General features: G+C 39.8%; 10 protein-coding genes and 1 long non-coding RNA gene across 14 annotated transcripts; 4 read left to right on the top strand and 7 right to left on the bottom strand.

The window, feature by feature from the left end:
- Window positions 1-14,258: 14,258 nt before the first annotated feature.
- Window positions 14,259-15,215, bottom strand: LOC128381666 (putative surface protein SACOL0050). The gene is made up of 2 exons (XM_053341710.1): window positions 15,183-15,215; window positions 14,259-15,053 (listed from the first exon to the last, which is right to left on the bottom strand). The coding sequence occupies exons 1-2, from the start codon at window positions 15,193-15,195 to the stop codon at window positions 14,458-14,460; spliced, it is 609 nt and encodes a 202-aa protein (XP_053197685.1). The 5' UTR covers window positions 15,196-15,215; the 3' UTR covers window positions 14,259-14,457.
- Window positions 15,216-18,739: 3,524 nt separating this feature from the next.
- On the top strand, window positions 18,740-26,948 carry adprh (ADP-ribosylarginine hydrolase). Its single transcript, XM_053340934.1, has 8 exons — window positions 18,740-19,043; window positions 19,745-19,862; window positions 20,054-20,162; window positions 20,535-20,633; window positions 20,720-20,825; window positions 22,815-23,081; window positions 23,963-24,177; window positions 26,218-26,948. Exons 1-8 carry the CDS (start codon window positions 19,036-19,038, stop codon window positions 26,364-26,366), a joined length of 1,071 nt encoding a protein of 356 aa, XP_053196909.1. The 5' UTR covers window positions 18,740-19,035; the 3' UTR covers window positions 26,367-26,948.
- Window positions 26,949-27,046: 98 nt separating this feature from the next.
- LOC128381010 (ataxin-2-like protein) lies at window positions 27,047-38,263 on the bottom strand. Its single transcript, XM_053340933.1, has 23 exons — window positions 37,629-38,263; window positions 36,576-36,615; window positions 36,161-36,217; window positions 35,738-35,809; window positions 35,363-35,522; window positions 34,840-34,961; window positions 34,549-34,640; window positions 33,537-33,785; window positions 32,397-32,848; window positions 32,225-32,311; window positions 32,018-32,131; window positions 31,756-31,836; window positions 31,510-31,571; window positions 30,813-31,165; window positions 30,651-30,720; window positions 30,353-30,484; window positions 29,428-29,491; window positions 29,053-29,234; window positions 28,736-28,877; window positions 28,533-28,642; window positions 28,070-28,249; window positions 27,805-27,973; window positions 27,047-27,701 (listed from the first exon to the last, which is right to left on the bottom strand). The coding sequence occupies exons 1-23, from the start codon at window positions 37,751-37,753 to the stop codon at window positions 27,652-27,654; spliced, it is 3,165 nt and encodes a 1,054-aa protein (XP_053196908.1). The 5' UTR covers window positions 37,754-38,263; the 3' UTR covers window positions 27,047-27,651.
- Window positions 38,264-39,986: 1,723 nt separating this feature from the next.
- Window positions 39,987-46,844, top strand: mto1 (mitochondrial tRNA translation optimization 1). The gene is made up of 13 exons (XM_053341177.1): window positions 39,987-40,113; window positions 41,292-41,494; window positions 41,689-41,888; window positions 41,976-42,093; window positions 42,509-42,807; window positions 43,317-43,429; window positions 43,530-43,720; window positions 43,921-44,051; window positions 44,982-45,186; window positions 45,304-45,475; window positions 45,628-45,737; window positions 46,357-46,514; window positions 46,652-46,844. The coding sequence occupies exons 2-13, from the start codon at window positions 41,305-41,307 to the stop codon at window positions 46,808-46,810; spliced, it is 2,046 nt and encodes a 681-aa protein (XP_053197152.1). The 5' UTR covers window positions 39,987-40,113; window positions 41,292-41,304; the 3' UTR covers window positions 46,811-46,844.
- A 47-nt stretch (window positions 46,845-46,891) lies between these two features.
- LOC128381228 (tectonic-3-like) lies at window positions 46,892-53,168 on the bottom strand. Of its 2 annotated transcripts, XM_053341178.1 has the most exons (14): window positions 52,667-53,168; window positions 52,084-52,198; window positions 51,901-51,998; window positions 51,699-51,811; window positions 50,949-51,057; window positions 50,570-50,682; window positions 50,418-50,456; window positions 49,499-49,573; window positions 49,287-49,406; window positions 49,115-49,213; window positions 48,910-49,013; window positions 47,744-47,891; window positions 47,406-47,540; window positions 46,892-47,294 (listed from the first exon to the last, which is right to left on the bottom strand). In XM_053341178.1, the coding sequence occupies exons 1-14, from the start codon at window positions 53,025-53,027 to the stop codon at window positions 47,049-47,051; spliced, it is 1,875 nt and encodes a 624-aa protein (XP_053197153.1). In that variant the 5' UTR covers window positions 53,028-53,168; the 3' UTR covers window positions 46,892-47,048. The 2 variants fall into 2 exon arrangements, with proteins under 2 accessions (XP_053197153.1, XP_053197154.1); XM_053341179.1 differs by lacking the exons at window positions 46,892-47,294; window positions 47,406-47,540 and adding an exon at window positions 47,566-47,598 and having other exon boundaries at window positions 47,632-47,891.
- A 5,852-nt stretch (window positions 53,169-59,020) lies between these two features.
- Window positions 59,021-66,607, top strand: sult1st6 (sulfotransferase family 1, cytosolic sulfotransferase 6). 3 transcript variants are annotated; one of them, XM_053341399.1, is made up of 8 exons: window positions 59,021-59,281; window positions 60,256-60,456; window positions 60,966-61,094; window positions 63,073-63,170; window positions 63,345-63,471; window positions 65,189-65,283; window positions 65,378-65,558; window positions 66,379-66,607. In XM_053341399.1, exons 2-8 carry the CDS (start codon window positions 60,279-60,281, stop codon window positions 66,489-66,491), a joined length of 921 nt encoding a protein of 306 aa, XP_053197374.1. In that variant the 5' UTR covers window positions 59,021-59,281; window positions 60,256-60,278; the 3' UTR covers window positions 66,492-66,607. The 3 variants fall into 3 exon arrangements, with proteins under 3 accessions (XP_053197374.1, XP_053197372.1, XP_053197373.1); XM_053341397.1 differs by having other exon boundaries at window positions 59,022-59,281; window positions 59,960-60,456; XM_053341398.1 differs by having other exon boundaries at window positions 59,022-59,285; window positions 59,960-60,456.
- Window positions 66,608-67,065: 458 nt separating this feature from the next.
- atp2a1l (ATPase sarcoplasmic/endoplasmic reticulum Ca2+ transporting 1, like) lies at window positions 67,066-77,989 on the bottom strand. Its single transcript, XM_053341387.1, has 24 exons — window positions 77,732-77,989; window positions 76,822-76,839; window positions 76,330-76,412; window positions 75,232-75,336; window positions 74,035-74,173; window positions 73,108-73,188; window positions 72,918-73,003; window positions 72,514-72,811; window positions 72,236-72,402; window positions 72,016-72,104; window positions 71,807-71,909; window positions 71,562-71,693; window positions 71,344-71,460; window positions 71,045-71,263; window positions 70,808-70,919; window positions 70,452-70,675; window positions 70,138-70,358; window positions 69,789-69,991; window positions 69,586-69,671; window positions 69,368-69,501; window positions 68,971-69,088; window positions 68,699-68,816; window positions 68,356-68,386; window positions 67,066-67,382 (listed from the first exon to the last, which is right to left on the bottom strand). The coding sequence occupies exons 1-23, from the start codon at window positions 77,847-77,849 to the stop codon at window positions 68,382-68,384; spliced, it is 2,976 nt and encodes a 991-aa protein (XP_053197362.1). The 5' UTR covers window positions 77,850-77,989; the 3' UTR covers window positions 67,066-67,382; window positions 68,356-68,381.
- A 7,770-nt stretch (window positions 77,990-85,759) lies between these two features.
- Window positions 85,760-93,075, bottom strand: ppp1cab (protein phosphatase 1, catalytic subunit, alpha isozyme b). The gene is made up of 7 exons (XM_053341395.1): window positions 92,696-93,075; window positions 90,441-90,572; window positions 89,536-89,766; window positions 88,737-88,841; window positions 87,579-87,802; window positions 86,771-86,905; window positions 85,760-86,638 (listed from the first exon to the last, which is right to left on the bottom strand). Exons 1-7 carry the CDS (start codon window positions 92,748-92,750, stop codon window positions 86,543-86,545), a joined length of 978 nt encoding a protein of 325 aa, XP_053197370.1. The 5' UTR covers window positions 92,751-93,075; the 3' UTR covers window positions 85,760-86,542.
- A 338-nt stretch (window positions 93,076-93,413) lies between these two features.
- pelo (pelota mRNA surveillance and ribosome rescue factor) lies at window positions 93,414-100,824 on the top strand. The gene is made up of 13 exons (XM_053341391.1): window positions 93,414-93,616; window positions 94,064-94,156; window positions 95,328-95,478; window positions 95,885-95,975; window positions 97,660-97,823; window positions 98,124-98,184; window positions 98,410-98,571; window positions 98,652-98,698; window positions 98,806-98,879; window positions 98,981-99,052; window positions 99,285-99,359; window positions 99,488-99,519; window positions 100,309-100,824. Exons 1-13 carry the CDS (start codon window positions 93,576-93,578, stop codon window positions 100,401-100,403), a joined length of 1,158 nt encoding a protein of 385 aa, XP_053197366.1. The 5' UTR covers window positions 93,414-93,575; the 3' UTR covers window positions 100,404-100,824.
- Window positions 100,825-101,267: 443 nt separating this feature from the next.
- On the bottom strand, window positions 101,268-103,539 carry LOC128381389 (progestin and adipoQ receptor family member 4-like). Its single transcript, XM_053341401.1, has 3 exons — window positions 103,374-103,539; window positions 102,178-102,396; window positions 101,268-101,701 (listed from the first exon to the last, which is right to left on the bottom strand). Exons 1-3 carry the CDS (start codon window positions 103,537-103,539, stop codon window positions 101,268-101,270), a joined length of 819 nt encoding a protein of 272 aa, XP_053197376.1.
- Window positions 103,540-105,911: 2,372 nt separating this feature from the next.
- LOC128381396 (uncharacterized) lies at window positions 105,912-106,202 on the bottom strand. Its single transcript, XR_008323545.1, has 3 exons — window positions 106,184-106,202; window positions 106,067-106,105; window positions 105,912-105,953 (listed from the first exon to the last, which is right to left on the bottom strand). It is a non-coding gene; the product is annotated as an uncharacterized LOC128381396 (long non-coding RNA).
- Between the last annotated feature and the right edge of the window lie 3,458 nt (window positions 106,203-109,660).

Here is a 109,660-nt window from a genome sequence, read left to right as displayed (position 1 = left end):
GTGCTGTCCCAGTTACCTTTTCTATTTTTCACAACTCATCCCCTATGGAGCTTTGCATTAAGAGACGAAAGAGTCTCTGAATAAGGGAGACATTATTAGACGTTCACTGATGCAGGTGCAAATTAAACCTGGAAGGTAAAGCGTTTCTCATCTAAGTCTATTTGAATGAGTTATTTTTCTTCGCAGTGAAAACATGTTTGCGTGGTGATAAGCAGACAGACAGTGAAGAGATTTCTGACAGTGGACGAGTGGCCTTGGTTGCCATATGGAGACGAGCCGCTGGAATAGTCACAGAGAGCTGAAAACATGAGTGCATGACCGACTGTGACGTGCGCAGATTAGTGTACAGCAGCTTATGAACCCTGCAGCCTAATGTGCACATGCACATAACAGGCATGTTTGTGTGTATGTGTGTTTATTTGCTCATGGTAAAGGGACATTAATGTGTGTAGTTTGTTCATGCGTGTAGTATGTTTGTCAGCAGCCTCCTCTGTCTGTTCTCTGCAGGCGACAAAGGCGACAGCTTACACAATCATGTACAGCAATATCTTATCTGCAGAAAAAGAAATCTCCATTTTTATCTTATTAGATAAAGTGTTACATTGAAAAAAATATAACAGAGATCTGTAATACACACACGCCCTTCAGCTGTAACACATAATAAACTTAAAAGTAGAAATGAGCATAACTTTAAATGTTGTTTCAGCTCACTAATTGCCTTTGTAAATTAAACAGGAAATTATAGAGGAGAGGCAGGCATATTGCATTATTACCATTGCCCACACTTAGTGGACAGCAACAGTTTCTTACCTACTCCAAATGACTTAGTCAGTGAGGTCTATCACAATAACTGTGTGTTCAATGGTGTAAAACACTATTTGGAAACCGGTTTTTGGTGTGTCATCATAAGATAAACCTGGAGGCTCACAATTAAAGTTAAAATGAAATTTGAATTTTCCTCATTTATTGTGTAAGGAGCTATAAACTATAATGATACTGCAGATATTATGCATATTACATTGAACTGAAGATAAAACCTCTTGTTTGTGGTCACAGCGTCTGAATTTGGAGCCTTTTGGGGGGTTGGGGTGGGGGTGGGTCATCAAGGAGCAACTACAACGACTTGAGGCTAAAGCTGATGCAGAAGTACCTTATAGTGATGCAGGCTTCAAAACAATCCCTGGCTCCAATAAATTCATATTTGAAAAGTGTCAATATCTCTGAAGACATGCGTCAATGATTTTCTCCAATGAGTCAGCCGCTAAAGTCAGACCCTCTAATAAGTGTGGTGGTGGTCATTTTGGACATTATTGCTTCGATGTCTGCCGTGTGGGTGTTGATTGACAGCTGTGATTGACAGTTTGCTCTCCTGCTGCTCTCCCCGGCTTCAGGACACGCACTGAATCAGGCTATTGCCGCAATATTTCATTAAGTTTAATGCTACCTGATTATGATACCTGCCTGGGGTGATGTCACACCTCGCTATGGCCATCTTTATATGCAGGCTATGGGGGCGTCTTCCATGGCATTTGAGTTGCTAGGAGACACATTCTTAACTTCCGTAGTGCTGATTGGAGCTCTCTATTGCTTTAATGACTTCTATTTAAGATGGTTGTTTCCCCCTTTTTCAACAAGGCCAGTGTTGAGGCTGATTTATGGAAAGTCATTCAACAATTTTGATAAGTGTGGCTCAATAGAAATTATGTATTTTTGAAAAAAAAAAATGTTTACACTTTCCTTTCATGTTGTGCACTTTGGTGAATTTTTGTTATGTTGTGGACTCCGTAATTTTTTCTTAGCGCAATGTGATTGGATCGTGTTACGAATGTTGCTTTAGATAACTTGTATTGTCCTTGTTTAATGAGTGTAGCTAGTTTTAGTAGTAGTTAGCTTAGTTTTAGTTTAGCTCAGTGACCTAGCATAAATCAGCCTTTAGTTATGAACCTTAGCAATACAAGACATCTGTCCCATGACAACATTACATTTTGTAGAAGACACATCATCAACTGCCACAAAGCTTGAGTTGTGGTGAGTGCCCCCTGCACAATTTATTATATTAATACAAATATTCTTCCTAACCCTAACCCTTTTTTAAAAAACATGTCCTTATTCTTGTTAAATATTAGCTTTTGTCTGACAGGCTTCTTACAAAATGGATATACTTTGTAGCCACATTCATATTTATTCCATATATTTGCACTAAATGTCACCTGATTTATATTGTTTGATGTACTGTTGTTGTGTTATGTGTGCCTTGTATGGTGTCCTTGAGTGCTTTGAAAGGCGCCTTTTAAATAAAATGCATTATTATTATTACACTGAACAACTTGAGACATCACTTTGATTGAACTGCTTACAACTGAAAATTAAACCTATGATAAGGGTCACAAAGAGAAATTGCTTCATTTTACTGAGACGCAAGCTGAAAGTGGTGGAATCCAGTGATGCCAGTAAATGATGATTGTCAACTTCAACAACTGACTTCCCACTCAGTCATATGTAAACAAACAGTTCAGTGAGTTGACAGCATTATGTAATAGTTGATTGACAAGAAGAAAAAAGGCAAAAGAGAAAATGTGGTGAACACATTACTGTATTTTCATACTGGAGTGCTGTGAAACCAAAACAATTCATTGATAAAACCATAATGGTTCAAAGCAAACATGGTGGGTAAAAATTACGATGTACTGTAATCAAGATCTCTTTCAATCACCAAGATACATTGCAAAAATATATACAGTGCTCCTGTTTGGTAGCTGATTTCATCCAAAGATTATATTTCCAATCAAATAATGTATTTTTCATTACAGATAGTCAAACTGCAGCCATCAGTGCCCTGCTCTGTTAAGATTGAATGAAATCTCTAATGGTGAAATAAAAGTATTATAAAATGAGACTATATAGAGTACTTTGTGTCATTTTTTCTATTCCTATGTCTCTTGAATCTCACACTGCTTTGTATACATTCAGTTACAAAAATGCAAGCTGACAAGCTGTTATGTCAGCAATGTCTAAATCTGAGCTTTACTGTAAAGTGCTGAAATGTTCTCTTAAAATGGGAGCATGGCATTGACTTGCTTTTTTTCTCTTAAAAGTACACAACTAAAGCCTCAGGTGATATGCACTCAGCCACATTCAAAACTCAATTCTATTAAAAGTCCATTGATATGGAAAAATGCTTGAAAGGGCATTTGGAAAAGAAGACTTCCAATGTAGTGTTGCTTTGCAGTATTTATAAAGTCATTGCACAGTAGGCTTAAAAAATAAAAATAAAAACTACTGCTTTATTGAATATTTTGTTTGAAATGTGGCTTCCTGCCATGGCCAAATCAGCTCTAAAATGGAGACTGCCTGTGCTTCAAGTTGCACCAATTCACAGCAAAGTCATGAGTGAAAATTGATTTAAAAATCTAAGTCAAATGTTGGTCACATCATTAAAGGTTTTTGACATTTTGAAAGTTGATTTCTTATGTTTTAAATGACATTCACATGGCAGGTTTCAGGTTCTGTAATTTGGACTTAATGAATCAAAAGTTAGAGCAATACACCCACAATAGCTTTAATCTGACCAACTTGCAATTTTTATCCTGGGACATATTAACAACATATTAAGCTCTATGTGTATGACTTTAGAAAAGAAAAGATACAGATTTTAAAGGGCCAATATGTAATATACTTACTGTACTAACTCATAAAATGACCATGTTATAAGCTAAATTGAAAACTGATTATTGTGACTATAATACTACTATCAGTGTGTTCTCCGAAAAATCCCTTCTAGTGTGAAACATCTGTTTTTGTTTTGGCCACTGCCCATTCAACCTGATCATTGTGCTGACATGAAATTTTAATACCTTATTATTATGACCACGTAATGCAGAGGTTGTGATCATTTGACGTATTTCTGTGAGATCAGGTTAACGCCCACTTCGACACCCCAGATTGCCAGATATGCAACAATAATACACAAACACAGCGTGCAACAGCCATGGAGGCAACCAACCAAACTGGATTCTCAATTTGGACTGCAGTACCCATTTTAAATGCCTGCTGTCATTGTTACATATCTCTCCTTTAACTGGTTTCTGCTTGAAGACCTAATCAAAGGGTATCCTCTAATGAGATGAATTTCATATGGAAATATTAGATACATGCTAATTTTAGACTAAGGAGGTGACAGACAGTGTGTTGTATAAAATAACACCCTAATTGTGTGAAACTTGATTAATAATAATTCTGTTTTGACATGTGATTTAAAAAAATGATCATGATTATTTGGCTGCTTTACTACATGACATAAGCTTGAGGCTGTAATCAGCAAGTGTGTTGAAGTGTTTCAAAGTGCAGCATAAATGAATCATAAATCTGAGCAAGAGAAAGAAACGGAAAATGCAAAATGGGAGTGACAGGGAGGGAAAAGAAGAAACCGCAAGAAGACGGCCGAGCATGAAGGGATGAGAAGAAGAAGAGATGGGCTGTCATGATCAACATTTCTGAACCGGGAGTTGCTGAGCATCATTTCACAGAATTTAAATAGTCTTTTTTCTAATCTCCTGAAATCTCTGAAACACAAGATTAAAAGAGGCCTTTTACGAGAAAATAGTCAAATAATCCAATCATCTAGAATATGCATGACTGAGAAGACTCTGGCTCTGTTGAGATATTGATTTTACATATCAGGGACACCTCCTTCACTCTCACAGTTATGAATTACGCCGGGGATGTAGGATTTATTGGAGAAAAAATATCAGAAAGCTGCGCCTTTGTTGTGAAGACACAAGTCATTAGGCAGTGTACTGTGAGATATTTAACCACGGATACAATAACACATGAATATGCTAAAAAGCCTTAATAATAGCATTCACAAACCCATTTATGTGCAAGGATCACCTTACAAATTGCACAATCAGTATTTCTTTCCATATACACCCTGATCTATTATTATTCAGCTGTTAAATGTTGAACAACACTTTAAGTGTCTCATTTTAAGATGAGCAAACAAGACAAATGAGGAGAAAAGAAAAGTTCAGTGAAGCTTTCCAAACTGAATTTTTCAGTTCAGGAGGAATGGCTCTTAACAAAACAACTGAATTAGGGCTGTCAGATGACGAACAAGTCAAAGGATGCCCTGAACATTAGCTTCAAGAGTGACCTTTCATTATCCAGTAGGGCACTTGTGCTTTCATAGAGAGGCTCACCACAGGACAAATCTCAGAGCCAGACTGACATAAAGGGCTGTGCTTTAATAAATTAAGATTTATAAGGATTTGAAAGAAGTTTGGAGGGCTGATGACATTTTGTTGTTGTTGTGTAGGAAGTAGAAAGAACTTGTGGAAGAAAGAAAACAAATACATTTAAATGGGAAGATGTATAACACTCTGGCTGTTTGTTAAATATAAGGCTACAGCCACCAGCTACCTTGGCTCTTAAGGTAACAAAATCCACACAAGCACCTCAAAGCTTACTAATTAACAGTGGTGAGCAAGTTACTTGAAAATTGTTCCTCATTGAACACAGTGCAGACAGTTGGTGCATACAAAGTAATGCATTACTGGCCAACACCACTAATTAATAAACCATATCCAATGTGTAATCCATACAACCAAAATGCAAAAATGTCAATTGCTGTTTAACAGCCGGACTATTTCTTGTCTCCGCTGGTTGCCTAACCACTGCTCCCAGCTAAGTTCTCAGTAAAACGGCAAATTGTCACTTTAACACTTTTGTGCAGATCACACAGACAAAAAATCCTTAACATCCTCATGTTAAACTACATTAGCTGGCTGCTGGCTACCGCTTCATTTAATGGACAGATATTAGACTGGTATATCTATTCATTTGACTATTGGGCAGAATGCGAATAAGTATATTGCCTAAGCTGTTGTTTAAAAGCTCCACAACTGTGAAATGAACCTGCAGTGGCAGAGATAGTGAAACTGAGTATGTCCACAGGTTTACAAGGCAGACACCTGGTGATCTATTTTGTGTTTATCACCGCTGTGAAGCCAAGTTTACACTATATTGCCTGGAAGCTGCAGGGGAAACCATAAACACACACTCATGTCAGTCATTACGGATGCTCGTATGCGCAAACACACACACACACACATTATTCACTTAAACACCAGTTCCCTCTCCAGCACACACACATAAATGCATGCACACACACACACACACGTATACACAGGCTGACACCCCCATAAACAGTGTTAAATCTCCACCATGTTCAGCCCCAATTGTAATCTGCCAGCCAGTTGCTAGGCAACCCTGGAACTTGTAATAGCACTCGGGTATCATGGCCCGCCACAGATGGGGGTGAGAGTGTGCATGGGGGTGCTGGGTTAGGAGGTTGTGAGGGTATTTTTAAGAGGAAGCCCCCAGGGGGAGAATGACAACGGTTGCTCCAACTGCTGCTCTAATGGAGACAGACTTGTTAGCTCCTCCTCCAACCAACCAACCAACCAACCAACCAACCATCTCTTTAACCACCATGGGACACAACAGTCAACTCTAATGCCATTTCTGACAAGAGCAACTCTACAAGAGGGGTTATGATGTTAGATGAGGAGCACAACAACAGGGAGATATTCTGTTTCTTGTTCCTGTGTGCTCAGACTGGAGTAGTTTATTTGAAGCAGTCTGCTTCTGATGTGAGGAGTGACATTCAGAGTTGAGTGATGAATTCTTTCTTTGAGGAGTCTGCTACATGTTTTGGAGTAGAGATGGGTAATATGAAGGATTAAACATCACAATATTTTGTATGTATTGTCATTATTGGTTATTCACATTATGTTCTGATCTTTTAATAAAATGCCTAATATGTTTCATTCTGAGTCAATGTCTTCAAATGTCTTGCTTTACCCAAAACTCAAAGATATTTACCCAGTTTTTAACCAAACCCCTCTACATTAATAATTTGATGACGTTTTAGGAATAAATCAGGCTGGTAAGGAAAGACCTGTAGAAAAAAAAGATGCTTTTCCAATCAGAAGTAGGGAGTTGGAGTTGTTTCCAAAGCTGCATTCCCATCTTCCTCTCAGGCAATCAAGGCTTCCAGCAACCCAACACACGTGATGCTCTTCCACTCCATCCTTCATCCCCAAGAGGCGACCTGGGAGCAAGTTGGTGAGGATTAGTCAAGCTTACTGTACCTTCCCCCTGTCGCCAGGCAGAACTTAACTAACCGCCTTAGTAAAGAAGCAGTGTTGCTTATTGTGCCAAATGGGGGAAATTTAAAAGACACAAGAGAAATTGTTCTGGCTTTATAATTAGCAGAGGCGAGTGGGGGATATCTTTAAAGCTGGTTTGGCTGCAGTGCAACTACATACACATTCATAATTCATGCAGGTCTAGGGTAAAGATGTGATCGTAAAAAGTGCTGTTCCTGTCAAAACAACATTTTTCATACCTCCATATAACCAAAACTAAACCAATATATGAATAAAGGCATATTTGGACATTTTGAGTTAAATGAGTAGGTCAGTTTCTTATCAGTCTTTCATGTATACAGCTACACCTAGCAGTCAGTTAGCTTAGCATAAAGACAGGGTATTCAGTAGTATACAGTATTTCCTAAGCTCACTAATCAGTCCCTCCTGTAAATTCTTAGTAATATTTGTGGGAGCATTTAGTAAATTACAGAAACTTTTCAACATGAAATGGTGGTATCAACAGACTGCTTGTGCTTTGGACGATATTGTGCTGTGGTTACAGTGCACACTCAGCAAAGATTCGGGCGTGCATTTCATGCTCTATGTTCCCACAGCTCTATGTTTCGACATTACTTACTTTTTTTTCTCCACCAAAATTAGGCCCTTATGTTCCCACATCTCTAACTTTTTTTTCAAAATTACCACAGGATTAGGGTTAAGGTTATATTTTACAACTGCATCCATTACATTCACCCTCCAGAATGTTGTCCACACTTGTCTACAGCACCCAGTGTCACACCTGAATCTTTTCGGCCCAAGTGGGAAACAAACCCAAGTCAGATTGGATAGAACTTCAACATTTAAATGTTTTAAATTTGTGAAATTTGAAAATTCGGCTCCATAAGCGCCTGGTTATGCCAATGCTCAAAGCCCATGTGCCGTGCCGTATCAGATGGATTGGTCAACCCAATGAGGAGAAAAGCCTGGTCTATCTGATCATGCGAGCACAAAATGACGGCCCAATCAGGACAGCGTTGTGCCCGTCCCAGTGCTTAATTTGTAAATTATTGCTCATGAGGGACTTTCACTCGTAGCCTCACAGAGGTACCAGGACACCCCACTTGTCTGTGGGATGGAGGGCTATGGGAACATAGGGTCTAAATTTGAATAATCTCTTAGAAACGTGGGAACATAGAGTTGTGGGAACCTAGGTGCTGTGGGAACATAGACACGCTCCCAAACTCGGCTAGTTGCACAGCAGCCTCACCGTGACAACAAGAAGTAGTCTAGTAGGCACATAACCCTCCATGAAACCACAACTTAGCATTTTCACACTGTGGTGTTTGTACATTTAAAGCTACCTTTGATACATTTTTTACACATTTTTTTGTTTAGGTTAAAATGCTATTAATAAGGTAATGGCACTCTAAAATGTTAGAGAGATCCACCAGGCATGGAAACTCATCATTATTCCATTCTCATATGGTTCTGTGAAAATTTGGTCTGAATGATATGATTGGCCAAGCGACCTGCCTGTTTTTCCCTTCCGCACTACGTAATCGCGCGCACACCCCCACCCGGAAAAGAGTCTGTTGTGGATCCACGGCATTATAATACATCCATGATCCACGGACATAGCCATAAACAGATAGTAGTGACTGACAATGACCGACAAAAGCGGACCACGGCTTCCACCTCCAGCCACTCCCACGGGGTAAAAGAAAACTGGTGGTGGAGTCGAAGGGAGTGCGGGGGTGGGACAAAGGAGGGAGGAGGGGTTGTTGCTGTTCAAGTTTTTTCAAAGTGCTGTGTGAAATGCAAGAAAGGTAAGAGTCGCTTTAAGAATATATTATATATATAATATATAATATTAATATTTGGTCAGTTGTTTTTGTTGTACTCATATGCTACACATATTCTAACATTAAGTTCATGCAATTGTCAATCCACAGTACATTTCAAGTATATTTTGATGAGTAGCCTATGTGTAAATACTATTTTTGTGCTCTTGGGTGCTAGCATGCAAGAACATATTTTTGTTGTTTGTGACAGTGGATTGGGCTGTAAGGCAGTTTCATTTTTGCAATATTGCCCTTAACATGCAGCTAAGATGCATGGACCTGCAAATTAGTTTGAAACAAGTTTTTTTTAGATTGAAACAAGTTTTTGGCAGCATACAACATGATTAATGTGTAAATGTGTGTACATTTTCACTCTAGGTTTCCCTGCCTTTTTATGGACCTCTTGAGTACCTTTGGTTTCAAAAGAAAAGTAGAACAAAAGTCAAATATATATGAGTAATACTTGCATATTAAGTGGCATGGGAACTTGGAACATGGTAATGACCACTATGAAGTGTTCATTAGCTTTAAAAGGTGCAGTCAGACAGTTAGCCAGGAGACCGTTAGCTTAATTATAGGCTAACGGTCTCCAGACTGTAGCCTCATTTAACCTAGACAGACATGAATGGTATTGTTTTCATTTATTATACACCTAGCAAGCAAGGAAACAAAACAAAGCAAAACAAACAAAAGAAACCCCCAGAATGTTAAGTTAGAGTGTTGTGTGCAGCTGAAAAATATGTATATAACCTGGTTTGAGATATTGCAGTAGCCAAAAATCTCTTTGACTGAATTTTTAGATGTGATAAGGAGTGATAGATGTTCACTCCTGTATAGAGCACTTAGTACTGAAACCCTAACAGTCTTCCACAGAAGGTCCCTCTGCAAAAGTGATACCGTGACAATGTCTGAAACTGTAGGTACTGCCACTGGCTGCCAGGCATATCAGTACATGGACCATTTGTTCTTATTTCACCTCTGTGCCTCTCTCTAGCTCTGCTCACCATCGTGCTTTATGGCCCCTGACAACTCATGTGACAAATCGCCACCTCTCTCCTATTACCTCAGCTCCTTCCACAATCTTTTCTTTCCTTTTGATAATAATCATTTCGTAGAGTACACTGGCTGTGTGCACTACCCATGGGATTCACTGTCTGGCATCAGGATTCACCAGCTGCCAGCGTCAATCATAGAGTCTGTTTCAAAGCCACTGTGTTTTAGTGAAACCATGCCACCCTGTGGAGGGAAGAGCTTCTGAGCACATCAAATTGATAAGCAGATCACAGTCTACAGCCGAATTTAGGAGCAGAAACCTGATTTTAATGTGATGTAATGCTTTATTGATCCCTGGAGGAGAATTCTCTTTTCACTTTCCCCCTTCACCTTAAGGTCAGAGCAATGGGTCTGATTCAAAACAGTCATGTCTCGCTCAAGGACATGTCTGAATGGATGCTTGCTGACACTACAGCTCAGAGCCAAGACCTCTGGTGGAACGATGGTCTTCAAGATCACATTGCCACCGTGCTGTGAGAACTGCGATCTAGATCTGATGGTTTGAGTTTTTGTGTCAGATATGTAAAGATCAGATGGTGATCCTAAAGGAATACAAAGCAGCTGCTGAACACATTTTAATTCGTAATTTATTTTAATACAATATTCTGTATGTGTCGTGAGATACTACAACACAAATCAACAAATTTTGTGTCAGCATAAAAATGTAGATAAACTATACCACAACATCCATGTGTGAGGTTGTTTAATTTACTTAATATATCAGTCTTTTACAGTGGAGCTGTTAAATAGGCTAAATTCCCTCTGCATTCTGCTCATATACTGTATTGGTCGATCTGACCTAATCTGTGTAACAGCTTGTAATGGAGGAAAAGCCTGTTGGACTCTGGTTTTACTGTTAATTGATAACCTTTCAACGCCATTGACCTGTAGTTGGATCAGTCATTACAGACATACTTCAACCCCACACAACTTTTTAAAATGATAGTATTAAGCTCAGACTTTTCAAAACAAAAGAAACAAATAAAGTGTGGAGAGTGGAGGTGACAAAATCATTAGGCTTTTCTTCTCTCTGGCTCTATTTTCACATTACTGACCATAGTCATAATATATAGTCAATGTTCACAGTAGCATGCTGCAACAATATAGCCTGGGTATACCCATGCTCTCATTCCAGCGAGATTCTACTTCACTCAGAAAGTTAGCATGGCCACCAAGACAAAATCTTCGCCTGAGATAGGAAACCAATCACCGAACAGGAAAGTGGGCTCAAGGCGATGACGACTGTAGGGCGACTCTGTTTACAACCGTTCGAAGCAGCAATAGATTGTGTGTTAAATAAATTGGAAGGCAAGTTCACTTTGAAATAGAACAAAAATTTGCACTACATGATTTTTCCTTCATAAAAAGGATGTGTTCGCGCTGCTCCCTACAGGCTCTGAATCCGTCATCGTCTATCGTTGATATGATTGGCTGTAAGTTTGTCCAGTAGCATACAGAAGCATTTGATCGACATTCGTTGATCCCGCCTCAAATACGAGGAAATGAACGGCTCCTTGCCAGACCCTACCTCAATCTCACGAGATTGAGACACGTTCTGATGTTGGCCAGGCTAGCAACAATACCTTCCAAGAGAGACTCTTTAAAATTGTGAGCTGTTATCCGCATATTTAAATGATATCAAGTCTCCCCCTCTCTATAACAGGCAGCTTTTCATGTCAGTCTTCAAGTGTAGCCATTTGGAACAATTGTAATTAATTTCCAGTGTGGTCAGAAAAAGACATTTAACAAATCAGTTCTGCTCGAGTAAAGACCAACCTTTACGTTAGATCCAAACATGTTTTGAACATTGTTAGAATAATTTGGGGCTATGTAAGTCCAAAAATCATCACAATATATAACATAGGTTTGATTGGTAAAAGTTAAATATTGGGCTTACTCTATTTCCCTCAAATGAAAATCAGTTCCTGTAGTTTTTTTTAAAAAGACCACACATCGGAGATGTCTGTGAAATAAAAAACGAAATACTTAGGATTACGACCATTGTGGGGTCCTGTCTCCTCCTCCACCAACTGGGACTAAAAGGATCAGACAATTTGGTGTTTTAGGTTGGACTACTGTCTTACATTTTCTCACATTTTTGCAGTCCTTTTCATACCACACTTTGTTTTTCAGTCTCTGTTTAGATGTAGAACTGTTCTTAGGAAGACATGCTTTGCTGGCAGATTTATGATAAATATTATTTATTTTTATAACTGAAATGTTTAATTAGTTTATTTGAAACAATAGAGAGGAATGTGTTAATCAGACTAGTGATTTCAGGTGAATTATACTTTTATTTAAACATATATATTCTATTTTTAAATATAACTTCACACTCAGGAGTCCATTTTAATTGATGATTTAATGTAATTTAAAGGGCTCATGTTCTGTTATTTTCTTATGTACAGTTTTATATATAAATTTATCTGGCAGTGATCTGACTTGAGTGGGATATGTGGTCTGACACTGAATGCACTGATGAGGGAGGCGTCAATGTCAGTGATGGCGTAGTGGACTACATTAGTCCCAAGATCTGAATTATATGTGAACCCTTCCAAAGAGTTCCCTTTCATCCTGCCAGTAAGCATACAGAGACCTAAGGAGCAAGAAAGATTTACTTTTTTCCTCATTTTTTTCACAACAGGGTTTTGATTGTGTCTGTGGCTGGTGGTGGGGCTGAGGTGTAGAGATGACTGTCAAAAATGTGGCTGTTACCAGCAGGATCCACTGTGCCAGGCTCACATCCTGTTCTGGCATTTAAATATTGAAGAAAAAAAAAGTTGTTGTTTGCTATTTCTTATTAGATCACGAGGAAACTTTAATTAATATGTCACCACAACAATTTTTAGTTCTACTTCTACTTTTAGGGTATTTCAAAGAGCAGTTTGGAGTTTACTCTGACAGACTTTGTGAAGGGTTTACTGGGCGCAAACTTATCCACAGACATCTCGTCCTACCAAAAACAAATTGACCCAGTGATTAACAGTGGTAAAACACTGAATATAAAGCAGCTTAATGTTAAAAATCAGTGTTTCTCCCACACTGTCCAACAGATAGATGATGTCTGGAAGAGCTGCAAGCCGAGCTGCTGCTCACATTCGCTCAGCTTCTATCTCTGATCATTTAGATGTACAATGACTAAAATCCTTCATCTGGTGTAAAGATATAGTTAAAAACAACCAAGATCTAAAAAGTGTATCATCAAAATGTGGCTTAAAAGCAGATAAAAAGGCAACCAGATTAAACACTGACTCAGTTATGGTCTTGAAACATAGTCTCACAAATATCTCACTTGAAACTATTAGATATAGTACGCCAGCCTACATTTAGAAAGATTTGTTCTTTACACAAAGCATCTTTAATTTTTTAACAGGGGACTATTAGAGTGTATTTCATTTCTTGAATATTACATCTCTCTCATCAACATGAAGAGGTGCCTGCAAATTTTGGGTGTGTAGTTGAGTGTTCATTAATGACTTTGCTGCCGTATGAGGTCTTTGATATATTCATTGTTGGAAATGTTTATTTTACAAATATCTTGCTGGAGGTTTGATATGATGACTTAAGGCAGGCATGTCCAATGCGAACACATCCAGGCATGTTACCTCTGTGCTCTGGAGAATTTGTTTTTTAAATTTGATTAAGTTTGGTGTCATGATGCCGTTATACATTGCCACTCACTATGGTATGTTTCATTGCAAACCAAGGACCATTCAATTCAATTCAGTTCAGTTCAATTTTATTTACATAGTGTCAAATCACAGCATAAGTTATCTTAGGGCAGTTTTAACGTAGAGCTAGATCTAGACTGTACTCTATTTTACAGGGACCCAAAATTTCCACCATGAGCAAGCACTTGGCAACAGTGGCAAGGAAAAACTTCCCTTCAATGGGAAGAAACCTTGAGCAGAACCGGGCTCTAGGTGGTTGGCCATCTGCCTTGACCGGTTGGGTTGGGTTGGTGTCTGTCATCATTGTTGGTGTCAGAAAATTTACCTCAACATTTGTGTCATTTCCTGCTTCTCCTATCCTATTTTTCATTGTCTTACCATGTCTGCTTCCTAGATCCTGTAGGCCTAAGGTCTTCCTTTCTTACCTGCTGGATGACTTACTTGGATTTGGGAGTTTTACCATGGAGCTAAGCTCTTTTGTTTTATTATTGTCATTTTTAAAAGAGTGATAAAGTCGAGTGTCATTTGCAGTATTTTCATTTGGACGTATTTCTCAGTCAAACCTATGTAGATGGGGAGTTACAGTCACTGTTTGTGTCAGTCATAATTGTTTGTGTCAAAAAAGGCATCTCAACTTTTCAATAATTTTCTGCCCAAACTCCTGATTAATTGCCCTAACTTGACCTTTTTCTGGATCCACTAGGCAGTGGGTCAACAACCTCAGCTGCTGAGGTGATGACTTCAACGACAATATTTGACAATATTTTCAATATTGTCATAGTCATCGTCAGAGCTGCTGTCTGCAAACTCGTCCCACCACCGCACGCATTTACTGCTTCTGTCTTTATCTTCTTCGGGATCCTCTTCCCTTGATCTTTTTCGGGATCCACTTCGCAATGGGTCTTCAACCTCAGCAGCTGCATCATCAGTGTCAAAGTCATCATCGTCCAAGTCATCGTCATCGTCACTGTCATAGTCAGAGTCAGAGGCACTGTCGGAGCTGCTGTCAGCAAACTCGTCCCACCACCGGTAGCGTTTGCTGCTTCTCTCCTCTGATTCGTCTTCGTCCTCCTCTCTTGGCCTCCTCCTAGATCCTCCAGGCAGTGGGTCTTCTAAACCCAGGTTGACTTCCATCCCAACTTGAATCGGAGCACCAGCATCTTCTATGTTGTCAACATTGTCAATAACATTGTCGATATTGTCATTGTTGAGAATGACGCCAAAAAACATCTCTAGCCCATGGTTTAAAAGGAGGTCCCTCCAGTCCATCATCACCATGTGGAACGGTCGTACTTCTGGCTGATCTCCATCTGGATATTCAGGAAGTGTTCTTGGCCCTGTAAGATCATTTAGACATTTATGTTTTACCATTATCATTCATAAAATTAAAACGGCTTGTAGCTTATAGCTTTTAGAAAGGCCACACATTAGAGATGTCTGTGTGAAATAAAGAACCAACTACTTACGATTTTGACCCATGTAGCTTCTGTCTCCTCCTCCATCCACTAGGACTAAAAGGATCAGGCAATGAAACCAATCGTTATTACAATATCACAATGATGTCTATCCTACATTTAGATTTTATCATTACAATTCAAAAATGAAGATGAAAATCTATTTATATCTTGTAGCTTTTTGACTGACTGCACATCAGAGATGTCTGTGAAATAAAAAACTAAATACTTACAAGGTCCATCTCCTCTTCCATCCATTGTAACTAAAATAATCAGACAATGAAACTAATAGTTATAATACAATATTACGATGCTGTTGACTCTACCTTAAACATATTCAATTTTGTGATTGTATCTTTGATTTCATGCGACAAATAAACTTGATTGATTGATAAATTATAGGCTACATTACTCAGAATTATAATATTGAGAGGCTTAAAGACTTACCTCAAAACAAGGGAACTGGTCTGTGAAACTGTAAATTACAGAGCAGCTATAAGCTGATGATTGTCTCTCAGTGAAATATATATTTCTGACAAAAAACTGTTTGTCTTCAAGGAAAAACTGCAGTCACTGCAATGTGTGTTTAACCAAATGAGTTCAGAATTCTCTTATCAAGGCAAACTAATCGATTCTGTTGTGATGTCATCAAGCCAGTTAAAAAATTCTAAATTCTAATTAATTCTTAAATTCTATGACATCATAATTACACTGGAACCAGTTATGACACAGATTGTATCAGGAAATAAATATGGCATGTGTATATATGAAAAGATCTATGTTGACATATTGCCTTTATATTAACTTTAAGATATTTTCAAAGTTTGCCTATAATATTTCAGTTTCTGTGAAAAAACTATAAATTGATCTTAATCAAAAATTACTATATACTTAGTAAAATTACTAAAAACTATTATTATAGTTTTATTTTTCTGTGCCATTGACTATATATATTGGTCCAAAAACTATTAAAAATACATCAGTGAACCAGTTTCATAAGGTGACATATTCTTTCATTACTACAAACTTGGGTAGTATGGTTTATTTTGTGTCAATCCCAACTACATCATCCTGCTGTGCGTAGTCCCTCAATACAGCACTAAATCCACAGCTGAAAATAGTCCCCAACAAATACTCTGTTTATTCAGGTTTGCTCAAAACTTCTATGAACAGGAGGAACGACCACAGTGACCAGTTATTCTTTCAACATGTGTATGGGCACACAGGCATTATATCAAGATATAATCCACAATATATTAGTTTGTTCTGCAATAGTAAACCTTCCTATTATATTATGTTATATTTGGACTTTTCAAACACAGGTTTAGCTAATAAAATTATAAATAGCTGGCTCTGCTATTATGCATACAGGGATTTGCATGATTTAAATGACAAAGGCAATGGTTGTTGTTAATAATAGTGTAATGAAAGCTCTCAGATACACTTTTAATTCAGGTTTTATTAAATACAGCTCCACTGGACAGGTAAACTAGTTAATCCTGTACACTGACTGTGTGTTAAGACCAACCATTCTTAGCATTAATTGTAAGATTAATGTACAGTTGTCTGCTATAGCTGATAGATCAGTATTTAATTATATTCATTGCTGATTAGATTAGTAATTTTCATCAAAATGCCACTGCAACTATTTCTTTGTTCACTTATTCTTTACCTACATATTTTTACTTTTAAGGTAGGATTGATGCATAGTTTAAACATCGGGAGTTTACCCTGATATTGTATTTTCTGTGTCCATGCTGTCATAACAACTGACTTTTGAAAATTCAAAACCGAAGGTAACTATGTTGGATGAAACTGTTGAATGTTAAACTTTATTCAGGAGTGTATTTATCCCACCTGGGTGTAGAGGTGATGGTGCCAGCAGGAAATGAGCAGAGGAGGGTCTGTCTGCATCATCCAGCCATGGGTTACACAGAGTTCAACATCTGGTCGGAAAGACAACAAAGATAGAGTCACTTGTCCGTGACAGCAAGAAGAGGAGCATGAGAGATAGAGAGGGAATAGACGACTATTTTTTGCTAATTATAGTGTGTCGAAAAGAATGGCAAATAACCAGAGGCCTGGGGATCTGGCCAATTCTGTCTCAAATGAACACTGCTCGGAGCAGCTCTCTGCTACTTTCATCAAATTGTTTTGTTTCCTGGTCCAAAAAGCTAAAATAGTGCCAGACCGTTTAAAATCATGAGCACAGTGACGTTAAACCAGAACCAAACCAGTGCCAAACCAGTACCAGTGAGTATTGGACGTACAAAACATGGCTAAAATTCTTATCCTAACCTGACCAGCACCAAACACATGCCTAACCCCAACAGTAATAGGGGACACATTAAAATTTGCAATATTAATCTTCTTTTATGCCATAGCCGTGTTGCTCCAGGGATGGCAATATCAGCTGGTCGGCTGGTAGACCACTTAAATCCAGACTTAAATATCTCAGCAACTGTTTAATGGATTGCCATGAAATCCTGTACAGACTCTACTGTTACCAGCAAGTCTAAAGCATTCACTTATCCAGTGAAATCTATCTCAATGTTTACTACATGGATTGACACAAACGTTTAAGACATTCATGTTTCCCTGGCAATATACCCTAATGACTTTCGTGAGTCGCTGACGCTATCTCTTACAATACTAGGGTTGTGTCAGTGGTTTTCAGTGAAATGTATCAACAGCTGTTGAATGGATTGCCTGTACAGACATTCATGAACCCTTGAGGGTGAAGCATAAGTTGGATGATCCACTGACTTCTCATGCAGGTCAACCTCAGGTCATAACATCGGTTTATGACCAAATACCTTCAAAAGTTAGCTGCTAATGGCGATTTTTTAAGGGTTAAACTATGAACATGCAATGTATACCCTGTTTTATTATCATTATCATTAAACCAAAATAATCTTCTAGTCTGTCTTTTTAAAACTATTAGTTGCAGCGAATATGACCAAATGTTGTGGCATAACAGGTTAATTTCAGATTTAATAGTATAGTAAGGAAAGTGGCTAATTCGCTAACTCTGTTTACAGACCACAGCTTGCTAGCTAGCTGAAATATTAATTCTTGCATTGCCAGCCAATGCATAATGTGAATGAATAATGTGTATTCATTATAATAAATTGGACACTGAATGAAATTTAATACTAAATATCATATTTAGTACACTAGTGACAAAATATTAACTTACCCAAAAAATAAAAAGGAGACATTCTGATCCTACTGGATTTTGGGGGCTAATGTCGATTTCGATGTTACGGAGTAAAAAAAACCCGATTGATATTTAAGCCGATAATGTTTTGCAAAAACTATAAAAAACAAAAAACGTACAAAGGCATACATATTTACTGGTTTTAATAAAGCCAATAAAGTCAGTAATTGGTTAAATTCAGTGTTTCGTTATTGTAGTTATAGAAGTTTTAACAGAGAAGCACTCAGAATGAATGCAAATGAAACCAGTGTGGTACAGCTACATGTGAATAGTGAGTACATGGGAACAAGTCAATGATTATCCTGGTGAAAAAAAATGCCATTTGTTTTGTAATGTGTCCATCTTGCCAACTGGACTGCAGGCTTCTAAAGTTGCTTTGCCTGCGTCTTTTTTTAGCTTGCACGCCTTCAAGCTGCTGGTTCGGTATTGCAAGTCATGTGCAGTAGTTTTGGTGAATGAACGCTGGTGTGTTTGCAGGCTTTGTCTGATCTTGAGACTGGGCTACTGGGCTAATAGGCTAATACTTGCATCAAACAGCAGCAGAGAGTCAGACCTGAGTGTACCACTTCAGCTTGCAGCCCCGGTGTCAACTGAAGTGTGTGACCGTCTGGTGAAGCCTGATTTCGGGGGGAGAGAGACGCTGCAATGGATCGGTGAGGCTGCTGTTGCATGGAGGAAGGATTCAGTGCAGCAAGTGACACATTTAACCTCTGTGTTTGTCGAGATTGAGCCAGGAATATTTTTGTTTAAGCAGACTCGTTTATATGTTGTATTATGTATGATAATATAATAATACATTGACAGGTGGATGACTTAACTAAAATCTATAAAAACTGAGCAAAAACGTTCTTTGTGGAGACCTTAGTTTACATTAATAAGTGTATAAATGTGTATGTCTATTTACTTATGCACCATTTTTTCCATGTTGCCTATAGCCTGTGAAAATGGGGTCACAGCTGCAGATATGAAAACAAAACCAAAAAAAAGGATAAATATTTTCTCACACATCAGGAAAGTGTTATCTTATTATAAATATTTCAAATAACTGATATATAGGCTATTGGAAGAATTTAAATTATTTAGAGCCTATCTCTAAACATCTTATTGTAGTGTATTGATCTTTTTTCCACTGTGAAACTTTTCCAAAAATACTACAAATCATACTTTGCTTCAGTGCAGCAATTCCCACATCAAAGTAGCAGCACCAAACCAGCCTTTTGGAAGCTGTATAATAATTTGCTGATTTAAAAGGTTCCTCATGACTTATTAGTTTGGCTTTGTCCGGCTTCACAAAGCAGCATAGGTTTGTTAACAGAGTGGCAGTAGTAACATGTCTCTGTGTCTTTTATCCCAGTGGAAGTTCGACACTGGAGCACTACAAGGCAGCCATGTTGCTGAGTGGTGTTGGTGATGCTCTGGGCTACAGGAACCAGCTGTGGGAGTACAATGAGTCGGGACCAGCTATTCACCAGGTTAGTGTTGGACCCTCATCGATTGGTTTCCAGGTACCTGGTACAACGATGAGGAGTTTAATGTTACTGTTATTTCATTTGCAGGCAGAACTTCATCATTTTCAGCTCTGTACTGAATCATAACTTATTGAGATAAGGTCATCTGTTGCTAAAGGAATATTTCACCTAAAATGTCTATCCTGTCCTTGCAGGAGCTGAAGGATCTCGGCGGTCTGAAGAACATCAAGGCCGAGCTCCCTGACTGGCCAGTGAGTGATGATACAGTTCTGCATCTGGCAACGGCTGAAGGACTAGCAACTGGTGAGGTCAACATCCCATTGGGCCAATTTTCTCTCTCCAGTTTCTGTCTCCTGTTTCCTCATTCTGTTTCAATCGAGGAGTTGATTGGATTGAACTGATAGTCTGTGTTGTTCTGATGAGGCCTCATCAGGACACACACCACACCCTCCTCCTCAAAAGCCCCAACTAAAGGTTAAATCTAATTTCCAGTCTTGCCTTGATTTGCTGCTTTATTACGGCTCTATACAAGTGGAGGGGAAATGGTAGAAATTCAACTTGACCTTTCCTGTGATAAGGCAAACAAGCAGCCTTGTTAACAGATCTGATACATCTTTAAAAATGTTAAAATGGACAGGGTCTGCAGTTTGAGCAAGTTAACTCTCACCATCACAGGGAAGGGCGGGGAAGAGCTCCTGCATGATGTGGCTGTTCGCTATGTTGAAGGGATGAAAGACATGGAGGGGAGGAAACCAGGTCCTTCAAGCATTCTGGGTGAGAAGACGCCTTCATTTTTCAATAATATCACAGTCATGGGTACTGAAGCAGAGATTCTATCCACTCACATTTGACCTTTTTAGGAGTCTCCCAGCTGAGGCCTGGGGAGGAAGGGGGCTTCAGAGTGCCCTATAACCCAGAGGGGACAGGCTGTGGAGCGGCCATGAGGTCCATGTGCATTGGTCTGAGGTAACTTAGTATAATCTGAATGCATCCAATTCACTGTCTGCCCTTTGTGGGTAAGGTTATATTTTTTAATCATCAATGGTATTGCGTTCTTGAGCTGGTACAGGGCATCTTGACAATCAGCTGAGTTGAACTAACTGAAAGCCTCTTTTTGAAAGTTTTTTAGGTGTAATTATTAAAGTTTTTGGATTAGTAGAGAAAAAGAATAACCTTGAAAACTGATTATGACTGTGAAAATGATTAAGGTGGGAGAGGGCATCAGAGTCGGAAGAGGGTATTTTGATTTATTTTTTGACTGAAAGCAGGATAGTCTGACCTTATGAGAGTCTTTATATTTTCTTACACTGTTTTCTGTCACTGTTTCTTAGCAGTATAGTTTATAGTTACATAAATAGACAAAAAGAAACAAAAAGACAGCTTTCACTTGCACTTTGTCACATGCAGATGGCAACTGTTGTGTCTGTGTATCAGACATTTTATTCATGTGAGCATTGGTGGCACACATTAGAAGTTCCACTGGGATAATAAGGTTTAAATTGGAGTACACAATTAAAGAAGTTGTACCAATTGAACACAGTTATATTCTTTTGACATGTGCTACACACCTTTCCTAAAAGACCAAAAATCATGCTGGATTTTGACAATGCCAAAATTGCAGGGACATGAAACAGTCTAATTCACCCATAAAACTTGATGGATGAAACTGTAAAAATATTGCAAGTCTTTTCATTGACGGTTTTAAATAAAATGAACGAAAGAAAGTAAACTATCTTTGATGAAATAATTTCTCCTCAGTACAGTTTACTTGCATGTGTTCACACCCACAGACCCAAAGAGAGAAAAGAATCAGTTTCTAACCCTAACCCATGAACCACAGACACACACATACAGCGGTTATAGAAAGATCTCTAACCATCAGGGTGCAAAGACAACTTCACAGTACTCCAGCTTGGTTCAGATGAATGAACAGGGTTTCATGTTGTCTGAATAATATGCAAATCCTCTAACTTCTAACATGTTATTCAAATGTTAAAGAGCCACCCTACTTATGTTACTGACATGACTTTCATAAGTTAAGGTCAGAGTCCAAAATAACTCGCTGCATTCCAGAGACCAGTGACTAAAGTGTGAAAAAAGTTCCTGACTCAATAAATTGACAGGTCTTATTGCATGAAGAAGTTAGCAAACTCATCAGTCAAGTATTTCCATTAATAATCTTTCTTAAATCTGCAAGTTAATTTCTGAATCAACAGTTTAGTCTGTAAAATGTAAGAGACTATATGGAAAGCTGTAATTCAGTTGCAGTTTCCCAGATGCCCAGCAGGCGTCTACAAATCCAAAAGAAAATCCAAAAGATTCAATCTACAATGATAGAGAAAACTATTGTGGGAGAATCTGGAGCCAGATAATGTTTGGCATTTGAGTTTAAAAGTTATTTGAACAACTAATAGATTATTGATATAATTACTGATTATAAATAGAGAAATAAGTTAATTGTTTCAGCTCTAAACTGAAACAAGAGGAAGTTTGTCATTGGAAAAAAACGGTGGGTGTTTGATAGAAAAGTAAATGTAGGTGTGAATTAGAATTATTACATAGTTAAGTCTACTATATATAAGTCGGTTTAGAAAGCCAAAGGTGTGTACAAGACTTGACACTGAACATTTCACATTTACATTACACATTACATAGCTGCTGCTCTACCGCTATCTATCCAAAGTAATGAATGCAACAGTGAATAAGTGAACATACTTTGATCACCAAGCAGACAATAACAAATAAATCAGAGGTCCAGGGTTAAAACATTGGCCACAACCAGTAAATATGTAATATGGAGTCAATTAAAACATGAAAAGAAGTAATTACAGTGTACATAATTTGTATTTGCAGCATGCTTAAACACATCTCTGAAGTGTGTGATGGACCTTAATTATGATTGTGGAGCAAAATATCCTCCCCAACAAAGGCTGATAAGGACTTTGTCCCCACCAGGTATCCGAAGCCTGATCAGCTGTTGTCCTTGGTGGCAGTTGCCGTGGAGACAGGCAGGATGACCCACCCTCACCCCACTGGTTTCCTGGGAGCTGTAGCGTCTGCACTTTTCACAGCATACGCCGTCCAGCACAGGCCCATCACAACTTGGGGTCTAGGCCTGATCAATGAGGCCTGTCCGATAGCAAAGATGTTTGTTCAGGGTCGGGGCTTCGCCGTGGAAGAGACAGAGAGAGACTGGAACTACTTCTGTGACAAGTGGCAGTGGTATGAGCGGCTGGAATCCGGTTTAGTTAGGCTGTCATGTTGCATCCGAAATCATGTTTACAATGTCAGCAACTTCTATGAACCTATTTTAATCTCAAGGTTAACAGAGGATGGCATGAGATTTGTACAAAAATGACTTCACTGGTTTACCTTAAGGTAATTTTTATTCTTATCTATGCCTTCTGATAATAAGATCGATACACAAATTGATTACTTACTTTTCTACCTAAATTTTAAAAAAATCAACAATCAAATGCCATCTAATTTCCTTCATTTGACACATAAATATTATCTGAAAGCGGACATGCTTTTTGTGATTTTCTGCTAATTTTATAGTGAAAATGTTGGATGACGTTAAACATGGTCAAAGATCCTAAACTTGAGGTGAACTTATGTTAAAATGCTCTCTGCAAGTCAAAAACCAGGAACCAACCTTCAGCCTGCCATGAAATACACATCTGTAATATTACCTCTACTTCGTCCTCGCTATGACATCAGATTGTTCACACGTGCCAACAAAGGCTGGCTGACCTGTAGTCTTTGTTGTTTGTGCATTTCTGCTAACATCTATAATCTGTGATATCCAGGATGAGATATCAGAGCTAGCAAAACACTCAATAATTACTACTTGCAATAAAAGGAACAGTTCAACATTCATTGACTTGCTTGCTGCGAGTTAGATGAGAAAACTGATACCACCCCCATCAAATGAGCAATAACAGAGTTTTATTAACTCGCAGCAAGGAACTACATAAGCAAGAAGTAAATAATGACAAATGATACAATGTCAGGGTGTCTGTGAACTTCTTTCACATCTGCAGACTTGTGGTTGAATGGAGGAGCATGCAGATGTCAGGATGACCTCTTACCTCTGTCTCCAGGTATCTGGATTTGAGGGGGATCTCCACTGGGGTGGGGCCTGTTCGTTGGCCAGAATCCTACGGCCCAGCTGAGAGGGATGAAGCCTACAAGAGTTTCAGCCTTTCAGGATGGGCGGGCCGCAGCGGTCACGACGCTCCGATGATAGCGCTCGATGCCCTGCTGGGAGCGGGCTCAGACTGGGAGGAGCTGATGAGCCGAGCAGGTTTCCATGGAGGTCAGAGGTTCAAACAGGAAAATGTCTGTGAGGTAGTTTTATGGATCTTGTGGGCAGAGAGAGTAGGCTAGACCTAAATCTGGAACATCTCTAGTTTTATCCTAAACCTATTTTCTATTTTATGTCAACACTTCACCATGCTGGCATATTTCCCACATCACTTAAAACAGTTGTCCTCAAACCACTTGTGAAGAAACATAATCTGGATCCATGTGTCATTGCTAATTACAGGCCCATCTCCAATTTACCATCCCTCAGCAAAATACTTGAAAAAACAGTTTACATTCAGCTCCAAAATTATCTTACCTCAAATAGCGTTCTTCATATTTATCAATCAGGTTTTCATTCTCACCACAGCACAGAAACAACACTTATCAAAGTTATAAATGATCTACATATAAACACAGACTCCAAACAAATATCCATCCTTGTACTACTTGATCTCAGTTCTACTGACAGTTCTACCACAATACTTTTTTTTGGCGCACAAGCTCAGAGATAGACAATTGCAGCACATCTCAGTTGTCTGACTCTGGAGAGCAAATCTACAGCAAGAAATCTGGGAATAATATTGGACAGTAATATAGATTTCAAAACTCAACCACTTTACAAAAACAGCATTTATCATCTAAAAAATATTTCCAAACTAAAAAGCTTCCTGTCACAATCCACACATTCATAACAAGCAGATTATCATTAGATTACTGTAATGGCCTTTTCACTGGCCTTCCAAAATCCAGTATTCACAGGTTACAACTAATTAAAAATACAGCCGCATGTATTCTCACTGGAACTAAAAAATATCAACACATCACTCCCATTCTTAAATCTTTGGTTACCCGTCAAAATGAGAATTAATTTCAAAGTCCTCCTCCTGGTTTACAAAGCTTTAAATGGCCTCGCACCTCAGTACATAACAGACATGCTCATCAGTTACACACCAGCAAGAACCCTCAGATCCACAGGCAGCAGAAATCTAGTTATGCCTCGCACAAAAACTAAGGAAGGGGAGGCAGCTTTTTGTGTTTATCCCCCACGCAGGTGGAATACCCCGCCTGAAATAGCCAGAGGCGCCACATCAGTAGCCACTTCTAAAAGCAGGTTAAAAACTTTTCTTTTTATGACAGTGTTTGGTTAGGTGTGTGTGTGTGTGTGTGTGTGCACATGTGTGTTTGATTGGACTTGTTTATCCTGTTTTACATTTTGTTGTTATTTATTTTATTATGATTTGTTGTGAAGCACATTGAGTTTACCTTGTGTATGAAATGCACTTTATATAAAAAAGAATAGTTTAAACTCTAATTGATCCTCATGTGTTGAGGACAGAAGCAGCTTCGACAAGGCTGGATAAATGGAACCTGAAGCATATGGTGATTAACTGAACAAGCAGTTATTACAGTTATTGCCAGCATGGGCAGGTGGTATGAGTTTAGGTGCAACATGTTGTTTTGTTGAGTTTAATCTTTTAATTTTGGCTTTTTAGGTGGTTATTTTACTGAGAGATCATATGCTGAACATGTTAGCAAACAGTTACCTATTCACATATGTAGCAGATGCAGAACTTATATTTATTGAGCTCCTCTGGGCTGTCTTTGGTCTCCTCGAACTCATGAAGAAAATATTTGTCCCTTTAGCTGCTAAATGTTCCCCTTAGTTGTCTGTTTACCCGTTTTGTAATTGGCAGGTAGCATTTTAAAGCTGCTTTACTGAAAAAAGCTGAGTAATTTGGCGGAAAACGCTATGAGGCTGAACCAAAACACTGAAGGTACAGGCCAGAAAAATGCTACAACACTATCTCAGTAGAGCTGAGTAGTACTGCTGTCTCGTGATAATTCTGTAGGTTCATCACTACAATCAGTCCTTTTGATGTAAAAGCAGTCATGTGATTGTTAACACAAGAAAATATTGACTGCCAACATATAGCAGCTTTAAAGGTCAGGAAAAGCCAACAAGATTGATTTCAATTAAATCATATAATTCAGCTTCATCACAGGACTTATGCTCATGCTGCTGTCTTTGCTTTTTTCTCTTCCTGCCCAGGTGACAGTGACAGCACTGCAGTGATTGCCTGCTGCTGCTGGGGTCTTCTCTACGGCACCCATGGGGTCCCAGAAGGCAACTACTCCAATCTGGAGTACCGGGACCGACTGGAGCGCAGTGCAGAGCAACTTTACACCCTGTCGCATTGAGAAGGCCACCGCAGCTGGCCTCTCTGACCGTTGTGTGTGCTGACGGGACACAGTGAGGGGAAAACTAGGCCACACACTAACACATTGACGTAGGACTTGCTGGTGCCCTCAGCAGTACATTGATCTTGAGTGCTGTCACTGAGCCACAAAGTGTGGTGTCATACTTGCCTGAAGGGGAAGCAAAGTGTCCCACTAACCTAGAGAAGAGTAATTTCTGCCACAACAAGGGGTGTGTGCCTCACGGGTCTGCACAGGGTCTGGGGAATGAAGAGGGGTCCCCCTAGTGACCACTTTAAATTGCCATGTAGAACTGTATCACTGACAAATTCAAACTAATGAGCATATGAATAAAAAAGTCCCCTAGGAGATAATTACTTCATTTTGTCAGCGCAACAGCAAATGCTTAGCGAGCCTCAAATTTAATGTGCTCTTGTTATTGACTAATGAATGATACATTTGTGCATCTCATTATGGTTAACTGTTACTTCACACAGGGCAGGGCAAACTGTAACACTGTAGGCAAGCACAACTAATGACAATAAATTAAAACAAACAAACTTTGAAGTAGAGTTGAAAACTTTATTTTTTGGTCATTGTTGTTTTTATATTTTTTTTGTCTTGTCCATTTTTTTATTAATTATATTTTCCTAAGGAAGAGAAGAAGGGCAAAGGGGTGGTTTTAACTACTGGATCGAGTTTAAAAAAAAAAAAAAGATTTGCTAAAAATCCCCTCTCCTCTTCAAATCCCTCTTTTCGTGGAGTATTCATGAGAATCCCGCGACATTCTGTGTTCCCCCATTCGTGTCATGGTACTGACGAAAAAAAAGAAAAAAAGAACCACAAACCCTACAAGGCTAAAACACATTGCTGGAAGATAAAGTGTCTGCTGCTGTTTTTCATCTGTGATTTCCTCTCTGGCTGGTTCAACCCAGCAAGGTGCCTCATGTCTCTGAAAAGGGAAGAAGTTGGAGAGAAGAGCAGAATGGCAGCAGGAGGGGGGGGGGGTCGGACGCTGCTGCTGTCGTCTGCCACCATCATCATTAACATTAACAAGGTCCTCCTGGTCTCGGGCCGACCCCGAGGTCGTACTGATGAAGAACATTTGAGCAGAAGAATAAGGTGCTGAGACTTTTTATCCTATTCTCTCCTCTGTACTATCCTGCCAGTCTTGTTTTGTATGAGTCGCGTTCAGTCTGGGCCTCACATCCAGCAGGCGGCGGGGATGTTGGGGCTCATTCCTGGGGACAGTTTTAAGAGGTTTTAGGGGGGTGGGACAAGATGGGTTTTAGTTTCCAGGCGGATGGAAGGAAGCAGGGTGTGTTTGAACCTGCATCGCTGTGGAAGTTGTACAGAAAACACTTTGTAAATGTTACACGAAACCACAAAAGATCACTTTTAAAATGATCAAAGAACACATTGTTCTTCTGTTGGCTCTTACCTTGTGGATGTCCGATGTAAAAGTGTTGGTGTCCTCCTTGCTGTGGTCCGTGCTGTGGGTGCTGGGGCACTGAGCCGGGGCCCTGCTGAGGAGGCTGTAACATCAATAACTGGGGCTGACCGTGGCTCCCTGAATGGTGGGGACCTGCCATGGCTCCCTGTACGTGGGCCTGGAAGACCAAGAAGAGATTTGTCAAACGAAACATTTTCATACTGAATTTGAGTTTTTTGTCCAAAATGTTTTATCGCAAACAACGGATCCATACCTGTGCTATCTGTCCCAGGGGGTATGAGGGTTGGATGCCCTGGTGGCTGTGAAGGCTGTAGCCCTGAATGGGATAAGAGCCCTGTGGAGACGTGTGGCCTGGTGGCATATTAGGTGGGGTGGGTGCAGACAGGGGACCTGAGTGGTACAAGGACTGCGGCTGTGGACCTGACTGGGCATTCTGAGGGGAGAAATTATACAGTTAAAATGTTTAATCAATTAATTATAATAGCTGCGTTCTCTGAACTTGATCCTCCAGAGGATGCAACCTGTGAAAGTGAGTCAGACTGAACCCGTCCCTCTTCCCCAAATTACACCATAAAATGAGCCCAGCATGTCTATCCATTATAGTGTGTTTAGACTAGACATGCAGACTCTGGAAGATTTAACCCCTGATTTGGGACATTGTCAGCATCTCCTGGTATATTTGGAGAAATCCAAGTAGACCTTAAGGGGCATCTCACCTGTCCAGGGCTTGGTGCAGCATGCTGGGGTGGGGGCTGGTTGCCTGTTGGGGTACTGGAGGGCTGGGGCTGATGCACTGCACCCGAGTGGTGGGAGAATGACTGTGGGGCTGCAGGGAAAAAAAGATTATGTCAGCATTGTGATACACCACATCCATTGTTGTTTGACTGTAACAGGTGGTGAGACTCTTGTTGTTGCTCACCATAGATGCCCTGCTGTGGTCCCTGTGGCCCGTCTCCCTGTGCAGGGAACTGGGGGCCTCCTGGGGGTCCAAGGGCTTGTGGGTGGGGGCCCCCGCCTTGCCCTATCATCCTGGCTCCACCCTGCAGCATGGGGTACATGGGCTGCAGAGAGAGAAAAAAGAGGGGAATAAATAAGCTATCAAATAATTGTTATAAAACATCGGCTTTAAATGTGGAGGCAAAATACAAGAAGCGAGCTTCATTGAGAAACATCTACATCTGAATTTTACTCATAACTGTGAAGTGTCATTTTTTGTATTGGACTCAGAGGTCCTACCTGTCCAGGGTAGGGCGTCATGGTCTGGATGACCTGCTGCTGGCCGTACTGCTGCGGGTTGTACTGAAGGTAAGACTGAGGGTAGGGGGACGCTACAAGAGGAGCCCCGGCTGCTGACGCTGCAGCTTGCAGCATGGGGGGTGCTGCATTACCGTGGTCAGAGCGCTGAGCCACAACTGAGCCTGGAGAGAGTAAAGAATCATCAAGACAATGGATAGTGGTTTTTCAAGAGAAAGGCTGCTGTCTCAGGACTCAGTTCAGGTGTGGTTCATGATCGATGAGCCTTTGACAATTCTAAAATTGAGCACTTAATGACAAAATGTTTTTAAAAATTAAAACCACAAATTACAACAACATTAGGTACAGTGGATTTACCTTTGGTCCTTTGGTATTTTCCCTGGCTAACTGTAGACATGGAGTACTGGAACATTGGTGGGGGCTGTGAGACAGAAATGATCAAGAGGTCAACACAAGAAAAAAAAGCATATGCACCATCAAAATTAAATCATTAGATAAGCTGAACTGAGTAGTCAAAAAAAGTCGATCACAAATCATCCAGAGAACTACACTCAGGGAACATGAATGAAAGAAGATATAAATAATTCAATGCACCAAATAGAGCCCAGAATAAAGTAGAGTCAATGTCAACGGACAAATTAATAACACTCCTCAGACACAGAACAGCCCTCGACAACAAATCCAGAGTAGAAAACAACAGAGATGAGATACAAAATTAAAGATTTAAACATACATGTACAGGCCCATAGTGCTGAATAGAAAAGGTTACATAAGAGGAAATGAGATCAAGGCAAGGCTGAAGGTTGGGTTTACTTAATTGCCTGGATTATCTGGATAGTTTTAGAACAGTTCACCACAGTGTCAACTTCAGCTGCCTTGATTCTAGCAGTGGACCTTTCAAGTAGATAAACATCAGGAAAAAGGTGAGCCAGGTTCCCTTCTTCAAAATTCTGAATTTTTTCATGTTTAACTGGTTATCAGGCAAAATGAGACATCTGAAAATGTCAACTTTGGCTCCTGGAAACTGAGCCCAACATGTCATGGAGAAAATAATTTGCAGATTATTTAACAATGAACAACCTTAATGAATTGTTTTAAAAACAGGTGCTTTCCCATCATTCCAGATTTTGGAAGTCTTAACATTACACTGGAGGGTAATATCAATGTGCAAGTCTCTCTCTTTTTAAAAACAAAACAAGGAGTTCATGGCACTTCCAAACAATACAGGACAAATAATAAAGCACAGAAACAGTGACTCTTGTGAAGGGATTTGCTTGTGTACCTGCACAGAGTGGATCTGCGAGACGTAAGAGAGGTAGGGGGCGTTGTAGAGGGGTCCTTGTCCACCTGGGTGCGGAAGGACCACTGCATTTGGAGTGGGTCGAGGTGGGGTGGGTGCAGTGTTGGGTTTTGTCTGCATGAAAAAACAACAGGACAGGTAAATAAATCTGTGTGTTGCTTAGAGAAACCATAAGGGTGTAAACACAACCAATACAAGAATGTTTTCTATATCAATAATATTGTGCTAACAGGTTTTTGATTGTACAATAGATTTTGATAATAGAGGTAAATTAGCTTACCATAGGCATCTGAGGCTTGATAGGGTTGAATTCTTTAGCGTTAGGATTTAAGGTTGATTTCTTTACTTGACTGGAAGAAGGAAACAAAAAAAACATTTTTGTTAATAAACATTGCACATCACAATGAACTTTGACCAACCCTCAATCCTTTCCGAGACTCACTCTGCTACGCCCTCTGTCCGCTCTCCTGTGTCAGACCTGGCCTCCTCACTTCCTGGAGTCCTGGCAGGCTGAGGGACGGCCGGTGACTGCCTGTCTGAAACTGGTGTTGTGGTGCTGGCGGCTGTCGGGGCTCCAGGTGTGGCGGCGGTTTCCTTAGCGGGGTCCTCAGCAGGAGCTGGTGAAGGCTGAGGTTGGGGTTGGGAAGGGCTGGAAGCTGGAGGCTGAGGTTTGGCCTCAGCAGAAGCATCTGACGAGGGTTTGGCTGCGTTGGGTTGGTCGACCTCGCTGACTGCAGGAGGGGTCGCTGCTGCTGGAGAGCTCGGGGAGCTGGAGCTGCCTCCACTCGCCTGGAGCTGGAAGAAAAAGAAAAATCAGGAAGGATGTAGGTGATAGCAAAACAAGAAAGGATGGAATGAAGACTTCACAAACAGATACATTTAATCATGAACTAACAACTATTGTCCCTAATGTACAGCTGAGAACATATTTCCCTGAATGAGCACCCTAAAGATTGAGGGAGCCAACAAATATTCACTGTCATGTGATACATGTTAATGGTCACAACTAAATGAATAAGCCATGAGTGATGATTAAAAAAAAGAGACGTCAGGCATCAGTGATGTCTCAGGACGCGGCCTCTTGATTGATGACAGATTTTCTCATTTCACGCTTCACAGAAAGGCGACTCAACTCTTACCCTGAATTCCTGGCCAAATTTCCGCAGCTCCTCAATCTGTGTCCTTTGCTGAACTGATGGAGCTTGGTGGAGAAGAGAGGAGACCAAAGGTTAATTAATGAAAATGTGGTATTTTAAAAACACTGAAAACTATATACTGTCAAAAACACACAGGGCAGGAAACTAGGCACGAGTGGAGTGTGTATTCCTCTAATTTATGTGCCCATTAAGTTCAGACTTGTTCCGTGTAGTCTGTCTTGCACACACCTTTTTTGCTCTTGCTGTCCTCTGTGCTGCTGGGGCTCTCAGCTGAGCGTTCTTTTGCAGATGTGTTAAGGATCTCATTCACTGTAAACACAAAGAGACATACGGCGAGCTAATTAGTCGCAGCGCTTCATTAGATTCCACCTTTGATACTTGTCCCCTACTGTTACGAGGTGACTGTCTCATTCTGACAGACGACGCTCAGATCATTACAGAATAAAAACAGTTTTGACTTTGATTTCAGGAGGCGCCAGGTGGGACTTACCATCGAACATGAAGGTAGGGGTGGGGCCCGACGTCTTCTGGGCAGGCAGAGAGACAGATGATGTGTCCAAATAAGGTGTATCCTGGGAAGTGGCTGATTTAGGAGAGCGAGTGGCTGCAATAACATGAAGGATATTATATTAAGGTAAGCTTTTGGTCATAATCAATCTATAATAAAAAAGGAGAAGTTGGCTAAATGTGACTATACCTGTAGACTGATTGTGACTGTTTGCTGTGCGGACTGTTCTGCTGGACTGTGGAGGTCTTTGGGCTTTGGGAGATGTTCTGGCAGAGACTGAAAAGGCACAAAAATAAATGATAGTTTTCCTTCGTTCATACTGTATGAGCAACATGTCCACATACGCTTCAAACACACGTACCTCCATTAACAGGCCTGCCAGCATCTGACAGCGAGTGTGGAAGTGAGTGGGAATGTGGGACTGTGTGTCCGTGTGGGGCAGGAGGACTGGCTGGGGATTGAGCAGCCGAAGCAGAGGTTCCTGTGGCTGCTGGTCCTGCTGGAGAGGCGGGTGTGTAGGGGCTCGCAGGGCCAGAGGCCGGGCCTGGGCTGGGGCTCCCCTGGGGGTGGTGGGGAGTGTAGGCCCCGCCTCGACCCGACAGGGGGCTGCTTCTCTCGGAGGGGGAGGCGCCAGGTTGGGGCCCGGCAGCAGATGGCAGTGGGGGTCTTGGGGAAGAGGAAGAGGAGGATGGAGGGGTGGAGCGGTAACCACCACTTAGACGATTGTGAGGTGGAGGCCCGCCAGAACCTCTCTCGGCTCGCTCCCGGTTCATCTCTCTCTGACGCTGAGGTAATGGAATGTACTTGCCCTCCCTGACAGAAGACAGAACATCACACAGGGATGAAGCGTACAGGTGAGATAATATCCAACAAATCTGACCAGTGCATAGAAACATGAAGAAAACAGTTTAAAGCCAACTACTTTACTTTGCTGGTTTCAGCATCCAACACTTCAGGAATGCACAAAACTGCCAGATTTCAAAAATAAACTGATGGTTTTAACTGTGAGACTACGCAATAATATAAACGATTCATATTTATTAAGTAGTGCAACTAACAATTTGTTCTTATCGATTAAGAAGCAGAGTATATTTTCAATCAGCCCAAAGTGACGTCATCAAATGTCTTATTTTGTCCAGTGAACTGTCCAAAAGTTCAAATTATCATTTTATTGTGATATTATGATAAAGATTCTCAAATCAAATGTTTGCATTTCTGCTTGAAAATGATCTGAACAATTAAACAATTATCAAAATAGTAGCTGGTTAATTTTCATCCCATTGACCAATCAGTTAATCAACTACCGTAATTATTGCAGCTGTTATACGTATAGAAATGGATCCAAACAAAGCTTTTTTTGGTCAATATAGCAAGCACTGATGAACTTTTTGCTTCAAATAACTACATTACCATCAGCACTATTTGAACAACGCACATAAAACATGGCAAAATGTCCCTTTAAGTAAGACCATCACTAACCCCCTTCTGAGCAGCCTCTCACCTGTTGTTGGCTCCGGGGCTGTCTCTGCCCCGTTCTCGATCTCTGTCGCGGGGGCTCTCACGTCCCCTCTCCCGATCGTTGCCATCACGCACCACAGCGCTGTACTTTTCCTCCTCAGATTTGCCGTCATCGTTTTCCAGGCTGACACGATGGCGGTACTGGGGACTAGACTCGATCTCACTAGCCAGGCGAGCAGCGCGTGCCTCCCTCTGTCGATAGGTGTCAGAGTTGCCTCTCTCCAGTGGCACACTAAGCAGCGAGGAAAAAGGCGGGACAAAGAAAACACAAAGTAAAGAGGGGATAAAAACCTTTAAAACTGCTAATAAAGCCACTCCACAGGGAGAGAACTGGTAGATATCCAGTATCTTAACTAGGATGCTTCCTTCTGAATGAACTAGTGTACATTACTCTTCATATTAAACTGCAACATTTTTAAATTTGATACGCTGTAAAGACAGAATACTTTCAACTTTAAGAAAACTTTTGCAGGTTTGATGTTTTCATCCCTCTCTAGTTGGACTTGTATTGACTAGTGAGATCAGCTGGAGGAAAGTATTTGGTTTAAATGAAATCCTGGTCACCAATTCCAAAAATAAAAAAGGGAGCCATTGCCATAATACTTTCAACAGTTTGTCACTTTCAATTTGAAATCATATTTGAGACTCAACCAAAAAGAGTTTTACATAAAATATATCACTGTTAGCTTGATATAAGATATGCATGATAGAAACACAGTATAGAGAACACATTTTAGGCCAATATACTTTACGTCTCACTGATCAAATTACATTCTGACAACATACAATTGCTTGTTTTATTATCTTGCAAAAACCCCCCCACCAATTTTAGAAATCCACAAGCAGTTGTGATATAAAGACAACACATAAAATGAACAAAAATATATATAAAAAAATAAAATGGTTTAACTAGTATTCATTTCTATAGCTGTTGGTTTATCATAATAATTATTCATCAAGGATTCCTGAAGGCAACACATCTGTATGAAACTTACGTGTACATGGAGAGGCTGGAATCATATGTAGATGTGACTCCATATTTCACTTCATTGTACCGAAACATCTCATTGGCATCCCAGCCATTGGACTGAGGAAGGAAAAGTGGACATAAGTGGGTTAGTAAAATAACAGGCCCGCAGCTATTATTTCCTGGATTTATGTTGTATTAACTTGATTAATGAACATGATTATTTAATTAGCTTTGTCTATAAAATAGGTTCCTAGTGCTCAATGCTGCTTACTCAAATTGGTTGTTTAATCAAGAGAGATAAAAGACAGCGACTCACTGCATCATTTTCCAGATTATAACTCTCGCCGTTGCTGTCTCCTCCCTCCCATCTCTGCAACACTTTCTCCTTGTGTTCCCCATTGACGCGGGTGGAACTGATGGCGGTGTCTGTGAAGGTGTCTAAAAATCAAAGACATGAGAAGATGAAACGTTATAAAAATGTTTCATTTGACAAGATTTATCTGCAGCCTGCATTTAGTCCTGAATCAAACAACAAATTATGTAATTGTATGAAATTATTTTCACTTCTTTTCCAGTCATGACATCAACTAACACACAGTCCAATAACTCAGATACTTGACTTCTCATTACTTGACTTGTTCACGTTCAAACTTTATCATAGTTTGCAGCAGTCACTAAACTGCCGACAATGATTCAATGATGATCTCAGCATAGACTCTTCATACTAATTTCCACACACAGCCCTCTTCTCTTTTTAAGGGGAACTATGTGTCTTTGCAATGTCAATGAATAAGGTGTTAGTTAAAGGCGTTATTTTCTTGTACCTTTTGTGTTTGTACCTTTGGTGGCATAGTTGAGGTCAACATCTCTGCAGATCATTGTAACCAAGTCAGAGGGACTGAAGATCATGGTGTCAGTGATGTCCTCCCACCGTGGCTGGGCTGATGTTGAGCTGTCGTCCTCACTGCGTTTGTGTACAGCATCCACGGCCAACTCACACTAAGGACCACACATTAGGAAAACATGTAGTAGATATGTGAGGACTGTGTGAACTTGCACTGCAGAATTTAAACAACTAAAAAAAAAAGGCCACGTTTAACATTGACAGCAAACGACTATAATATAGACTACTACTACTACAACAGGATTATTTGCGGCGCGTCATTTGAACTTGCAGAGGAAAGCGATGCCTGTGTGTCTCATGTGATTCTTACCCGAGAACTAAGGGTCTTGAATATGCCTTCAAACATGCTGCCATTCTTTACTCTTATATCGCAGGTGGAACCCTGAGGGGGAGGGAGAGAGAGAGAAAGAGAGAGATTGTATTAAAACCTGTTTAACCATGAGGAGTGAGTCAAATTTAAATCCAAAGTTGCACGTCTACTGTATGTTGCATGATGTAAATATTTCATAGAGACACATCAGAGGTAGCCGTGACACAAAATGTACAGTCTGTCTTTTCATAAACAAAACTGATATTTATTGTTGCTACTTTTACAGTAATATAGTTTACATCTTACTCATGACTACTGTCGTATTTGTCAGCTGGGGTGATGCAATCCATTAACTCTTTAGAAAAACGAGCAATAAATCACCCTGTTCTGAGAAGGACACTGATAACAAGTCAGATGACTTACCACAACAGCTGTGAGGAAATGAAGCATTCTGGCATTGTTGTAGACACCCTCAAACACCTGCAGGTGGGAAAAGGCATTAAGTATTCATGGAGACAAATTTTCAGGAAGACATGTTGAAAACCTGCCAAATGTTGGATTTAAAAGAAAGTGGTTTGACACTAAATACTTCCTAATGTCCTTTTATACAGGAGACTCACTTATACTATTTTCTGTTGTACTAATTGAGTGTTATCACTGATGACTGAACATAGCAGTAAAACAGCCATATATTTTGAATTACGATCACTAAAGAAACAAACAAAATACTGACTTCCCAAGTATGATGTTAAAAAATGTGATGGGTTAAGACATTTCTAAAGGTCTTTCTCTATTGTGTGTGTTTGCCGTTCCAACTTCTCTGGAACAAAATACTCACAGGGGATGACTGGAATGATGGCTTTGCAGAGCTACGATTCCTGTGAGAAATGGCACAGTTATAACATGTCTGTCAGTTTGGAAAGCAAAAGGGGTAAAACTTGTTTTCAAGCCTGTCAAGTCAGTGTCACATTCCACATTCCACACATACAGTATATAGCTTGAGAAAGGTTGACAGGTTCAGTAAGAGGTCTGACAAGTTCCCAAATCAATAATCCTACTGCACTGACAATCTCCATGTACAGTGCATAATGGGTCAACTGGTGTCACCGGTAATGAACTTCACAGATAGTGACAACCTGTCTTGTTTTGAGTGCTGCTGACCAGAGCCAAGAAAGGCTTCGACCTTTGTGGTTGGGTGATCAACACACATCTTGATAAAGGCACTTTTCAATATCAAAAATATCCTGTTTTGATTGTACTGACCCCTCTAAGATTTATCTGACCTTTTTGAAAATTGAGCTCTTTAAGAACAAAAGCGAAAGTAAAAGCTATAACATCACAATATTACTAGTGTAATCTTTAGCTATTACAAGCCATGTGGAAAATAAATGCACACTCCATTTATAATTTACCTATGAAAAACAGTTACAAAACAAAGACTGACAGGAGATCGGTAAACACACATATACACTCATCTCAGAGATAAAGACCACATGTGACCTTGTGCTGGCCTTAAACCTCTTCAATGTTTATTATAATGTGTCTACTGCAGCGTTTACTTAAATAAAAGTATTGGTGTAAAAAATAACATTTTTCGATCATGAACGCCCTCACTCAGGCTTTAGCAGGCCAGATAAACTTTGTGTCTACTAGTATATATGTTTTGCTTCTCATTTCTTTCACCAAACTTGAACCCCACCTCACTTATTTGTCTTCTGTTCATTTTGAGCACTCTGATTGGCCCACGTCAACTGTCAATCAAACACAGACTAATCTGATTGGTCAGGAGAGAAGCTCTACTCATGGGACACGCCCACAGCTTTAACCGGTAGGCCTGAGTCTCAGCCGGATCCCCGGACTGTCCTGACAGGACCCTCCCCACCCCGCTCACCTCCCGGCCGGGGTCCTGTTGCCGCTGTTCATGCCGCTGACCGAGGAAGACACACCGGCGGGGCCCGTGGTGCCGTTAGATGCTTTTCTCCCGCCGGAGCCGGGTTGCTGCGGTTGTTTCAGCATTGTGAAGCACAAGGCTCAGACAGTACAAAGTGTACGCTAACTTATAAAACTAACACTGCCCGATGTGAAGTTGTTTTGGACGCTATCTTCAGTAAATATCAGCTGTCCCGAGGAGCCGGTGTAGCCTCAGTAAGACCGGCTATTGTAGCTAATCTTGCTAAGAGAAAACCAGTCGCGTGTGGCCTAAATTGTAACGACAAAAACAGTTCTGCTACTTAAATCCAACGCAGTGTATAACTTAACAAAATACACCGTCTATCTGCTTTATAACCGCGGTGGTTATGTCAAAGCAAGCGGGTGATAAAAGTCGAGTTTCCGTTTGATTATTTAGCAGCGGCTAGCTCAGTTAGCATTAGCTCCGCTGCTCAGGCTCACTTCGGCGCTTTCCTCCTCTCCGGGATTTACTTTCCTCACTCGGTCTCGTCACCGTCACTCCGGCACCGCTGAGCCTTCTTGTAAAAAATATAAGGTCTCGGCGTTACTGTCAGTTGCCTTAGAAAGTTGGATTTGTTCAGGTTTCAGACGGAAAACCTGCTGCGGTCGGTCAACACCACCTCTCGGTAGGTTCACTTGACTCAATCCGCGCGCGGCTGACTGGAAACCGGCTGAAGGGGGAGGGGCGCGCACGAAGAGCGAGTGTGAGAGAGTGTGTGTGCTGAATCGATCATTGATCCTGATTTATCTCTGATATTAATCACAATCAGATTGATTCATTACCAAATACAATATATTCAGAGTTCTCCAGATGTCAACAGAAAAAAGCAATAAAACATGAACTTTAAAGACTCCCCTTCAGTCATGTGGGAAGATTTATGTTAAATAGGCTACTCTACTTAAAAATGTTTGTCTGATGTGTTTTTCCACAAAAAAGTTCAATTATGTATATTGGTCAGTCGGTATTGGCCTATCATAGCTATATCGGTATGGTGTAGGCTATATGTTATCCCATTTGTACCAATATTTTTAAAAGTTATATAGGGAGCATTTAATGTACATTTGATCATTTTTCTTAACTCAAGCAAAATATTTATGTGCTTGTTTTTGTGTTTGTTATTTAGTTAGTTATAGTTATTTATTTAATTATTCAATTCCCAGTGTACTTTACTGTGTCAGTGCTTTGATTTGATTTTGTACCATAAAGTGTATTGTTAAACTGTAAAATGTAATCCCTTCATTACATATCTTTGTCACAATAATTAACCTTAATATCGGTATCGGCATTAGCCCCAAAAATCCAGTATCAGTTGGGCCCTAATAAAAACCCTTGAAATAACATCTAGTCCTCCCTCTTTAAAAATACAGACATTTCAGAAGTTTAGCTGCTCCACACAAGATGTCTCCTGCTTCATTGTAAAGTTCGAGCACTGGGGGAGTGGCTCTCATACAGGGGTCCGGGGAGCCGAGGGATTCCCCAGAAAAATGAGGGGTAGTAGCCTGCACTTTTACTATTTCATTCCAATGTGAGAAAGAGAAAGATTTACTCTGATCACAGGTTTCACCCCCTCTGCGGTCATCTCGTCAACTACAGTTAACAACTATTGAATTTTGAGTGGAGGGGGACTTCAAACAATAAACATCAAAAGCAGAACAGTGTATGAAAGGAGATAAAAAGAGTTAATTACATTAGTGTGTAGTGGGGCTGTACTATTTGCATGCATATTAACAAGATAAATATGTGTGAAAACAAGCAGTATATAAATATAAGTACATTCATATGCATCCACATTGTCATGATTCATTATGGATGCATGTGTGTAAATAATAGTATTAATTCCAACGTGAATATAAATACATATTTGAGTGTAAATAAACGTGTGTTTATTTACAGGATGTATTTACAGTTAACAATGAAAAGATCCATATACATGTACACAGTGCGGGACAGACAGAGACACAGTATACGATATGAATTATTAGACAGATGAGGTGAAGTGAAGTTTCGATCCCACTGCCACCTTTACAATAATATTGTTTTTACTGTACACGTGGCAGCCATCAAACAATCATTTTATCTATAAACTATCATCACATCAACATATTTTACAATTACACCATCACACATCAGCTTTCTATTGTTGGCTATGTTGAAATGTATTTAATCAATCAATAATTTATAAGCGCAGGCAATACACAGGCAGACTGATTTGACCGAGCCCACTGATTTGCCAGTGCGTCTATACACCAGTCATTACGGTTGTAAACTGCAGACAGCATGGCAGCCTCCATGGAGAGCGTTTGTGTTACATAGCTCTGTTTTTTCATTTTCTCAAGGATCTTAATCTCTCCTTAAATCTCACTGTCTTCAGCCAGCAACCTGGGACTTAAACAAAATACCTCCTTAGTCTTCTGTCAAAGAAATTGTAAGTACCTTCGGCAATTTAGGTTATTAGTAAACGTATGTTCAAACACTGAAGGTTGGTGTAGGAGCTCTACTGATCTATAAACTGTAAAGATCTTTATATTATATACATATATCCTATATATTCTAGTGTCCATGTAGGACATATATAGGATATATGTAGAAAAAAGCAACACATCTAATTTATTTAAGTGGGGCTCCAACATATGTTTTGATATCTCCTCTTCAGGCTTGAAATATGTTAGTTGTAGTGTTGGAAAGTATCAAAGTAAATTTAGTCAAGTACTGTACATGAGTGGAAATACTCATGTAAAGTATTACATGAGTATTTCCATTTGATGCTACTTTATATTTCCACTCCACTACATTTCAGAGGGAAATATTGTACTTTCTACTCAATTACATTTATTTGACAGCTTTAGTTAGTTTTCAGATGGAGATTTGTTACAATGGATAATATAACAAGCTTTTAAAATACAACACATTGTTAAAGATGAAATCAGTGGTTTCCAACCTTCTTGGATTGCGACACCTTATAAAAAGCAGTGTGTAGTTGGCGTCAAATATCAGATGTCTTTAAGCTGTTAACAGCTCCACCAAATAGTGTTTTTTCCCCTCTAAACTTCTCACATGGTTTCATTTCAATAAATGTCCAATTGATCCAATATTTATATTATATTATATTATTATTATATTTTTTATAATAAAAAGTCAAAAACTGAGAACAGATTTGTGTATTACAACTTTGTTTTTCTTCTTGACTCTCTCATTAAGCATCTCACCACCCTTTGGAGGGGCCCAACCCCTAGTTTGGGAAACACAGCACTAAACTAACTGTATATAAAGTTGATGATACTAGTTCCACCTCCAGCAGCTACAACAGTAACATGCAGCTCTAACACTGATGCTTCACTATTAATAATCTAATGATGTCATATATAATAATAAATCAGTCAGAGGGACATTAAATACATTTTGAGACTAATACGTATGTACTTTTATTCAAATAGTATTTTTCATGTAGTACTTTTACTTGCACTTGTTATAGTTGGTAACTAATTGATTAAATGACAAATCGTTGCAGCTCTAGCTTAAATATTATAGGTAACATAGTTTTACTGCTTCTGTGGAAAAAGTCATCATGTCCACACTTCTGACCATCTAACCTTCACTCCACAGGTCAGCATCTCACATGTTGACAACCAAGCTCCCCCCCCTGCGGTGGTGTCTGTTACTGGTCTCCAGGCATGCCAGCCACCTTGCCAGACAGCAGTATGATGTCATCGTTGTGGGTGGGGGACACGCAGGGACCGAGGCAGCAGCGGCTGCAGCTAGAGTTGGAGCCGAGACTCTGCTGGTCACACAGAAAATACAAACTATTGGTGAGAGAATGGGCATTGTTAGAGCCATCGTTAACTTTAATAAAATGCTTGTTTTCCTCAGTCTGTCTGTGCAGGTAGTTTTGATGCTTGATGATATTAGTGTGAACAATTTTCTACCAAAAGTGCTTTAAACACCACAAGTGATGACCCTTTAACTATTCATGGTCCATACTGAGTCCTGTCCTTCTCCCCAGGCGCCCTGTCCTGTAACCCGTCTCTGGGAGGAGTCGGGAAGGGCCAGCTTGTGAAGGAGGTGGATGCTCTAGATGGACTGTGTGGTCGAGCAGGAGACTGGGCTGGGATTCATTTTTCCATCCTGAATCGTAGAAAAGGTCCCGCTGTGTGGGGCCCGAGGGCTCAGCTGGATCGCCAGCGCTACCGCCAGTTCATTCAGGTATCACATGTGCAGATGTGTCGAGTAGAATTTTTTTATGTGACCGAAAGTAAAATGTGTAAATGTGTGTGTCCGTCTTTCATTCAGTCTGAGCTGCTGTCCACTCCCAGGCTGACGGTGTTGGAGGGCTCAGTGGAGGAGCTGCTGATAACAGAGCCGGACCCGGAGAAACCTGGACACCACAGGGTCACTGGAATACGTTTGGGTAGGCTACAAAAGACAGTGCCAGTGTTTACCACAGTTGTTTTTATCTCACCATTACAAATAAGATCTTAAATGAAAACTTGCAGCCAGTTAATAGTAATAAATGATGGATTCACTTGTTTATTAGTCAGCTTAGAAGGAAACCAAACTGCAGTAAATTACACTATAGCCTCTGGGAAACATAATTAACTGGTGGTCCATACTGTATACTGAATGCTGTGGATAAAATTGGCTTGACAGTAATCTTTAGTGTGCAAAGATTTGCTCCCTCTTTATACTTTTAAATGGTAATCAGTGCATTTTTTAAAATGTGTGACTGTTTTTGTCTTTATTCAATTTTATTAATACCATTAAAATACACTTTCAGCATTTTCCCTCATCACTTTTTCTCATCATTTTATTTGTCTTCTTCCTAGCAAACGGAAGCCACCCGATCTCTGCCAGCTCTGTGGTTCTCACCACTGGTACTTTCCTGTCAGGCTCCCTCTTCATGGGCCAGACCACTTCCCCTGGGGGTCGGATAGGAGATGCTCCGTCAAGTGCTGGGATATCCCACACGCTGAGGGAGAGGTTGGGGTTGAGGATTGGCAGACTCAGGACCGGTACCCCTCCCAGGATTGTGAAGGACTCAGTAGATTTTTCCCAGGCTCAGCTTCACCTCCCTGACAGTCAGCCGACCCCGTTCAGCTTCCTTAACACCCACACACGCTGCAAGGTAAGGTTTAGCTAAAGTACTCTTTAAAACCTCAAAAATACTTGAATTATTACATTTTTATTGATTAAAATCCATCGTTTAGTCTACTAAAGGAGTGGAGGCAAGTCTTCTCCTCTTCAGTAACAAAGTCCAAAGTGATACCTTGAAGTTTATTTTGCCACATAAATAGTCCAAAAAAATAGTTGTTTAATATCCAATAATAAGAAAACAGAATATCTGTATGTTTAAAAAGCTGTAACCAACAAAGGTTCAGTGTAGTTATTTGATAGATGATGTAAAGGATCAAGTATGTCAAGTATAAAAATGTGTCACTTTCACAAATGGTCATTGCCTGAAATAGTTCATTTTGTTACCTAATTGATGAATCAGCAGTAGTATTTGGGAATATTTATGTAGCTAAAATAATGTAAAGATTTATATGCAATCATTAATATGTTTTGTCACCCTTACATTTTTTAACATTGTTATTCATTATTTAATACATGTTTTTAAAATGTAACACCCTGTAGCCTGAGGAGCAACTGCCATGCCACCTAACCTTAACTACTGAAGGTGTAGAGAGAGTGGTGAAGGAAAGTCTTCATCTCAACTGTCACATACAGGAAGACGCCAAGGGTCCCAGGTACACACTTGTACCCACGTATATATTTGTATGTTAGACATTGTGGTTAGCATGTTCTGAAACTCAAATTAAATATAACTCTGGTCCTTGTCTCTCACAGATACTGCCCCTCCATTGAGTCACGAGTGCTACGCTTTCCAGGCCGAAGGCACCAGGTGTGGCTGGAGCCTGAGGGGATGAACTCTGACCTTGTGTACCCACAGGGTCTGTCCATGACAATGCCCCCTGATATACAGCTCCAGCTCATCAGAGAAATCCCTGCTTTGCACCAAGCTGAGATCCACACACCTGGTATACTACCCACATCTCTTCTATCTACATAGTAACAAGTGATTAATGCTGAGCTGTCTCAGTAACCTCTACCAGTTACAATTAAACAACTCTCAACTCTGAATTAAAGGCTGCAGCTTTCAGTAATTCCTTGTTAATGTAAAATATTTCAAGACAGAAATGTGCTGCCAATGCCTGAATGTTTTTTTGGGCTTCTCCAGGTTATGGTGTGCAGTACGACTTTGTGTGTCCCACTCAGCTGAGTCCTGCCCTGCAGGTGAAAAGTGCTCAGGGTCTCTTTCTGGCCGGGCAAATCAACGGAACTACAGGATACGAGGAGGCGGCTGCACAGGTAGCTGCATTTTTTCATACTTTATATTTAGCAATTAAGAGTTCATTACGGTGCAGGACACTTATAATAAACAAATCAATCATTCAATCAATCATTCATTAATTTATTGCAGGTCTTAAGAAAAGAGCTTTGTGACCCATTCTCCTGCATTGCTGCGAGTGAGATGAGAAGGGCAATACTTCTCTCATATCTGTGCAGTAATTATGTAGCAAGAACCAGCAGCTGCTTAGGACTGGAACCAGAGTGAAACAGCCAGCTTGGCTCTGCCCTGTGGATTATTTCTGGGGCAGGAGCAGGAATTTGCTGCTCCTGGCCAAGAAATAGTCTAATACACAACCCCCAAAAATTTTGTTACACTTGGACACAGCCAGGGTAGCTGTTTCCCCTTGTTTCCAGTCTTAATGCTAAGCCATGCTAACTGTCTGCGAGCTTTAGCTTCACATGTACTGTACAGACATGGTTTGAATTGATACTCTCATGTCATTCTTGGCAAGAGAGCAAATAAGCGCATTCTCCAAAATGCTGAGCATATTTATACATATGTAGGAGCAGATAAGTATCTTTTAAAACAAATATTTCCAGAGAAGGGATTTCTGGGAGAACTTCACCTACTTCCAAGGTGCATGGAGGAGAAAAAAAATCTGAGGATGCCAAAAATCCAGAAAGAACTTTATTGTTAGGCCAACATGTTTCAGGTTGCGGCCTTCATTAGGACCCTGATAACAGAAAATAAAGACACTACAGTACCCAATTTTGCATTGTGTAGATTATTAAAGTATCAATATTTATCTAATTGATCTAATTTGCACTACAAAACCACCTCCAACTGAAATGTAAATGAATTGTGTTTGCTAATGTACGAATAACATTGAAACTGATCGCAATCTTCACAGAAAATAATGAAAGCTCTGTGTTTCTCTCTGTGTGCAGGGTTTGTGGGCGGGGGTCAACGCTGCTCGCTGGGCACTCCACATGCCTTCAGTGGTGCTGTCTCGGACAGAAAGCTATATTGGGGTTCTCATTGATGATCTGGTGAGTCGAGGCGTTACAGAGCCCTACCGTATGTTCACCAGTCGAGCTGAGTTCCGCACGTCTCTAAGGCCGGACAATGCTGACCTCCGCCTCACACTGAAAGGTAAGCGTGGACCCTCTCAGACACGTCGTATGTACAACCTGTCGAGTTATTGTAGGTACCAGCAGTTCAACATTTTGTCTTTTAGTTTCTCTTCTGACATAAACTTTCTCCTGTCAGGGTTTGAGGAGGTGGGATGTGTGTCCTCTCTGCGCTACCAGGAGGCAGTGAGAGTGAGGGACACTCTCCATGAAGGACTGGCAGCTCTTCAGGCTCTCATTCTGTCCACCCCAACCTGGAGGAAAAAGTTGCCCGACATGGGTATGAGCGAGGCAAAGAGCGCCACTCTGAGGTGAGTGACAAACATCTGGAATCAGCAGTGTGATGTCATCACATCTGCCCAGCAGAATATGTCTGACTTTTCATCTCAGGATTCAGATAAAAAGTACATCTGTGGTCAGTTTCAGGCCCTGACTGTTTATATGTTGTTCCTTCTCCCTTTAGTGGGATGGATGTGCTACAGTACAAAGATATGTCCTTTGAAACGTTGGCATCTGTCTTCCCAGAAAACCTTTCACGTTACATGGAATTCTCACAAAGACTCAAGATCGAAGGTAACAAGACGAAGCATCTACAGCCATGGTAGCAGGACAGACAAGGCTGTTGGGAATATCATTAGTTTAGCAGATATTTGGTCATAAACCAAGGTAGAGCTGCAACCATTAGTAGATTCATCATTAAGTTGATTTTTTTTATAGTTGATGATCTGTTTTAGTTTTTAGTTATTTAAACTAAAATATAAATTATCCATTGGTTGCTGTTTCTCAAGTGTGAGGATTTCAAAAATATTTTTACTATTTGGGTCATTAAGAAAAACTAAGACATTTGGAGATACCACCTTCAGTAGTGAAGAAATAATTTGTGGATTGATCGATGACAATAAATAGTCTTTGTTTGAACTCAATTTCATGGAAATGTATCCAATAGTTTTTCTATATTTTAGAGAGGGCCAACCAGCATGGCAAAAAACAAATTTTAATATTTTGAGGGATTAGGGGAATCTTGCCTTTTATAAAATGTAGGAATTAACACCTGTGACAAACTGATTCAGATTACAGAAAAATCAGTAGCACAGGCCTCCTCCTGCATTGCTAAGTTTAAATGTTTTACTATTTTGACTTTTTAAGCTCGTAAGCTTGTAACACAGTTTAAACTTTCTCCTCTGTCATGAAGCTGTTTACAGACCTCACTGTGATCGGCAGAAGAAAGAGATTGAGAGAATTCAGAAGGAGGAAAACATGTCTCTCCCACAGGACATAGACTATTTATCTCTGCCGGTGTCTCTGTCTCAGGAAGTCAGAGAGATTTTGGACAGAGTTCGACCCAGCACTGTGAGTTTTTCACATTTTCAAAGAAAACCTGCCAAACCACTAGAGCTGCCTATAATACAGTTAATACTTACCTGACAGTGAACTCTTTTGCTGTTCAAGAAAGTCATAACAAAGTCATTCTGTGATTTATCTTCCAGCTGGGTGCTGCTGCACGTTTGCAAGGAATGACTCCTGCTGCAATAGTTCACCTCCTCAACTATGTGCACCACTCAGGGCAAAAGGACAGAACGCACAGTAACCAAAAGGAGGAGACAGAAGAGGAGTTATGTGCACAACACGTATCGTTACCTCAGTGAAATGATGACTATATATATAACTATGTATAATGTCTTGTAAAAATGTTTATTTGTGGAAATGTACAAAAAATAAATTAAAGTATTTTAGGGTACGTATCAGTTTTGTTTCAATTGATTCTTGCATTGTAAAAAAAAAAAAACAACCCTAAATGAATTACACAGCAAACAATCATTCATATACAACTTTTCTTCAGATTAAAAAGCCTTTTGAAACTAAATGCTGTTACCTATAATCCATCTACCTACTGAAGAATTCTAATCCTGTTAGTAACATTACTGTGAACAGCATTAAACTCCATGTGACCTTCTCAGTGTCACAGCCGTTGATAACAGTGTGGCCGTCCAGCTCAACAGTGCCTCTAGTGAAGAAATCAAATGGAAACTTCCAGCGAGGCTGAGGCAAGCCCCTGGGGGGTTCTGGGTAAACTGTAGTATCGACGAACGTCACTTCGGTGGTTAGAGCGAGAGAGGACGCTAGAGGACACTGGAAAAGACACAACAGGAGAGTGTTTGGGGTTTTTCGTAGAGGTAAAACAAAGTGTATTGCATAGAAAAAGAGTGATTTCTCATGTCTGAAACAACACATGGCGCCTACCTTAAAACTACGACACTGGAAAAGGTATTTGGCCCCAAGGATGTAGCTCTGGGGAAAGTCCAGGGGACCCTGGCGAGCCCATATCACTTGGATAGAGAGAGAGTGAGGGAGGACGCAGCCTGAGTCACATGTTTCCTAAGATAGGGAACAAATGTGATCTTTTAAAAACAATTCCATCCAATTTATACACAATCTAATGAACTAAGTCTTTCTTCAGTAGAACCACAGCCCTAAATGTGATGTTTAAGCTCAGTGGTCACTATGTTAATATCCAGAGTCCATTCACTGTTCCTCACTCTCTCTGGCTTAAATATTTTAGATTCATGATTCAGCTGAACCTCAAAGCTGACAGGACACTCCTGGGTGATGACTCTCGTCCAATCCGGTTGGGAGCCCGAGTTCATGGCAATTGAATCAGGAGTAGCAAATTCCTGCAGCATCCAGTACATCTGGGAACGCAGCTCTGAACAGTCACTAGAGGGAGAACTAGACAGACAGATATGGAGACACATGGACACAGCTTTAAATACTATTTTTCTTTAACCCCAACACTACTCTTAGGGCCTGATTTACTAAGATCCCAAATAAAGGGTACTAAATTGCGTGCACAGTGCAATAGATTGTGCGTTAGTTTGCGTGCATTTTGCGGGTGATCTACTAAGTATAACTGTGTAAATGAAAACAGGTTTAACAGGGTGGAGACAGCAGTATGTAAATGAGGGTTTTGTGTCTTTATGGAGAGTTTGGATGAGCAGAAAGGCTGCAAGTGCAAAATGATGGTGGAAGAGTTAACAAATTAAAAAATAAATTACCAGAAAATCTGACATGAGAGAGTATTTGTGACAAAGTCAATGTTGTTAGTAAAACCAAAAATATTCCACTCTAAAAATATTAACACAGGTGGAAAAAATCCATCCTGTACGTATTCTGTCATTGTGCCTCCGTCTCCTCCTCTCTACAGTAACAACAGTCATCTGTGCGCAGCCACTTAATACCTGCCCTTCAAAAAGGTATTATTTATAGACCCAGTTTCCGTCAGAAAAATTACCTTCAGGTTTGGTAATCACAATGCATGTGCTAAATAACATATTTGCATTTTCTCCTCCCCATATTTTGCACACTGGGGTTGAAACACTGCATATTACATATTCATTACGGCAAACATACTAAATGGACAAAGCATATTATCTTACACATTTGAAAGATGCAAGCCTTGTTGCGCTGCGTTAGTAGATCAGCTTGCACATTTTTTACAGGTGATGTCAAGTTTGCACACGTTTATACACATGCAGACCTTTAGTAAATCAGGCCCTTAGTGTAGGAGGAGTCAATCAATCAATCAATCAATCAATCAATCAATCAATCAATCAGTATTTGTATAGCACCAAATCACAACAAAGTTATCTTAAGGCACTTTACACATAGAGCAGGTTCTAAAGCAAACTCTTTAGGTTTTAATTTGAAAGAGTGGCAGTATTACTTCCTCTAAACAGTGAAGGCTCACCTGAACGTGCAGCCAGTGATGATATTGTGTGTGAAGAGGATGGGAGCTCGTGCGCTGGGGTCAGAGGAACACTCGCCGCCCTGTGAGACCCCCAGTGTGGTCAGCTGAATCACTGTAAAGGAACTTGACTCATAGCTAGCTGGAAAACTGAAAATATAACTTAAAACCCCTCAAGAGAAATTCACAGTGTTCTTAGTGAGGATACTGGCTTCATTGTTTCAACAAAGTGACCGATGACAGGAGATCCAGCTCTTAGTCCTACTGCAGTGCTCGGCCCTCCTGGAGTAGGGCTTGGTGTTGCCAGCTAGAAGAGAGAAGCTCAGTGTTTCAATCCACAGATTATTTAGTGATAAAATCTGTGACTTTATGAGGCTAACCTGGAATTGTACAGAATGTGTCTGCAACAGCATCTGATTCGGATCCGCATCAGCTAAGATGACATCTACTGTTGCATATGAGATTTCCCCTCTGCTTGTGTAACCTATGACAAACTTCACCTGTAAGAGAATGAGGGATTAGAAGTGAGTTTAATATTTCATTATGAACTCAACTACATGAGATATAAAAAGGTACAAATATTACAAATCACCTTCTTCGCCACATTAACACAGGAGTTGTTTTGTAGACTTGGTGAAGGCCATTCAGCCAGAGAAGTGACTGCGATCTGAAATATGAAGTACAGTATCTTACTTTGGAAGTCAAAAGACACAACTTTAGTAGTAACTATTTTTACATTTTAAAATCCCTTCCTGCACTTTACATAAACTAATACATGTTTAACCATGTTGACACTTCCAACCACCAAATCTACACTCAGGAAATCAGCAAAAAGCAACAAAAGGCCCTACTTGTTAGGTGTTATTAAAAATGAAAATGACACCCACTCAAAACTGAGGAATGGCCTATTTTTTATTTTCTTATTTTTTAAAGGGATATGTTGAAATAATAACATGAAATGCCATTGTTGTCATTGACTGTTTATGAATATGGACGTCATGACAGTTCCCCAAAAGTGAAGCTAAAACATCTCAAATGCACTGGCTGCAGTATAGGTCATAAGTCCCATCCCCTACATGTTAGCTAACAGGACATGGGCCAAACCAAAAAAAAATCACGTCAAATAAATATTTCCCAAAGTTGGTTTCTGTCCTTTTAGGTCATTCTTATCATGCTGGTGTTTTTCCAAGTGCTCATTTTTCAGATAAGTTTGTTTTAATCAGTTATTTAATGAAATAAAAAGGGATTCATAGCTGTGGCAACGACTCTCAAGCCTCCATCAGGCCGCTGTCCCACATTACTGTGCAGACACTGGCTCCAAACAACATCACACAAACAAAGATGGCATCCCAGATACAAGAAACTTTTGGGTTTGCTTTTGCACAGCAGTAGAAAGAAGAGATGTGTTGTACATATTTATATAGAGGCAATGCTAAATGCCAGTGTTGACAGATGATGACTGTGTGACATACTTTCTTGGCTTTGACCTTCATGTTCAATCAGTGACTTACCAGATATTCTGACACTTCTGCAGTCTCACCTATTGGAATCTGCAATGACAATATTGACGTCAGCTTATCTGCTGTGAGATTTCTTACAAGTAACTTTCTAGATGGGAACATGGAACAAGACAGGAAGTGATTAGTGAAAAAGACTTGCTGACCTTGATCAGACTCAGATCAGAGAAGTAGGAGCGTGCGTTGAGATTTGGGTCTGTGGTGCATGACTGAGGAGTCAACATGCGGGTACAAGAGTGAGACACAGACCTCATGAACTCTGCAAGCAGGAGAAAACAGGATTTGTTGGGAGGAAGAGTGTTACAGTGGTAGACTATAATATACAGAAAAAGACAAAAGAAATGTCCTGCAGATTCAGTATTGTGGCAAAACTGTATGATATCATTTTGCTATTGCTCACACATACAGAACTTTACCAATATCAGTTTTGTAGGTCTGGATTTAACTCTGCTACACTGTGATATTGAACAGATTAACGTTGCTTTATGTGCTTTATGCTTTATGCTTTATGTGGTGTAAACTCACTTGCAGGGTTGCGGTTGACACAGAACGCAGCTGCAGTCCCTGGAGACGGCTGATGAAGGAGACCCCGCACAGACGAGCTGGAGAAAAATGTCAGGATGACATCATCAACCTGCAAAAACCAGAGTCTTATTTGCATTTCATTGTTTTAGTCATTGATTTTTATTTTTGTTAGTACTGTGGTACCAGAAAACCCTAAAAAATCTCCTAGATCAATGAAAATCAACAGTGTTCCTTTGAGCTTAACAATATCAACAATGAGCTGATCAGAATTTTTCTATTTAGTGCTGTAACACTTAATATTTGAAATCTAGTGCCAATATTTTTGGAAAGAAGCTGCTAATATTTCTCTATGTTTGCTGATATCCAGTTGATTAAAAGCATTAAAATATTCTGAACAGAATTTTACTAAAAAGATTGGAAGCCTCTGATATAATATTTATTTTACTTTATAAATATTATCAGAGGCAGATATTTTATCAGAGGCAGACTTTGTAATTCAGAGCAAACAAATACAGAATATGATAGAGCGAGAAATAAAAACATTCATTTTCAGGTTGAAGTTATTTTTGATATCAGTTATTCTTGTATCATTCTTGTTTTTAGTATTGTTTTAATGTTTTATATAAAAGCTTCATTAGCAGTTTTTAAAAACAAAACTCTGAATATAAATGAAAACTCAATATGATTCAATAGCTCAGGTACAACATTGAGAGTGGAAGTCTTTAAACACTAAATATCTGTTTGTGTTACCCTGTAAAAATCTCTGCTGTAACTTGTGCTTGCAGGTTTCGGAGGTGAGAAGTGGTACGAGTCCCCTAAGGCCAGATACAGAGGTAGAGCTGGTAGAGAATGAGGTGCATTATCTGTTGATGGAGATTTTTGACAGGTTTAGCAGGAAATAGTCAAGTGTTATTCATTCATGTGCTCTTGTGAAACTGAATAATCTATTTACCTTCAGTCTGAACACAAAACAAAGAGTCATTCACAGTAATAAGAGATGAATCCACGTTGGCTTTGAATATCAGCCACTTCTCGATACAAACTCCCGATCTGTGAAATAAAACAGTTCTTTTAAATGCTAAAAATGTAAAAACTTTGTGTGCGAGAACCATATGATCATGTGCAGAAGACTTACATAACTTTCTGTGGACATCCATTGAAGACAGTGCTCAGGTTAGCAATGCCACAATCATCTGTGTCACAACAGCAGCCAATGTCACAGAAACCAGGGGTTAAATCACAGAGACAACCTGGATATGAACAGAAAATACCTGTATTAGTCAGGTTTAGTCTAATTAAGGGAGAAAAAATGAACCATGTTTTAAAGTTATACAAAAGTGACCACAAATGACTTAGAAGTGAGTAGTGAATACTTGAAATCATTTTCACAAGCAGCCCAAAGATCTGGTGAAACATCTTGTTTTTTTCTGACTTTATTATTCAAAATGTGCAAATTCACATGTTTACCAATTAGAAATAGGTAATTTTCAAAATATCACCGTCCTGGTCACAAAAGCAAAGTGTGAAGAGAATAATAGCCTTTTTCTATACTTTTTTGTTAACGCAATATAACATGTGGTACCAAGGAAAAGCAAGTAAATATTAGCCAAAAGGTTGTTATCAGTGGAACAAAGTTTGATGGATCCGCTCGGAGACATTTAACAAAAGCTGGACTGAGATTTTTCAGCTCAGTATTTTAACAAGCAGGTGTAAATTACCCTCTGGAGTCAGCACAGGTTGGACGGTGGTTGCAGACGGAGCTTCAGTGACCGCGGTCGGAGCCTCCGTCAGCGCTGTGCTTTCAGCCTCAGTGGTACCGACATCAGTGAAGCCTGTGGCCGCCTCCGTGATTCCAGGAGCAGGGGTTGGTGTGCTGAGAGGTGTCTCAGTTGTTGGACTGGTACCGACATCAGTGAAGTCTGTGGCCGCCTCCGTGATTCCAGGAGCAGGGGTTGGTGTGCTGAGAGGTGTCTCAGTTGTTGGACTGGCACTGACGGTTGAGTCTGTGGCTGCTTGAGCCAAATGTCCATACAAAACAATAAGTATCTGAACTGAAATGCGCCACTGGTGGGAATTCATCTCCTCAAAGAAACATGGCGTCGCCAACAGTTCGCCTAAAGTTACTTCTCCAACGTTACTCTTTTCAACCTGATGTAAGTACACTAAACTGTAAATAAGTACTTTAGCAACTCAATGAAATATTATTAAATTGGCTTAACATTAAACACATCCTCCATAAACTGTAGCGCAAGCTTCTTGTTACTAAGGAAGTTGTCACTGCAACATCCGTTTAAGACAGGAGATTACCGTAAAACCTGTAAAACAGAAGAAATACGTTTTTAAGAAACGTCTAATCAGCAGGTTTGACAAAAAGCAGAAACACAAGTAGATTAAAAAATGAAACGGGGGGATAGAAAAAAGAAACAGGGGTAAACCAACACAGTCAACAAAACCTGCCTATATTGATTTCGTACATCTGATTAATTCTGAATTATTAATTCATTATTTATCATTGTTTACATATAGGATAACGCTTTATTATCATAGTCATCCTATTTAATATTCATAAGCAGAATATAAATATTTCATAAATGGTTTCCAACAGTAGTTCTCAAAGTTTTTTCACAGCAAGGACCAGACCACGGACCCCCATTTGATGAGATTTTGTCCCAGGGTCCCCCATCTGATGAGGTTTTTGCTTTTAAATGTTTTACATAATTTATATAAAACCTGTGACTAAAATAGTCATATATTCTGTCATTGTGTTACTTATGAATGGAATTATAGTGAAAATAAATGATTCCTGTTTTTGCTGGGGACCCCAAGAAACCCCCTCAAGGAACTTAACCTGGTGAGCTACCATCACTTCAACTGCATGACCCAGACTGAGCCCAGGCCATGGCTCTTTTTGGCCATAGCTGATACCTTTACCTACTACTTGAGGCTCTTCTGTATAATAAAAATCAAAGTATGAAACCATGGCACTATGCATGAATAAATTGGTTTCCAGGCCTTATTGTTTTCTCTCATGAGACACTTAATATGCATCAGTGGCCATGATGAGATTAGCAGCTCCCTGCTAGACTGTGGAGTGCAGCTACTGCCAATCAGAGCTGAACAAAATGTTCCATCAGATCTAAAGCACACAGCAAAAGAACTGGTTCATTGATATTCTTCAGTTTTCTTCAGTTTTTTGATATTCATTCATGATGTTGTAGGAGGATTTTTTCACTAGAAGTTTCTCTGAAGAATCACAGACAACGGAGTGATAAATAGTTTTCTTTTACTCATGCCTGCAAGGAGAAGGACACACAGCCGTTCTACTGAACAACAAACAGTTTCAGCTTTATTCTGTAACTCCTAGTGGAAATTTGAATAAGAAAGTAATAAAGTTACAGAAACCAGTCAAGGAATACTGAATCTTTGCTGACCCCCTACTAGATCAGTTTTACTACCAGGTGTCAGGTGGCACACAAAAAAATCCTCACATTCCTCCCTTTTGACACAAAGTATCAACCAAATATTTACATTATAATATCATGCCATCACACTTGTACAAAGGCAAAATTGCAAATCAAATGAAAGGAATAGTCATTACTCGTCATATGTCCTCATTTAAATTGTTTTCATTGAATGGGTTTCCTGGACAGAAGGGTTGGCATACAAGTTAGAGCACAGGTACAGAAACATGAAGAAATTCCAAGCACAATCAGAACAGGGATAGTATATGAATGACCATGATGCACCATTAAACTTGTCACCTCTTCTGTCTGTCATATGTGGATTGCCTGCATACTTCGAGTTGGAATAGTGAAAGCCAATTTGCGGGATAACTCTGAATAGCTAAAACAGTATTATTAGGACCATACATTCTACTCTTTATCCACCTGATTAAAGAATACCAACTATTTTTCTCAATAGCAAAATCAAACAGTTCATCAGTTCTAAAACTCCAAGGTTTCCATTCTTTGGTTTCGAATAATTGTCTTTTCTTTCTGATCAAATCTTCTCTGCAAATCTTCTTTGTGGCAATCATGTTGTCATCTTCTTCTGGAGTCCCCAGGCTCTGTGTTGGTAACATACTCTTTCCCAGATGTTCATACTGCATCGATTTTCACTGTGAAATCTCTCCCTGTACCCCACGACCAGGATACAACTCCTACAAGCCGCTGTTTTGTTGAGAAGTCCATCATTGGGAACGCTTTGCACTGTGATGCATGGATCCACATGTCCCTCTCAGCTATCCGGATGGTGGTTGGAGTTGTCAGCAGCGCCTGGTATGGTCCTGTCCACTGAGGCTGATGCCAGTGTTTCCTTCTAAGGTCTTTCACCACCACCCAGTCTCCAGGCTGGATGTTGTGGAGTTGCACTGCTGTTGAGTCAGGAAGGGCAGCCTTCACCTTAGGGAAGATAACTTTCAATGTGTTATTAAGGGCACAACAATAACTTATCATGTCATCATCCATGCCTATTAAAGTTAGTCTGTTTTGAGGGACAGGGGTATTAATCATCCGCATGTGGCGCCCAGTGAGTATTTCATACAGTGAGAATCCTGTTGTCTTATGGGGGTGTCCTCTCATAAACATTAATGCCAGAGGCAACCCATGATAGATTTGTTTCAGCCATCAATTTTGCTGCATACACATTTCCTGTATTTGTTGGTCATCATCTGAGCTGCCAATCTAAGAACAGGCTCTCTAAGATAGTAGTCTTAGCCAGTAAAATAGTTGGTTCACCTCAAACCTCTTTGAACCAGCTGTTCATTGAGAGGATGATGAAGAAAGTGAGGAACATTGTCACTGAGATCTCTCATCCTCTCTCTGACCAGTTTGAGCTTTTGAGCTCTGGGAGGCGCTACAGAGTTCCTTTGGCAACCAGGAATATTTATAAGAAGTCTTTCATCCCAAATGCAATTCATATTTTATACACCTCCAAATGACCAATACACATACAGGACTTGTATTTTCTATACCTCACATTTTTTTATGTATTTTAAGAAACAATTTTAAGTAACGTTATGGATTATATTATATTTATGTAATTTCTGTACACTGTTTGTTTGTTATTGGTGAGCCAAAGACAATTTTCCACCATCGTGGACAATAAGGTTTTATTCTATTCTATTCTATTCTATTCTAATAAAGAGACTGAAAAATAATTATATATGGCCATTATATAGCGTTGCTAAAACAACAAATCTAATGGTGTACTATGGCATTTTCAGAGAGCACTGTGTGTCTTTGGCCCCCTTTATCTGTAAATAGCAGGAAAATCTGTCAAATTTAGTTAAAAATCTTTCCACATCATCTTTTTCAGCTGACTCTCAAAGTCCCTCATCACTTTGCTTATAGTCTGCACTCAGATATACAGTTCTGTGCAAAAGTCTTAGGCCACCATTAGATTTGTTGTTTTAGCAATATATGGTATAGTTTGTGCACCCTTCTGATATAACTACATCTAATTTTATTTATTTTTTAATTTTTTAATTAAACTAGTTTGTCTTTACCACACAGGAATTACATGACTCTGGGACCCAAACCAGCCAATGCCACACAGGAATTATATGCGCTGGCTACCTATAGGTATAGTTGTAAGCTTGCAGAGACCAAAATATGACACGCCTACAGCTAGAAGGTTTGTTGGACTTGAGTTCAGGGAGCTGTTTGCTCAGTTTAGTCTTTTCAGTCAGCAGCAGCTGCTTTGAATTAGCAGCACATGATTTCCATTGCCAATTTCCCACCGCAGGCAGAAACAATATTTCCATTGGAAGTAAACTCTGCTTGACAGTTCATTTAAACATTTAACAATGGACAGAGTGTTTACCATTTAAAAGTGCAGAAACTTTCAACTTTAATCCTTTATTTCATCAGGTTCTTCAAGAGAAACATGTACAATAAACCAGTGTGAAGAAACATATACAGGACAGAGGACAGATCCACAAAATACAGACACGTAAAAGCAATTACGAGAAAATGCTTGAATTCTGACTTTTTGAGCCTGAGATTTTCCAGTATACTGGAACCTTAACTACATTTAGATCTGATAACAAATGAGATTAGAGGCTCCACACTGTCCCCATGTGGATGTAGGATCCTTAAACACTGCACTAGCAATAAGGCCAGACAGAGCTGTGACTGAAGAAACAAGGACTATCAGACAGTATGTTTTTGTCTCTGAATTCATGTCTCAGCCTATGTGTAAACACACACAGTGTGTTAGGTGTTACAGTACAAAAGGCAGGTCCAAACAATGCCTCAATATGTTCATACTAGCTATTTTGTAGTATAACCCTTTATATAATGTTTTAAACCACCTGTGTAGACTGGAGTTATTGCATTTTCACCACTTTGCCACACAACAAATAAAACAGTAACCCTAGTACAAGCTGGTTTATAGATAGTTGTTGATTCATGGTAAAAGCAGACCCACTCCTTCGACTGACATGCAACTTTTTCTGAAACATTTACAGTGTCACAGCACACTTTTCTTTTCTAAGCAATACCTACAGACCTGAGAGGATAACACACCGATAGATAGACTGCACATGCACATGAACTGAGATGATTAATGATGAGTAATATCAAATATTTAGTAATTTTTTCAAAATCTAAATCTTCATCTCACTTAACCTGACAAAGGTTAAGTTAGTCACACCTACAGCTTCCTGATCCAGATCTGTGACCTTTTTTAAAACATTTTAAGCTCTTTGTAAATATTCAACTCCACTGGAGTAAATAAGAATGTTTTGAAGATGAACCAGATGTCAAATGAGATCCACTGATAACAATGTGGAACCATTAAAGACTAAGACAGAGTGCAACAGCAAATAAGTGACTAAACGCGAGGTCATAGACATGATTCTTTTGTATAATATAAATAACTGTGAAATCTGTGTTGAAGCAGATCCAAACTGTGAGGATGCAGGCCAGCAGTTCACTGTTTATAATAGACTGAAGACCTGCATTATATACTGGGAGCATTATAACTGGCAGGGAATGTCTAATGAATTGTTATTATTATGTCTTTCATTATGTATTAATATTGATTAGCATAATGGGAAGTGTAGGAAGCAGCATTTTTTAAAAGTTTGATTCATAGAGACTCAAAGTCAGTTTAACTGAGCCCCTGCAGCTTTGAATGTGACCACTGACTGAGACTTCATGGGAGTAGAATATTAAACCCCTTTATTACATATTTAAGTGAAGTCATATTGCATTCACCATCCTTTAGTATACAAGTTACTTATACTAGCAATCCATTTGTGGGATTTTATGGCAAAAATATTTTGGCTCAGTGTCAACGAGCGATTCTCGCCTCTATTTTCATAACAACTCTGTTTATTTTGTACATTCATTAAATGATTAGATTTACTGTGATAATTACATAATATTAACTTCTGTTCTTGGAGACATGGCTAACATTTGACCTTTTATTTGGAAAAAAAATAGTTTAAATGTTAATTTGTCACATGGATAATGGCTTCTTTGCTTCCATTGTTGATCAAATCAAAATCCTTTCCTGCTTTGATTGAACCATTTCCTCTTAACTGATGTCAGAAGCTAAATAAAGATAGTATGAAAGATATAAAAGGAAAGGATATGAGACAGTAGAAAGAGGAGAAAAAGCACGACAGCCTTTGCAAAAAAACAAACAAAAAAAAACTGTGAAAAATCTAAAAGTACAATTAAGTGGTGATCACAAACTAATGTACTTGTTCAGTGTATCACATCTTCACTCATCACTATAGCAACACATTTGGAGGTTATAGTGATTATAGTCCAGAATTTTTGACTTGCCTCGAAATCATTTTTTTTTTACACTTTAAAATTGTAAATATAATCACTATCAGTAGTTATGATATGTTAACTATCAATATGTGCAGTATAATTCAGAATAGATTTGATTTGAATATTGTATCAAATGTTACGCCACCTTTCCCCCTTTTTCTTTTTTGCATTTATAATTTATTCGTCGTAACCAATGACGTGTGTTTGTGTACTTTATGACATTGTAACTTTATTACCCTCTCTTATTCAATGTTCACTAGGAGTTACAGTATACAAGCTGAGCGACTGTATGTGATTGACTGTGCTGGTATGAGTAAAAGAGAAAGAGAAAGAGAAAGATGCATCACTCCGTCGTCTGTGATTCTTCGGCAGGATGGACTCTCGCTCACTAACAACTGGGTCTCCATTGAAGGATAACCACTAGTGGGGGTCTGCAGAAAAAAAAGACTCAGGGAAAGTTCCGCTCCGACAGACAGAGGAGTCGGACAACACCCCGACTGACGCCAAGCACGGGTGGTGCCAGACAAGCTCCATCTACTTTGATAAGTGAGTACGTGGTTATGAATCTTTGCTCTATAGTAAGTCTTTGATAAAGTTAAAATTAGACGAACTTTTGTTAAATGCTTATTTACTGAAAAAATATCTTTAAAAAGTTTTGGTCCAAAGGTGTTATTTCAGCTGGAGAGTGTCTACAAATGTTATCTTTCACAAAAAACTAAATCAGAGTCCCCCCATTGTGACACCACCACAGGAAGCTTCTAATCACACAGAGGCATGAATGAATATAGTCTGTTTGAACATTATCCTTTGTTAATGTTTTATCCACTAAAACTTTCAGACCACAACAATCAATCTACCTCTGTATACTCTTTGTATGCCTCTCCGTGGTTGGTGGAGACAACGGCCCCCTCCCACCTTGTCCTTTTGTCAAATTTCAGGGGAAGCAGTTGAGATGTTGTGAGCATTGTTGGCATTCACACGTAACCGGGTTGAAAGTTACATAAGGGCACTTTAGTGTAGTTCTGCTGGTGCAAGATCCAGTGACTGCAGACAGATAAGAACCTGGTACAAGCACTCAGACAGCAAGGTTACAAAGATAGAAAGAGGGCAAAAGAAACATCTTTTAGAGTGTGTGAAGGAAGCACTTAGGCTTCAGCTGGGAGTAGGGCAGGGCAGACTGTTTTCTGGGAGAGCCTGCTGAGAGATTCTTGCTTTTGGTTGCAGATGTTGGAGAGGATTTAGGCTGAAAACAGCTGCAAAACAAGAGGATTTCTAAATAGAAGCGGAGAGATTTTTTCCTGGACAGCAGACAAGGACATAGAGGAGGAAATAATGCAATCATGAGGAGGAAGTGGGCCTGACAAATGAGCAGGAAGAAACTGGAAGAGCTGGAATTTAAGGTCAACAAAAGCAAACCCACAGTGACTGTTTGAACAAGCCTGCTTAGAGAGGAGCTGCTGCAGGACTTCAGGAAAAAAACACCTTACTGGCCTTGTTTCACCGTCTAATTTTGGCTTCAGGTAAACTTTCGTCAGTGTCAGTCATGTCAGAGTTGACCTACAGCGAAGCCATTCAGAAGGCTGGCAAATCCATCACTCGCTTCCCTCTCATCCCAGTCAGAGGGATTCCTCTCATGAACCACATCGCCAACAACTGGGACTCCATCTGGGATTTCCATCCTGATCCCTCAGACCTCCTCATCGCCACCTACCCCAAAGCAGGTAAGACAGCTGGTTTGATCACTGATAGTACATCTCTAAATGAGTTTTGGACAAGACATTTCTTTGTATATTTGAATTAAAGCTCTTTTTAAAGTGCTTTTTTTCTTTTTCTTTTCACAGTTGTGTACTTTAGTTTTCCATGAAATAAAGTCAGTAAAACCCCTGATGGAAGTGAGATTTATTATTTAAAAGCACTGAAGGAGAACCACATTTTCAGGAAAAAAAAGTTAAAGGTGGAGAACATCCAGCAAGCCATTTAGCCAGTGTGGTTGTAGTGTTTGTCAGTGTTGCAGGAGCATTTTCTTTGCATAAGGTCACAAAGACTCCTCCCTCCTTTGTGTTCAGGACATCTCTAATTTCTATAAAATTGTCACAACCTGGGAAAGGCGTGATTTTAGAACTAGATCCAATGTGTTGGTTATTTTGTTGTGGGTGTAAGATGAGATTAATTACTCAGAAATGATCCTATAAATTCAGCTCAAAGTTAATTTGTGTTTTGGGGACATAAGGAACAACGTGGACCCAGGAGATAGTTGACCTGCTCTTTCACAATGGAGATGCAGAAGTCTGCAAACGAGCCCCCACCCCCATGCGCAGTCCTTTCCTTGAGATCTGCTCTCCACCACCCATCCCCTCAGGTGTGTATCTCCTTGGTGTGTTTTCTGTTTTTCAATAATGATTTAGACTTAATTTGATTTGAGCTGCTTTTACATCGCTTTCTATTTTCCTCAGCACCATCTGTCCTAAATATTCACAGTGTGTGCTCCTCTTGTGCCGAAACTCAAGATATTTTTCTCTACCTCTCAAACCAAATAGAGGTCTGACTGTGCCATGTCAGAACTCACAAATCCAATTCCTGGAGGAATGTTTTTACTGCTCATTTCGTTCGCCTTAATCAGGGTCAATGAGCTATTAACCCATAAACATTTCCCTCAGCAACCTAGTGCCCAGACTGCAATTTCTGCTAGTAACATAAAAAAACAAGTCAATATAGTAGTTCAGTGAAGTGAAAACCTGAATTTCTGAATTAGTGAAGCCAGACTCTGCAGGGGTGCCATGTTGCCTCCAGCTGCCTTGAATTATTTATTTTTGTCAATTAAATTTTAAAGCTGCAGAACTACATTTTTGGCCACTATTAAAAACAGCTAATATATCAAACTTAGGAAACAAAGACTTAAAAGTGTGCGGCTTGTTTATTCAATTTATTACCATCATCTACATTTCTGGTTTCATGATGCACAAACCACCATCAGGTCGCTTACCTTTCTAGATGCAGTGGAGGAGGGTGTGAGCGTCTGGTTCAAACGTCAGCACCAGAGCTAGAGCTGATTTCATCCCCTTTCTCTATTTCCACCACAGTTAGTCTTTGGTGATTGTAAGACACGCATAGCTCAGTGTGCAACGATGTAGAAAAAAAGTGAAGAATTTGACTCATAGCGATGATTTGACTCATCAATATCGAGGTCAGCCCCATAGTGAACAATTTTACAATCAGTTATTTTGCTAGAAAAAGGTTAAACATGATGGAAAACATACTTATTTGTTCTCTTCCCAATAGTTAAATGAGAAGATACAACTCTCATATTCTTAGTTGTGTTGTCAGTGAGGTAGGTTAATGCTAAACCTGTCCATTTCCACCATTCTTGTCCTGTCACCTTATCCTTAATGGATGTGAAGTGTGGTATTAATCCTCTGTTGTTATTTTTTATTTATCACTGTCACTTTATTATGCTGCTGGGACCTGAACGCAAATTTTGTTCTGTTCATGTGAAAGCATGTTTTGAAAGACGTTAAACAAACCTTGAACCTTGAGCCTTATCTAAAAAGCAAATAAGCGCAGTTCCCAAAATGTCTAACCATTCCATTTAACTGATGATTGCCAAAATACGAAGGCCGTAAAATCAAAAGGAGCTAAAGCAGACTTGGAATACCTTTTGACTACGAGTATGACAGATGAATATCAAAAATGGTTCTTATGTCATGGCCAACTATTTTGCAGCAGACACACCATGTATCAAGACACTTAAATGATATTGCTCTGCTTGCTCTTGATATTTGTTCTAAAGTTAAAAAGCAACTGTGATGGTGCTAAAATTGTAAAGGCCTCTTTGCTGACATTCTTCTTTTAAGAAGTTGGCTGCCATAATGCTGAGGCAGCTAGTTCCTGTGTTTACTTTAACTGTCAGACCTTTATAATAACAGTCTGGACCTTTCACTGGCAAAAACTGGCACTTTTAGTGGACATATTTTGTGCAAAGTATTCCCCAAAGATTACATTGCAGAGGTATGCTCAGCAAACTTTGACAATATATATATATATATATGTAACTATTGTTAGTGTCCAAAATCATTCTGTTTTGCGGCTGCTGGCAGAAGTTATCTTGCTCAATACTGGACCAATTCCAAAAAATGTTGTCCCTTAGACCTAAAATGAGGGGAAAATAAGAAAATACTAGAATTACCCTTTAATCTTAATCTGGTGAACAAAAACTATTTGAAGTTCATAAAGGCAGCTGCAGGATATTTATCCATAACATAAACAAACATGGAATATGAGTTAGTGTGGACAGGAGTGTTTCATATGCACACATCCTTTTCCCTGAATTCATATCTCAGGTCTTGACCTTTTGAAGAAAATGGATCCTCCGAGAGTTATCAAGACACATCTTCCTTTTCAGCTGGTGCCAACTGGGTTTTGGGAAAACAAGTGCAAGGTAAGACTTGATCTGACATTTGACAGAGAGCGAATCCCGCAGTGAATTCTGTATTGTGATAATGGGGTGAGAGGTTAACAATACAAAGCCATACAACCACAGCCTCATCAAGTGACTTTTCTCTGCTTTGTTATTTTAAATCTCTTTGTTTTCTGTCCTGATTGTGCTGTAAAGGCGATCTACGTGGCACGCAATGCCAAAGACAACCTTGTGAGCTACTACCACTTTGACTGTATGAATCTGACCCAGCCTGAGCCCGGGCCCTGGGAGGGCTACATCCACAAGTTCATGAAAGGGGAATGTAAGTAGATTAAAACACATTCCTGAGTGTCATCTTACCTTCCGTCAAACGGGTTATATTTCTGTCTGCACAACGCGGTTGGTAGTTGGTTTTGACTGGTAAGTTTCCTTTAGGTTTTTGTGCAAATCAAAAAATGTAAGTATGTAGAGGTGGCTTTGAATCCATGGCAACTTGGAAGAAAAAGTTATTTTTTTTAGTTTTCCCCCCATGTGAAACTTAACACGCCTCACTGGCTGTGACGAGATTAGCAGCACCCCGCGAGGCTGCAAAGTGCAGTGAATGCCAATCGGAAGAAAAGTGCCCCACAGTTCCACAAAAACATTTCAACATGTTTCTTTTTGTTTTGTTCCTATTCATTTGTGAGATTAAGCCTATCTTAGTCTAAATGCTGTTATGTTCTTTCTCTTTTAGACAGGTTATTTTTGCCATCAATAAACAAGCTCCTACTTTGTTGTCACAGGTGTGTTTTCAAATAGGGTTTTTGGAAATACCGTGAAGATGATCGAACTGTTAATATCCAATTAAGTAGTACCACTTTTTGAGGTTTCTAAACTGTATCAAAAGACTTCAGTTATTGTTATTAAAGATGTATACATCCATTCTAAGCCAAAATAACTTTTTAGTTGCCAGGTTGGTGTTTATTCCTCCAATTCATAAAGAAGATCACTCCAATAGAGTATTTAGCCACTTACCTCCTGAAAAATGGTTCATACACACCTCACAGTACGCAATAATGTTAACACCTGCAGTTAATACATCACTATGTGTGACAGGTTGACCTCACTCGGCACAGAGGCAAGTTAAGGGTTAACAAAAACAGACACGGGGTGCACAGGAGAGGTAAAGTAAACACCATAAACTACCTGATAAACAGAGGAGCATTAAGCAGCCAAAGAGCCTGATATTTCCCTCTGAAGTTAGTGAAAACATAATAGACCTGAAAGGAGAGTGAATATTCTATTTGTCTGTTCGTCAGAAACTTGACTCCAAATGAATGCTGATGTTGCCCTATTTTAGCTGAACATGTAAATAAGACACCGTTTGCTCTCAAGTTTGCCTTATAAACTTTATAAAGTGATAATAAAGATGTGTGTAGTCCCCAAGTAGCCATTAAATCAGAAATTGCAGGCTAAAAGTGTCTCAGGTTATAGAAAGACATCAAGCCTGCAGTCAAAAAATGATGATGCATAAATACTCATGGTGGAATTTCTCACTTTGTAATAATAATAATAATAATAATAATAATTATACAATTACAAATGGTAACAAAGTCATTAAGATAGTGTTGTGTATTTCTCACCTTCTAATCTAAAACAGCCAAAAAAACCTTATACATTTGTGATTATAAATGTTATTAAGTGATAAATGATTATTACTATGATATATGGGTTAGGGTTAGTGAATAGCAGTTGTGAATAGTTAAAAGTTGTTGATTTTGGTGCAGATGCCCTGATAGTTACAAGTTGTTAACCTTGTATAAAGTCTTGGAAAGTGGCACCTAACTATTTTAACCAACTAACCAATGAAAGATAACAATCTATTTTAAGGGGTATTTTTGTGTATATTTGCCTTTATTGGACTGTCGCCTCTGATCATATTAGATACAACATGTATGATTCATGCTTAATTAAGTTAACAGTCACAGTTGACATAAACTTTTAACTGGTCCGGGATGTATATTTCAGTGAAAGTCACTCAGTCCATTTTGTTTCCACAGTGTCGTGGGGCTCCTGGTATGACCATGTGAAAGGTTACTGGATGGAGAGAGAGAAGAGGAAAATCCTTTACCTCTTCTATGAAGACATGAAAGAAGTAATGATGCTCAACATTTTGACACTAACCACAATTACATGTAATATTATCAAAGCTTGCTTAGCACACCCCTACAATATTTTTATTTCCGCAGAATCCTCGTCGAGAAGTTGAGCGCATCATGAGGTACCTGGAATTATCACTTCCTGATGAGGTCATCACTCGTATTGTGGAGCTGACCTCCTTTAAGAATATGAAGGAGAACCCGATGACCAACTACTCCTGCATCCCAGCACCAGTTTTTGATCAAACCATCTCTCCCTTCATGAGAAAAGGTGCATGAATGTGGTCTTAGTAAGATATTGATCCAAATAATCAATAATGAGCAGTGGAGGGCATGTAATGATCTCAGAAGCCCTGAGTTTCAAAATGAATAAGTGGGTGAATATAATATCGTGAACACCTTGTTTCACTACCATAAACACACAGGAAGAGGGAAAGTAAAGTACCATTAATTATGTAATCTAATTCAGTAAAATCACCAAAATCTCAACATTATAATCGAAGAGCAGAGAAAAAACAGTCAACTGTGGTAAATATATATGTGGTCATATATAGTTGTTAATTTTCAAAAATTCTTAATAAATTAGACTTAACCATTCTTTAACTCAGTTAGACAATGCTTACTTTTCAGTTAGTAGTTTTGTGTGTCAAACGAACATATTAGGTTAAAAAAATAAATAAATCCTAAAGCAGTTGCCATGTAACTGTGTAATAAGTAAACTCAACCAATTTAGCATTTTCTTTCAGTTTTTTCTTACAAATTGTACCATTTCCCACCAACTTGCTGTAAATTGTCTTAGGCATTAATTGATAAATACCTTAAAATTATTGAGGAATTAGTATAAAGCTAAAGATTTACTACTGTAAGTCATGTATTTGATCACATTTTGTTTTCTGCCCATTACTTCACATTGTATAGTACAATAGTGCCCCCTGGTGGTTTCTGGCTTTACTGCCTTTGCTTTTGGTTTATAATAGACTTTCAGTTTTGGGGGGGAAATTATTTAACAGCTTGCTTCTGAGGATTTTTTCTGCTTACAGCATATTGGTATATCTATCTAACACTATCTAACATTATCGTATTCTCTTCAGGTGAGGTTGGGGATTGGACAAACCATTTCACACCTGAGCAGTCCAAAGTGTTTGATGAAGATTATGAAAAGCAAATGAAGGATATCAATATACCATTCAGGACCCTCATCTAATGAATTTTCTGGGTATTCCAAACTGATGCAGCTCTGCAAACCAAAGACTGATGAACTGACACTGTGCAACACTCAAACGGCAGAAATTGAACACTGGCTGATACCAAAAATGATGAGTAAAAAAAAAAAAAAAAAGTTTAACTCACAAGCTTGGATGTTAAACACTGAATCTCTCAATTAGTAGATGCAGAGGAAATATATGTAATAAAAATTTGCTCCACAATACAAGTGCATAAGTTTGTAATCATCATTTTATTGCATCTTATCACGTAAACAATATATAAGACCAAAAGTGTTGTGACTATGTGGACATGCCTATTTTATGTCATGAGACCTCTGACAGAGTCCACTGACTGCATGGAGCCTATAGAGAGCGCTGGCAGCTGGAGGCTGGTGGGTTTTTTTGCCCATATGAAGTCATTTTGCAACCCTACACCACACTGTACAGAGCCCAGCCAAAGCAGGGAGGCTGCACGAGACACGAGTAACAAAGACTAGAATAAAAGTAATGAGCTGGAAAGTCAATCATATGAAAATGGACAGAGGACACAAAAACACAACAGTGGACAATATCCAAGTTTAACAAAAAATCACTTTTAATACATACTTTATTTCTTAGAATAAAATCTTAAATATTTTAATACTTTATTGGCAGGGACACCTCCCTTTATTTTAATTCAATCTCCTTCCTTATATAGAGGCTATTTTTATGTAGCATTTTTTGACAGATTTTGTTTTGTTTTTTTTGTAAATTTTCCTGTGTTTTCTCCTCTCTCTTCTATTGGTTGGCTCACTAGGGCTTCCCCTTAATTGGTTATGATTCTCCTCTCACTCTTCTCGGCCTCTTTCTCTCCAACCCTTATGATCTCCTTCTTCAACATCTCTATTTAGCTGGAAATGGAGGAAAAAAAGAGAAAAATAGAAAGAGATAATGAATAAGCAGTCAAAAACAGACAGTTAATTCAGTCAACAATGGAAACAGACAAACAAGAACAACTTTGCAAATAAGCCAAAGTGTTGTGGAAGTTTTTGAACCCCCCCCTCAAAAAAAAAGTAAGCTTGTGTGATCGTTAAGATCACCTTTCCCTAAATTCAGTCCCTGAAATCAAATCTAATGAAAGTAGCAAAAAGTTTGAAAAAGTGATTTTGAAAAAAGTCAGTGATGAGACACTGAGCTTAAGAGGTGTTGCTCTTATTTGCAGACTCAAAATTGAATTGGTTGAGGAACAATTTCAAATCTCATCTCAAAGTTGAAACTCCAGGAAGGCTGTATTTACAGTAACTGTTTTTGGTATGAAAATACCAAAAATCTAGTTTGATTGAGGCGTGAATGACAGAACAGAAAAACATACAGAAAACATGTATTGCTAAAAAAAAATGTATCTTTTTGAGAACTAGTTGACTACTGAAGGCCAGTTTTGTATCTCAAAGCTTTTGTGGGACACAGACAACATCAGGCATATTTACAAAAACAGTACCACTACTATTGTTCTCCTACTGCAGACGGAAACAAAACAACAAATACGCTGTAACACTGACACTGACAGCATCTCAGAGGTGGTGGACTCACCTGCTGAGGCATCTAACTGAGCTTGTGTGACATCAGAAATAATTAACAAGCAAGCTCAAAGGACGACTTCAAATACAGAGCGCAGCACTAAGGGGTCCCCCTGTACATTCCCCAATTATGCCATTTGATAAAAGGGAGACCCTGGAGTTTTGTGACAACATGAGACTCATATACAGTAGACACTACAGAAAAGAGATCTGCATAAGAGCAGGAGCGTAACCATAAGCAAGCACATAAATGATAGCTACACAGTGACAGCCACTAGCGGTGCAAGCTGTGGAGTACCTTGGTTACAGGCTAATGGTGGTAGGTTGAGTGAATTAGCCTGGAAATCAACAGAATGGGTTAAATGAGTTAATGATGAATGGAGGAGAGAATTATAGAATTTATAATGGATGGTAGATAGATAGCACAGCAGTATCAGGATGATTAAATAAAATGAAATAACAATACAAGATGGAGAGGGATTACACTTTGTTAAAATATTAATGAAAAATGAATTTAAAAGGTGATATTATTAATATTATTAATCACAATAAAGGATAATACATATTTTCAAGAGGAATCAGAGATGTTATCTTAGGAAATATAGTAAATCTTCTTTCATGATGTTAGAGTGAAATGCAGGGATACTTACACTCGACGTAGTTGCGGGCAAAGAACTTCAGCACCTCGTCAATCAGGATGACAGGGAAGGAAAGCTTCAGAACCATCAACCACTGCTCGACGGACAGATGGGTCAACTTGAAGATCATCTGAGGGGCAAAAGAGTGGAGTGGAGTCAGTGCCACTGGGAAAGCAACTACATGTCACAAAAACGTAAAGACAATATTCCTGTTCAAAACCTGCAGATTTACACAAGATTGGTCCCATAGTTTTTAAAGCAAAGCGTAGAGAGCAGAGACTTACGGGCAGAGGGTCAACATAGATGATCATGAAGTGGAGGGACATGGACAGGGTCATGGCAGCTGAAAGCCAGAGGTTGCTCCATGGGGGCATGCGGACCAGAGACTGGTTCTCAGACAAGCTTGAAAGGGTTAAAAAAACAGTGAATTATGAGAACAAACATCTTCAGAATTGTTTTAAATAGATATTATTTTGGCACTTTTTTGCCTTCACTGGTCAGTTATTGGCAAATATGCTGACAGGAAAGATGGAGAGAGAGATGGGTATAACATGCAACTTCAGCTACCAGGACTCTTTTTAAGTTTGCATTGCTAAAAAAAGAGTTCCATTATACTGGCTATGAGCTGTACAAGTTGGAAAGGTAACATGACACAAATAATATTCAAACACATTTTAGTACCTGTTGAGAGCGTTGCACATCTCAATGGTGACCAGCACAGACAGGGCCATGGTCATGGGAGGGGAAGCCTCAAAGATATCGCATTCAATGCCGGTGAAGTCCTCGTTCGCATCATGGCACTTCATGAAGTGGGACTGTGGAGAAGAGAGCCAGGGGTTATTATGTGTTTACTGGAGAGAGTTTGTGAAAGATAACAAGACAGGAAGACAAACACCTACCAGCTGGTGGTAGGTGACACCTGGGCCAGTGGGGTCGTAGAGGAACCACCAGGCAGCACCACCAACAGTGGCAGCACCGACGTATCCTGTCAGAGGAAAGATGATAATGTTGGTGTAGGTAAGGCTGAATGTTTCTCCTGCATTACAAGAACAGCCATAACATTTAAACAAAATCCAAAGACAACATCCACAGTCCTACGTACCACCAATAGCCATGTATCTGAAGAACAGCCAGCCAGAGATCAGGGGCTCCTTAGGGGAACGTGGGGGCTTGCCCATGATGTCCAGATCAGGGGGGTTGAAGCCCAGAGCAGTGGCGGGCAGACCGTCAGTCACCAGGTTGACCCACAGCAGCTGGACGGGGATCAGAGCCTCAGGCAGACCCAGGGCAGCAGTCAGGAAGATACTAGAATAAAGAAAAAAAGGGTGGAGAAGAAAGGGAAGGTGAGTGAGAGACAGTGAGATAAATGCCTTAAACATGTCAATTAGGAGTGGATAAAAATGTGTTTCATAATTTATTGCTTCTGTTTGTGTTGTGCTGAGACCACTCACCAGACGACCTCACCGACGTTGGAGGAGATGAGGTAGCGGATGAACTGCTTCATGTTGTTGTAGATAGCTCTGCCCTCCTCAACAGCAGCCACAATGGAAGAGAAGTTGTCGTCAGCCAGGACCATCTCAGAGGCAGACTTGGCAACGGCAGTGCCAGAGCCCATGGCGATGCCGATCTCGGCCTTCTTCAGGGCAGGGGCATCGTTCACACCATCACCAGTCTATGGTGGGAGGCGAGGAAGCAAGTTACTTTCTAAGCACACACACACATACCTTCAGGCTTGGGCTGTATCATACGCTGATCATAATCTCACCATAGCAGTAATGTCATCATGACCCTGCAGGAACTCAACAATCTTGGACTTGTGGGATGGCTCCACACGGGCAAAGCAGTGAGCTCTGCACACAGCCTCGGGCTGTTCATGAGAGGGCAGGTCATCAAACTCGCGTCCGGTGTAGGCTTTGCCAGTAACATCCTCATCCTCAGTGAAGATACCAATACGACGGCAGATAGCAATAGCAGTTCCCTTGTTGTCACCTGAAATATGGAGAAGGAGGTTTTTGGTGGAGAGTAGCCTCGAGATACCAGACAGTTGGGGTTTTATCAATTGTCTTGGGATTTTCTAATTCAAGCAGTTGCTTGAACTAACAAACCAGCCATAATACTGACCAGTGATCATGATGACACGGATTCCAGCATCTCTGCACAGCTCAATGGAGCTAGAAACCTCCTTACGAGGGGGATCCAGCATACCCACACAGCCAACAAAGGTCAGGTCAGTCTGAGGAGAGAGTTGAGAGAGAAGGGTCATTCATCTTAAACTGTATCAAGTTTTTACATTAAGTCACAGCTGCATCCAGGCGTCCTCTTTTTTATATTAAAACCATCAGGTTGTTCAGTTCTCACCTCATAGTCAGCAAACTTGGTGGAGTCCTCAAGGTTCATCTCATCCATCTTCAGTGGGGTGTCGCGGGTGGCCAGGGCCAGACAACGCAGGGTGTCACGGCCGGTACCCCATTCCTTGATGACAGCCAGGATCTTCTCCTTAATGGCACCAGTCAGGGGAACGCGGGTGGTGCCAACACGCACATATGCGCACCTATCAATCACACCCTCAGGGGCACCCTGTGGAGCAAACAGGTTGTTTATTTTGAGGTCTGCAACTCAGTGGTACAGAACATACATTCACATACAATCTGACAGACCTTCACAAACATCTTAGCGCCACCATCACCCTTGGTGGGAGTGCAGTACACAGACATGGACTTCCTGTCACGGGAGAACTCCAGGGTGACATTCTTCTTCATGAGGTGCTTGACGACCTGTTGGAAGAGACAGAGATTGATTTTTATTAGATAGGCACAGCAGTCACTCTAACTCTAAAGAATATAAATCACTTAGTAAATGTCAAGATGAAACTTACAGAGCAGCAAGCATTGGCTCTATCAATTTTGTTCAGGTTCTTCACGTTGGTGTTGAACACATTCATCTTCTCAACCAGGCAGGACAGGGCAGTCTCAGTGGCCTCACCAACCTTCTCATAGATCTTCTTGGACTGGAGAGAAAAAAGGTGATGGGGTTTAACCATGAGGTAATGAGGTCTAAGTGCAGCAAATATACTGTATATTAAGAAAGTTGTGGATGCTTGTTTCAAAAGACAGACTTTACCTCGTTGTAATCCAGAGAGGAGTCGTTGCACAGGGCGCAGATGGTAGCCAGCTCAACAAGGCCGTCGTATTTGCTGCAGTTGGTCTTGGAACCTCCCTGGGAACTGGAAGACAAAGAAATAAATGAGAGATGCTTCATGTGCACTTCAATGTACAGTATGAATGATATTGACTTTGAATGGTGATACAGGGCATTGAAAATCAACTTACACCTCGCCCTCAGGGGTATACTTGGAGCCAGAGATGTCGAAGGCATCAAGGTCAACATGGTCACCATCAACATTCTTGACAATGAACATCTTAGGAGCAGGAATCCAAGAGAGTTGTTATTATATATACACATACATTTATATACTGCAAACTGTATTCACACGACTTTGTTTCCCTTTTTTGAGTACACTGAGGAAAATGTTGCATCCGCGGTACTCACCTTGGTCACACACATCTGGTTGGTGGTGAGGGTGCCGGTCTTGTCAGAGCAGATGACAGAGGTGCAGCCCAGGGTCTCCACAGAGGGCAGGCTTCTGACAATGGCATTCTTCTTGGCCATACGGCGGGTACCAAGGGCCAGGCAGGTGGTGATGACAGCGGGCAGACCTGAGAGACATTGGACAAATCTGTGAGTGTGATGTGTTGAAGAGAAACGCATTTAGAAGTATTTTTTGTTCCTCTGACTATCACTCTGGTTATTTGACAAGCTTCCCTCACCCTCAGGGATGGCAGCCACAGCCAGGGCAACAGCAATCTTGAAGTAGTAGACAGCACCGCGGATCCAGGAGCCACCGTGGACGGGGTCGTTGAAGTGGCCAATGTTGATAGCCCAGACAGCAATGCAGATCAGAGTGATAACCTTGGACAGCTGCTCGCCGAACTCGTCAAGCTTGGCCTGCAGAGGGGTCTTCTCCTGCTCTGTGGCAGCCATCTGGTCGCGGATCTTGCCGATTTCAGTGGAGACTCCAGTGGCCACAGCCACACCAACGGCCTTGCCAGCAGCAATATTGGTGCCCTTTGGAAAAGAGAGGGACAGGAAGGTAAGGAAACAGGTACAGAAATAAACCCAAAAAGCTTGAAACATGGCTGTAACCATGAAGATAAGAAAATAGGATGCTTACAGAGAAAAGCATGTTCTTCTTGTCCTGGTTGACAGCTCTGGGGTCGGGAACAGAGTCAGTATGCTTGATCACACTGACGGACTCACCTGAGAGAGAAAACAGACAATTTAACTCAAAACTGCCAATGGACAAAAGACAGAAATACACATATTGGCAAGCTTTGGCATTGGCAGGTTTCTTGTAAGCTTACCGGTAAGGATGGACTGGTCAACACGCAGGGTGGTGGACTTGATGGTAACAATTCTGATGTCAGCTGGGACTTTGTCACCAACTGTGGGAATCACAGAGAAGCCATCATTAACATGAATTCTTGTTATTTTTACTAAAATGTCATAGATATGTTGATTTTGTATTTAAAAAGAAAGTAAATATAGGCATGGTCCCTTCTATTTGTGGACTTTTTATTGTCAGAAAACTCTTCCAGTTTCTTTATTTTTGCACCCTGTAACCTCCAGGTGATTGTAATAGTTGCTAATAGTGCAACTATTCTCATCCATCTATGGAAACCCTAACTATAAAATAATGTATTTTCAATACATTTCCAAAGCAGGGGTAGAAATTATTCCCAATATTGGAGCCTATCGTCCTATACTTAATCCATGGATTTCATAATGTGACAGAGCATAAACTGGCACATGCATAGCGTGATTAGAATGAGCTACACATGGACAGGGGGGCGGGGATAGCCAGCTGGAGACGCAACAGGTGTGCACTGACAAATAAACAGAAGCGGGCAGTGGCAGAGAGGGGAGAAGAGGTGTGGCAGGTGCTGGTGTGGGTATTTATACTCCTGATTTTGTTTTCATTCAGTCAGCATGTTTCCACAGCAGCGTGGCTCCGTCTTCACTCGTTGCCTTAAAAAGACATGACGCTTTGCTGTCTGCCTTAACCAGACACATATATCCTAAATTTGCAACTGCCTTGCTGGTAAACAAAGCTCTTTTCTTTATCACTCAACAGAAATGTACGCAGGTTAATGGAATTTGTTTTTGGACAATGAAGGGACTGTGACTATTCACCTGTCACCATTGTTTACAGATTAGACTGACAGACTAAGCTACACCTTTAGAAAATAAACTCATCCAGCAACCAATAAAGCAATGTTGACATGTCTTACCAGACACCTCCACGATGTCACCAGGGACAATTTCTCTGGCCTTGATCATCTGCACACTCTTTCTGTCAGAACGGTAAACCTTGCCCATCTCAGGCTCGTACTCCTTGAGAGCCTCGATGGCATCCTCAGCATTACGCTCCTGTAGTATACACAGATGAAAACACACCACTTGGTCATTGATGAGTGGAAATCAGAAAAGAGGTCAGCAAAAACAACAACAATGTGGACAAACCTAGTACACACTGACAGTTATTACTAAAGGGATGTCAACACGCTTGTTTTTCGTTGTTTGCGCCAAAGCCCAAGCCAAGGACACTTGTTGTGTCCTTGGTCTAGACCATGTCCTCTAGCAGGCTTTGACTCATTACACACAGCAATTATGCACTGATACACAATCCACCAGCTGATGACATATGAGTAGGGTTGTAGTATGATCTGACATAAATTAAAACTATTAAAAAGTATTATCTTTAGTTTTTTCATCATCTTTTGTTGAGCTTCTGCAGCAACAGGGTGTATTCAGTGCTGCATTCAAATATGATATGAGTTGTAACATTTGATGCCGAACACACAACTGGCCAGTTTTATTTCCAGTTAGAAACAGTTGATTCTGACATTTGGCAGGGATACGATAATGTCCGTCATTGACTAAGGCCTGACAGCAATGCCAAGTTAATTAATGGCATGCATGTAGTAGAGCATGACTTGTATTATGTGACTCATCCCTTGCCTGCTGTCAAATTTCTGTCAAAACATAAAATGGGCATAATGACTGCAAAAATTACTCTAAATAACTAAAATACTACCTACATGACATATTTAACTTGTTAATGCATAAAAAATATAATATTCTTCTCATAATTGAACTCTTTCTCAATCAATTCTCTTCCTCTCTGTATGCTATGAGGCATTTTTGATCAGATGTGTTGTCTGTAAAATGCTGTATAGATAAAGTTAGGATTTGATTTGATCTGTAAAATAGAGTGAATAATGTTGTTAATATAAGATTTGCTCAATGTTGTTACAGCAACATCAGAGCAAACTATTTTGAGCTTCAAAGCCATAAAAGCGATAGTGTTCCAATTGGGCAACCACCTCTGGGTACAAAACATGGCAGTAACCGGAACCTGTGTACTTTCTGTCATCACTGAAATGGATATGTCTTGTTGCTGAATGTGCTGGGCCCAAGTCACTGACCTGCCACACTCCGACAACGGCATTAGCGATGAGGATAAGAAGGATGACAAAGGGTTCCACAAAGGCAGTGACGGTCTCTTCACCTTCCTCAAACCAGGCCAGAACCTGAGTTGGTAAAAAAGAAGAAATCGGTCAATCATGACTCCTCATGGGCTGAAAACCCTTGTAAGATTGACACATTAGCATGGTTAATTTATATGGTACAACATGAGAATAGCAGTATAAACATTTGACAGAATGTTATGAGTTTAATTGTAAAGGCCATGTCCAATGATGCTGTATTCAAGGAACATCTAGATTTACATTTCATTTATTCTAAAATATTTTAATTAGTTCTCTTTTCCAGTTATTTTGATGATAGTTTTGAAAATCATAATCTGATTACTTAATTGTTTTTAATTTGATTTCAGTGTCCCTTAAGTCCTTGCTCCTTCTGACTTCGAACCTCTTTCTGTGGAAGCTCTTCGTTCCTTCCTTCAGTCCTGACCTTTCCTGAAGGATTCAGTTTCTCTTCTCAGCTTGGGGCTTTCTTAAAATAAACCCTTACCCCTTTAGCCCCCCTATACTTTCCTGACCCCCGTCTCTCACTCGCTCCTCAATATTCGCCTTCTAAGGCCATCGTGACAGCTGTCCGAAGGGGTGAAAGCTGTGCATAGGAATTAATGCACCTCCTACAAGCCCTTGCAATCTGCCTCCCTCCTCTCAAGTTTGTCATCCTCATGGGGTGGAGGGGCTTGGAGGGGGGATAAGAATTTGTCTTGACAAAGTGATCAGACATACAATAAATCATCATTTACAGTTGGTGTGACAGGTTTTCCACTGGTGGGTTTTAAAGTTCAGTGTATTACCTGTTCGAAGATGGCTTTTAAGGATATAATAATAATAATAATGTGGCAAAAAATGAAATTAGAAGAAGAGAGAGTGTTTATTCTTTGGTGAATAACTGTCCCACATGATATCCTGTGGAATTTGTCACCACTATTCTGGCTACTTCAAATCCTACTACTGTTACTTGAGTTTAAGATGCATGTGACAGGAATAACCACAGTTTAAATGACTGATGTAATTAAAGCAATACACTAGACCTTGTTAACTTACAAAAGAAATGCAGGCAGCCAGCAGCAGGATCCTGACAAGCAGGTCCTCAAACTGCTCACCAATCAGCTCCCAGATACTCTTACCTGAAAGAGATGAGAGACACAAAGAAAGAAAAATAAGAAAATCAGGTGCTATCAATCATAAAATATGAATGTAATAACTATATTGGGTGTACTGTAATGAGAGTGTATTTGTATGTAAAGGGCAGTTTTTTACAGTCTATAGTGTTGATTTGTGGCCTCTGTTGCAAAAGATGATGGTTAAGGTATAATATGCATTGCTGGATATTGACTGATGTCCAATGACAAGAGGGGTCATGTTGGAGTGTTAGCATCACACAATCAAAATGCTGCCTGTCTGTTTTTATTATAGCCCTTCAGTGGATGAGGGTTACTTCAGATTAGTAATGACAGATCCAATCAGATGACCTGAATTTCTTAACCTTCTGTGCGAATGTAAACATCTTTTAAATGCTGCTGCATAAACACTCACCCTCCTCAGCTGGCAGCTCTGGAGATGGGTGAAGGAACCGGAGAGAAAGAGACAAGAAAAAATATGTTTAGTAAAAATGATTTATGTACAGTATGATGAATTAATGTACAACTACAAACAACCAAACTCTGGTTGGAAAACCCCTGGTATAAGATGATAAACTTTCTACCCATGCCTGAAATAAAAGGCCGTTGTACCATTTCATCTTTATTTGCTTAATTGCAAACTGTGATACTGTGATTCTCTACCCTGGCCTGCAGTCACTTTGAGCCCTTGATCTATAAAACAAAGCTGTCCATGACATCAATGTTTAATGGCATTTCACTTAAATGTTCCAAGGCAACATGAAGACCAGAGTGAAAACAAGAATGTTGTTGCACATTACAAAGCCTTTGCTATCTAATTTGCCATTCTACTGGTTATTGATCAGCAATTGTATTACAGATCGTTTACCCATGAGCCATCTAAGGACCTCCCCCTTTAACCCTGCCTAAATTTATCCACCTCTCCCGTTAACACCCGCCCCATATATCACCCAGGAAGCTTCTTGAGCCATCACCTGTCTCTCTCGCTCTTCAGCCATCTTCTTTGGCTATCTTTAAATAGCTCTTCAAAGCCCTCAAAGTCTCTGCTTCTCAATGTCTCTGTTTTTCTACCAGCTGTTGCAAATAAAAAAATTGCATGCAAAATCTCAACCCAGCCGACCTCAACGGTATCTCTGGTGTTGACTCCTCCGGAGACAATCAAAGTAAAAGTTACTTTGCTACATGGAATATTTTGAATATAAACACTCAAACTATTCTTTCACTGTGATGTGAGAAGTTTCTCTATGTGGTCTAGTTAACCAAACAGTTACTATGTGCTTTTGTCAGTAGGCCTCCCATCCCATCCCTGAAGCCCATGCTCTCACCATTGTGGCCATACTTGTCCAGGTTCTTCTTGAACTGGTCGGGAGTGAGACCGGAGTGCTCATTCACCCCAAAGTAAGCCAGGCATTCTGCCGGGCTCTTGGCGTGTGCGTGCTCCATCCTTTCTGGATAGACAAATGATTGTCCGTGTAAACGTGTCTATCCGCGCTCTTCTATTTCTTTGTTGTTCTCTGCAGTTTTTACCCTTGGTCCACCACCCTAACCTAGAAGTGTGGCACCCTCCAATGCAGGAGTGCTGATCTGACAGAAAGAGCGAATAAGCACATACTTTCTCAGGGTTTTATACCACCAAGGGGCTCAGGATTGGTGGACACCCCAACGACACACGCCCCCAAATTCCAGCATGGGAGACATTGTGGGGAGAGTGGTGGTGGGGGGGGGGGGGTGCTTGAGGTGGAGCAATGGGGAGGTGAGATGGTAGACTTGGACAGGAACTCAGGACAAGGCTTGGATTTGGAAAGGAGATAATGCAGGAGATTGGTGGTGCAAGGGTTGGAGAGGAGGAGGGATGGGGGGGTCGTCCTGTGGATGAAAATGAGATCTGTTTTTGGAACATGCATGGTCAGTGGAATAAGACGAAGGGAGAAGGTGAGAGAGTGAGACAGGAGATCATCCAGAGGGGAGGAGGGGGGGGGGCATTGAGTGACGGCTCAACTGGTTTCTGCTGAGGAAGGTGGCCGAGCCAGAGAGAGTGGAGTGAACTAAACACAGAGTGACGCATTGAAGAAGGTAGAGATCGTAGACGGATAATTTAGTACAAGGATTAACTCGCATTTTTACATGGTGAATGCGAGTTTGACATGCACACATTGACACATGAAGTTTGAGAACTTGGTCCAGCAGAACTGCATCATCTAATGTCATCAACATGCCTTTGTAGTGCCAATAACCATTCATTATAACAGACACACCAAACCTAATGATAAACTGAGTTAGGTAAAGCACAGGAATGATAGAGGAAAGAAAAAAGTGAGTGTGTACTAAAGGAATGATTGCATGGGGACAGGAATGCCAAGAGGACAGCCAACCAGTGTCATACTATCGCACCACAGAGCAGAAGCCTCGACTGCAGATACAGGAGGATCAAATTTTATATCTCTTTTTTTATGAGGAAGGGAAGGCGATGGGGAGATATAGCATGACTTAAGTAGATGTGTAACAGATGAACCGGCCACAAATTGCCATTCAGCAAGGTGCAGTGGCCTGTTGTAGTGGATTCAAAGCACTGAATGTGTTATTGAGTCTGCATGATTTAACAGAGCAAATGACTGAATGACTGAACTTGCATGATTCATTTTTGTAAACTGGGGCTTTTGACGTTTTCTGGCTCTTTTTCATTTTTATACTTAAATCGGTCGAGCTACCCAGAATTTGATCATTTCTTTCTCTTGTTTTGTTAAAAAATTTGTTTTTTTCCTGACAGCTACACCACCATAGAACTCCACCTAATGAAAATATATACACTACCTTGAAAATTCATCACAATATGTGCAGTTGAGCGTAGTGTCTGTTGATTTACTGTTTGTTTTAACAGCAGTAATAAACAGGCAGCTTGGTAGTGCAGAGACCTCTGTGGACAGGAATTCAAGTTGCTGTTGCTAATCAATACACTGACAGGTGTTCCTGTAAGAGCAGCAGTGGTCACTGCTCAGCACGTATGACAGCTACAGGACACATTTTTGCCGCAATCTATTTTCTGCATTATTTTGTCGCTAAGTGTCACTTGTCCCATACAGACTTAAAGGTCAGTTTGTTTTCAGTGCAAAATACATTTAACATTCAAAATGCACTTTTTTGACAGATAGTGCATAATAATTGCATTGAGTAAAGTTTGTCTTTAGTCATATTGCACTGATAAAAAAGTTTAACTGCTTTCAGTTTCTGCTGTGACTAGTGTAATGTGTTGTTGATTTATTTTACTGTGTCATATTTCATTTGAGTGTCAGAGTAGGCATCAAGCACAGACATGAGATACAGTTTATTCCCCTTTCAGAGTCATGATATGCAGCTGGGACATGATGTTGTGTAATTTGTCTGACTAGAAATGTACTTCAGTGTGAATGAAAACAACAATGTTTTTGTCAGATCTGCAACAAAGAGTTTTGACAGAATCACACCCACAGCATGATGACTGTATTTAAGTATAATATCAACACTGTGTCTGCCCTAACATTGATATAATTTATATCTAACACACATTCATTTCACTCTTCTATGATCCATCTTTGTATTTCATAGTTGGGATTTATTTAGAATTCACAAGTGTTTGCACTAGGTCTTGTGATGACTCTTGTGAATAACCAACATTTATATAGTAACTTATATTATGATGTGAACGACCACACTGTCAGACAACAGAACTGATAAAGCCTCTTCAGTAAAAAGTGAAACATCTTCAATTCTTGAACAGTCCATTGAACAATTTGACTATCAAATAAAGTGCTGTTTAGTATGGTGATTAATATTGTATGTATAAAAGAAAGAATGAAAAATAAAATCTCAAATACACCTCAGTGAGCTGGATTCTTTCAGTAATGACAGCTTGAACTTAAAACTCAATTATTTTTGAGTTAAAGAGAAACATCTCTACAATCATTTAGTTCAACAGTAAGAACAGAGTATTGTACAGTGTTGTTTCACAGCACTATGAGTGTAATTTGTACATTTATATTGTGAGTAAATGAGCCATTTATAGTTCATACACAATATAACTAGGAGTTTACAGTATATACAGTATTTGCCTATTTATAATACAAACATGAGCTTCTTCTGCTCCTCCACAGTGAATTTCTAAAATAGGAAGCTGTTTTTGTCGCAGCTTTCAAGTTTCCGTTCAGCTGCTGGAGAACAACTGACCCTGCTCTCTGGCCTGCGGGTGAGTGGCAATGCCTTTACCAGAAGTTACAGTAAATTTACCATGATGAAGAAGATTTAATGTATGTTTCATTTAATGTACATTTAAATTGGTAGCAACATATTCTTCAGTAAAACACTAAAAATACCTAATCTAAACATTCATTCCCTTCTAAAAAAAACCAAAAATGTTATAGCATGTGTAATGTACAATGTATAATGTATATGTAGTATGTAGTAAGATATGCACACACCATCAAAAAGTGCACTCTACATTCTGAACTTTCAAAATTTCAAGTGGTGAATTTGATCATGCTCAACTTCTAAAAGTAAAAAGGGACAAACAACTGGCATGAGCTTTATGTTGAATGTACGTTTTGGTTCTCAGACATGTTGCTAAAACATTTTATTCTTTTTCTGTTCTGCCAATGTCCTCATCTCTGTTTCACCCACCCGCTCCCCAGGCCTCAGCTGTTGTACAGCCGTTTTGACCTCTGAGATTTGGGGGCTGTGATAGGGGTCGGCCTGTCAGTGTCTCCCTCAGGGCAGAGCAGTGACATTTAACTCAATATCCCAGAAGGATAAGGTTTCTCCCTCGCCTCCCCTCCATCTTCCGCCTCTGTCTATCGGTGAGGTGTCAGTAGCCTGTGTGTGTGCGGAGCCTACTACAGTGTAAACCCCTGCAAGCTGGGACACCCATCACCTCCAGCTCCCTCCGTGGTGCTAACACGCCACGCCCTCTTGCGAGGCTGAGGGATCACCATGTGCCGCCTTAACCCATCAAGCCCTCCCTCCGTCATTTGTGAACTCAATACGTGTTCTCAGTACTGCACAAGTGTTAAGTACTGTGGTGGTGCAGCTGTACGCACGGCTATGTTATGCAACTAAGTCTGTCTCTGCTGACTTGCACGGCACAAGCAAAGTGAGAGGGGACAAGACGACATTTATCACTTAAAGATGTGGAGCCAGGAGTGCCTGACACATTTCCTAAAGAAGGTTATTGTCATTAACAGTACGTTCTGTGGGCTGCACATATGCATTTGTGGATGTGTAGTGAAGTAAAAAAAACGGACACCCTCTTTAATTGATTTAGTTTTATGATACAAACCCAAACTAATGTGTCAGCTGGGCAGTGTAATATGTAAAAGTAGCATCTTAAAGGATAGGTTTACGATTTTTCCAAGTCTGTCCTAAAACAACAGTCAGCTGACCAAAATGAACACTGAAATATATATTTTTTGCTCTAGTCATTCATTCTGTCCATATTTGCAATTAAAAGATACCCTCATTATGTGTGTTCAATGTAATTGATGGCGTATAAATTCTTTATGTGTGCAAAAAGCGAAAATGACACTTCAGGCTGCCAAATTAGTCCAATTAAGTTTTAGTCCAATTAACTTCTTTAAAGTTTATATTCATTTTAGTATAAATTTCCCTCTTTTTGTTTCTATCCCTTCACTGCTGCTTAATAGAGAAACACAAAGAAGGAATTTTGTACTCTAGAGACTTTAACTGTGGAATATATCCACTTGATTTGACTGATGTGGATGTCTGAACCTTCAAATAAGCTTTAGATCAATTTTTGAACACATTTTTGTACAAAACTGTGGATTTGGTCCCCCGTCACTTACACTTTAAGTGCATTAGGAAAAGATATTCTTATGGTCAGTATCAGTAACATGAGGAGTGATCACAGTGAACTGTCAATGTTCATTTGGGCATCTGACTATTGCACTAGAACAGACTTGAATAATCGTGAACATATCTTTTAACTGCACACAGACCTGATTGCATCCATAAACTTCTGGTTTGTTTGATGCAAAGTAACTGATCCAAAAGTAATGGACCAACAACACGAATTTAATAACATTGGACATGTGAGGTATTGACCGAGAGGACATAATTAGTACTGAGCAATAAGGCAATGGATAAAGGAGCTACAGCGTCAGAGTTAGCTGGGTACTTGTTACAGCATTAGCTAATAGTAATAATAGAAGTGGCAGCTGAGTGTCTGAATCCAGAATTCCTCACAAGATATAAATAGAGCAGGTGACACTGTGCTGCTGGGCATGGCACCACGACAGCTTTGCGGCTTTTTTATTTCAGAATGCTGGACCTTTATTTCTGCCTCATAAGTCCAACTTTCATGTATTGAGAGAAAATGACAGGATGTCGCAGGACACGGTGGACTCCACCGTGTCATAAGTATCCACGTGATGCATTGGGCCTGAGGGTTCCTGGTTGTTCACACCATTCCACACACTTATAGCTGTACTATATAAGCCCACAGGGGAGCCAGCAGGAAAGTGAGCCTGTTGATCAAAAATGGCCTTCATTTTACTGCTGAAGTGTCGTTTACTCCGCTGGCTCTGCATTTTTAGAGGTGACTTGTTAATAACTGGCAGGATGGAGAGCAGCATCCTATTAGCTTTATAAACTGAGATTTTGATTTTGTGCCCTGAATTGGTCAATTTTAGTTATTTGGAGAATATACACAAAACATTTTACAATTTCTTTATTATACATTACAGAAACATTTTATTTAGCTGCTTAATAAACGAACAGTGACCAAGTTACATTATTATGTAGACCAGCCTTACAAATAAAGTCACTAGCATAGCTCCGACTATCAAACCTTAATGCACATGTGTGACAGATCATATTCAAAACATTCAGTATGTTTCCCTAACAACAGGTTTCAGCTTTTTTGGAGGGATGCCTGCGTATAAACAAAATCCTCCTGGAGTTTGATAACCGTTCTCATAAATTAAACAGCTTAGTATTCAGGCCAGCATAGCTTTGTGAACGACTATGTTCAGTATTTGTTATCATCTGAAAGATGAACTCCTGGAAATATACTACAACTTTAATGACTTGTCTATTTTGAGTGCTCTTATTAAATCAAGACACTACTTGAGGGCTTACCACAAGGACTGACGGGAATGTTGCAGCCACAAAAATGCACTGGATTTATTTACACCATTTTTCATTTTACTAATATTTAATGTGGTGCACTCTTAACTCAAGAGCAAGGTCACACGTGAGTCAAGGCACACTGACCAACACAGCATGAAGACCATGAGTGACAGAGTCTCCAAGGCTTCTGTCTTGTAGTTTTATTGCTTAAAGTGTGCAGAGGACTGACGCAGAAGGAGGGTCAACAACAGAGCAATATTGTAATAAAAGACAATACAACCGACCTTCTTCAGCCTCATAAACATGTTAAGTTAACCATTTTATGAGCACATAGGTTGAAAGTTTCTATATCAGGATATTATGTGGGTTAATAAGTGGGTCAAAGTCATTTTATCTTTAATTTCTGAACTCTTATGAAATGCTATGGAATCGTGCAGTGTGCTTCCCTTCTCATCTTACTGCACTTATTAAAAGATTAAACATTGATTTATTTCAAGGCACAGGAAAAAGAAGTTATTCTTTTTTAAATCTAAGCTCAACCCACTTTAGCAGTACCCTTCACCTCTCACCTCATTGGTCCTGTAAAAGGAAGGCAAAATGATGGACAGAGCGTCTTGAAGAAGGTTGGTGTTGACAGGAAGATGGATGGATGCAAAAAGAGCCCGAGAAATGCCGTAGAAAGAAACAGGATCCTCTTTTGATAAAAATAGATTGAGAAACGTAAAAGAGAGATCGAGGAGTTTTCAACAGAGGCCCGACGCAGCAGCAGAAGGTGAATATTACGCTCACATAAAAAAGTAATGATTAAAGTTTGTTGTACTTGTGAACTCGTTAATGGCAACAGGAATTTACACAAAATGTTCCAACTTCTCTAACATGAGACCATAAAACTTAATTTTTGGCAACATACAGCAGTTATAGTTTAATGTTAACCATCCGTGTGGTGTTCAAAATTGCTAATCAATAAGTATTTTTAAACCAACTTCCGTTACGCTTTTAATTTATTTGTCTAATATAGTATGTGGCTTTTATGACTAGAGGAATCAAAGGAGCTCAACAGCACCACCGTGTGGATAACCAGACGCATTGCACATTGACATGACAGCAAGTAGTGACTTTTTTTTTTTTTAACATTGTGTTTAATATTAAATCAATATTCTTTCTAATCTGTTTGGTTTCTGCCAAGTTTGATTCAGTTTTGCCTAAATATTACCTTTGTGCATTATAGGACCTTGTTGTTAATTGTTGGGAATATTCATCATTAGGATCCTGGTTACATTACAAATTACATCTCTTTTTTAAACTAGAGCTATTTTTCAGAAATTCAGCAAGTGCACACCGACTTAAAGCTGGATCTTTCATCTGGATGGAAGATGTCTGGAGTCAATTAAATGCAGCATTGGACAAGCAGAAATAGAAGACTGAAGATGTCAAATGAAAAGGTTCTGAAACTGGTAGGAGAAAATTGGTATTTTATGAAGATTGAGTTTGTGGGGCACATTTTAAGAGGGTCCGATGGGAGGATGATGATGATGATTTTGGGAGGGATGAAAAAAGCGAAACAAGAAGTGGCAGGATAACACATGATGTGGTTTGATGACATAAATAGAGGGAGCAGATGAAAGGCTGACAAGCAAAACTGATGGAGGACCGTGAAAGCCAACCTTCAGATTGAAAACAGGATAAATGATGGATTAATGAGCTACTAGCAAAGCTTCCACTGAAAAGGTCACCAAAAAGTAAAATTACATTTTTCAATTGTGACCATTGATCACAAATAAATCCAAACTACCCAACTAACAATCAACTGAAGTACATACCTCATGTATTTAAAGCCAATGTAAAATATTTAAACACAAAATGTGAAATAATTACATTTCATCCTGCTGCCTTCTATAATTTTTTTACGTAATCCCAGCAGGTTTTATATTAAATAATGAAATAAAAATAGGCAATAAACTGAAGAGGCAGAATGAAAGACACATCTTTGATAATTTGATCCTATAAATTGTTCGACCTTAAACATATGCAGAAATTCAAATGTAATGGAGGTAATTCAACTATTTAGTATTGAATACGTTTAGTGTCCATACATGTGGCATCTTCAGTAGGTAAAGTGAGGAACAGCACTGATGACTACTTTTACAACGATGAACTGGTAAATAATAGAATCATATAAAACATGAGGATTTTTAATTAAACAAAGATACAGAATTACAAAAAGTGTCCAATACACAAGGTAACTCAGATTCTCGCTTTATTGGTCAACTTGATGAAAGACTACAAAACGAATTCACAAAAAATCTCTTTCAAGTAATCAAATCTGTACAAACCTAAACTGTATGGGTTTTTTACAGCTCTGGCTCATATGAATCTGAAGAGTAATGTGCATGTGTGAGTGTGTGTGAGTAAGCATGTGTCTGCTCTCATGAAACCACGTGACAGAGTCATTCCTGTTTAAAGGATACTGAGAAACACTTGACATGGGCGAGACGCTGCATGCATGCACACACACGCACACATGCACACACCTGTGTTTGAGATTTTACAGTACAGAGGACAGGGAAAACAAAATACTTCCCCCCTCCATAAGTACACACACACCACCTGCTGGCAGGGGTTTGCTGCTAAATTTATCATGCCAGCAATCTCCCACTTTCTCCCAAACCCTGCTTTTTCAGTCAAAATTACTGTACAGACAGACACTGTGGTTTCAACCTTTCCACGGGAAGAGTGGCAAAAGAGAGGGGAAAGTATAAATCTCTAATACTCTCACACAAAATGTACATGTGCACACATGATTTTAATGCTCACTGGCAGACGGGACACATTTGTCATCTGCGCACGCACGCACCCACCCACTCAGACAATTCATAACATTAAATGTTTTAAGAAGTACAGATAAAAAAGGAAAAAAGCCCTGGGTATAGGTTTGATTTCTGGCTGTTTGGTGAAAGAAAGGAGAAGAGAGGTAGAGAGGGCAGGAGGGATGGGTCGAGGAGGTCGAGGGCAAACTACTGGTGTCATTTCTTAGCTTTCCTTGGAGGAGTGACTGGGCGGCCAGAGCCCATGCCCCCTCCACCGCCGTAGAACAGCTTCTTGTCTGCAGGTTTGAGAATCTGTTAAAAACAGAAACAATAAAATAATGAGCAAAACAAAAAAACCAAAGCCATGTTACCATTTAAAATGTTGATTTGAGAGAGAAGTTTCATCACATTAAACATTCTTAGACGTATTACTCCCTTGCTTACCTGGAATGAGCACATGAGGGTCTCATCTACGCTCATCATGGCTCCGGCGTTGTCAAACTCACCGCAGTAGTTTGGGGCTGAGAACAGAGTCACCAGCTGTCTCTTTGCAAAGAACTCATAGCCGTCCTCAACCACCTGAACACAGACAGGCAGTTTAATTATATTCATTTTAGATTCATTTCAGAGTCACTTCATTTTGAGGAATGATAATTTCAAACAATTGCTTCTCACCAGCATAAAATAAATCAGGCAGAAAACAGCCGGACCATAAGATTGTAATTCATTTACAGCATTCTATTTATAAATTACTTATGACATGTAGGTACATCATAAATGCAGGTTTATTACACTCTGCACAAACTGCTGAAATTCAATTGAGCTGAAGCGATCGGGTGCTTTGCAAATCCTCCTGCAGTTCCCCCTGACTTCTCTTCACTAAAAACAGCTGGACGACTATGTATCCTTTAAAGTGCCAGTTCAATCTTACCTTTTAATTTATTCACTTGCTATAAACTGCTTTCATTTCTGCTGAAAACCTGAACAGGTGTGTTCAGTTATTGTGTCTAATTAGATGTCTGCTAAGGTTGAAGGTGGATTAAGCTTTGCTAGAATTGCATAAGGTCACAAGACTTGAAAAGCATAATAAAAAGGTGTAACCAAACAGGTGGAGCAACCCTGACAGGAGCGTTGAGCAGAAGTTGATCAAACACAGACTGTTCACACAGACCTGAGAAGACATCTGTCAGATCCGCACACACGCACACACACACAAAATGTATAACCCTAAGAGTCAAAGTGATGCACTGACCTGATGGGCCCGACAAATGAGGTCCATGTCGTGTTTGTGGAGGAACTTTGTGACCACGTCAGCGCCAAAAGTGAAGGAGACACCACGGTCGTTCTCCCCCCAGCCCAGCACGTCCTTGTCCGGGTCGGCCCACAGCAGGTCGCAGAGGAGACCCTGGTCAGGCACATCAGTGGGGCGCATAACCCTTCGGACCTGCTCCATAGACTGGAGGTCTGGAGATAGACCTGGAGAAGAAAACAAAAGTCAAGACAGGAGGAAAAATGGATAAGGAAAAGAATCACTCATTGGGTTTTGTGTAACATTAGGAATATTTGTAAAGAGAAAAAAGAAACTGGAATACACGTAAACAACCAAACATGTGATCTAATTTACGTATGGGACTTTTATCAGCAGATGAGTAACTCACTCATAGCATACATACAATATCCATCCTGTTCTGTGTTATGTAACTTTATAGCATTAAAGAGGGAGGTGGCGTTCACCCTCATGGTTATCAGTGTCTGTTTACATATTTTTGGTCTCGCTGGTTTAGACAGAGATGAGATAGCTGTTACTGGCTGTCAGTATCAAGTTTGAACCCTAAAGCTCACTTTATGGATATGTTATCTGTATCACAAGTACTGCAGAACTACTCACAATTGGTGCAAAAAAAGTTGAGGTCAAGAAAAAGAAACAAGCTTCTCTTATTTATATCGCTGGGAGTGCAGCAAAGATACTTTCCACTTTTTCAGATCAATATTTTGAGAATAGCTGACTTTTGTTTCTTTTATGTTTAAGAGCAGTGCCAGCTCACATACAGTATGTGCATTTGTATGACTTGAACTGTGTTATAGCTTATGATTAGAAACCACTTAATATACTGAATGGAAAGTATTGGCTATTGTAACTTTATACACATTTAATCCAGCAGTGCCACAATCTTTTAAAAAAGGAGCTTTCATATTAATTATCTACCTGATTAAAATAAGCAATAAAAAGTGCTCTGCAGCCATATGTGCTGACAGAGGGCACCGATATATAAATGTACTCAAACATGAAATTAAGATGGCACACAGCCCCGCAGGTCTTTGACCATTGTGTTGACAGTAAAAACAGAGCGGAGGCGAGTTTGTGTGTGCACTCTGCATAGACGCCAAATGAACTGTTTGATGAGGCTACCTCCATGGCAACAGAAGATCTTCTCATCAACAATGGCTGCGACAGGCAAACAGTTGAAGCAGTCGGTGAAGGTCTTCCACAGCTTTATGTTGTACCGCCTCTTACCTGTTGGTGGGAAGAAAAACAGTTATTTGGCCGTACTCTTAATATTGAAATCTGTGAAATTCTCAGCAGCTGTGCCTGTTGCATCACATTCGAAAAGGAGCATAATCCAGGCTGTAAATAGCAAAGAAAAGCATGTGATTTTATGCCAGCGCTGCTCGATCATGCTCCTTAGCCCGAAGCCTGGTGTACTGAGAGGTTATCTGTGTGCCTGTTTAAATAAAGTTTTAAAAGAGTAAATCCAACTCAGATTCATGATTTATTCCATTTTCCCACATTTTCTCTCTGCAGTTTGCTACAGTAGTGTGTAGATGAATTTCTGCATTAAATCCTAATTTTTACTTGTTGATGCCAATGGTGTCTAACAGGCTGAAAACAGAGCTAATGCATACAGGGAAGGATATGAAGTTAAGAGCTGGCCATGTCTTAAGATAAACAGCAATTTACCAATCTAATCAGTCTTTAGATGTATGTAGAGATTATCAAGTACAAGATAAAAACAGCACTGCAATAAAATCCTATGATGCTCAGTTTTTAGAGAGGTTTACCCTAATTAATATGAATGGTATGGACAAAATACTAGAAACACCTCTCAGTCTAATCCAAAACAGCTCAACAGTACCACAAATGACCGCCTCTAAAAATAAATCAACAGTTCTCTGAAACGCATTGAGAGGGTGCGTGCTGCGTGACTTACACTCATCATAGAAGCCATATATTCTGTTAATGGAGGCGCACTCGTGGTTTCCTCTCAGCAGAAAGAAGTTTTCTGGGTATTTGATCTTGTACGCCAGCAGCAGGCAGATGGTCTCCAGAGACTGCTTGCCTCTGTCTACGTAGTCCCCCAGGAACAGGTAGTTGCTCTCTGGTGGAAAGCCCCCATATTCAAACAGCCTCAGCAGATCATAGTACTGCCCGTGAACATCACCTGGTGAAACAAAACAGTGCAAGAGTGGAAATGGCAATGCTGGTCAAAAGGTGTGATTATGATCCTGTGTGTATGTGCACAACAAAAAAGTAAGGGACTCGGATAGAGGTACAACAACACTTGGCAGTGGCGCCCAGCAGATTAACGACGACACTTCAACCGTGACTTATTGTTCTCCCACTTTTTTTTTTGATGACAAATGATCAAATGTGCAAAGCTTGCATGAGTACTGGTGATTGTTACAGCAATGCAAACGTGGCTGGGTCCTGAAACTCGCAGACTGTTCCTTTAAGCCGGCATTGTTCATTAAGTGGCATCAGCGCTTTGACACAGGAGGCCAAATCCAGTGAGACGAAGTGCAAAACAGCACTGTGCTGGCAAGCCACCATTATCAGTTTATCCCTCCAGTTCTGTAATTATGTGGCAAGGACACAGCCAAGTGCTTTTATAGTCCTGAGCTTTTCAACTGTTTTTAAATACAATTTCTTTAATTAACTGTCATCTGAAACTCATCAGCATCAGACAAATGAGACTGCATAGCGTAACTCCAGTGTAATCCGTCTCATAATAGTCCAGCACTAAGCTTCTACAGCCATTTCACAGTGTTTGTAAATACGAAGGCTGACCACACTTGAGAATTCCCTCGACGCTAAAAGAACACAACTAAGCCTCACCACAAATCTTGAGGGGCGCCTCAAGTTCGAGCAGGATTGGCTGGCTGAGGAAGATCTCCCTGGATTTGAGGCAGAGACCACGGATTTCATTCTCTGTCAGCTGAACATTTTTGCCAGGTCTGGAGCCTTTCACTGCAAGGGAAAGGGGAACAGGAGTGAGAAAAGTTAGACTGGGAACAGCAGAGTTTACTGTTCATACTACAGTGGAGAGTAAAGTTAGATTATTAAAAAGATTCAATAATGTTCAAAACACGCATCAGTGTCTTTGAAATAAGTGTCAAATGAGAAATTGTACAAGTACATGTACACACACACACCTTACTACTGCAGCAACTGTACTACTGACCTCTGTTTTAATTTATATTTTACATTATTTTGTTTAGTAAATTGTATAAAATCTAACATTTAATTGTATTTGTTTGGTGCTCTGACATTTCTATCCATCTATTCTTAGTCTTCTGATTAAAGGCCAAGTAGTGTCAGCTTGTTAAATTTGCGCCGTAAATGAACAAAACATTGTAAATACAGCATTTAGAATAGTATGATTTTAAAAGCAGGTTTAAAGGGTGTAAAATATATCAGAACAGTCAAATTAAACATTGCATGTTATTCTTTATTTAGAAACCGTATCCAAAACTATGATTCATGTGTTTTGTTCCAAGTAAGGTACACCGTCATGGACAGGGAACAAAAGTCAATTCGTAGTGTGCACGCTGTTCAGTAATCATGAACTCCGTCATGTTTATATAAAATGTTTGATTCAAATATTGAGGTCTGGAAGAAAAGGCCAATTAATCCGACCACTCAGTCTAAAACCTTTAATCTGCAACAGAAATCTGAATTACGTAAAAGTCAGACATTAAAATTCATGATGCTTGCTTTCTTTTTAGCAGTAAGGACGTCTCAAATATTTTAATTGTCCCGTAAACAGACTCCAGTTTCGTCATTTAGAGAGACAAGCCTCAAACCTACCCCGTGACTGGTGAATATTGGTGCAGATCATAAGGGTGTTTTCACTGGGATATGGATCATTTTATCAATTCCACTTCAGAGCATTCAAACAAAGTTTGCTTGAATGTACTTATGTAGTAAAATCCTACTGAACATAGATAACTTTACTGTTTTAGGGACATGCTAAAAATAACGTACAGTAATACATTTATGCTGTAATGTTTTCCATTTCCAGATTATGGACAGTGTTTATACGTTTTAATCTTACTGTCCATAAGCTGTTGGCCAACAACAAAAGTACATCCTGTCATTTAAAAAAAAAAAAACTTAACAGGAGCTACCCAAGTAATGAAAACAAATTTGCAAAAAATCCTCTGAAAGTGAAGACAGACCGCTCACCTGGACTTATTTCATCATGTATTACATTGTCCATCACATCTGATGTATTTCAGATTCATATTTTGGAGATATACTGCTGTTATCATATGTATATACTGTGAAGATTACTCAGGTAAAAATATGTAGTACTCTTAATCTATACACCTTTCAGTAGAAGCAACATCCACTTGACCTTTCTATTCTGTTTGGTTCCTGTTTTGAGTTTGTTTAGTTATTGTGTATGATTATGGCTTTAATTGTATTTGTTTAGGTGCTGTAACATTTTAACTTCCCTTTAGGATTTAATAAAATATCTATCTAGCTATCTTTAGTCGGCCAAGAAGTGTTAACCCTCAGCACAAGCAAAGTGGCCTTTGATTATATCAGTGGTCGCAGTTAAACTTAATCTGTAACTGGACAAAACATTGTAAATACTGCATTTATAATTGGTATCATTTTCTAAGCACATTTTAAAGGGTGTAAATATATCAGTATCTTTAAAAAAGTCAAATTAGATGTTGCGTTTAATTCTTTATTTTTTATCAGTAGTCGCACTTAATTGACTCCACACTTGCCCTGTTACTGGACAAAATATAAATATTATATCATGTATAACCACATTTTGTACATTTATCTGTGCATTTCAATCTTTTTAAAGTGATAATTAAAGGGTTAAACACACCAACACAAAGTACCCCATAACTAAATACATAAAAATGCACTAAACTAAGCATTAAAAGCATCAAAGTTTAGGTTTAATTTGCTCTGAGGATGATGCTACCAAACAAACATGAACTGAGGGGAAAAGCACAGGACGAGTTAAACCGGCTGACTGAGCTGGGTATCGTTGTCTAGCCTCTTTTAGCGGAGTTAGCTAAAATGGCTACCTCGGTGAATAAATATCGAGCGAAAAGCGGGAGTCTTACCTTCCAGCAGACGCTGTATAATGGAGTCGATGTTCAGCTTGTCGGCTTCTGCCATGCTATTCTTCTTTTTTCTGGTTGGGTTCTAACAACTCCTATGAGCCAGAGGCGTAGTAACGATGTAATGGCTGCTGAGTTAGTGACCGTTAGCTGTTAATCGGCTAGCTAGCTCACCTTGGGACAGAACTGGAAACCTCAAAATTTGACTGATTTGTTCAAGATGCGATGGCTGACGTGTGCTTAAAAAAATCCGCATCAGTCAACTAATTTCCATCAGGTGTCCGAATTAACTTAATAATCGTTTTATCTCGACAACACCGTTTCTTGCCGAAGCTACTAGCACCATGCCATCGACACAAAAAAGAGCCAAGATGAACGTTAGCTTAAAGCGAGGCTTGGACGGAAGTAATGCCATTGGTTTGTTCAGACCATGGGCGGGGCTTTATATGATTCAAACTCCACGCTGATTGGCTGCTTTTCGACGTCGTTCAGCATTTTGCTTATCTCAAACCAGAATGTGAAAAGGGGCAATCATTCTACGATATATCTCATGTTTTTTCCTTGGTTTAATTGGAAGAGTTTATCAAACGACGTTTGATACACCGCGTATCTCATTGACACGCACCCAACTGTTCGTGTTTGTGCCGCTTTTTGTTTTTTTGTTTTTTGTTGTGCAGCAAAGCGACACCCACGGAAGTGACAAAATATGTGATTACGTCATTGCGTATGTTGGCACGTCCCAGCACCTGGCAACACGCAGCGACTGATTCATTCAGAAGCTAATGCACTATAATATAAACATGACTCTAATAACTCGGAAAAACTTCAACCTGTCTAGTTTAATCGAATAATACTCTTGTTAGTATCATACGACCGTCCGACCATGAAGCTACTCCACAAAGACATAGAAAAAGATAATGCCGGGTGAGTGACTGATGTTAGCAGGCTAACCAGCATGCTAAATTCCAGCTGACTGTACTTGTGTCAACTTTAGCCGTGGTAGTACATGTCCATATGGGATTTACATTCACCCGCACCAGCACAGACGTGGGAAGTTTGGGGGATTAGTACAACAATTGTAGTTAATGTGTAATAGCCATAAAGTCTGTGGTAATAACACAGGGTATGACAGGATATGTACACAGACTGTAGCACTTCGTAAATGTGTCTATAGCTTCATTGACTTAGTACAAAACACTTTATAGTTACTGTAGCAGCATGGATTCTCCCGCAGCATTACCCTCAATAATGTCTTGACATCTCCAAAGTAAATCGTGTTCACAGTTTGATTGATTGAGGACGTGAATCATACCTCTTACATGACTGGTATAAACTCAGGAGGTGGCTTAACGATTGCATACACTTCTTCAGTCAGGTGACTCTGATGCCAGAGGAGGCAGAGGACATGTGGCACACCTACAATCTGCTGCAAGTGGGGGACAGCTTGAGAGCCTCCACTATCAGGTAAGAGGAAACCAATTTACTTTCCTCTTGAATTTTCCTCATTTATCCTGGTCCACGTTTCACAAAATGTACAGGTCTGCCTGGATTGCACAAACTGGGACATAATCAGGGATGCTGAAGCTGACCTTTATGACTACATGGATACTGTTACATCATACATAAGTTTTTAGAGGATTTATGTATCCACTCTAAAACTACCGCCCCCCCCCCCCCCACACACACACACTGTTGAGTGGACTTTAGTAAAGGCAACTTCACACTAAACAACACAGCAAATCAATCAGTTGAAACATTGTGATTCCCGGGTACCGCCATCAGCCAGGACATCACATGGTAGAACAATAAAGTTTCCATCCATAAATAGACTCAACAGGGCCTCTACTTTTTGATGCTACTCAAAAAAAGTCAATCTGCCACAGGGAATGCTGGCGTGGTTTTATACCACCATCCAGTCCATCCTGACCTCCTCCTGGTCTGGATCTCCTCCAGCCATCCAGAGAGACAGAGAGAGAAGGAGAGACAGGCTGCAGTGTGTTGTACACTCAGCAGAGAAAGTCACTGGCTGAAGTTTGACCTCCCTCTGTGACAACCACACCTCCAGGGCCAGGAAACGGGCCGGGTGCATCCTGGCTGACCCTTCACACCCTGGCCACCACATATTCTAGCTCTTCCCCCTTGGGAGGAGATGCCAGACAATTAAAACTAGTACCAACAAACACAAGAACACTTTTTTCTCCAGCACCAGAAAACTCATTAACTCTTAAGCTCCCTCCTTGGCCTACAGACCTGCTATCTGCCCCCGCACTTGCCACTTTTTTATTTTAAAAAATAACCTAAAACCATAACCTAACCTAACTGATTATCAAAACAGTCGGTGATTAATTTTCACATGATTCATTAATTGACTAGAATTTGCCTTTTTTGAGCCAGTTAACATTTGAGCTCAACCTTTATTTTTTGCTGCAACTCAAATGCAACTATGGTTATGTAAAGTTTCCAGCTCTTAGGTCAGTATCCAGCTTGGCTTTACATTATTGAAGTTTTCTTCTCTCACTCTCCTGTGCTCTTTCTATCTGTGTCTTTGTGTATCATGCTGTGTTTTAGTCCCACATACACACAGGCAACTTGTCATCACAGTTACAAACTAAAATCCTTTCCCCTGGTCCCACAGGAAGGTGCAGACAGAGTCCGCTACTGGAAGTGTGGGCAGCTCCAGAGTTCGAACTACTCTCACTTTATGCGTGGAGACTATCGACTTTGACTCCCAGGCATGCCAACTGAGAGTAAAGGGCACAAACCTAGAGGAGAACCAGTATGTCAAGGTCTGAGATCTACAAGCAGCTTGACGGCTGCAACCTTGTAACATTTAGTTTTAATGTGGTGTAGAGTGGTTGAGCAGGCAAGTCAAGGCAAGGCTTTAAATGACAAGTTTAATAGCACGTGTTCATTATATAATATGTTTGTAGGTAAAACATGCACAATGTAATTTTTAGTTGGGCTGGTTGTTACAGTAATGAATCAGCAACTCAATCATATGTATCTGTATTTACTAACACAAGCAGAATCACATTAAAGAATACTGAAGTACTTGCTACAGTCAGAAGACTCTCCATCTCTTTTACTGCAGCTTTATTGTCATTTCCCAGCTTTACTTTTATTGGTCTCTTATGTTAACTACTGTTTGAAATGAGAAGTAGTTGTAATTATGTTCTCTTCTTCACCAATCAGATGGGGGCTTACCACACTATTGAGTTGGAGCTCAACAGGAAGTTCACTCTTGCCAAAAAGAGCTGGGACAGTGTTGTGCTGGATAGAATCGGTAAGCAGATGATACCGTAATCACAACTTCAATGTTTTGTTCAATCTCATCCACAGACTCACACTCATTTTTGTGGTTTGTTTAAGCACACACTTGCACATCATACCAGTGTTTGCACTTTTGCCTCTTTCTATCAAGTAAATAATTAAGTGAGCCCATTTGTTTAAAATGACACAGGGAGTCTAAATGTCAAAAACTGCTTACAAATATATGGACAGCAGCACTGACTTAAAAAATGAAGCTCTCTCCTTCATTGAGTGAGGGAAGTGTGTTGATGCAGTGGTGGAACCAATGCAGAGGGAACCGGCAAAATAACACAGGGTTGTCTGGCTTAAAAAGTTGAACCAGACTCAACTTTTGCCCCAAAGTAACATGATGTCATCCAGCGAGGTGCGGCATTGGCCAATAACATACATGCAAGCGCACAGCCTGTGGATAATTTTGCATGAAGGCCCTATTTCTGCTTTTTGTCTGCTTGTCTTGACAAAGAATGAAGTTGTTGCCTCTGTGAGTACATTGTAAATCTCTTTCACTGACTGTAAATAGGCTGCTGGACTCTATAAAGCAATTAATGCTTTTATTTGAGCTCTTTTTATGTCAGCTAACTGTCTCACACATGTTATTATTCCTGTAGCCATGACAACTTGTTCCAGACAGAATTGATCACAAATGAGATATATATATCAAAATCTAATCTAACTCTGACTGTATCGTCTGATTGACAGGGTGAAATTATAGCAGGTTTTCTTTTAAATAAAATGTGCCAAAGAGAGAGTGTTGCCATGGGAACAGAATAGGACAAAGAGGAGGAAAGTTCCTAGATGACAGATGGGGTTCATACATTTGCAAGAGTGAAGGTCAGTTATTACACATGCCTGTCTCAATGTTTGAACATTAACACTTACATTTAAGAGGAATCACAGGCATTAAATAAGAAATACAATAATTAACATGAATTTTTTGAACAGAAATCTGGACTGGTCAGACAACACTGACTCTATTTACAAGAAGGGTCAGTGTCATTTACACCTACTTAGGAGGCTGGCATCTTTTGGTGTGTGTAGACCACTGCTGAGATCCTTCTTCGACTCTGTGGTGGCATCTGTGGTCTCATATGCAGTGGTGTGTTCGGGTAGGGGCATGTTCTGAGCGAAACAAGAACAGACTCAACAGACTGATTAAAAGAGCTAGCTCAGTCTGTGGCTGCCCCCTGGATCCTATAGAGGTGGTGGGAGAGAGGAGGGTTTTAGCCAAACTGTCCTCCATCATGGACAACACCTCTCACCCTCTGCATCTGACTGTGAAGGCCTTAAGCAGCTCCTTCAGCGAGACTAATACACCCCAAGTGTAAGAAGGAGTCATTCATTCCAACTGCAGTCAGACTGTACAATGCTGCACTATAGTTGCACTTTTGGGTCCTTTATGTAGTTTATCGTTTTTATTGTTGTATGTATGTGTATGTGTGTGTATGTATATACATATATATATATATATATGTGTGTGTGTGTGTGTGTGTGTATATATATATATATATATATATATATATATACATATATATATATATAGTTTTTAATTTTATTGTATACATTTGGTTTTTTTCTATATCACTATTTTTTGAGCTTCTGTAGCAATGAATTTTCCCCACTGTGGGATCAATAAATTTGTCCTTATCCTTACCCTTCAGATCAGGCCTGTGATGCAACCCAGAAGGCAGATGTGGCAGCTGTGGTGATGCAGGAGGGTCTGGCCAACCTGGTGTTGGTGACCCCTGCCATGACACTGCTTCGTGCTAAAGTGGAAGTCACCATTCCTCGCAAAAGAAGGGGAAGCTGCACCCAGCATGAAAAGGTAGGTCAGCTTTCTCTAAGAGCAAAGAGGAAGAAAGGAAATATGGGTTTTAAATACTAAAGAAGATTAAAATTTGAAGACGGAGAGGTGAATGGATTGTGGGTGGGCTAATGGAAGAGTCAGCAGGTTAACTGTAGGTAGTGAACTGGCCCGAGACCACCAATTGTGACACTTGATTTTGAAACAAAAAACTTATTGGAGGTAATAATCACTCCAAATGAAGCAATTTAGGCAGATCTATTTAACCTGTTATATTTGTCATGCATTGTGTTTGATTTCTGTCCATCTCTCTGTGTGCAGGCACTAGAGAGGTTCTATGAGGCTGTGATGCAGGCAATACTTCGCCACATCAATTTTGATGGTACGGTTGCTTTGTAGACATTTACACATACACACTCACAAACGTACACAACTGTGTTCCTTTTTTGTGTCACACACTTCTCCTTTTTTGATTTGTTGTTCCTATCACGTTTGTTTTTTTGCTGATTGCTTCTCATCTATTGTACTGTACTGGTTTTTTTTGGTTTCTGATTCAAGAAATTAAACATTAGAAATGTTTTGATTTCCCCTCCCTGCCATTGACTAGTGGTGAAGTGCATGTTGGTGGCCAGTCCAGGGTTTGTGAAGGACCAGTTTATCGCATACATCTTTAAAGAGGCGGTGCGACAGGACAACAAGATCCTACTGGAGAATCGGCCCAAATTCATGCTGGTCCACTCGTCATCGGGTCATAAGTACTCACTCAAAGGTAGGAGCTGGTTGGTTATGAGAATAAAACAATCAAATCTTCATACAGGGTGAAATCTTACTGAAATGTTTGTTTCGCAGAAATCCTCTCTGATCCCACTGTGACAAACAGGCTGTCTGACACCAAGGTGAAAATGCATCTGTGCTTTGTTTGTTTGTTTTACATAAATTCAGAAAAGCTGAGTATATAAAAGACAAATCAACGTGTTTACTGGTATTTATTTATAACTTACAGGCAGCAGGAGAGGTGAAAGCCCTGGAAGACTTCTATAAGATGCTGCAGCATGAGCCTGACAGAGCCTTCTATGGGTGAGCAATGAGACCAGAACAGTAAACAGTCTGTGGCCCACAGAGTCCTCATTCAGATGCTTCAGATTATCAACCACCTTTGTATCTTTGCATTGTCACAGACTGGCCCATGTGGAGAAAGCTGCTGAAGCCCTCGCCATTGACACCTTGTTGATAAGTGATAAGCTGTTCAGGTATGTACTGAGAGACACGGTTTGTTTCTGCAACAAACAAAACCACGTGTCATCAGAATAATTTGAAAAATACTATAATCACATGAAAATTCCACACATATTGCTTCACCTATTCCTGCATCATTATTGGTTTTACACTAACCATAGAAAGGGTTGCTTGATTTAAACACAGAACAATCAATTTTTCTCTGTGTATCAATATAATATTTGATGTGTCTCCTCGTGTGCTTAGGCATCAGGAAGTCCCTACGAGGGCTCGTTATGTTCGGTTGGTGGACAACGTGAGAGACAATGGAGGCAACGTCAGGTACCAAGTTATCTTTGAAAATCCTGTGCACAATTGTGTATGTTTACATGCACCAAGAATTGGCAGGTTTGGACATCCCTTTCCCAGCATCCAGCTAATAACAGCCTCCTGTCTCCTTTTTTATGCAGAATATTTTCAAGCCTTCACGTGTCTGGTGAACGTAAGTTATAAAACCATTCAGATTTTTATGAAGTAAAGATGTGTTTTTATAAACATATCTGTAGCATAATTTAATCAAGCATAATCTAGTGTGTTATTGTGTAAAGGTGCCCAGTAGAGTTTACATGTAAACAAACAAAATCATGTTTTTATTCAGTGCTCCCCACCAAAACTCATTATGTGAATCCTTTTCCCGGCATCCAGCTAACAAACATGTTTGATGTATTTTGTTCCTCAGAAAACATCTGCAGAGCAGATATTTTTGAATAATTTGAAATCAATTTGTTTGCATCCATGTTTGTTAGCTTGCAGTCTTCTTTTTTATTGAACCTTTTGGTGCATTGCTACTTTTCTTGCCACATTATCTTCTATTTATCAGCAGAAAAATGTACTTTGTCTTGCATGCATACGTGTGTGCACAATACAAATAAAATGGGAAACCACCCTTAAAAGCATTGCTCCGCAGTGTTACTTGTAGTAAAAAAATCCACAAGGTACCTTTAATTGAGGACAACTCAATGAGTTTGTTTTTGTTACAGCAGCATAACATATACTGACCAGTATGTTTAAAATAACGGCAACATATCTAAGCTATACTGATGTATACTGATTTCCTGACTTTCTCTTTATTGATAAAGTTAAAGAACTCAAGAATGGACAGAAATATTCGCTTAACAACAAATGCGCTCCTTTCACTCTTGTACTCTAACATAATCAGCCTACAGCTTGCTAAGAAGCACCGACTTTGTACTGTCAAATATTGATTTGTCTTTTCTTTACGACTCCTCAGAACTGACACAGCTGAGTGGAGTGGCAGCCATCTTGCGGTTTCCCATTGCTGACCTATCAGAAACCGAGGACGATAACAGCTCAGACGATGACTGATCACACAGAAACTAACCAGACAGATCTTATTGGTAGCAAAGAAGAAGAAGAAGGTCGTCCAGTGTTGCAGATAAACCAAAGAATGCGTAAACCCAGTGTGTTGCAAGAATATAAAGCTGCTGTGTAAGGGTTGATGTATTCCACTTCTGCAACATCCACACCTCTTTAAAAATCACATTTACACACGTTTTGCTCCTAGTGGCCATAATTTTACATAATTTGATGCAGTTTTTGGTGCTTTGATGCTTTGGGTTTGAAGGTGACAGTATCTGTAGCTCCTAAGAATGCCAGTGAAGAGGAATGTAACTAATTTTGCCAAGTCCACATGAAAATAGTTCAAATTAGGAGAGCAAAAACAGATTTTTTTCTTCTTGCCAAGTGTATATACAATATATCTTTCTTGCAATTAAACTACAGAAGCATTCAACTGCTTGTGTAATTTTTGTAACTTTGTCACATTCTCATCATGCATGAATGAAATACACATTGGAACAACATATAAAAAATATATATATATTATTACATACAATAATCTCATTTTACATTTAAAAATAACAATTTTGGTTATGGGCATTATGACCCAAAACTACTGCATTTAAACATGCTAAAAAAATCAAGTATGCAGGATTTTCAATTTGATATAAGTGACATTTGAGTTTCACAGTTACAACATTGTAGGTTCCTCTTATTCTTCTCTGGCAATATGTCAAACGATAAAGGGAAGAATTAATTACATTGTCAGCTAGGACTAAAGTGCATTTTAAAACAACTTTTCTCTCATCTCTTCATACTTAACTCCACCTGCCTCACTGAATCCTAAGTCTCGACCCTATAAGCGAGTGCCTGTTCTAGATGCACTTGGTATCACTCAACAGCACACTGGTAGTTCTTAATCCAGTCTAAATCCTCCAGTGTGCCCCAGTGGAGGAAGATAATCGAGCAAATAACCATGACATGCATAATCTGGTGGCTGTTGCCCCAGTTGTCAAACATGCCCGGGCTAAATCGCTCAGGGATCTGAATGACATTGACCACCCCTCCCAAAACAGCCAAAGAGTCCATGATGACAAAGAGGCGCAGTGAGTTTGGGCTGCCCACCCCACTGCCGTACACCCGAAACAGGAAGAGGCTGAAGCGGAACAGGGCTTGCCAGACAAAAGCCCGTAGGCGCAGGACATTAGTGCGGGCTGTAGTGGCACAGTAGATGCCGTAGGCTGACAGGAGAATGTAGGCCAGCAAGGCAGTCTGTTGCACGGTTGGGTAGCAAAGAAGGGTGATGTAGATGATGGGTAGCGCACCTGGTGACAAGAGGGAAGATGTGGCAGTTAATAAAGGAGGCACCTGAAGGCAAACATTCAAGTCAACAATTTTGACCTTAAATAGAAACAAAATATGATAATCATGCAGGCCTTTCTTATCCACATACACAATGAATGCACATCTTAGGTGTCAGCTTTGAAAGGACTTGGTCTTAGACATGTTAAGACCTTTCTACAGCCATGTTCCAAGCTAAATGCATTACACTCAAAATGCATTTTGCTCAACTTTTGAGTCAATGTGCAAATGTCAGAAGGATCATTCAAGTTTAAAATCTAATCTAGTAAAGGGGACCTTGAGGTAAGATTATGTTGTCTTATTTAAAAACAGTGATTAGACTTTAAGCTGTTACACTCAATGAGAAAGATAAGATTGCAGATCATAGACAACAGAGCCAATTAGCATCAAGAATATTCGAGTAATTTGAGGTGATCTTCACCCCATGTCAACAACCTACCCAGAGTGTTAACCAGGCAGACCCCAAACATGTCCAGGGACAGCAAGGAATCGTACACATGTTCCCCTCCCACATGGTTCATGAACACATGATAGACCACTGAACCTATGGTGGGGCAGAGGCAGGCCAGGTAGTGGACCACACAGATCCAGACGTTCTCAACATCCCACCACGGGATACTATAAGGCAGTAGCACCAAAAAAAGGAAGAAAGGGACGCCTGGTGTGACAGGAAGGTGAGGAAAGGGAAAGACAGAAAATTAGGTAAGATGAGATACAAGGAAGAAATTAAAATTAAAATTGTTTGAAACCTCTTAATTGAGGTCTGCAGTGGTTGATGCCTATGTTGTAAGTTAATGGCATTGCTGTTTACAGTGATATTTGAAGCCTGACATTATAATCGCAACAGGTGTGATCAAATAAAACCTAATGCAGAACAAAATGAGGAATATAATGGTCTGAGTTGTTCCTCTGTTTGTTTTTAGAGTGAATAATATGAAAAATTTGGTTGTTGGCTAAATGCAAAGAGAAACGTGCAGCAATGCTCTAACACTAATACCCTTCACTTCCCCTCAGTAAGACTGTTAGCCTTAATGAACTTACAGTATAGTCAAGGAGAAAATGGATGATGAGGAAGATGCCTTTGGAAGTTCAAGGCTTTTAACTCATGCATAGTTGATTTTGTGTCTTCATTTGTGTTTAATTTAGGTCAGGTGTTTAATCAAAAGCACACACATTAGAAAATGTGTTTTGCAACTGCTCCCAAAATGTACAATTGTGTCTTTTTCTCCTGGATGCATTGCTTAAGACACATGTAAAATGTCTATATTACAGTCAGCAAACTAAACACCTTTAAAGACCTTGTTAACAGCAGGATATTTCCAGGACAGGGATTCCCAGGACAGATTAAAGCTAATACCCCATATCCTCATTACACACTTGTCAAGTATGCTTCTAACTGGTCATAAGTGAGAGTATTGGACATCTGTGACCTTTTTGTTTGTACAACCCCTCTCTCTGGGTTGAGTGGATAATACTTGAGAAGAGCTTGCTCTATTATTCAACTGTCAAAACGCACAACTTGATAATTCAGATGCACTACAGTTTTACTGTTAGTACCGAATGACAGTGATTGAAGTAGATGCCTAAGCAAAGAATACCAATACAGCCAAATGCACAGCTAATTTAATGACTTACCATGTGTGTAAATGTTCCCCAGCTCATTGTGCATGTAAAAGAGGCTCCTGAGGCACTCCTGAGCACTCGACACGGGCCGGTAACCCGTCAGGACATATTTGTTGAACTGAAGATGTGGAGGGGTCTTTGTAAAGTCCAACAGCCGCGGCCCCTTGTAAAGCACCATGATGACTTCCTGCAGTCAATGCCCTTACATTTAGTTGACAATGCAGGTTTCTCACCATTTACATCCTAAGCGAGGCCACACACAGAACTCTCAGGCACAGGCATGACTGCTTCAGGTCCTTGAGACCCATCGTTGGACAGGTGTAATTCCAGGCATATAACCTGTTGAGCTGTTCAAGTGGCATGCTTACAGTTGGACCAATCAGCAAAGGGCTCTTATTCCTAGGGATAAAGCCTGGGTAATCCTTAGAAAAAGCCATGTGCACTGTCGCAGCTGCTCCTTGTCATTGCTCATAACTGACTGACACCTCAACTTCATGGTGATAATAGAGATATTATGTTTGTCCCTTATTGTAGGCTGTACACATGTTCCTATTCCCCATGTTTATGTACGACTGTGCTGCAATGAGGAAGTTCAGGGGATTACAAAGGCTAAACAGGTGGCTGTGTTTCCTAATGACACTGATTCACTAGTGCTGCTAATTCCTTATCATGTTAATTTACATTTACTGAATGGGTTTTGCTTGTTTTGTAACATATAATATGTATAATATATATATAGATGACTGAAGAAACATTTTCCATCTTTGGGATTCTTTGATGGTTTTAATCAATCAAACACTGTACAATAATAAACATATGCTGGCCACAAATAGTAAAAAACCCCTTTCCCATGCAAAATAAATTAGACTGAATTAGGTTTTACAGAAATATTTTTGAGCTGATAATGTCATGGCAAAACTGGCTGATATACAGTAAAACATTTCTCAAACAACCATTTCTTTGCATGTACAGTGAGCAGTAAGTGCAGGACAAAAGGTAAAAATAAACAATAAAACAGAAAAACCTAAAAACTCAAAATGTTAAAGTGTTGTGTTATCTCTAGGCTTACAAAACAGACACGCAAATATTACTATCAAGACTATTTGATGGACAGGAGAAAGTAAAAATAATATACAATTAGGAAACAATCATATACAACGGCAGAAAGAGAGGTTATTCTTGTCGTTGTCAGCAGGGTTAACCTGTAGGAAAAAAACAAGAATGCAGAGCAAAGATGAGCCAGATGGTTGAGAAAAATACTGCAGTCAGAGCACTAAAAATGAGTGTACTTTCTTACCTTGATAGCCACTATTCCCAAAGAAGCCGTTCAAATCATATTTGGCATTCTTTGCTCCTGAAGACGAAGAAAAGAAACAATACAAATTTGAATTCCTATGTTTCCAAATGATCTATGTCGTACAATGTAATCATATTGTTTACATATTAATACAAAGTAAGTTTTCAGCCTTTGCCTGGAAATAGGTGTTGGGTGACAAAAACAATACCACTCTTAACCTTTATCTTTCCACTAAAGGACAAGTATGTAGGATATAGTGACATCTAGTGGTGATGTTGCATATTGCTACCAAATGAATACGCTTCATTGAGATTGTGTTACCTTTAGCCAAGCTAGCTGTTTCCCTGTTTCTAGTCCTTATGTCAAATTAAAATGAGAAGTTCGATACCACTCTCATGTCTGTATGGTAAATATGTAGATTGAGCCACCAGTTAGCTTAGCTTAGCTTAACAATAAAGAGTTGAGTAAAAGAAAAATAACCAAGACCAAAAGACCAATAATTCTTCAAGTCTGGCACACTGTGAAACACCCACTTGTCTTTTTGCACTTTGTTTTTTTTATGAAACACATAAGATATAACATGTGTTAAGCTGAGCCAACTGGCTGCTGGCTGTAGTTTTGTGCTTAATGTACAAATATGAGAGTGAAATGACATCCATCTTCTAACTCAGCAAACAAGTGAATTTCTAAAAATGTCTAATTATTGCATTACAAAACACAAACATAAAGAGCCATATGGTGCAAGTTTCTTATGCTCGTTTTTCCAGCAAGCAAGGCATACAGAACGTAAACAGCAAAAATGTATTTAAAGGCAACAAGCTGGGAAAGCTCTTCATTTCAAAATGTATATATTTCTCAGGTTACAACCTTCTTACTTTATCTTTATTTTTAAATTTTCCCCACAATACTGATGATACATGTAGATGATGAAATATTTCCTGAACCACCTAACTATTTTGTTGGACTCTAGATAATCTAGCTTGCAGTGCTTTAACGTCTTCTACACTTGCCTTGTGGGTGAAAATGCAGTTTGAGGTGCTGCTGAATGTGTATCTGACGTGGCATCTGCTGTGGGACCAGGTCATCAGGTTGTTCTGGTGCCTGAGCTGCGGCCTGCGTTTCTGTGGCAGGTACTGAATCAAGCGTGATACCGGCAGTATCCACGGGGTCGGGCAGGCCCACACCTGCTCCAGGCACCACATCAGGCATGTACGAGGAGTCTACAGGCAGGTAGGATGGGACAGAAGGATAGGCGAAAGTGGGACTGGGAGTGGGAACTGCAGGAAATGCAACAACTAGGAAGGGAGAGCAAAAATAGACAGGTGAGTGATGTCTCTGTAAACCTGGGTTTCAGTGTTGTCTTTATTGTCTATGCATTATGATTTTGGGATGGTCTTCCTAGTTTTACCTTCTGGCTGTACTTGTCCATTTATGTAGCCCACATGTTCTGAAAATGACAACAGCAGAATGAATGCACTGGAGGCAGAAAAGACAACTATACACATAGAAAAAAACTTATACTAACCATATCTATCAATCGCCATCCCTTCACCTTCAACTGCAATTGCAGGAGTTGGTACTCCTTTCCCTAAGAGATTAAAAGACAAAAAATAATATAAGAAGCTCATATTGGGGTCGACAGTATATTATGTTGTGAATCTCTCAAAAAGAAACCTCTTTCCCTAATGGTACACACACCATAAGATTTTCCAGCTGTATCTGGTTCAAGAGGCAGGGGCTCATAAGGTAAACCAGCTGCATCTGTTTAAATAAAAAAAGATAAATGTACACTTTGTTTGTTTCTAATCTGACTAGTTGGATAACTGAGTGACAATAATGACAAAATACCATATTCTCCACCAGATTTGCCTGGAGATGTATGTTCAAGGGGCTGCGGCTGATAGGGTCCTTGGTTATCTGTTGAGAGATTTAAGTAAAACTATTTAGTAAATACAGTAAAAATATAGAGAAAACAACAGAGATGAGTTAGACCAAATAAATTAACAATGACATATATGGGGTTTAGTTGTCATGTTTGCTGAGTCTCACCGTATTTTCCCGTCAGTTTCCCAGTATGTCCAAGTCCAAGAGGCTCAGGCTGATATTGTGATGTAGCCATACCTTCGAAATAAAGATAAATAAATAAGTGAAACTGTGGCTCTCACTCTCCTCCACCACCACCTCCATCTATGGGGCCCTCAAGTCATCATCATCACCTTCATCATCATCTATGGTCATCATCTATAGTTTATCATTTTTATTGTTGTGTGTATATATATGTGTGTTATAATTGCATTTTAGGGTCATTTTATTTAGTTTTTAATTTTATTGTTGCATACATTTGTTTTTTTCTATATCAATATTCTTGCTGCTGCTGTAACAATGAATTTTCCCCACTGTGTGATCAATAAATATTATCTTATATATTTACACTGGGTACAGCTGCTCTCTAATAAATCTTCACATGCTGCACTTTTTTTCTTTTTTTTTACCATATTTGCCAGCAGACTTGGCTTCTGGGCTCAGTCCAACTGGTTGAGCTTCATAAGGCATTCTTCCATAACCTGTTAAAGAAGAGCAATCATAAAAGGCTATTGAAGCAACTTTCACATGATCATGACTGAGTTTTTATGTGTGCATCACAATGGAGCTAATTACTCACCATATTTGCCAGCTGCATGTCCATTATTGCCAAGACCAAGAAGTTGCCCGCCATTGGGGAGGCCACCATATCCTGAGCAGAGAGGGGGGGGAATGATCACCTGACCTCTCAAAATAGTATCTCAGTCTACTGTAGACTGTGGATTTAATGTCATCTGCCTATATTTATTTCCAGAATATCAAAACTTTTAGTCATAGCCAAAGCACCTTTATCCCATTACACTAACCATATTTTGCAGGTGCAGGATCCCCTCCCATACTGGCACCAAGACCACCTGCAAGGGTGTTGAATTATTATAATCTAAACTTAGACACAAGAAGTGCCTTGCATTGACACATACCAGGATTAGCAACTTGCCTCTTTGGACAAATACACTAAAAAGTCAATGATACTGCACAATATTATGAGATGGAAGATTTGAAATAAGACCAATATGTTCTCACCGTATTTTCCAGATGATTTCCCATCACCAGCAGGCCCATAGGGGTTTCCACCATAACCTGGATAGAAGTGGGATAAACAGATCAGAAGCAGAAAAAATACTGGACACTCATGGACTCATTAGGCTGTACATACATGCTTGTATTGATTCTTAGTGGGCTACAATAAAACTTAATAGCAGATGCTTTGGCATTTAATACACATGGGATATAAATATGCAGTGTTAAGATATTCATGCAGTATCTAAATAAACAGCAATAATAATATAGACATACCATAATTCCCTGCACCATTGTTTCCTGTATTGAGTGGGTTGCCACCAAATTGCAACCCCCCAATGCCTGAATACAGGTGAGAAAGGCAGCAAGACAACAAAGAACAATGTTAACAATGAAAAATTAACCTTCCTTCAGGAGTTTAAGATTGTAAGAGTTCTGTTTGTGCATCAAAATGAGACAGAATTATATTAACCATAAACACAATATGACATAAATAAAACTTTAATTTTCCTTTCAAAGCTACATTTTCGTGGAGTGATAAACAATGACCAAAAAGGACTCACCATACTTGGCGTTAGATTTCTCTGCACCCATCCCAAGAGTCTGGCCACCATAAGGCAAGCCCCCCATTCCTGTAACATCAGAAAAAAACAAAACTTTTGGTTCTAGCATGTTGGAAAAATGTTTCTAAAATGCAGTGTATGTTATTTTTTACTTGACAGGGTTTATTTTAAAAAGAAGTTTCATGGTGTTAATGAAGATTTCTATGAATGAATGTTATTAAAGTTATACATACCACCATACATGCTGCCTAATTTTCCATTTGGACCAAGACCAGCTGACTGAGGCTCAAACTGACTCATTCCTGTATGAAAAGACAGGCAATTTTGTGTATCATATCTGCTAACTTTACTACGTTTATGCTGCTAACATGCACATAGTTTCCAGACCATGACATCTCAGAAATCACCATAAATCATAAAAAACCTGTTAAACTCTTTAAATCATGGCCTGGTCTTACCGTCTAATCCAGCAGGAACCACTGGAGCTCCATTGTAAGGAACCTGTTTGCCTCCACCTGTAGCAATACAATAATGGATTATCAATGTTACACTGTCATTGTAGATCTAATTTACTTCAAATGTCTGTTGGATTCAACTGAATCCTCACTGGCCACACATATCATACCTGATTTGCCATCAGCAGTAGGGACACCTTGGGCAAGACCTGAAAAAAAAAAGAGAAATGTTGACTTCTGCTGTAATTTACACAGAAAGCAGTAGTTTCTAAACATTTACTAGTAGTCTAGCCAACCAATATACAAAAAGCAGAAAAAAAGCAGAACATATAATACTACTTACTTGCATAGTCAGGCTGTATACCAGCACCATAGCCATTTCCATACCCTGCAAAAAAAGACATCGGAAACTACATCAATGTACAGAACAGACTGGTAATGTACAGAACAGACTCTATGAACTGAAAACGACCAAATTCAGTGTCACTTTATAATGCTACTGTAGGTCTAACTAATTATCAGCATACAGGTTGAATTAAGTTAATTCATTATTCTAAAGCACACCTCCATAGGAATTGCCATTCCCATATCCAGCGCCAGGATAAGCTCCTTGTCCATAACCTGAGAAACAGAACAATTCTTTAAATGCATTCCTCTCAAATGATAATTATTCCTTTGTCCTTTTAAAGTTGTTATTGGTGAAATGAATTGCTTTCAGTTAATTGGACATTTTCACTCACCAGGTTGTTTAGGTTTCCCTGCATAAGGATATCCAGGATAGCCTGCAGACAGAAAACCAAAAGTACCTCTAGGAATCACATCACCACAACACCATCACTAATCACTCATTTTACTTAAAGTGAATGATTAACCAAAAATGAA

Source organism: Scomber japonicus, chromosome 20, assembly GCF_027409825.1.
Source record: "Scomber japonicus isolate fScoJap1 chromosome 20, fScoJap1.pri, whole genome shotgun sequence".
NCBI lineage: Eukaryota > Metazoa > Chordata > Actinopteri > Scombriformes > Scombridae > Scomber > Scomber japonicus.
This window is presented reverse-complemented; position numbering and strand designations above follow the sequence as displayed.

Coding starts and splice junctions, on each gene's coding strand:
- adprh (XM_053340934.1), top strand. Junction 23,082..23,962: donor TTCTGTGACAAGTGGCAGTG/GTATGAGCGGCT, acceptor CTCTGTCTCCAG/GTATCTGGATTTGAGGGGGA. Junction 24,178..26,217: donor CCGAGCAGGTTTCCATGGAG/GTCAGAGGTTCA, acceptor CTTCCTGCCCAG/GTGACAGTGACAGCACTGCA.
- LOC128381010 (XM_053340933.1), bottom strand. CDS start 37,753: ATGCTGAAACAACCGCAGCAACCCGGCTCCGGCGGGAGAAAAGCATCT. Junction 33,786..34,548: donor TCCAGCCTCTCCATGTACAC/GTAAGTTTCATA, acceptor CTCGCTGCTTAG/TGTGCCACTGGAGAGAGGCA. Junction 27,974..28,069: donor CCCTGGGACAGATAGCACAG/GTATGGATCCGT, acceptor TTGGTCTTCCAG/GCCCACGTACAGGGAGCCAT.
- mto1 (XM_053341177.1), top strand. CDS start 41,305: ATGTTGACAACCAAGCTCCCCCCCCTGCGGTGGTGTCTGTTACTGGTC. Junction 41,889..41,975: donor GCTACCGCCAGTTCATTCAG/GTATCACATGTG, acceptor TCTTTCATTCAG/TCTGAGCTGCTGTCCACTCC. Junction 45,476..45,627: donor GCAAAGAGCGCCACTCTGAG/GTGAGTGACAAA, acceptor TTCTCCCTTTAG/TGGGATGGATGTGCTACAGT.
- LOC128381228 (XM_053341178.1), bottom strand. CDS start 53,027: ATGAATTCCCACCAGTGGCGCATTTCAGTTCAGATACTTATTGTTTTG. Junction 51,812..51,900: donor GTTTTGTGTTCAGACTGAAG/GTAAATAGATTA, acceptor CTCCATCAACAG/ATAATGCACCTCATTCTCTA. Junction 49,574..50,417: donor CAGAAGTGTCAGAATATCTG/GTAAGTCACTGA, acceptor TTCATATTTCAG/ATCGCAGTCACTTCTCTGGC.
- sult1st6 (XM_053341399.1), top strand. CDS start 60,279: ATGTCAGAGTTGACCTACAGCGAAGCCATTCAGAAGGCTGGCAAATCC. Junction 60,457..60,965: donor CGCCACCTACCCCAAAGCAG/GTAAGACAGCTG, acceptor TGGGGACATAAG/GAACAACGTGGACCCAGGAG. Junction 65,559..66,378: donor CTCTCCCTTCATGAGAAAAG/GTGCATGAATGT, acceptor TATTCTCTTCAG/GTGAGGTTGGGGATTGGACA.
- atp2a1l (XM_053341387.1), bottom strand. CDS start 77,849: ATGGAGCACGCACACGCCAAGAGCCCGGCAGAATGCCTGGCTTACTTT. Junction 72,812..72,917: donor AGAAGAACATGCTTTTCTCT/GTAAGCATCCTA, acceptor TCTTTTCCAAAG/GGCACCAATATTGCTGCTGG. Junction 69,992..70,137: donor AACGTCGGTGAGGTCGTCTG/GTGAGTGGTCTC, acceptor TCTTTATTCTAG/TATCTTCCTGACTGCTGCCC.
- ppp1cab (XM_053341395.1), bottom strand. CDS start 92,750: ATGGCAGAAGCCGACAAGCTGAACATCGACTCCATTATACAGCGTCTG. Junction 88,842..89,535: donor ATATGGCTTCTATGATGAGT/GTAAGTCACGCA, acceptor TCCCACCAACAG/GTAAGAGGCGGTACAACATA. Junction 86,906..87,578: donor TCATTTGTCGGGCCCATCAG/GTCAGTGCATCA, acceptor GTCTGTGTTCAG/GTGGTTGAGGACGGCTATGA.
- pelo (XM_053341391.1), top strand. CDS start 93,576: ATGAAGCTACTCCACAAAGACATAGAAAAAGATAATGCCGG. Junction 98,185..98,409: donor TCGCCACATCAATTTTGATG/GTACGGTTGCTT, acceptor GCCATTGACTAG/TGGTGAAGTGCATGTTGGTG. Junction 99,520..100,308: donor CCTTCACGTGTCTGGTGAAC/GTAAGTTATAAA, acceptor ACGACTCCTCAG/AACTGACACAGCTGAGTGGA.
- LOC128381389 (XM_053341401.1), bottom strand. CDS start 103,539: ATGGTGCTTTACAAGGGGCCGCGGCTGTTGGACTTTACAAAGACCCCT. Junction 102,397..103,373: donor GGGGAACATTTACACACATG/GTAAGTCATTAA, acceptor CTGTCACACCAG/GCGTCCCTTTCTTCCTTTTT. Junction 101,702..102,177: donor CTGCCTGGTTAACACTCTGG/GTAGGTTGTTGA, acceptor TCTTGTCACCAG/GTGCGCTACCCATCATCTAC.